Source organism: Ostrea edulis, chromosome 9 (genome assembly GCF_947568905.1).
Source record: "Ostrea edulis chromosome 9, xbOstEdul1.1, whole genome shotgun sequence".
Taxonomy (NCBI): Eukaryota; Metazoa; Mollusca; class Bivalvia; order Ostreida; family Ostreidae; genus Ostrea; species Ostrea edulis.
The window spans coordinates 26187868-26325852 of NC_079172.1; the positions used below are offsets into that span (position 1 = coordinate 26187868).

Genomic DNA, 137985 nt, shown 5'->3' on the forward strand with positions numbered 1-137985 from the left:
GTTGGGGATGAGCCCTGTTGATCGGTGGTCCCACCGTTGTTGGTTGTAAATGTTGTTTCTGATCACTGTGGTCATTATCTGCCAAACAATAAATTGTTAAACGCTTATACATGCGTTTCATCTCAAGAATTCACGAGGAAGTGTATCGTATAATTCCCAATATCAGTTTATGTTTTGGGAAAGCTGAACTTATGGTTTAATGCAGTCTTAGATAATACAATATGACGACCAGCAAAGAATCTTTTGAAATTAAAAATGATAATACTCCTCGTGTTTAAGATTACATGTATATGATATGCTTGTCCTACGGGTTGATAAAATTTTAACTATCCATAACGTTTACTAAGCATTCGTAACAAAGGTTTATTGTATCACTTCTTGTTCAGATGCACCCAAGTGCAACTGGTTCCTAGTAGCTGAGGTACATTGTACGCAAAAGCATTTGCCCAAGTTAATCAATTCTAAATTTACGACAGCTGTCATAATATTGCACATTCACCGACACACAGATCACATTTTTTTTAAGTCGAACAGTTTCTCATCCGGCTTGGAGACAATAAACGAAAAACAGGTCTTAGAAAATTTGAAATACTGAAGCAAAGTTCAAATAATACCAACAACGTGACGCAGATCACTTGTGCTCGGAAACATGCAAAAGTTTAACATTGTATGAATTTGTAGAAGTTTTATCAGTATACTAGTATGGTGATTGAACTATAATTTCCCCCATAATGAATTCTGCACGTGGACGATTTTAAGGTTTCATTATCCTTTTAAATTTCTGTTGGTCACCGTCAAACTTCAGCTGTATATGCCCCCATTCCAGAACTCATTCAAAGTTTGGCTGTGTTGTGTATCGGTGTTTGAAGAAAAAAATGACGGAAATCGAAAAACAAATATTTTTATACTCTATAATCAAAATACTCTCTCTCTATATATATATTTTAAAATCCAAAATATAAGTAAATATCCACACAAGTAATAGAATGATAAAGAAAAACTAGAACGCCGAAAATAACTCAACAGGTTTCATTTTCAAGAATTATGACATTATTGCTTAGTTACACATTATAGATTTAACTTTATATATATATATATATATATATATATATATATATATATATATATATATATATATATATATTAAAAGAAATAGAATAAACAGTACACAAAGTTAAATATTTAACTTTGTGTACTGTTTAGCGTTAAATATTTAACTTTGTGTACTGTTTATTCTATTTCTTTTAAAATTTTATACCGGACACTGTGATTTTTTAAAAACACAATTTGGATATATATATATATATATATATATATATATATATATATATGTGTGTGTGTGTGTGTGTGTGTGTGTGTTCGCGCACTATGTCGGGACTTACGACACGTATAAGGTTACACACGAGCAACCTACGACATTTTCAGAACCTACGACACAAAAGTGTGTCGTAGGTTTGCAGACCCCTTGAAATCGGAATTTTTCATCGTGTTTTACCCAGAAAATACAAAATTTTGTATAGTGTGAGTTTCCGGGTTACACACGACTTTTGTTACACACAACACCGAGCCATAATGGGGTGCTTACACACTTTGCATCCTTGCCATATTCGCGCATGCGCAAAAAAAACTTCCTACGGAAACAAGGTCGAGTGGATGACAATGCAAATGTAAGTGTTTTTGTGTATTTAATTGAATATAAGTAGTCAATTAATGATTTAAAATTGATATTTTTGTTCCCGTCCGTTTAGTTTGAATACATTGGGGTATGTGATGTATCGTTATTCTGCAGTAATGGTGAGGAAAAGTAAGTTGACCTTTGACACGACTAAGATACAATTAGATGCGTGTAACCTTAAATAGTTCAATGGTTTTCATTTTCTGTATGTTTTTGTGTTTGTTTTATATCATCATGATTATCTTCAGTATTTTGGTTTATCATTGATTTGACAAAATGTTTTACAAATACAGAATCAAGGAATAGTTAGAATTTCCTCTTCAATACAATATCGGTGTACACGTTTTTTTTTTTAGACATATGAACATCGTTAAAAGCAACAATTCTCTAAATATTCAATGAGAATTGAATTATTATACACAGTATATTTGTCATTCTTTGATGAATATGCGCGTCTTAATGTATAACATTAATATATAACAAACTGACGAACAACTGGAATTTCCTCTTTAGAATATTCTATCGTAGCTTGGCAAAATATTTTCAATATTTTCAAAGATATAAACCCTGTTTCATAGCGACAATATCAAAGAAAATTAAACAAGTACATAGCTCCAAAAAATTGGGTCTTTATTACCACTATTTTTGGATATTATTAACTGGTAACCGGTGGATAGCTCCAGCCTCTTTCCCCTTAATAAGGAAGGTGTGGTCAAGCGCGGTTAAACAAGTTCTTGGGGAAAATATTGTTTACCTTATTTTAAGAAATTGTTTAGATTTCATTTTATTCCAACATCGACCAGTTGCAAAGATTTTGGGTGAATTTATCTGATGGTTGACTTTACGCCATGGCTATAAACAACTTTATATAATATGTTGATTTATAGGCGTTGAAAGAAATTTCCAAATAAAGGGTGTTGAAATCAAATGGGACAAGGACATTTAAAGTATGTGCGGTTCAAGTGTCTCTCATCAATATGAATAGAATGAAAAATAAAGTAATTTGTCCCAAAATGAAGTCCCCCCCCCCCCTTTCTTCTCTCCAACCCCATTCCCATTTGTGCATGCAGCTAGATCCAGTGTTTTCATACCAGACCAAATTCATGTTAAATTATCAATGTTTGTCCTGGTAAGAAGATATACTTTTTAAGTAAATGGAAACTCCAATCTAGTTCACTGAATTTATGAAAAGGCAAGAGCAGATCCGGATTTCTCTCTCTCTCTCTCAGAGTGTTGCCAAATCGGTGTAACTTAAATTTAAAAAAATAAAGGGGTTTCGGTCAAGGGCTACCGCTATTTTTAGAGCGACCCTGAACACTAGCGACAGCGATCACCGCTACACCGGCACCAGAACATGTACAGACTGTTCAATCGAGTGGGGAAGATCCCCATGGCTTTTTGTAAATTTCATATAAAGTTGCAGAAATGACATTTTTTATCTTTGTTTATTTTTTTACTTATTCAATTGTAAGAAATCAGATACTATTTATATGTATTTCTAAAAATAAAATAGAAGAAGAAAAAAATAAATCCATTACGAGATTCGAACTGGGTACATGTTATCGTGAGTTTCATAGACATCTCTAACGATTACGTAACAGTGTTTTAATCTTCACACTCTTGTTATTTCACACTCTCAAATAAATGAAGTTATGTAAATCAATTTTGTGTAGCCTATGTTTCAAAATATTATCTGTATTTTGCACCATTTACAAATGTAAAATAGTATTGTTAAAAATTCAGAAGTTTTTGAATTTGTCAGCACTTGGAGATTATTTTTCTCGTGCCGTAGACCGACTGAATAAGAAAAAAAAGGGGTCAGACTATTTTCTTAGTGCTGTGTTTAAAGTTATGTATTAGTAAGTATAAAATGAGGATATCATTGTTTATAGACATCAGTCAATGCTGCATATACATGTATTACCATTGTCTGTCTGTCTGTTTACCAGTATTTACAGGTATCTGAATTTTTAATCAGCTGTTAATCAGTAAATGGATACAAATAGAAAAATGGGAGGGGGGATGCATATAGATAGATAGATAGTGTATTTATCATCTATTTATAGAGATAGAGTTTTTCCCTATTATTTATTTATATATATTTATTGATTAAAATACCTGTGCAGTATAATGAGTATTGCCCATGTCTGTTGTAGGGATAGTGGTAAAATAGTATGATATACATGTATGTATGATATTTTAATAATATTAACAATGAACCTACATTGTGATATTTTTGCCATAGTGTGTATATGAATTCTAGGTATCAGGACAACTCGCCCCCAAGACAACTCGCCCTCAAGACAACTCACCCCCTCATCGGGACAACTCGCCCCTAAGACAACCCGCCCTCAAGACAAATCGCCCCCTCTTCGGGACAACTCGCCCCCTCTCTTGAGATAATTCGCTCCTACATATCATACATGTTTACAATTATTATTTTTGGTCTAAATCCAAGAGGTGTATTACCAAAAATTAATGAATTTCTTATAGATAGTATATACATCACAGACAATAAGACGTGTTCACATTAACACCGAACTTCGTGTCTTTTTATGCAAGACGAAAGATTTTAGTGGAAATCCAGTGTTTGGGTTCAGTAAATTCATCATCACTTTCATGTACATGTAAAATATATAATTTCAGCGGAAACAAGTTAGCGTTTGGTATAGGGAGAGTATTAGCTTGGTCTACAGCTGACGTAGTATAATTATCAATAATCTGCGTCTGTTGTTAAATCTAATTGTTTCATTTCCCCCAAGCTGTTATAAATTAACTTCAAACGTTATGAGTTACTCATCATCAGAGTTCTTTACACTTTGAAATCGCCGCGTAAAAAGAATCACACCGCGTAAAAAGAATCAGTAAAGCAAAGCCGTTATAAAATTTCTAAAATGGGAATTTTATTTTTCAACGGGTATTAGTTGAGAAATGCATTAAAAGATAATTACATGTATCAGAATATTCATGCTTCACCTTTACACTTATGTATACTATATCGATAAAAGAAACACCCACACCCTCAAAATTTTCTCAGTATTAGAGACATTTAATCAATTACCTGAAGATCAGTAAATATAATTTTCCTTGCCAATTGATTTATGAAAAATATAACTTTTTCTGAAATGCAATAATTAAATATATGTATAATTCTATTAGAATTTACCATTCGTGTTAAAGTATGAAAGAAAAAGACGTATCTTTATAATTGTAATTGTAATTAAAAGATTTATATAACGCCCTATCAACATTAGTTCTCTAAAGCGCTTTACAAATGTGAAAGAAAAGATAATATAAAATCGATGTGCACATACATGTGAATAAAATATTCATAGTGTCAGAATTAAAATGCATAAATATTATTATTAATATATAGCGATATGATATGATTACCCTAATAACATATGAAACAATTTAAAACAACCCTTTAGGAATAATTAAATACATAACAAGGACATAGGCATAATAACAAACAGCAGGGTGGGTTTTTTTTGGGGGGGAGGGGGTTGTTTGTTTTTTGTTAACAGCACTGTAAGAGCTGTATGTAAGAGCACTAAGTATATAAAAATAATCACAAATTAAAAGCTAATTTAAAGAGATGCGTTTTGAGGTCCACTTTAAAATTAGACAATGAAGTACATTGTCTGAGTTTAAAAGGCAGAGAATTCCAGAGACTCGATGCAGCTTTGTCCAAACGTCGATCCCCATATGTTTTCGTACGTGTCCGAGGTACCTGGAGAAGATGCAGAGATTCGGATCTTAGTGATCGTGTGGGATTGTAAACTGTAAGGATATCCTTTATGTAAACTGGAGATAGGTTGTTGGGAGATTTGAAAGTATGAAGAAGTATCTTATATTGAATTCTGTATTCAACTGGGAACCAGTGAAGATCTATTAGAACAGGAGTAATATGGTCGGATTTTTTTTAGCGTGTTATTAATCTTGCAGCTGTGTTTTGTGCCCTCTGAAGTTTGCTGGTGTGTTTAGAATGAACACCATAAAGCAATGCATTTCCGTAATCTAATCTGGATGTAACTAGCGAGTTTACTAGAGTTTTACATGCTTCATCATTGATAAATGTTAAAAGTGTAAATAACACACACAAAATAAAAATAAAATGTGATAATATATTTATATATAATATTGGGGGCAGGGTTTGACACTAAGGCACGCCCGACCGACCGAGACTACTAAATGATAGGTCTGGTCGGGTAAAATGTTTATTTACTAGTCCGACTGGTCGTGCTAAAAATATGAACAAATTTAAGAAACTTTACTTTAAATCATAAGATATTTTATTCATAAAAAAAAATAACTGTAAAGAGTTTGCGAGCAATTTTGAACCGCATGATAACATAATCTCTATCTTTAGTTCTAATAAGTCGCGGTCGTAAGTGATGTTCTACGACATCTACACATTGTTAATGTGTGTAAAGTTATGTTTTGGTTAAATAGAATTATTGAATTCACTTTCATTAAAAAAACCACCAAAACAGTTCATTTGAATTGAATATAAGAAAGTGTTTATTAAACATATGTGCGGGAATGTCTATATAATCAAATATGAAATCTCGTCCTCAATGAAAGCAAAAGATGTCTCAAGAAAGAAAAAAAAGGAAAACGTTGGGAAGAAACAAAGCAGCTAGGGCTTATGAAATAGAAATTTTAAAAAAAATATTGAGGTCAATTTATTCTAAATGGATTAAAGAATTTCCGTGCCGGTAAAAATTTAATGAAACTGAAAATAGGGTTGAAAGTAAAAGCATCAAATTGAATGACGAGATTAAAGATTTTTTTGAGACAATTAAATGCATTTTAGATCAAACTTAACGTTTTTCATTTAAATTAAGTACATGTATTTAGATATGGAGAATCTTATTAGATTTTTTTCTGGAACGTTGGTCAGGGCTAGCAAAAATCATTTTAAGTAGCACGATTGGTCTAGTGCCCAAAAAGTTAATGTCAAACCCTGGGGGGCGAGTGTCTCAAGAGAAGGGGGCGACTTGTCCTGAGAGAGGGCGAGTTGTCCTAAGAGGGGGCGAGTTGTCTTGGGGGCGAGTTGTCCAGCATTCGAATTCTATTGGTATCAATTATATAGTAGGCCTATAGTAAGAATACTATTCTACTTCTATTCAGTAGAAATAGAGCAACACATACAAGAATATTTAAGCTTACATTTATGTATAGTAGTCTGGTACCACTAAATATATTAAGTTGAGTGTTCATAATATGTTAAAAATTCAGATCATGATGTTTATTTACATGTCAGAGGGCATAAACATGCACCATACTTTTCATGAAGCACCAACACTCTTCATGAAGTATGCTGGCGTAAAGCGCAGCAGTTCAGGGTACCTGTAAAGTGCGAAACGAAATATACCGAAACGAAACGAAATCCACCGAAACGAAACGAAATATGTCGAAAGGAAACGAAACCCACCGAAACGAAACGAAACCTACTTAAGCGAAATGAAACAAATTGTATCTAACCGAACTCTTTTAATTATAATAATTAAAAATGGCATCTTAGGCTCCTGTGAAAGTTACCACATATCATTAACATTCGCCTCCCCTTTGATGCTTAACTGATACAAAGTTTTAAAAGTTGGAAGGGTGGGGTGGGGGGTGAGTAAGCACAAAGTACATAAATAACTTGTGCAATTAGTTTCGGATCCATAAATTTCAGAACGGAGGGTTACAGTCTCACAGGTCAGAGGTTTGGGGAAACACACTAAACGAGGAGTGGGGTCACCGGCGTTGGATCCGCCTTTGGGCATAAATACATGTTTCAGTATTTTTTGCTCTAAAGATAAATCTATGTATACATGTGGATATTGTGTATTTGTATGTAGTATATCAAACGTTGGATTCTGAGTATGTCCTCCCGTTCTCTTTGTAATTTCTGCTTCCCATGTTCATAAGCCTTTTGATTTTACAAAATGCTGACCTCCTCCTGATATTATTGCATTAAAAAAATTCCGTTTTCCGTCCCGTTTTCAATTCCCCGTCTTAGCAACACCCCAAATGTATAGAGTTATCTTTAGACCCACTACATATCAATAATAATTTTTAATAATGCATGTATATATATATCTTACTGAATTGCATTCATATAATATGGTATACTATTCAATTTTTTTTCCATTATTGAAAGTACTCGCACCTCAGCAGTTAGAGATAAAATAAGAGGTTAAGAGCTCTTTCTGCTTTCAACTTTCTCAGACACTATTTTCTTCAAACAATGTATCTATGCCCAAAAGCGGATCCAACGCCGGCGACCCCACCCCTTGTTTCGTGTGTTTCCCCAGACCTCTGAGACTGTAACCCTTCGTTCTGAAATTTATGGATCCGAAACTAATTGCACATGGTATTTAATCAACTTCGGATATGTACTTTGTGCTGACTCACCCCCTTCCAACTTTTAAAACTTTGTATCAGTCAAGCCGAAGGCCTACATCAAAGGCGAGGCGAATTTTATTGATATGTGGTAACTTTCACAGGGGCCTAAGATACCATTTTTAATTATTATAATTAAAAGAGATCGCGGTTATACAATCTGTTTCGTTTCGGTAGATTTCGTTTCGTTTCGGCGGATTTCGTTTCGTTTCGTTTCGATTTCGTTTCGCACTTTACAGGTACCCAGCAGTTCATGCCCTTAAATACTTTAAAAAATTAAACTTATTTCTTAAATATGCATACATGTATTTGTACTTTAATAATCCATGTTTAGGAAATATTTTCATGTTATATATGTTAATCATATGTGTCACCATGCAATGTTAGATTGAAAAATAAAATAAATACATGTGTATATGCAAGCTAATGTTTCATTAGATTCTTTGCATTTGATTTTAATTTCAAGTTTCTTTTTCATAGTTGACGCAACAGATTATGAGATACAGATGAAACATGCAGGGAACCATGTAAATGATTCTGAAAGTGGCTACCCAGGTGCTGTTTAAGGAAGCTTGTAATAGGAGTGGAAAACCACCCAAAAACTATGTGTCTCAAAATGCCAGTAGAGACATAGAAAGAAGAGAGGAACTAGCTGGGATATCATTATGAAGAACCTAACCTCCTTGGAGTCAAGTATGTGACAAATTATTCATATAAATAATCATCCATGTCGCCATGAGATCGAAATTAACTTTTTAACCACAAGAAATTTTAGGTACTGTATTCTTTTCCTACTAGGCTCCAATTCGAAATTTAACCAGCATTTTTCAATCGATTGCTTTTTTTTCAGGAATTTAATAAACTAAGCACCCCTTTTATCAAAATAAATGAGAAGAAAGTGCAATATCAAAAACAAGATTGGAATTTCTTTCCTTAAACATTTTTAAATGAATTATCAGGCAATGTATCATTGGTGGGGGTCATAGGGAACATCTATGCAGCATGTACTCACTGTCCAGAGGTCCTCCACCTACAATTTACAGCATTATGTGGCTTGAACCTTAAGACTTAGTGTGTATTTAATTCTCTCTCTCTCTCTCTCTATCTACCTATCTATATATATATTTCTATTTACTCAATCCTGTGTGTAATCATGCTTAGCAACTATCCAGTATGTTTCTGTGTAACATATTCTCAACCATGCGGATGTTTTTCGTTAGATGTCATTTTTCTCCCAACGAGTGAGGGGAAACCATCCCCTTACGAAACAGCCTGTAGAGAAATAAATGTTATGTGATTGAACTCCATCTGATCATCAATTTATATATATATATATAATCCAAATAGAAAGAGTTGATATCACACAGTCAAAATAATTAAATAAAAAAGCAGGAAAATATGCAGTTCCAAAATATATTCAAATCGCTAGTGCTTTCTGGATTTTAACATCCATCCTCAGGTGAATACAAATATTGAATACAAAGTTGTTTATCTTATATTGTTGTATATGTATATCTAAAACATTTGGAGATTTCATCACAGTGGCTCATCACAAATTAACCCTCTCTCTTCTATATTTACACGGGGGGGGGGGGGGGGGGGGGGGGGGGGGGGGGGGGATCTGGTATCCCAATAATCACTCCTTCAAATTTCTATTATGTCTCCTTTATTTTACTGACATAAGATTTTACGACCCCTCTCAATCGATCAGAGAAAGACCATAGTTTGTAAAAATACTTAGAATATCTGTTCGCACCAACAATATATTTGAAGGAACAGTGCATTTTCTATCGTTTTTAAAACCACAGGAACTTTTCATCAATCACTCAGAATGGAAGACAGACTTGCATTGGTCAGTTCAAGTTGCTCTTCAGTTAGGATGTGTGAGAGTAGTTTAAGCAAACATCCCCCCATTTAAGAAATTATGTCATTGTGCTTCTGCACAACTAATCATAATCTTACGTTCTAAGTTTTTGTAGTATGTACCTGGAATATGTCAATATAATTCCATTTTTCTCATTCATAAGAGATTTACCAGTTATCTAAATATTACGTATGCAACTAATCAGAATGAAATGCTTGACGTGTGCATGTGTAGGTATTCATATTGTAAATCAACAGCAAAAAATCATTTTAATTTAATTACCCTCTTTTAAGAAAGTTGTGGTCATTTCAGTACCAAAAAATGAAGGAAAGCAATGCACGTTATGTGCATATGTCAATCTGTAATTCTGTTGATGTCATCCAACAGGTATTTGTATCATGTACATATGATTAGCATAATTAGTTTGAATTTCATGTTTGCATCATATATAAGAAAGCTGTGGAGATTTTGAAATTGTCTAATCAAAATTTAGCGCAATTGTGCATGCACATGCTGGCTAGTAATTTTAACCATACCAATTTGTAAGTGCCAAGACATGCTAAAATCCTCAACTTCAGAAGAATTTAATGAAAAACATAAACATTATGGTCCTTGAAATATAGAAAAAATATAGAACCTTCAAAAGACAGGATATGCATATACATTGTACTGAGTGTTGGCATTTTTGTATTACACCAATCTATAGATACACATACTATCTACTATGCTGTGATATCAACTCATTCACTTTATTCATAAGAAAGTTACAGACATTCTAGTATTAAATCCAATCAAAATGAAATTTTGCATGCATGTGCAGATTGGTCATTTTGAACATGCAGATCAGTTAATAAATATCTTAAAAATATCTTAAAAATAAAAATCTTAAAAATTACAAGTCTTGATTAATAAATGCCTACAATATGAATATTAAACAATCTCAAAGAACAACAAAAAATTTAGACTGATTCCCAAGTTAGTGTACCAAAATCCAATGCATGCACATTCAGACTAAAATACTATCTTTCTGCACATCCAAATGATATACATGTACGTACAATCATCTTAAAAAGATTGCATATAAAGGATCTCTTGTATAGGTATTGAGAACAGAGTATACCCTAAGTTCTGGGAACATAAATATAAGGAATCACTGTCTAGTTTGTCAGGGTATATGAGGTGATTAACAAATTAACATCAACTGAAAATATGAGAATTCATGCATAACAGCTTCACCGTTTATATAGTTTGCATGCATGTATCATGTTCATGCTTTTATGGGATCTTTGTGAATTATGTCAAGGATTTGGATGATTTGAATATATTATAAAAGTGGCAAGAATGAAAATAACATGTTCTGCCATATTTTTGTTTTCGACAGTTTATTTTATTTTTCAATGCGTTGTTTTACACCAGTTTTATAACGTATGCAATGCAGTGTACACCAGTTTTGGACAAATGAAATTGGCCTTTAGTTTGCTTCATCAATATACAGACTCTATTTCAATTGATTATATATTAATAGTGAGTCTCATGCCAGTATAAGGCAATATACATCTTTCTCACATAATCACTAGTGTGAGACCAACTCAACCCATGTGAGACAGCCATACAAGATTTTTTTGTCTTACACTGCTAAGACATATCTTTGCTTGTGATGTACATATGTATGTCGTATATTTTCTGATTTACATTACACGATAAAGAAAAATATTTTGTATTATTTTCTTCAAATTTCAATTTGATATATATTATGTATAGCTTTTTTATGGACAACCTTGGGTTTTGTACTTTACACTTATATTGTAAACCATTTTCAGGTATGCTGAGATCTTCATACCGTGTAATTAATTTTTGCATATATTCAAAGAAGGATTTCAATAATTTTTAATTTTCTCAAAGCTCTTGAATTAAAGTACTGAACTGATAAAATGTGAGAAAAATAACACTTTATTATTTGCTCATGTGGGATAGGGAAATTCCACCTCTGGAACAAGATTCGCTGCTTAAGAATCAGCAAAGCCTCGTCCTAGACTGCAAATCTTGTCCCCTCGGTGGAATTTCCCTATCTCCCATTCATATGAATGAAGGATTCCATTTATCACACACATGCAATGCACACGTGATATCATGCCAATATACATATGCATTTATCACACATGTAGCAAGTTTCAATGTTAGAACACATCTGATACATGCAGTGAGTTTTATGTCAATATATATTTATCACACACATGCAGTGAGTTTCAGTGCCAGTACACATTTGCACACATGTAATGAGTTTCAGTGCCAGTACGCATTTATCACATGCGTGTAGTGAGTTTAAATGCCAGTACACATCACACACATGTAGTGAGTTTCAATGTCAGTACAGATCAATACACATGTAGTGAGTTTCAATGCCAGTACAGATTTACCACACACATGTAGTGAGTTTCAATGTCAATACAGATTTATCACACACATGTGAGTTTCAATGTCAATACATATTTATCACACACATATATTGAGTTTCAATGTCAATACAGATTTATCACACACATATATTGAGTTTCAATGTCAATACAGATTTATCACACACATATATTGAGTTTCAATGTTAATACAGATTTATCACACACATGTAGTGAGTTTCAATGTCAATACAGATTTATCACACACATGTAGTGAGTTTCATTGTCAATACAGATTTTTCACACACTTAAACTGTTAAGTGAGTTTCAATGTCAATACAAAGTGATCAATTCTTTTGAGAAGCCTGTAGTAACCAACCATGTTGATATCCAAGAACTTTTTAACATTGTTATCTCTTTCTAAAATATTCAAAGTTTATATCCGGATTTCAAAAATCTTTTGTCTCTCAATCAACACATTGAAATTTGGTTTAAAGCATGTTGAATTTAATTTCACAATCTTGATATGATTTAATTGTGATGATTTCAAAAATAACATTCCTACTCACCACCCTGCACCTCAGAAATTAAAATGTAACTTAGAAATAATGAATGCATTTAAAAAAAAAAAAGATTTAAAAACATTCAATATTTAAAATGATTGGACCAGTATTTCCTAATGTGAAATAATGTTAACGTGTACTGTGTTGTGCGGCGTGAAGACAAAATGTTAGGCAATAAAATAAGGTTATATTTAACAAGGAAAAAGTTTTTGAACAGGTATTGACCATATATTACACAGATAAGTTAATCATAGGCAACTTAATAATTTTCAAATGATAGGTCACTAAAGATCATTTTGGAAAGATCAAGGTCACTCAACATGTACCTTATATAGAAAAGAACCTTTATTTCAAAAGTTATATATCATTGTACAAGTCATTTGTTACATGAAGTAGTTCAACTTCATTGGTTAGATGCAGTTTGGGGAAGTAATTACTAATATTCTTGTTATTGGATTTCACTCAAATAGAGACATCAACACTTGCCTGAGTCCCCACATACACAGGGTGGCAGTAACTTGTTTATGTGTTTGGAAAACGCGATATGTATATTACATATTTAAAGTTCATTTACATTTTGTTAATAGTAACTTACAGCAGTACAAAAATTTTAAAGCTTTATCTCTTCAATGTTGTAGACTATATTCAGAGGGAATGCAGATACTGAGACACCCTAGCTCATCTAGGAAGTCGGGAAGAAAAAAGCGAGGTATTTGTATGTCATAATTTGTATTATATTTTGTTATTCCCAAGCAAATGAAGTTTAGGAGGGTATATTAGAATCGCCATGTCTGTCTGTTGGTCTGTCTGTCTGTCGATTTGTCTGTAGGCATAATTTTGACTGTACTCATTTTAGGAGACTAGCTAATGGAATTTTCTTAAAATGTGTACACTCTCTCAAATCATAAAGACATATAAAAATCTGCACCTAGGGTTTTCATAATCATTGGACAAAGTTTACTTAATTTAGATCATTTTGTTGTTTCTTTGAAATTAGAAAAATTTTGAGCCTTGTTTGCTTTAACTTAAGGGTATGTCCTGACCTTAGCAGAGGGTCATTTGGACAAGATTACAGATATTTTTATGCCCCCTAGATCAAAGATCGGGGGGGGGGGGGGGGATATTGTTTTTGTCCTGTCTGTCATTCTGTCTGAAACTTTAACCTTGCTACCTTTGAACAGTAAGAGCTAGAGCTTTGATATTTCACATGAGTATTCCTTATGACAAGACCTTTCCGTGGGTACTAAACCTTTTGACCTTGACATTTGACCTACTTTTTGAGAAAAAATTGACATTGGTCATAACTTCTAAATGGTAAATATTAGAGCTTTCATATTGTACATGAGCATTTCTTGTGACAAGATCTTTCTACTGGTACCAAGATATTTGTCCTTTTGACCTTGGCCATCTTCAGAATTGGCCATTATCGGGGGCATTTGTGTTTCACAAACACATCTTGTTTGTCCTTGCCATAAATTGCAAGATGAGATAAACAGGAGAATGATATACTAGGTGCAGAGGTTGCTTGTGTTCAAAGAATGTGCAACAACCAGCATCAGATGATAATCATTTGGACAAGCTAGGTCAAGGTTTCTGGGTGTGCAATGCAAAATTCTATAATGTAATTTTATTATGAAATAACTTTAGAAAATTATACAAGATTAATTAAAATATGATCAAAGAAATGTCATGACCCTGAACACAAGTCATTCAGACAAGTTTAGGGGCACAGTTTAGGAGTTTCAGATTATGAAGTCTTAGAAATGTTAATATTCTAAGTTAGAGGTGCATGGAGAAGTCATACTTGACACAGAGGCTGCTTATAGCCAAGACGTATGTCATAAACCTTATGCCCAGGTTATTTGTAGAGGGTCATGGTCACATGACTCAAAAGTCAACTGTTCTTTAGGCTGCATCAATTTAATGCTGGGATTTTGGACAGTCATATTTTTCTGTTACTCTACTCAAAGTTTACTCATGACCAGACTTTTGGACCAATGTCATTTTGGGAAGGTCAGGCTCACTCGGAATATACACCTTATATATAAGGAAAAGTGCCTTATTTCATTAGTTTTTAAACAAGTATGGATCATAAATCGTGCAGATAGGTAATAGGCAAATGGCTTTCAGACAAAGTTCACTCAAGGTCATTTTGTAAAGGTCAACATCACTCAACATATACCTTATATATGATAAAGAAACCTTCATTCCAACAATATATCAACATTTATTGAGCATTGTGTGAATCATTTGTTATTTGAAATAGTTATAAGTTGGACAATCTTTCAAGAAACTGTTGTACAACTGTTACAAGTGATATGTACTGTCCATTCTTTATTACAGCCAATGTTCAGTGCCACACTTGGACCACTGCAGAAAAGGCAGCTTTGTAAAGACAATTTGAGACTTTCATCAAACTAGGAAAACTCTGGCTCAGGTTGACTGTCTAAAATCCATTTGGAAGGAGAAATCGCTGTCCAGTTTAACATGGTGTCGTGGAAAGTTTGCTGTTAAAAATATTACTTCCTGGCAGAGGTGTTACAAAGAGTTAATCCAATTTTTATGCCCCCTCCATTTGAAGGAGAGGGGACGTATATATTGTTTTACATGACTAATTCGGTCTGTAGAGCAAATCTTGTCTGCTCAATATCTAATGAATTCTTTTGCTTGACTGTTTCCAAACTTGGTACAATGATTGCCCCTAGATAGTGAATGAACCATATTAATTCACAGGTCACAGGGTCAAGGGTCAAACTGGACACAGTAAGATATTGTCTGTTCAATATCTTGAGAACGCTTTCCTGACAGACATCAAACTCGGTATACTGGTTTCTTTTAAGAAGTAGGTGGTTTCTTTTAAGAAGTAGATGGTTTCCTTTAAGAAGTATATGTCCCATATTCATTTTGAAGTCACAAGGACAAAGGTCAAACTGTACATAATAAAATATTGTCCACTGAATATTTAAAGAACCAACCCTTTACCTGACAGTTACTAAACTTGGTACAGCGGTTGCCCCTAGAGAGTAGATGACCCCTACTGATTTCCAGATCCCAAGGTTGAAGGTAAAATTGGACATAGTAAGATACCGTCTGTTCAATATTTGAGAACCATTCGCTTGACAGACATCAAACTTGGTTCACTAATTTTCCTTAAGAATTAGATACCCCATGGATTTTGAGGTCACAAGGTCAAGGGTCAAACTGGACATGACAAGATATTGTCTGCTCAATATATTGAGGACTCCTTGCTTGACAGATATCAAATCAGGTACACTGGTTCTACCTAAGGAGTAGATGACTCCATTTGATTTTGAAGTCACAAGGTCAATGGTCAAAATACTACGGACATAGGTATTGTCTACACAATATCTTGAGTTTACGTTTCTTGACAGACATCAAACTTGGTACACTGACACATCATAAGTGTAGATATCTAGTATTCATTTTAAGGTCAATGGTCAAACTACTCTGGACATCAGATTTTGTCCATTCAGGATCTTGAGAACCCTTGTTTGACAAACATCAAACTTGGTAGTCTGGTGCCGCCTAAAGAATAGATGGCTCCCATTGGTTTTAAACTCTGAAGGTCAAAGGTCAGGACTCAAATAACTGGTTATTTGAAAATATCTGCTCAGTACCTTTAGAGATCACATATAATGGTTGCCTCTGACTAATAGATACATTGTAACTTTTGCTACAAACATTCTAAATGATCATTTTCCATTTTGTAATATGGAGGGCATATATGTTTCTTAAATCTTTCTTGTAAATGGTTTTGATACTAGTTTTATATACAAGATGTATTATCAGCATTTGTCATTCATTGTACACCATACATTGGTTCATTCAAAATTGATAAATATATAATCAACAGCAGTACACATGAAATAATTCTCCATCTATATCTTGAATTGAACAAAAAGTTTAATGGTATTCCAAGGCCTTATATTCATGTGCGATTGAAAGACTGAATGAATATACTAAGATAATATAACAGTATTTAACTAAAACTAATTGCAGTTTAACACTAATGTACTTATAATGTAATTGATAGTACCACGCTCTTACTTGTAACTTGTTTTCATTTATATTCAATAGATATTTCAAGTTTGATAGCTAACTCAAATTTCAAATATGAATGAACATTAAGTGTCTGCTGTTTTAAGACTAAAGAGTAGCTTTATTTACATCATATGAGGTTTTTTGAGCTAAATTGATCAGCTTTGTATGCTTATGAAATAAATATGTACACCTATATTTTGCAGTTGATTGTACTTTGCTTTAAAGAGGTCTTAAAATTGGTGTAGTTTTCATTAGGTTTGGACTTCGCAAGTGACAAATTGGATTAGGAGTATTTTTACTCAGTGTCTTCTCAAATACTAATGAAAAATCAAGACAATTTAATAGAGTCTTATAAATTCAGTATCTCATGATAGATTGCTGAAAGAGTAGTACGAAAGAAAAATCCTGAACTCTGAACGATCAGATTCATGATGGATGCAGGGACATACAGTATTTTTAAAAGTCCTTGGTACAAGTTCTTCCTGTGACTTGAGCAGTGTCTGTATTCAGATATTTAAAAAAAAAGATCTTTAAAGCACTGTAGTACACTGTCATATAACCAGGAATATTTCCTGTATGGTCACCTTTAAATGGCCTTTGGGGTCGTATTTCGACATAAAGGACATCCAGGATACAGACGCCTTTGAATGCAGCATTGGTTATATTACAAGTGTGACTGATAAGGAGCACCAAATTAACAAAAACTCAGATAAAAAGATCAGTTCAATTATTACCCGTAATAATCAATTGACGTGCGCATCAAATCAATCATTGTTCTCATCAATTGATTAGGTGTTCACATCAATTATTGCGCCCATATATTAAATAATGCGCGCTGCCCATCAATTCAATGTATGAGAGCAATAATGGGTTTGCTGCGCGCATTTATTTAACTGATGACTGCAATACTTCAGCGCGGCATGTGATTTTGAGCTCCGTATAATTGATTTAATAATCTCTTTAATTCAATTGAAAATATCTTAATTATTTACAACGATTTTTGTACAAGAAATTAATGAGCACATCAACTCTTATATAGAGAGAAACACTTCAATTAATATAATGAATTCAAGACAGATCTAATTAGATAGTTGTTGTATCTAGAAGAAGTATTGCATGCATCAATTGAATAAATATCAATTCAATTGAAGAGAGCAATAATTAAATTATTACACACAGTAATTGAATTGAAGCGCGCAGTAATTGAATTAAAGCTTTTTTTAATTAAATTGTGGAGGGCATCAATTCAATTGTTGATATCAGTAATTCATTTGAAGAGAACAACAATTCAACTATAGCCTAATCAACTCATCAAAGTATTCAATGCTATAAAGAATTCAATCAATGCGCGCAATAATTCAGAATTGTAGATTTTAGTAATTATCTGAACATGTTTCATTGAATTGTTGCAAGCATCAAATGAATTGATGATATCTTCAAATAATTAAACTTATCTTGAATTTAGCTTCTTAGACTGAAAACCTTTTTCAAATCTTTTTAACATTAATTTCTGTTACAGAAGAGTATATTTTAGTTCAACTGACAAAACACTAGACAGCCTCTCTCTCTCTCTCTCTCTCTCTCTCTCTCTCTCTCTCTCGCTCGCTCGCTCTCTGATATTTATATAAATTCCCCAAAAAGTTGCTTTTTGAGAAGTGGTTGAAACACTTGAGTTCCCTTTTAATTCCTTCAATCAACCGCCAGACTAAATGTAGTGACTTTCATGTAATATATCAAGTTTATACACTCTGTAGTGAGTTTCCGGTGTGTGTTCACATGTGACATCGTGTCGTAGGTATCAGGTGAAAATTCAATTTTGTTGAAGACGGATTTTCTATATTTTAAGTATCAGAGCAATATAAACAATTTAATCAATGCGCGCTAGAAATTAGAATAGTAGATATTATTAATTATTTGAAGAGATCTTCAATTGAATTGTTGCGCGCATCAAATGAATTGATATTTTCAAATGCTTAAAGATGTCTTGAATTATTTGAGTTTACGTTGATTTGGTGATTCATAGACTGAACACCTTGTTTAGATCTGCTTAATATTAATTACCGGTATTATATAATGAGACTCCCCCCGGAAAATTGGCTATATATAGTAAGCCCCCCTCCCCCGGAGGAGTCTGGCAATATAGTTAGACCCTCCACACCCACACCCACCCCACACTTATCAATAGTGAGCCTCCCTCCTTCGTGATTGGTCTGGATTTCCATCGGAAGACTGGGTATGGCATTTAGTGAGTCACTCCCTTTGAGGGGTGGCTATATCCCCTAACCCTAGTAGTGAAAATTCCCTACAATACACATACGTGGTTGGTTGCAATTTCATTAATATCTTTGATATATTGATTAAAGGGGTAAATTCTTTTGGCAGTCGTTCAACTACTGAATTGAATGCTCATTGCGCTTATGAAGGATCATTTTTTAATAAGATGCATTTTGCTATATAGCCAAATTTATTTAGGGGTAATACTGATAGTTAGCCAGGTCTCCGGTGGATGTGGTAGGGTTGCTTTATAGCCAGAATTTCGGGGGGGGGGGGGTAAATAGCTTGGGGGAAAAGCTATTATTGTACTCTGTACAAGGACACAATGCATGAGCAGACGAATACATTTACTGTATATGTACATTTTCAATATCCACTCTTCGTCTTTTCATCAGACCTTATTTTTATTTGATATTATTGTGTAACACAGGACATATTATAAAATCCAACTTATACTGTGACATAGAAAATGTTAAAAACGGATATTGAACCAGTATTCGTGATTCGATGAAAGGCTCTATATTGTCGAATGATAAATGAACCTTTTTCAAAATTTATGTCGGGGAAAAAAATAGGAGTTTTTCCTTACTTTTATACCAAACACATAAAAAAAATAATAGTTTAATCTCAATTTAAAAGGACTTTCATGCAATGATAGACGATTAATAAAATGGTAAATAGAAACGTTTTAAATTTTCAACCTAGGACGTAAATATCCATCTGGATCCTCCATTATCCTAAATTCTCTGAAAGTTATTACTAAATGGCTAAGCATAAAGCAGATTTTCCGGAGGATGAACCTACTGAAGGGGGTATACGCTACAACACCAGGTGTCTCATCCCATGCCCCACCAGGGCTTAACCATGGACGCACTGAAGGCATAACGCCGGACTATTCAGACCCATTGCCTCTGAGGATTGGTACACGTCCTCCAACCCTTGCATCCACTCCTTGGTACAACATCAAATACCTTTAATTAATATAACTTATGATCAAATATATAGGTTACAATGTGACACTTCAAACCGAGGCTCTTCTTCGGATATGAAGTCATTGAAATATGAAAATATTCATTGCTAAACACAACCTCATGCACTGGCCGAGAAGCCATATCGTCTGATATAAAAAAAAAAAAAAAAACTAGTTCTTTTAAAGGTACCAACTTTCCGGATAATATTTTGTGATAAACTGAAGTAAAACAATGCATAAAAGACTGGGATTTTATTTCAATAAACACATGTAAATTATAGCGAACAGGACAATTCCGTATACCAAAGTAAAGACCCCCCCCCCCCTTTACTTTAGTATCCGGAATAGTCCTGTTTGCTGTAAAGGGGGATACTGTAAAATAAAAATTGTTGGTTTTTTTTTTTGTTTTTTTTTAAATGGTTGAAATGCTTGAGTTTCCTGTGCTCTCAATCAATCGCCAGACTAAATGTAGTGACTTTCGGGTAATATATCACGTTTAAACACTCTGTAGTGAGTTTCCCGTGTGTGTTCACATGAGTCATGTGACACCGTGTCGTAGGTATCCGGTGTAAATTCAATATTTTTAGAGACGGCTTTTCTATATTTCAAGTATCAGAACAATATACAGATGTCCCACATTACGTAAAAATGAATTTATATTCTGGTTAGCATAACTAGAACATAGTGTAGTGAGTTTCAGGTGTAAAGTCTTGTGTAGTGAGTTTCGGCATTATGCACGTATGTGTGTGTGTGTGTGTGTGTGTGTGTGTGTGTATAATTCAATAAAAAAAGCAGGAAAATATACAGTTCCAAAATATATTTAAATCACTAGCGCTTTCTGGATTTTAACATCCGTCCTCAGGTGAATACAAATTAATAATCATTATTAATTTGTATTCACCTGAGGATGGATGTTAAAATTCAGAAAGCGCTAATGATTTAAATATATTTTGGAACTGTATATTTTCCTGCTTTTTTTATTGAATTATTTTGACTGTGTGATATCAACTCTTTCTATTTGGATTATATATATATATATATATATATATATATATATATATATATATATATATATTTCTATCATCAATAGATATATATTCGTCTTTAACATCAGGCTTTAATGTTCGCTCTTTCGTTTATTCGCGGTAAAGACGAAAATACGAAGTTGTGAAGGCAAAGAAATGAAAATGCGCAGGCGTCTGGGCAAACTATCATCGCTCCTTAGTAAATTCGTACCTTTTCCCCTTCGTTCTCTTTTTTCCCTTCTTTGCAATGGGTATCGAAGAAGTCGGTAGGTGTGCTTGAAATACGAAAATAAAGGTGTATCATGATGCCAATGGGAATGTGGTAGTTTTTATAACAACTTTACATATTAGAGTGTATTCAGAGTGTATTCAGACGAGGATCTGCGAATCTCAATTTTTATATTCGTTTGTTTTTAGAATAATTAATCAGTCGTGTCTTGTATTGGACATTGTACATATGGCGAATCGGGGAATGTATTGGATAAATTAAATTTCAAATTTATCTACCAGCAAATAAGTTTGTATTTTATTAGCTCAATTGAGCTGAAAGCTCAAGTGAGCTTTTCTGATCGCTTTTTGTCCGTCGTCTGTCTGTCTGTCTATCTGTCCGTCCGTCTGTTAAACATTTACATTTTCAACTTCTTCTCCACAACCACTGGGCCAATTTTAACCAATGTTGGCACAAATCATCCTTCAGTGAAGGGGATTCAAAATTGTTCACATGAGGGCCAACCCCCTTATCCAAGGGGAGATAATAGCAAATCAGTAAAAATACACTAAAATTTTTAAAAAATCTTCTTCTCCAGAACCAGTAAGCCAATTTCATTCAAACTTAATGCAAATCATCCTTAGTTGAAGGGAATTGTTCAAATTAATGGCCAGGTTCTCTTCAAAGGGGAGATAATCACAAAAGTGTAAAAATAGGGTGGGGTCATTTAAAAATCTTCTTCTCATGAAGCACTGTACCAGTATAGTTGAAATTTACGTGGAAGTTTGCTGACATAATGGGGATTCAAGTTTGTTCATATCATGGCCCCCAAAGGTCGGATGGCGCCACAATAGGGGAAACCATATTTTATATGTATTTATATAGGAAAAATCTTTTAAAATCTTCTCAAGAACCATTGAGCCAGAAGAGTTCAAATTTACATGGAAGCTTCCTGACATAATGCAGATTCAAGTTTGTTCATATCATGGCCCCCGGGGGTCGGGTGGGGCCACACTAGGGGAAACCATATTTTATATGTGTGTATATAGGAAAAATCTTTAAAAATCTTCTTCCAAAAAACCATTGAGCCAGAAGAGTTCAAATTTACATGAAAGCTTTATGACATAGTGCAGATTCAGATTTGTTCATATCATAACCCCCAGGGGTCGGGTGGGGCCACGATAGGGGAAACCATATTTTATATGTATATATATATAGGAAAAATCTTTAAAAATCTTCTTCTCAAGAACCATTGAGCCAGATGAGTTCAAATTTACATGGAAGCTTCCTGACATAATGCAAATTCAAGTTTGTTCATATCATGGCCCCTGGGGGTCGGGTGGGGCCACACTAGGGGAAACCACATTTTATATGTATTTATATAGGAAAAATCTTCTTCTCAAGAACCATTGAGCCAGAAGAGTTCAAATTTACATCGAAGTTTCCTGACATAGTTCAGATTCAAGTTTGAAGCTTTATGACATAGTTCAAATTCAAGTTTGTTGAAATCATGGCCCCCGGGGTGTCAGGTTTTGCCACAATAAGGGAAACCGTATTTCATATGTGTAAATATATGATAAATTTTTTAAAATCTTCTTCTCAAGAACTACTGTGCCAAAAAAGTTGAAATATACATGGAACCTTTATGACATAGTGCAGTTTCAAGTTTGTTCAAAGCAAAGTTTTACATACAAATATATAGGGAAAATCTTTTAAAATCTTCTTCTTGAGAACCATTGGACCAAAGAATTTTATATTTGCATGAAAGCTTCCTGACATACATGTAGTGCAGATTCAGGTTGTTCCGGGCCACAATGGGGATCAAAGTCTTAAAATATTTACGGAAAACCTTGAAATATGGGTCATGGTAACTCAGGTGAGCGATGTTGCCCTTGGGCCTCTTGTTCAAAATTGTTATATAGAATGGTAATAATTGTGTTCAGTATTAGTGTAGCCCGGATGAAAGAACTTCACAGTCAAATGAAGCCCCTTATATGCATACGTATATCCAAACTTCCTCATGCAAAGAATAGAAGGGACGAACGTTTGAGGGCAAAGGGAGCGTGAGAGCGAAGTCATAAAAGCGGAGGAGGAGTGATGTTGCGATTAAATATTAGTTAATTTCGCTTCTTAACCCTTGCAACTTCTCCCGTTTTCTTCGTCGACTTCATTAGCGCTTTCGTTCCATCGAATCGCCCTCACTTTTTTTTCGCTCTTTCATATTTAAACGCGAAGGAGCTAAAGAGCGAATGTCCTAATCAGATCTACTTGTTCTTAATACACATTTTTGGCATGATTGTGGTAGGTCACTCGAGCTTAGCAAAACCTGTTTTCACAAGTCATTGCAATGATTACATACATTTTTAAAGCAAATTTTTGTATTTGGAATATTATTTTCAAATAATGGATGCTATTCACTCCATTCAAAGCACAAGACTGTGACGTGATGAAATAATATAAAAGAGAAATATTCTATTTTCAACGAGATAAAAGAAATGTTACGACTAATTATGCATGCAAGCAGAAATGAAATATTGACCAGGAAGATTATAGCGTAACTGATATAATAATTTAAATCATGAGAATGTTTGAATACGTCATATGCATTTTTTTAAAAAAAAATAAACTATCAATAATCTAGTAATCCATTGTGTAATATCTAGAAGAAGAAGAAATGAAATATTAGAGAAACCGAATCTATGTCTCATCTGTATTTGTTTTTTCTCCAATAAATTTAAGGTGGCATGGAGATTTATAATTCTAGACATGTTATTTCCTCTCTTCAATATTTCCAATTCTGTTGTCGGTTTTCACTTTTATCAGATATTTAGAAAGCCGACGGTTACTTCACTATAATTTATAGGAGCGGCGCACTGATATTTGAATACTTAAGAGGGTAAACTGACTATGAAATCTAAGGTATTGAGTTCCGGGTACGAACACAGAAAAATAACACATTATAAATAATTACTTTGCAAGAGTATGCATGATTGAATGTTTATATTACCCCCTTGGTAAGGTTGTAATTTTTTCCAAATGCGTGCTCATGTGTTACGCCCTTCGTTACTGTAAAACAGAAACTGAAACTAGGAAGTGTTGGATATTTGTAAATCTGTACGAATTCATTTAGAAACACAGGGCATGAATTCATTAGCGCAATACCAGTACTCCTAAGATTATCAATTATATTCCGAGGAGAATAAGAAGTACTACAAACACCCCATGCTTCTATAAAATGTAAATCCATTGATTTTAATCCTAGAGTATTTAATTTTTTTTATTTATGCTTCCTCTTTCACGGACTATGAGCAAAGCTCATAATAATGTATACGTGATTTTAGCCTTGTTGAAAATAATACAAGACTAATTATTGAATAGTTAATATGTAAACATATGATCAAATCTAATTCGATATCAGTATGTTGTAATGTTTTAAACACCACGTGTAACTGATTTGACTGAAATAAAATACCGTGAGAATTATCTTTGATCAGACCCAAGGCTCAGAATTATACAGGTACAGATTCTAACGCAAGCGTCATGACTTTTGGATGACATTAAAGAATGCCCTAACCAGCCATCACTTCATGAAAACAACAGTTTTAATAGAAAGATTGGTAATGCTAATTTGTTTTCGCAATAAACCAATTTACGTCCATACCATAATGTTTCGGGAGAGGGCTGAAATAGGCTATGCCTGCTGCCCAATCCCATTCACTTGCCAATGAATAAAATATGGTTTAAAATTTAAAAAAAATGTTTCCACCACTATTTCTGTTAAAACATATATAGAAATTTCATGTCAAAATTATAACAAAAGGTAATAGGATGTAAAAAGTATAAATCTGAGCATGTCCGTGATGATCTTTATGTAATGTAAAACGGTTATAGTTATCTTGGATGATTATAAGAATACATGAGGTAGTAGCCCCATCCCCTGCTGTCTGCGTTTGAAGTCATAGAATCATGACGAATATAGGAATCAATGCCAGAAGAATTTACAGAATGAACCTTCAACCAGGAAGAATATACTGACATGATTTTAAAGGGACTGGACTGATGCACTAATAACTGAGCATTTTAATTCTTCGATGTAAAGCGTGGTGTATTGTTAACTTTGAAATGACATGAATGGAATTAACGTAGCGGTCCTCTTTTTTTAAACAATAAACCATATAAGGGACTCAATGTATATGTATTCGAGTAAACCCAAACCTGAATACACCGGTAGAGATTCTAAATATGTCCAAAGACCAAGACAGCGACAACCCGATCTAGAAAATGAAGATATCTTAAACTCTAACAAGATTATAAGCCCTGAAAACGTACTCTGTGCTCCGTTGAAGTTTCCAGACTCTTCCGTCCGAGACGAGTATCGAAATACCGAAAGAATGTATTCAACGGGATTTATTGGAAGATCAGGATTGGGTGATCACCGCGCAACATATCAGCAAACTTCAGAAGAACCATCGCTCGGTAGATCAAGGAGGGATGTGTATCGTAATGACAGGAGAACTGGAGATTCCTATGGTAATTCGACCAGGGAGGAATACGGGGATTCTTCGGAATCAAGACCAGTGGAATCTTATGGAGGTGTTGTTAATGGGAATACACGTGGTCTCAGTGATGACCGGCCTTTCGGTGCTTCCGATGTGTTTTATGGATATGGTGGTCCATTTCGTCTTGATGCCGATTCCGATCGGAACACAGACATCAGCGATACAACTGAGAATCTCTCAGTTCAACCATGGATGGATAAAATCAGTGGTGGGACATTCAAAAGAAACTATCTTGACAGAGTGTCATTTCGGGTAAGTCTGATATAAAGTCTGATATACTGTTTCAATGAAATAAAATTCAGACACAATTTTTAAATATGTACTTGTCACTTTGTATACATGTATGTTTCTTGATTAAGGTAGTTTTATGTACATCGTACCCTTAGACAAGCTGGAAGGTTTTTGTTTAAAGATTTTATGGTGCAGTGATAATTTGCACGAATGTTTAGAATTACGTAACCAGATAACAATACGTGTATTTCAATGAATATGATTAAAATCTGCCAGCGTCACCGCCGATCTAATACAGTTTACTGGAATCAATTGTTTGTTTCTTAGAAACCTTAAAATATTTCTGCGGGTACCCCGAAAACGCCTACTGGACAGAATAACCTTGGAGAGATTGTCAGAAAATGCATTGTTCATTAAAACATGAACATCGCGGCGTAGAAATCGTTTATCCGGGTATCAGTCCTTAGAATATCGAATTTAAGGTAGATCTGTCCTCGTGTGATGTCATAGGTTTTTGCAAAAATCTTTATTAAATCAAACTTTGCGCATAATACAAATGCAATGCATATCTTTCAGAGGAATTTTATTCCCTGGATAGAAAAAAAGGCAGACTATTAATTGTGAAAAGCGTTATATTTTCCATAGATAATCAATTATGTTCAATGGGGAAAAAAAGGTGTCAAGGGCAATTACTCCCATGCTGGTATTTCCTCTACCGTTTAATTTATGCATATCTATATATATATTGGCAGTTTTTCTAAATCGTTGGCATTAAAAAAAATCATTTTAAACAGTTTTTATCTATTTTGTATTATTCTGTTTTACGAAATGTGCGATTTTCAGATGTTGACCTATACCCCTGTTTTGCAAGTCTGAAAGGTGGCAACATACACATTTTCTTTGGTTATCAATTGAATTAAACTATATTGAGGGGAAATTAATACAGTTTGTCACTTTCAACCATTAATGTTGATAAGTCACATGAAGGTGGAGCTACATTAATGTTTATCAAAGCATGAAATAGCAAAATATACACAGGGAATAGGAAAACAAAGGTGTGATGAATTTAGCACATTTTTAAATAAACCACTGCCATTCAAAGTGTTGCCAGGTTCGTTGATCTCTAAACAACAAAATGAGAACGAATGGGTGCACATAAATACCTGTTCGGTATTTCTTCTCTTTACAAGTTTAAAACCTTGTTGTATAAAACTATTAGTTTTAGTACGATGTGCACGTAAAATAAACCTGCGTTAGATGCATGGTGTCCTGGTATCACAGAATACAAAATTTCCGTCTGAAACAGAAGGATAATTCGAACCCTAAAATAACAATGTTGAATGATCAAATGATGAATTTAAATCAAAGACCATACATTACACAATGCGAAAAATAAATACAAATGCCGATTTATATGACATACACATACAAATATGTGTTCTAATGAAATTCACGTCATGTATGTATGTATGAAACAGGATTTCTTTAAATGCAGAAAATTGACGAATATTTTGATATACGATTTTAACTGATTAAAATGTCATTTAACCCTAATCAAATGATTTACTATTCTGTATTTAACTCATAGCTTCGTTTTCTTCAGTTTTTCACTACCCTGTAAGGTATGACCAATATAAATAACTAACCTCATGTTAAGCCCCCCCCCCCCCAACATCAACACTAACTAAAACAATTTCTGCAGTATGATGTACTGGTATGCGTATATTCTAATACATATTTCATAAACACACACGCACATATATGTGTAAGTAATAAGTTGTTGTCCAAATACTCTATCATAATCAGAATCTATTTTAGATGATAGATTTCATCCAATTTACTACGATAATCATAAAATGCACTAGTTAGTCATTTATTGACTTTTTCAATGGAAGTATAGAGAATCGATTTTGAAATATGGAGCAATATTTCTCTATATAATCATCAATATAATACAAAGCCAAAAATGATTGCACATGAACTTGTAAGATGACGAAACGTCTATGTATTATTACAGCAATCTGATTTAATGAAGGTTTGAACAAATACATTTTAGCTGTATGAGCATGATGAGTAGAATGCTAAGTGAAATATGACTTTGTCCTACTGTTGTTCCAAGAACAGCGTGTCACTTAAGGTGGGTCCTTAGTCCTGAATTTTTGGGGTTTAGGTAGCATTTTTTTGTTTGGAATCAATAGATTAACATTCAGAGTAATGAAAAAAGGCAAATTAGTTATGGATTTCCATATTAATTTTCGTTACAGTCACTACTGAAGTCATGTACCCCTATGTAGATTTTTATGAAATTCATTGGAAACAGTTTTCTGTTGTTATTTTAAAATGAAAAAACTAATAATAATTTAAATTGCATTTATTTATCAGGAAACATGTCAGTAACTAAAACAAATGTCATTTTCAATATGTTCATCAAGTTTTAGTATAATAAATGCAAAATTATTGAATTAGCCTTATTCTCCAAAATGTTAAAAAACAAACTAATATGGACACAACTTCCTTATAGCATGGTTTACATATCATTTTTTCTGTTTATATTAGTAGATGTACATCTGTTGTAGTTATTTATGAAAAACAATCCATACCTTTCCTTAATAATTTCAAATCTATAGCTTCCAGAGTATGTATACCCCCATAAAAAACCTAAGTCTGGTACCATACAGCTGAGCTATTCAAAACCACTGATGGATTAAAATTCTATGTAATTACATGAAAAGACACAGATAATAATTCCTTATCACCTTGGTAAAATGTTTGTGAAAAATATAGGAAATCTATTGCATAATGGACTTGATAAATAATTTAATGAAAACAGAGTTATTGTCCTTGGATTCAATATTTTGAAACACATTATTGACTATTCAAATATAACTAAGACTTTTGAAATATTTTATGGCTAACAAGATTTTTTACAATAACTATTGAAAAAGACTCCAACAAAATTTATGTTCCAGTCATTAAATTATTGACTTTGCAAAATCTTATGACGTCACAGGAGTGTGGAACTACGTTAACATGATCGAGTATGCAAATGTTTGGGCGATACTTCTCACAGATTGCAATGGAACCGGTTTTACTAGTATTATATATTGCATGATAATCTGCATGTATAAAGCTTTTGAATTATGAAGAGGTGAAAATATATACATTTGTAAACATACATGTATATAAATCTTCTTTCGTCTATCATTTATATATACTGTAGTTACATCTTCACAAGTCAAGGGTTATTGATTCGTTACATTTTTAACTAATCAATAACCCTTGACTTGTGAAGATGACTGTAGCTTTTGAAATTTACTTATGTTATCCCCTCCCAATTCAATTACAAGAGGATATAGTAACAGAACCGTTTGTGTCTTTGTGTAACATTGAGCTGGTAGACACTCTACAGGCCACAGTGTTTGTTCAGTTGATTTGATACTTCACATGTACCATTGTATATCGTATTGATTTTGGGGTCAAGAGGGCAAAGGTGAAGGGTCACTACGGGACTTCATAGAAAAAGCTTTTGAACACTCTACGGATATAATTTTTTTGCTCGATTGATATGATACTTTAGATATAGCTTTGTTATGAAGAAATAAAAAAACAAAACTCTATTGATTTTTTGGTCAAAGGTCAAGACCACTAGGGGACGTAATAGAAAAAACTTCTAGAAACTCATTGTTAGGGACATGTCCGTGCCTTCTCTGTGTATTGTTTTACATTCCGTTCGAGAATTTTTCACTCATGTAGTAAGTCACCAACGTTAGGTGAAATACTACAAACTGACTTATACAAGGGCTGTAGCAGTTAGGGTTTATTGTCCTGCCAACGCCTTCCATGACACAAGATAGGTCAAGTCCGAAAGTTCCTTGACTTTCACTTACCCATATTAAGTGCGTTTGCTTGATCAAGGTAAGGCGCCAGGTTCGAACACGGGCCTCCCGGTTGCGAACGAACGCCATAACCACTAGACTTCAGCAATCGCTCAAACGTTTACACGTACTTATGAAGGCCGGACTTTTATCTCTGTTGAATCCGACATACAACATTGTGTTTCGGAGTAAGGAATCGATAATTGCTGTAAATACTCTTAGTTTATCTTTAGATATCATGTATTTTTGTTATATTTTCAAACATTTGTATTTTAAGCCCACGCTTCAGCATGACACCAAAATGCCCCTTCAGAATGCTCGCGAGTTTCGTGACAATGGATACGACAGGGATCCATTATACCTTAGAGATAAGAAAAGGGGCAAAAGAACCATTGTGGGCATCATTTTGGGAGTTCTTTTAATCGGAGGCATTGCAGCTGTCCTTGCCTGGTTTTTGACACAAAAGGGTAATTATAGCATACGTACTAATTAATATTTACCAGAAAGGATATTGTTTTCGCCAATTTGGCTCCTCAGAAACGTAAAATTCATTATTGAGATTTGAATATGTGTTGTTTTGTTAAGCTCTTTTCCAATGTTATATTAATTACTGGCTTCACATCATTTTGTGTTATATGACGATAGAAATATAACGATTTAATACCTTTTTGTACAAAATTAAAGGTATATGTACCGTATTGATTAGTATTTTTTTTTTCGATGATGGAAAACACACACAAATTTTGTCAGTATGTTAAACTATATGAAATAATGAATAATACCTGGCAATTTCAACAAAGTATTGATGAATTTGGTATTAACGATAATCTGGTCTAGTCAATGCAAGGTCAAAACGATGACTTTCTAATGTATATTTATGAATGATTGATGGCAAGGGAAAGTATTATTAGAAACACCACGTAGGAAGAGGATTCTGTTTACTATATCTAGTCGTATTTTAAAAAAGTGATTTTATGTTAACTCCTCTTCACACCCCACTGCTCAAATATATCTTTAATAATTCTGATGTATATGTTACAAGTATGTACACATGTCGCCACTTCTCCAGAGGGCACTACGCATGCTTCGTTTTCAATTAGAACTGTTATCGTCTCAAAAGTAGTCCACCAGGAAAGTAAATAATGCGTAGGAATCAATTAAAAAATAATCCCATATCAAAATATTAGTACACTGTAGTTCTAGCCCCATGTGCAAGTATACCGGGAAACAGAGAATTTTAATAGTTTTTTCTTCTTCTTTACTCTATGATTATGAAAATAAAACTGCAAACATAACAAACCTGTCAATCAACTGTTATTGGCTCACCCAAGCTGAAAGCTAAAGTGAGTCTGTCTGTAAACCATTTTACATTTTCGATTTCTTATCTAGAGCCACTGTGCCAATTTCAACAAAACTTGGCTTTCAAGTTTAGCCAAATGAAGGGTCATGTTCCCTTCAAAGGAGAGATGATAAAAAAAAAAATGCAAAAATAGGGTGGGGTCATTAAAAATATTCTCAAGAACCACTGGACCAGAAGAGCTTAAATTTACATGAAAGCTGCTTGATATAGTGCAAATTCAGGGTTATTAAAATCATGACCCCCGGAGTAGGATGGGACCACAATAAGGGATCACAGTTTCACATACAAATGTATGGGAAAATCTTTGAAAATCTGTATCTCAAGAACTACTAGGCCAGAAAAGTATACATTTAAACGAAAGCTTCCACTGGTCCAGGAAAGTACAAATTTACACCAAAGCTTCCTGACATAGTGCAAATTCAAGTTTGTTAAAATCATGACCCCATGGGGTAGGTTAGGGCCACAATAGGGGATCACAGTTTTACATACAAATATATAAAAAGAAAGTCTTTAGAAATCTTTTTCTGAAGCACTATTAGGCCAGAGAAGTATACATTTACACGAAAGCTTCCTGTCAGATATAGTACAGATTCAAGTTTGTAAAAATTATGCCCCCCCCCCCCCCCGGGAGTAGGTTGGGGTCCCAATAAATTCTTTAGATATGGGCCAAGGTGACTCGGGGAAGCGGGGTGGCCCATGAGTCTCTTGTTACAAGATTGGTTTTCACTTTTGATGATAACAGAAGTGAAACGGAAACATGCATTAACCTATCTGGCCACCGTGAGTCCTATATCGTGATCAAGGTAAACGGGGTAATCCATAGTCAAAATCAGAGTGTAAAGAACGGTCTAACAATTGGTATGAAACACGTCAGACAGCATTTGACTCAATGACAAGCAGTATTGTCAAACTAGATCGTTATGACGACCATAGAATTTGCTAAATGCTGACTTTAATCAAGACTGTTGAAATTCATTCTTTTTAACGAAGACGCCCTGCTAATAAGTATTTGTTACATGTATACAAAACATTCAAAAACCTAAAAAAGTACTAACTTTATGACGTCATATATAAATAACATTCAGTTTTATCATTCATCATTTGACATATGGATACATTTATGATACTTTTCTTCTTAATTTTCAAAAGGAGATGAAGAGGACGCCTCTATAAAATATTGTAAGTATTTGTATGAATGCGCAGAAGAAATCAGGTTATGGATGCAAAACGTTGATGTATTTCCAATGAAGTTTGGACTCTTTTTCCGAGTTATTTTCCCTTTTGAAATGAAACTATGGTACAGGGGGACATGTCTGTCTATTGGTAGTTTATCTCAGCAAACATCTCATTCATCTTCTGCCATGCAAATACTTTTTAGGTGTGAAGGTGAAATGAATTTCTGAGGAAATGCTAATTTTGCTATGAGTTACATGTCGTTTAGAACACAATAGTTTGCTTTCAATCGGTGTTTTCAATTCAAGCCTTTAAAGCTTTATTCATTTTATTGACTAAAGTTTTCAATTTTCTAAGCATTGGACCTTTCAACTCACATTTTAAAACGACAATTTCAGAATCGCAGTTTAGATGTGTTTAGCTTTGGGGCGTCGAGCTTTGGTTGAAATTGAACTGTTAATCTAAAGCTATTTTTTGGTTATAGGGCCATCTTTAGGAATGTTTTGGGTTATATTTTTGCACCATTACATGTTACTCATTAGAAACCATTGAAAATCGTATAAGAATATCTCTGTCGAACTACATGTAGCTGAAATCGTATGTATATGTAATGTGAAAACTACTGCATAAAGTACATGTACCTACTACATGTAATGAAACTTGAAAGAATATGACACCCCTGTTCATATTCCATCTTTAATTTCAAGAGAAAATATCGCAATTTATGTACAAACTCCTAGACTGAAATTTTATAAGATGATTTTTTTTTACGTATTTTGAGTGCACCCCAACCAAAACTATTTTGTATATTATAAATTACAAAAATGCGGGTACAGCAAACACTCTTATAATGAATTCAGCGAGGTGATTTTCATTTACTGTAATTTTAAGATTTCAAGAGTTATAAACTTATTCAATATACCGAATTACGTTTACAATGAATCAAAATTGTTTGTCCACTGGAGTTCGCTATTAGCGTGTTTTACTGTACACTGAAACATTTTTATGTCTACATTGTTGGAAGATATGAGTATACATTGCTTTAATGTAAGGATTGATTTCTGTTGCTATAATTCTGTCGTGTTGACATCAATAAATGAATCAAGTTTATGCGAATAAATCAAGTACAAAATAAGTACAAAAGTCCAGTTTAATACTCTGTTCCAAAGCATGATGATCCCTTGTTTTCCTTTTTGTTTTTTATGACTTCCTTTCCATTTAGAAATTGTACATCCATTTCCAAAAGGATTGCCAATAATACAAAAATCAGGTTCAAATCTTTTAAAATTGTTTTATGTCTATAAACAGGTATGTATAAAGATATTTGTATGAAAAGAAAACGAGTCATTTAAGTTATATCATATAGCAAATTATGTTACTTTACAGATGTAGTGTTCGGTGAAATGAGTCTAGACCAAGTATTCTATGAAGAACTCGCCAATTCGTCTTCTCCAGAATTCAAGAATTTGAGTACAGAATTCTGTGGCGCAGTATGTATTAAAAACGATCAATGTTTGTCTTTATCTGACCTTTAGTATCATCTTTTCGCTGTTTGTATAAATGATTTATGGCTTGTCAAACACATTTACCATTTCTGTTGTGAAATTGTTCGTTAAAAGTAGGTATGGACATCTTGGTCTCTCGGTGGACATCCTAATTCGGAACCCCACCAAATATTTCTTGTCCAATGAAAATGCACGATTTTGAACCAAGGCAGGATAAAGTTCCCAATGTTCCTTTTTTCAATTGTGGTGTTTTCATGATTTAATCAATATTAACAATGTTAATTTCAATCTCTGGGGCCATAAAAACTCACTTTTGATCTCAGTCGCACTTTTTTCTCTGTCTCGTGACTTAGAAGAAAGGTGAATTAATCATCGGTCTTGGGCAACAGTTTTCCAGGTCTAATCCTACCTCGGGATGATAGTTTGATTGTTCCCATGAAGCCATGCGATAAGCATGTTATATTGGTTTTGCACACACGTACACTTACACACACTTTCTATCAATCTATCTATCTATCGGTATAAAATTTAAAAAATTCTTTTTCGTTTTTAGTTTTTTACCTATACAATTACCGATCTTGTGAAATTGATTGCATATTGTTTAACGTCATTCACTAGAATCTTTCACTCCTATGGAAACGTCACCATTGCTGGTGAAGGGCTACAAATGTAGGCCTATGCTCGGCGCTTACGACCTTTGAGCAGGGAGGGATCTTTATCGTGCCACACCTGTTGTGACACGGGGTCTTAGTTTTTGCTGTCTCGTCCGAACCATTTAGTCGCCTTCTACGACAAGCAATGTGAACTGAGGACCTCTTCTAACCCAGGTTCCCACAGGAATCATTGTGAAAATGTTTGTCTATCGTTAGTCTGTCGTCCGTAAACCTTTCACAGTTTGAGTTTTAATTTAAACAAAAAATCAGTACAATCATACCTAAACATCATTGAGTAAAGGCATTCAAGTTTGAAGAGACAGGTTCCTTCCGAAGGGATAGAGTCAGGAAAATGTAAACATAGGATGGAGTGCACGTGTTGGGATAGAGTCAGGAACATGTAAACATAGGGTGGGGTACAGGTGTCAGGATAGAGTCAGGAACATGTAAACATAGGGAGGAGTGTACGTGTAGGGATAGATTCAGGAACATGTAAACATAGGGTGGGGTGCACGTGTAGGGATAGAGTCAGGAACATGTAAATATAGGGTGGAGTGCACGTGTAAGGATAGAGTCAGGAACATGTAAACATAGGATGGAGTGCACGTGTGGGGATAGAGTAAGGAAAATGTAAATATAGGGTGGGGTGCACGTGTGAGGATAGAGTCAGGAACATGTAAACATAGGGTGGAGTGCACGTGTAGGGATAGAGTCAGGAACATGTAAACATAGGGTGGGGTGCACGTGTGAGGATAGAGTCAGTAACATGTAAACATAGGGTGGGGTGCACGTGTAGGGATAGAGTCAGGAACATGTAAATATAGGATGGGGTGCACGTGTAGGGATAGAGTCAGGAACATGTAAACATAGGGTGGGGTGCACGTGTGAGGATAGAGTCAGTAACATGTAAATATAGGGTGGGGTGCACGTGTGAGGATAGAGTCAGTAACATGTAAATATAGGGTGGTGTGCATGTGTAGGGATAGAGTCAGGAACATGTAAACTTAGGGTGGGGTGCACGTGTAGGGATAGAGTTAGGAACATGTAAACATAGGGTGGGATACACGTGTTTGAAAAACCCACTTAACCAGAAAGGCCGATTTTTTTTTAAACCTTCCTAATTCAAAGAAGATTCAAGTTTGTCGACTTTTTGAGTCCTAATGAGGCCATGATTGGGGTTGAAGGTTTTGCACATTAATACATAGTGAATTGGTTTGAAATATTTCTTTTCAGGTGCCATATAGCCCTGTCAAACTTAAGACATTATTATAGGTAGTGATTAATTGCTCCTTCACCAAACGCTCGGGATTTAGAAGTGAGAATCTCAAGTCTTTTGGATATGACCTTAAAAACAGAGGTCCCGTGTCTCGGCAGGCGTTGGCACGTTAAAGAACCCCCACTTCTACGGCCTTGAGCGCTAAGCATAGGTCTAAATTTGTGGTACTTCAAATACATCTGGTGACTTCGCAATATGAATAAAACATTCTCAACAGGACGTAAAACAATATGCATGTACATATATAAAACTATACATATAAAGAAACAAACAATCTCAGGTATCACAAGCATTTTCACAACATGACTACCAGGAAACAAGAACGTAATAAGATATAAGGCACCTGATCCCACCTCTGGTATGTTCAGGGGCCCTTGTTTGTCCTACTATTATTTTTGTATTCTTTATAGGAGTTATGATATTGATGACTGTTGAATTTACATGTGAATAGACAGTATCTCTTCCTCTGAAGAACTGCTAGGGTATTTATATATATTTATATAGTGACAGCGTAAGGTTGGTCGTCAACATTGTTCCTGATGTTTACACGGGACTACAAAAGGGATTAAAGGTTTTGCATGAAATCTTTTCAAGAACCACAAAAGTGTATATGTTAATTGCTAGCAATAGTATTTTGATGTAGTGGATATTTAAGTATTTCCCCTTCCATGAACATTGAGCGAAGGTTTGACATTGTATTTGCTCAGGTGAGAGATATGACCCATGAGTATCTTGTTTTTATCTTTTGAATGATTTTTTTCCATCTTATATAGTTATACTGGTTTGACAACATTCGGGTCATATGCTGCATTGGGTTCGGCTTATCTTAGAATATACACGTATATCCTCTCTGAATTTTGAATACTATGGTACTGTTTGAATCCAGTAGTAAAAACATAACTTTTTATCTATTTAAAGATTAAAGATGCGCTGCAGAAAAACTCTTCAGAATACGGAGATAAATACCAACATTGTGACGTGACTAATTTCAGGTGAGTATGTTTATAAAACGGTTTGTACATGTATTTCATGAATTGGTTTGCTATGGGATAGGCTGCGGATGACGTCATGATACAGATTTTCAATGCGTTGTGATAACGGTGTTACTTCATAACAAATTCAGGATCCGTACTTGTATGATTGAAAGAGCTCTCATTGAATTTAGTTTCCACGTTTATAAGATGGCTATATTAAAAAAAACCTGTAAAACTGAGATCAAAAGTGAGCAGGTTTCAGTTTTATGATCTCAGTTTGAATAACACAGCATCAGAATTTGTTTTGATAAGGTATAATACGGCATAAACTGCTCTCGTCTAGGTTATATGGCATGAATTGGTGGAATATTAGCTTAAGGTAACTCCGCCATTATGTAACGTCATAGGCGTTTGCAGATTAAATGTGTGCATGGAAGAAACATATTTTTGTAAATTCTTTACTCACTGGGTACATTAAAAAAGGGTAAACTATGATGCTGAAAAAGTCTACACATTCTGATTAAAGATGCCAAGGGCAAATTCCCAGACCGGGATTTTCTCTGTTGTAGGTCTTTTTACAATGATTTCTCCGATATCCACCATTAATTTATATATATTTATAAAATGCAGTTTTTTTTTAAATTGTTGAAATTAAAATTTTATCATTTTTATTAGTTTCTATGCACTTTTATGATGCTGTTTAACGTAAATATGCACTTATTGATATTGACATATACTTTTGTTTATGAATGCCTGACATCTTATAAAAATGTGGCAAATACATATATTGTCTTTGATTATTTATCAAATAAACTACTTTGAACCCATAAAAGTGAGACGCCACTATCTAGAGGATGGAGTGACTCTAATTCAAAATTGTATATATCAAATAATATAATTAGATAATATCACTGGACACCGGACTATGAGACCTAGTTACAATCATTTTCAATCATTTTCACAGGAACGGAAGCATAGTGGTTCAATACAAGGTGTACTACGAGTTCACTACTACTATAATCATCGAGGAAACGGTCCAAAAAGATATCAACAGCTCCCTAACACCAATAAATTCCAGTCATACACAGTTGTCTAATTTTAAGGTCATAACAACGAGTTTGACTATCACGGTAAATGTTGAGACTTATGTAATAGATCCCATAACAACTAGTTCAACAACAACATCAACTACAGCACCAGCAACAGAAACCACAACCGACAGTTCCACAGGAACCACATCCGACAGTACCACATCGACTACAGCACCAGCAACAGAAACCACAACCGACAGTTCCACATCGACTACAGCACCAGCAACAGAAACCACAACCGACAGTTCCACAGAAACCACACCCGACAGTACCACATTGACTACAGCACCAGTAACAGTAACCACAACCGACAGTTCCACATCGACTACTGCACCAGCAACAGAAACCACAACCGACAGTTCCACATCGACTACAGCACCAGCAACAGAAACTACAACCGACAGTTCCACAGAAACCACACCCGACAGTACCACATCGACTACAGCACCAGTAACAGTAACCACAACCGACAGTTCCACATCGACTACTGCACCAGCAACAGAAACCACACCCGACAGTTCCACATCGACTACAGCACCAGCAACAGAAACCACAACCGACAGTTCCACAGAAACCACACCCGACAGTACCACATCGACTAGAGCACCAGTAACAGTAACCACAACCGACAGTTCCACAGAAACCACATCCGACAGTTCCACATCAACTACAGCACTAGTAACAGTAACCACAACAGACAGTTCCACATCGACTACAGCACCAGCAACAGAAACCACAACCGACAGTTCCACATCGACTACAGCACCAGTAACAGTATCCACAACCGACAGTTCCACATCGACATCACCAGTAACAGTATCCACAACCGACAGTTCCACATCGACGACATCACCAGTAACAGTATCCACAACCGACAGTTCCACATCGACTACAGCACCAGCAACAGTATCCACATCCGACAATTCCACATCGACGACATCACCAGTAACAGTATCCACAACCGACAGTTCCACATCGACTACAGCACTAGTAACAGAAACCACAACCGACAGTTCCACATCGACGACATCACCAGTAACAGTATCCACAACCGACAGTTCCACGTCGACAACAGCACCAGAAACCACAGCAACAGCTGAACCAGTGAAATATACAGCAGGTAAGGTATTCAGGAGATATACGTCAGGTCATCATACTGTGGATACATTACCCATGAAGTAACAAAGAAGAGTAGAACTACATGTATATTGAGAACCTTTTTAATATCTGGCCCCATAAAATATCAGAAAATGAAAATGATTGAAACGTTTGATAAATTTAATGGAATATATGTAAATAGATGACTGTCGAAAATACATGTATTTCGGAGACGATAACATTGTTTGTGAATGCATTTTCTATATAAAGTCAGGAATTGAAAAGAAAAAAAACAAAAAAACAAAACATTTACTCGAAAATGCAACAAATGTTCAAAATTTTCGTATTTTCCCATCTGGTAAATAACTGATTAGATACCATTGTCAGATATTTCATACATATCACGAATTTACACATTATGTTAGTAAACGTTTTTTAATCACGAATTCACTCTATGATTACTTCATTTTCGTGGCATCATTACTGACTAGTGACAACAGAATACGAACGAATGTTTACTGTGATGAAACAAGGTGGCCTCCCTAAGTTTCATATAGGAATTATAATACATGTAATTCTATCTCGAGTAGTAACTTAATAAAGGGACAGAAAACAGTCAGCATCGCTCTTTGCAAATTCCAATGAATAAAACAATCATTAAAGCTTTGAAATTGAATTAAATTGAATTGAATTAAATCAATTTCAGATGTCCATGTTTCCAGTATAGTTGCTACTGTTGGAGAACTCACGACATCAAAAGCGTGCATAGTCACTCCGCACGGAGAATGGCTTCAAATCAACGTATCAGTCGATTCGGGCGGGGTGTCGCACGTCATCGGGAAATTAGATTACAACCAATCTTTTGAAACTCCATCGTCCCTGGACAGATTTAATGCTAGTATCCGCATGAATGGTGATACAGTGGATGTGATGGTGACTCTGAATCTAACGGAACCAACAACCAAAATCTGCTCCTGGGACAACAGTTATAAAGTGTATTGCTCTGTGATTATGAACGACACTTTTCCGACTAAGGTGGTTGAGTTCAATGCAATTTCCGTGACAGGTAAGTGACTCTCAAATACAGAAGGGGAACATACCCAAACTTGATATCTTCATTCCACTGCCATGATAATAGATTGTAGTGGGTAAGACGGGCTTTATAGAAGAAAATGTTATCCCCTTATTTTTTGTTAATTTTAACTGTTTTTTTTTTTTTTATCATTGTTCCTAATAGAAACGATGTACTATGTATTAAATATTAGCATCGATAAACTGCTGGTCAATGAATACTAAATAATTGGATATGGCGCAAACATATTTGACGTATGTGGCATAGGTTAATCGAAACTCGATTATCTTATTGAACATAGATGATAACGGCAAACTAATAACTCAACGGGATGATTTAAGCTTCTCCATGATTGTCAACACCACATTTCTATGTAGCAATATTCCATTATCATTGTTTATGTATCTCAACTGATTCGATACGCAAGAGCTTGTTGTGTGTATGATAAGTTTTTAAATCGAGGCAAGCTAATGACAAACAAGTTGATGCTGTAGGATTGTCAGCAGTCTAGTTTAAAGTCAGCATTTCACAAATTGTATTTGCCAATACAACCTGTCATTGGGTCAAATGCTGTGTGAGGTGTTCCAAACCAATTATTAGACCGTTCTTTACACACTGATTTGAATACGGATTACAAAATATAGGGTTCCCGGCGGGTAAGGCCGGTGGACATGGGATGCTTACTTCTCCTTGGCACCTGATTCCACCTCTGGTATATCCAGAGGCCCGTGTTTGCCCAACTCTTAATTTTGTATTCCTTGTAGGAGTTACATGTATGAGATTGATCACGGTTTGTTATATTCACTTTTTCGTTTTTCACACAAGCACACACTGGTGTGATCATCCAGTATTGGCATCTGGTATGCCTAAAACATTTTTAGAATGTTAAAGGTATAGCAAATGAATGAATGTCATACCACTAAGGTCAAGGTTATGGGTAATTTTTGCTTGTCAAAATTACAAGCATATTGTGATCAATCACATAACATTATAATGTTTATTCTGATATTGATTCCATTGCGGATGAGAGGACTCTATTTTAGCTTTACATGATACATAAAACACAACTGACAATATTCAGAATTGTTTGTACTTCCAGCTCCTATGGCAGAAGTAAGCATCGACTCTAAGGTACATTACAATGAAGGTGATCAGATGACCTTCAATTGTACAACGAAAGGGGATCCAAATTATAGTTACTTTGATGTTCAATTAATCAAAGATTCCAACATTTTTTACAACAATTCCGGTGGAGACTTTGGGACTGGAACTAACTCCGACTGTTCCATTGATTTCAACTGGGTTGGTGGTCACTTTCTTCCGCCGCTGACTTCCAATCAAACCGGCGTCATAGTCCGCTGTGTTGTAAGAAACACTGTACTGAATAAGACTAAGACAGCTGAAAAGACGCTGAATGTGTCATCGTCAGCTACAATTACAACACCAGTATCAGAAACGACAACCGACAGTACCACATCGACTACATCACTAGTAATAGTATCCACAACCGACAGTTCCACATCGACTACAGCATCAGTAATAGTATCCACAACCGACAGTTCCACATCGACTACATCACTAGTAATAGTATCCACAACCGACAGTTCTACATCGACTACATCACCAGAAACCACAACCGACAGTTCCACATCGACTACAGCACCAGCAACAGAAACGACAACCGACAGTTCCACATCGACTACAGCATCAGTAACAGAAACCACAACCGACAGTTCCACATCGACTACAGCACCAGCAACAGTATCCACAACCGACAGTTCCACATCGACTACAGCACCAGTAACCACAACCGACAGTTCTACATCGACTACAGCATCAGTAATAGTATCCACAACCGACAGTTCCACATGGACCACAGAACCAGCAACAGTATCCACAACCGACAGTTCCACATCGACAACAGCACCAGCAACCACAACAACAGCTAAACCAGTGAACTATACAGCAGGTAAGGTATTCAGGAGATATACGTCGGGTCATCATACTGTGGACACATCACCCATGAAGTAACAAAGGAGTGTATAACTACATATATATTGAGAACCTTTTTAATATCCGGCCCCATAAAATATCAGAAAATTAAAATGATTCAAACGTCTGATTAACTTAATGGAATATACGTAAATAGATGACAGTCGAAAATACATGTATTTCGGTGACGATAACATTGTTTGTGAATGCATTTTCTATTTAACGTCAGGAAATGAAAAAAATAACATTTACTTACAAATGCAAAAAATGTTCAAATTTTTTTAAAAAATTTTGCAGCAGGAAAATAAACGATTAGATACTGTTGTCAGATATTTCATACATATCATGAATTTACACATTATGTTAGTAATGTAAAACTTATACGGTACCAATTTTGATGCACCAGATGCGCATTTCGACAAATAATGTCTCTTCAGTGATGCTCAAGCCGAACTTTTGAAATTCGAAATGACAAAAAACTTGTAAGAGCTAAAAGGAAAACTAGAGTGCAACCCCCCCCCCCCCAAACTGGAGCCAAATACGTCCAAGGATCAGAGCTATGCATGAGGGAGATATCCTTAATTGTGAAATGAATTTCTAAATTTTAACACTGCAATTAAATATTATACATCCGTATTTTCAAGCTAGTAACGAAGTACTTAGCTACTGGGCTTTAGAGACCCTCGGGGACTAACAGTCCACCAGCTGAGGCCTCCACCCAAGGCTCATAATGTGAAACTTATACGGTACCAATTTTGATGCACCAGATGCGCATTTCGACAAATAATGTCTCTTCAGTGATGCTCAAGCCGAAATTTCGGAAATTCTAAATGACAAAAAACTTGTAAGAGCTAAAAGGATAACTAGAGTGCCAAAAAAAACCCCCAAAAAACTGGAGCCAAATTCGTCCAAGGATCAGAGCTATGCATGAGGGAGATATCCTTAATTTTGAAATGTAAACGTTTTCTAATCACGAATTCACTCTATGTTTACTTCATTTTCGTGGCATCATTACTGACTAGTGACAACAGAATACGAACGAATGTTTACTGTGATGAAACAAGGCGGCATCCCTAAGTTTCATATAGGAATTATAATACATGTAATTCTATCTCGAATAGTAACTTAAGAAAGGGACAGAAAACAGTCATCATCGCTCTTTGCAAATTCCAATGAATAAAACAATCATTAAAGCTTTGAAATTGAATTAAATCGAATTGAATTAAATCAATTTCAGATGTCCATGTTTCCAGTATAGTTGCTACTGTTGGAGAACTCACGACATCAAAAGCGTGCATAGTCACTCCGCACGGAGAATGGCTTCAAATCAACGTATCAGTCGATTCGGGCGGGGTGTCGCACGTCATCGGGAAATTAGATTACAACCAATCTTTTGAAACCCCATCGTCCCTGGACAGATTTAATGCTAGTATCCGCATGAATGGTGATACAGTGGATGTGATGGTGACTCTGAATCTAACGGAACCAACAACCAAAATCTGCTCCTGGAACAACGATTATAAAGTGTATTGCTCTGTGATTATGAACAACACTTTTCCGACTAAGGTGGTTGATTTCAATCCAATTTCCGTGACAGGTAAGTGACTCTCAAATACAGAAGGGAAACATACCCAAACTTGATATCTTCATTCCACTGCCATGATAATAGATTGTAGTGGGCAAGTCGGGCTTTATAGAAGAAAATGTTATCTCCTCATTTTTTGTTAATTTTAACTTTTTATTTTTAATCATTGTTCCTAATGGAAACGATGTACTATGTATTAAATATTACCCTCGATAAATTGCTGGTTAATGAATGCTAAACAACTAGTATGTGACATAGGTCAATCGAAAATCGATTGTTTTATTGAACATAGATGAGAACGACAAACTAATAACTCAACGGGATGATTTAAGCTTCTCCATCGTCAACTCCACTTATTTATGCAGCAATATTCCATTATCACCTGCATATGGTGTTTATGTCTCTCATCTGATTGGATATGAAAGAGCTTGTGTGTATGATAAGTTTTTGAATCGAGGCAAGCTAATGACAAACACGTTGATGCTGTAGGAGTATCAGCAGTCTAGTTGAATGTCAGCATTTTACAAATTGTATGGTCTTTACAAGGATCTAAGTTTCCAATACAACCTGTCATTGGGTCAAATGCAGTGTGACCTGTTCCAAACCAATTATTAGGCCGTTCTTTACACACTGATTTTGACTACGGATTACAAAATATAGGGTTCACGGCGGGTATGACCGATCGACATGAAATACTTACTTCTCCTTGTCACCCGATCCCACCTCTGGTATATCCAGAGGTCCGTGTTTGCCCAACTCTTGATTTTGTATTCCTTGTAGGAGTTACATGTATGAGATTGATCACGGTTTGTTATATTCACTTTTTCGTTTTTCACACAAGCACACACTGGTGTGATCATCCAGTATTGGCATCTGGTATGCCTAAAACATTTTTAGAATGTTAAAGGTATAGCAAATGAATGAATGTCATACCACTAAGGTCAAGGTTATGGGTAATTTTTGCTTGTCAAAATTACAAGCATATTGTGATCAATCACATAACATTATAATGTTTATTCTGATATTGATTCCATTGCGGATGAGAGGACTCTATTTTAGCTTTACATGATACATAAAACACAACTGACAATATTCAGAATTGTTTGTACTTCCAGCTCCTATGGCAGAAGTAAGCATCGACTCTAAGGTACATTACAATGAAGGTGATCAGATGACCTTCAATTGTACAACGAAAGGGGATCCAAATTATAGTTACTTTGATGTTCAATTAATCAAAGATTCCAACATTTTTTACAACAATTCCGGTGGAGACTTTGGGACTGGAACTAACTCCGACTGTTCCATTGATTTCAACTGGGTTGGTGGTCACTTTCTTCCGCCGCTGACTTCCAATCAAACCGGCGTCATAGTCCGCTGTGTTGTAAGAAACACTGTACTGAATAAGACTAAGACAGCTGAAAAGACGCTGAATGTGTCATCGTCAGCTACAATTACAACACCAGTATCAGAAACGACAACCGACAGTACCACATCGACTACATCACTAGTAATAGTATCCACAACCGACAGTTCCACATCGACTACAGCATCAGTAATAGTATCCACAACCGACAGTTCCACATCGACTACATCACTAGTAATAGTATCCACAACCGACAGTTCTACATCGACTACATCACCAGAAACCACAACCGACAGTTCCACATCGACTACAGCACCAGCAACAGAAACGACAACCGACAGTTCCACATCGACTACAGCATCAGTAACAGAAACCACAACCGACAGTTCCACATCGACTACAGCACCAGCAACAGTATCCACAACCGACAGTTCCACATCGACTACAGCACCAGTAACCACAACCGACAGTTCTACATCGACTACAGCATCAGTAATAGTATCCACAACCGACAGTTCCACATGGACTACAGAACCAGCAACAGTATCCACAACCGACAGTTCCACATCGACAACAGCACCAGCAACCACAACAACAGCTAAACCAGTGAACTATACAGCAGGTAAGGTATTCAGGAGATATACGTCGGGTCATCATACTGTGGACACATCACCCATGAAGTAACAAAGGAGTGTATAACTACATATATATTGAGAACCTTTTTAATATCCGGCCCCATAAAATATCAGAAAATTAAAATGATTCAAACGTCTGATTAACTTAATGGAATATACGTAAATAGATGACAGTCGAAAATACATGTATTTCGGTGACGATAACATTGTTTGTGAATGCATTTTCTATTTAACGTCAGGAAATGAAAAAAATAACATTTACTTACAAATGCAAAAAATGTTCATTTTTTTTTAAAAAATTTTGCAGCAGGAAAATAAACGATTATATACTGTTGTCAGATATTTCATACATATCATGAATTTACACATTATGTTAGTAATGTAAAACTTTTACGGTACCAATTTTGATGCACCAGATGCGCATTTCGACAAATAATGTCTCTTCAGTGATGCTCAAGCCGAACTTTTGAAATTCGAAATGACAAAAAACTTGTAAGAGCTAAAAGGAAAACTAGAGTGCAACCCCCCCCCCCCCAAACTGGAGCCAAATACGTCCAAGGATCAGAGCTATGCATGAGGGAGATATCCTTAATTGTGAAATGAATTTCTAAATTTTAACACTGCAATTAAATATTATACATCCGTATTTTCAAGCTAGTAACGAAGTACTTAGCTACTGGGCTTTAGAGACCCTCGGGGACTAACAGTCCACCAGCTGAGGCCTCCACCCAAGGCTCATAATGTGAAACTTATACGGTACCAATTTTGATGCACCAGATGCGCATTTCGACAAATAATGTCTCTTCAGTGATGCTCAAGCCGAAATTTCGGAAATTCTAAATGACAAAAAACTTGTAAGAGCTAAAAGGATAACTAGAGTGCCAAAAAAAACCCCAAAAAAACTGGAGCCAAATTCGTCCAAGGATCAGAGCTATGCATGAGGGAGATATCCTTAATTTTGAAATGTAAACGTTTTCTAATCACGAATTCACTCTATGTTTACTTCATTTTCGTGGCATCATTACTGACTAGTGACAACAGAATACGAACGAATGTTTACTGTGATGAAACAAGGTGGCATCCCTAAGTTTCATATAGGAATTATAATACATGTAATTCTATCTCGAATAGTAACTTAAGAAAGGGACAGAAAACAGTCATCATCGCTCTTTGCAAATTCCAATGAATAAAACAATCATTAAAGCTTTGAAATTGAATTAAATCGAATTGAATTAAATCAATTTCAGATGTCCATGTTTCCAGTATAGTTGCTACTGTTGGAGAACTCACGACATCAAAAGCGTGCATAGTCACTCCGCACGGAGAATGGCTTCAAATCAACGTATCAGTCGATTCGGGCGGGGTGTCGCACGTCATCGGGAAATTAGATTACAACCAATCTTTTGAAACCCCATCGTCCCTGGACAGATTTAATGCTAGTATCCGCATGAATGGTGATACAGTGGATGTGATGGTGACTCTGAATCTAACGGAACCAACAACCAAAATCTGCTCCTGGAACAACGATTATAAAGTGTATTGCTCTGTGATTATGAACAACACTTTTCCGACTAAGGTGGTTGATTTCAATCCAATTTCCGTGACAGGTAAGTGACTCTCAAATACAGAAGGGAAACATACCCAAACTTGATATCTTCATTCCACTGCCATGATAATAGATTGTAGTGGGCAAGTCGGGCTTTATAGAAGAAAATGTTATCTTCTCATTTTTTGTTAATTTTAACTTTTTATTTTTAATCATTGTTCCTAATGGAAACGATGTACTATGTATTAAATATTACCCTCGATAAATTGCTGGTTGATGAATGCTAAACAACTAGTATGTGACATAGGTCAATCGAAAATCGATTGTTTTATTGAACATAGATGAGAACGACAACTAATAACTCAACGGGATGATTTAAGCTTCTCCATCGTCAACTCCACTTATTTATGCAGCAATATTCCATTATCACCTGCATATGGTGTTTATGTCTCTCATCTGATTGGATATGAAAGAGCTTGTGTGTATGATAAGTTTTTGAATCGAGGCAAGCTAATGACAAACACGTTGATGCTGTAGGAGTATCAGCAGTCTAGTTGAATGTCAGCATTTTACAAATTGTATGGTCTTTACAAGGATCTAAGTTTCCAATACAACCTGTCATTGGGTCAAATGCAGTGTGACCTGTTCCAAACCAATTATTAGGCCGTTCTTTACACACTGATTTTGACTACGGATTACAAAATATAGGGTTCACGGCGGGTATGACCGATCGACATGGAATACTTACTTCTCCTTGTCACCCGATCCCACCTCTGGTATATCCAGAGGTCCGTGTTTGCCCAACTCTTGATTTTGTATTCCTTGTAGGAGTTACATGTATGAGATTGATCACGGTTTGTTATATTCACTTTTTCGTTTTTCACACAAGCACACACTGGTGTGATCATCCAGTAATGGCACCTGGTATGCCTAAAACATTTTTAGACTGTTAAAAGTATAGCAAATTGAACGAATGTCAGACCACTAAGGTCAAGGTTATGGGTAAATTTTGCTTTTTTGCTTATCAAAATTACAAGCCTATTGTGATTAATCATATAACATGATAATGTTTATTCTGAGATTGATTCCATTGCGGATGAGAGGACTCTATTTTAGCTTTATATAATACCTAAAACACAACTTTCAATATTCAGAATTGTTTGTACTTCCAGCTCCTATGTCAGAAGTAAGCATCGACTCTAAGGTACATTACAACGAAGGTGATCTGATGACCTTCAATTGTACAACGAAAGTGGATCCAGATTATAGTGACTTTTATGCTGAATTAATCAAAGATTCCAACACTCTTTTCACAATTCCCGGTCCAGATTTTGGGACTGGAACTAACTCCGACTGTTCCATTGATTTCAACTGGGTTGGTGGTCCCCCTCTTCCGCTGACTCCCAATCAAAACGGCGTCATAGTCCGCTGTGTTGTACGAAACACTGTGCTGAATAAGACTAAGATTGCTGAAAAGACGCTGAATGTATCATCTGCTGGTATGTATATTAAACAATGGAGTGAGCTAATACGATCAAATGTCCCAATTTCTAGTAACGTTAGATGAAGCATTTGTTCCCTAGTAAAATATGAGAAAATGCACTTTGCACGTATTTCGGAAGATATATGAAAAAGCGGGGTATCCTATCACAACATGGCGTATCATAATATAAAAGACCCACAGGAGTTTTCGAAATGAGAAACACAGGGGATTTTCATCTAGTAACTTTGATTTAAACTTGAACATTTGTAGGAATCAAGATGTTTGCGTACGATAGCATTCAGCACGTCTATTTGAAATCAAATATGTACATAGCACATAACAAAAACTACAGGGAACTTACTTTCCTTCTTGAGATTCAACATGAAATACATGTAGTTTTTCATTTCTGAAAGTTTGATAAACCTGAATAAGAATTACAGCTTATGATTTAGTATTGTATTCAAAGATTTTCGAAATTTCCATTTCAGTGCCTTAATGTATCGAGTACAATATCGATCACTGTTCGTTATCTTCACCTTTCATTAACACCACTAGGAACTAAAGTTTGCATATTAGGTGCCTGTCTGGCATTTTGATACTCTTTTTGAAACAATTCCCAATATCCATTTCAGTGACCCTCACCTCTCATACTTGACTTTGAGAAATAATATGAATCAAGGACGTCATATAAGTAATACTTTCTGCGAGTTTTAAGGCATTCGAAAAGAGATTTGTCTTAAATTTTGAATGCAGGGCTGAACAAACTAATCAAGAAAGGTCTTATTAATGAACGAATGAACAAACATACCATCGTAGAAACGACCCACATAACTGTTGTATTGATTGATTGAATATTGTTTTACGTCCCTCTCAAGAATATTTCACTCATATGGAGACGTCACTAATGCCAGTGAAGGGCTGCAAAATTTAGGCCTATGCTCGGCGCTTATGGCCTTTGATCAGGGAGGGATCTTTATCGTGCCACACCTACTGTGAAACGGGACCTCGGTTTTTATGGTCTCAGGCGAAGGACCACCCCATTTAGTCGCCTCTTACGACAAGCAAGGGGTACTGAGGATCTATTCTAACCCGGATCCCCACGGGAGAGCACCTGTTTCAAAAAGATGAAAATAATATATACATTTCAAAAATAAAATAACGATATGTACATGAATGTGTGTATAAAATAAAAATATACATTACTTTATTTCAGGTGTTGCATTTTTTGAATATAGCAAATCAAACCTGACAAAAAGTTTCCAAGAAATAGAATGCATAGCCCGCAGTGCATCATCAATTTTTCAGGAAATCATTTTATCTAAAGATGGTGCCGAAATTGCTGTTATGAATAGTTCAGGAACGGCCTCAATGCTCATAACTAATGCGAGATACTCTGCAACAACACAATCGTTTAGTGGCGATGAACGACTGATCTTGAGAATATCCAGTGTGGAGTGCGAAGATCAAGGAATGTTTGGTTGCAAAATGTCGACAAAGAACAATTCTATAATAACCGCTCCCAATATGACGTTTATTGTGGAAGGTAATTAATTTAACGTTTACTTATTTGCCTACATTATGTATTTGTATTCAGCAATTTGTGAATTTTTGATATTTTCAAACGCGAAATTGTCAATTCAGTTTCGCTGTATCTATGCGTAGTCAGGCACTTCAACGTACTGTAAACGTATCATATTTGGCGGAAATCGTTTTTAGCTCACCTGAACCGAAGGTTCAAGTGAGCTATTCTGATCACATTTTGTCCGGCGTCCGTTTGTCTGTAAACTTTTCACATTTTCGACTTCTTCTCCAGAACCACTGGGCCAATTTCAACCTAACTTGGCCAAAAGCATCCTTGGGTGAAGGGCTTTCAAGTTTGTTCAAATGAAGGGCCATGTCCCTTTCAAAGGGGAGATAATCACAAAAATGCAAAAATAGGGTGGGGTCATTTAAAAATCTTCTTTTCAATAACCACTGGGCCAGAATAGCTGAAATTTACCTGAAAGCTTCCTGACATATTACAGATTCAAGTTTGTTCAAATCATGGCCCCCGGTGGTAGGATGGGGCCCCAAGGGGGGATCAAAGTTTTGCACACAAATATATAGGGAAAAACTTTAAAAATCTTCTTCTCAAGAACCACTAAGCCAGAAAAGCTGAGATTTACATGAAAGCTTCCTGACATAATGCAGATTCAAGTTTGTTCAAATCATGGGCCCCTGGGGTTGGATGAGGCCACAATAGGGGATCAAAGTTTTACATACAAATATATAGGAAAAATCTTTAAAAATCTTCTTCTCAAGAACCACTAAGCCAGAATAGCTGATTTTTACATGAAAACATTCTGACATAGTGCAGATTCAAGGTTGTTCAAATCATGGCCCCCAGGGATAAGATGGGGCCCCAAGGGGGGGGATCAAAGTTTTACACACAAATATATAGGGAAAAACTTTAAAAATCTTCTTCTCAAGAACCACTGGGCCAGAATAGCTGAAATTTACCTGAAAGCTTCCTGACATATTACAGATTCAAGTTTGTTCAAATCATGGCCCCCGGTGGTAGGATGGGGCCACAAGGGGGGATCAAAATTTTGCACACAAATATATAGGGAAAAACTTTAAAAATCTTCTTCTCAAGAACCACTAAGCCAGAAAAGCTGAGATTTACATGAAAGCTTCCTGACATAATGCAGATTCAAGTTTGTTCAAATCATGGGCCCCTGGGGTTGGATGAGGCCACAATAGGGGATCAAAGTTTTACATACAAATATATAGGAAAAATCTTTAAAAATCTTCTTCTCAAGAACCACTAAGCCAGAAAAGCTGATTTTTACATGAAAACATTCTGACATAGTGCAGATTCAAGTTTGTTCAAATCATGGCCCCCAGGGATAAGATGGGGCCCCAAGGGGGGATCAAAGTTTTGCACACAAATATATAGGGAAAAACTTTAAAAATCTTCTTCTCAAGAACCACTAAGCCAGAAAAGCTGAGATTTACATGAAAGCTTCCTGACATAATGCAGATTCAAGTTTGTTCAAATCATGGGCCCCTGGGGTTGGATGGGGCCACAATAGGGGATCAAAGCTTTACATACAAATATATAGGAAAAATCTTTAAAAATCTTCTTCTCAAGAACCACTAAGCCAGAAAAGCTGATTTTTACATGAAAACTTTCTGACATAGTGTAGATTCAAATTTGCAAAGGGTAGTTTGGGCCATAATAGGGACCAAGGTTTTACATGCAAATATATATGGAAAGTCTTCAGATATGGGCCAAGGTGACTCAGGTGAGCGATGTGGCCCATGGGCCTCTTGTTTCAACAAGTTAGCGTAGATTTGATTTAGCGCATTCCTGAATTACTTTAAACATCTAGATTTACGGATGGCATTTAGCGATGTACTTGATTTAGCGGAAGCTGCGTTCCGACAAAGGCGCTAAATAGAATACACAGCCAAATGTAATACATTTACAGTATTTAGTTTGATCCATATAATTTCCCTAGTAATCTTGTTCTGTAAATAGTATTTTAAAATTGTTGTGATGTACTTAATCATACATGTTTACATGTACTTAAACACTGTGTTATCAAATTCTATCCATCAACTATTATCACTTCTGAATTACTTGGTCATATCCTTACTGAATGTTATTGTCATATTGCAAGGAGCTAAACCAGAATTGAAATTACATCCCGACATCTTCGAACCTTTCGCCAGAGCAGGCCTCAATCATATTTGTTCCACGGAGCACACCGGAATGGAAGAGAGAAATAACTACTTGGAAGTTCAAATATTCAAACCGAACGCTGTGACTGGTTTTAGATACTCAAACAGAATAGCAGAGACCGAAAAAATGCTGGATCCTACGAACAATATAACTTACATCAACATCACAGGAACGACTGCCCAGTTCCTTCTTGTGTCTGATTGGAAAACGAATGTGTCGTGTAACAACCCGGAAACGATAACATTTTTGCTGGACTTGACGATGGAGTTCAATAACGGGACTGTGAAATGTGTGCTGAAGGACGACGAGACAGTGCACTCTTCTGTGGAGTCACGCATAACAGTGATTCCTGGTAAGACATTTTCTATAATTTCATAACAATCTAGGAAGAATTTCAATCTCATTGATGACAGATTAGTTTGTACAAGGCCTATTGGTCTTTCTTTCTGTTGTTTGAATTGTAACGAAGAATTTATTTTAGGTAACTTTTGTGACGGATATGAGCACCAATCTATCAGAAAACATCCGAACAATGACTGCAATAGTTTTGTCGATTGTTCGGAAATCGGAGGGAAAATGTATGCCGTGGGAAATCAATGTCCTACTGGCCAATGCATGGACTTTACAAACAAATATTGTGTAACTTGTGACGGAAGTTTTACTTGCGAGGAAGTAACAACACCTGGTAAAAATGTTTTTTTTTTACTCCTAATTAACACTATTGGTAATGATAGCACATTTAATTTGACTTCGATTCAATTTTATAGTTTATTTCATGTGTAATTTCTTTTAAATGTTTAATATTAAGCTAGCACATGATCTACAATATGAAAAGAAATCTTACTTTGTGTTGATAACGTTCTTATCTATTTGTTGGTAATCATAAAATATAACTTTAAGGTGGAATAGCAGTCATAAAATTTAAAGGCAATCATATCATTTGAAGTGGGACGTAAATTCAAAATCAATGACAATAATATTCTAAACACATAATGATATTGATATATTCCAATTTACTGTAGATATCAAGGAAAACGCATCATTATTTCAAATAATTATGTTAAATAGTAGATGTTTAACAGTAAACTTGTATGCATAAGACCTCATTGTATCCATTTAGGGCCTACAACAATAATGACAACCCTACCCCCAGGAACACGCTGTGAGTGGGAATTTATTTTACATACATTTATATCAAATAGAAATGGCTTCAATGTTTTATTTCATATTATCCATGATGTTGTAGATCCCCATCAAATTGTAGAACTATTTCTGTGAAATGTTGCAAGAACTAAATGTTCATTAAAGGACAATATATATATATATATATATATATATATATATATAAAATCACAAGAAAGCATTATGAATTCGGCTTTCAAATATGGTCATATATCATCGCAACCAAATATTGACCAACGTCCTTTTGAGTCCTGTGTCTGCTGGGTATGAATAGGGCCTAATTTGACGTTAAATCTGATTTTCAGAATTACATTACTTTGATGAAAGATGTGTGTGAATATAACGCTTTTTTGCTATATATCCTATGTGTATCATGCATTATGTTTTCAACAATATCAGTGCAAAACGTTTGGTATACAAGACATTTATAACATTGCGGGTATTATAGATGTGTCCTGTAATGATTCCACCCACTCGGAGGGGACATCAGCCATCGTAAAATGTGTTGTCCTAGATAACACATTCGTCAGTCTAAACATCACATTCCTCCCAGAGTCAAGTCAAGGGAGTGAGGAAAAAATAGCGGGAATTCTTCCAGACGGCACGGTGCAATCTCAGTCCCGTACTGACATGGGCATATCCACCAACTTTGCTTCATCGCCTATGATTTTATCCATGACGTTCCATTCAGTAAATTGCAGTGGTAAAGGACGATATAGTATCACCGGCATGGGAACAGATTCATTGGTTGCCCTTTCTGTTGAAACATTTAGACTAAATGTTATCAGTAAGTTTATCATTTTGAGTTATCAGATTGATCAGGTCAATCAACAGTAATTAACAAGTATTTACATGTACAACGATGGGAGTAAATAATTGAATTAATTATTGAATACCAGAAGCATGTGTATTATATAACTTATACTGTGTAAGGCACAGGAATCAGTCAAGGTTGCATTACATTTCTAAATATAGATAACAATTCGTTCTCAATCACTGTAAATGTACAAAGTTTAGACGATATACTAGAACACACATGTAGTTACATGTGTGTCAGTGACAGTCATTTTCAGCATTTATCACAAGACAGCAATATTCATATAAAACCTCTCTCGTGGGGATCCGGGTTAGAATAGGTCCTCAGTACCGCTTGCATGTCGTAAGGGGCGACTTAATGGGGAGGTCCTTCAAATGAGACCGCGAATGAAGAGGCCCCGTGTCACAGTAGGTGTGGCCCGATAAAGATCCCTGCCTGCTCAAAGGCTGTAAGCGCCGAGGTTACAGAATCGTACAGACCTTCACAGGCAATATGACGTCTCCATAGGAGTGATAAAGTCTTCAGTGAGACAATAAACAATATACAACTAGCCAACTAACAAATAGAACTACAGTTATCATTCATAAAACATCTATATAAGAGATTTTGATATAGTGACTAGTCACTATATTTTTGTTTACGTCTAAGGCTTGGCGCGGTCATGACACGAACAGGGCTCCCGACCACGAAGAGAATGCTCTACCACTGACCTACCGCTGTCGGAAATTGCAACTAATTAAAGTTTCCTCGTATAATTGCGAGCTTTCATTTGAATTGAACAAAACTAGTTATAGATAAATGAACTTCTAAAGGCGAGTGATTTGTACCATGATTTTATAAAGGAATGTACCGCATTTCTTTTTAAACTAGTATTACTAGTGACCATAATATTTTATGTGATAGAATACTTTCTTAGTTACCGGTCGCGGTAGCTTAGTGCAGGTAGGGCGATCACTTTGCATCAAGAACCCTCCCTGGATTGGTCGTAATCATCATAGATAGGTAAGAAATTGTGACACTTTCGTTACGGCTGGTGACGTCTCTACATTGGTGAATTGTTTTTTGATATGACGTAAAATAATACATAAAACTTACTCAGTTACTTTACATTTGTCACAAGCTTTCTGGGATTGAACAAAAATAACCATTCTGACAACACATTTCAGCAGAAACACAATGAATACCATCATGTTGATGAAATAACAATTCTATTTCAGGAAATTAAGTTGGAAAAATCATATAATTTATTATATATGTAAGTTCAGTTCACTTCATTTTGTTAAACTATTTTTTTGATCATTTAAAAAAAAAATTTATTCTTGTCTTTGTGGAGTGCATATATCTTAAAACTTTAAAGCACATATGCTTTATTATAGTTTGTCCATTTACTAATTACTATTATTGTAAATCCTATATCACAATAAATACAGCGATATGTTAAAATCAAGTCTATTATTTAGCGTGAAATCACTTGATTTTGGGGTGACTAATTTTCGTGGATTGTCCAGATTTTACCCTTTCGTTGGGATGTAATTTCGTGGGTATGGTTTCGGTACATTGAATTATTATATTTGTGTATTTCGTTGTGGTTTGAAATTCCTGAGATAGGGGTAATCTGGAAATCCACGAAATCTAATAATTTTACAGTACTATAAAAATTAATTTTCAGGCAATCTGACAGCATTCAGTATAAACACGAGTCCAATTTACCAAGAGGGTTCACAGATTGAATTCAACTGTACAGCTACTCTAGATGAGTCTCACGCAGACATTAAAGCGTACTACAAAAGGCAATCAGAGAGCAGTTTTAACGAAATTGAGGGATCAACAGTTATCACTGGAAGAAACGACCCACACTGTCTTGTGAATGTCGTTTGGAAACCATCAAATCTTATGATAGCTGATGGAAGTTTCAATAATACCGACCTTAAATGTTCAATTATGCAATGGCCATTTGCAAATAAATTAAAGTCAATTACTGTTGGAACCGCAGGTATAGTATCGCATGGAAGTTTTTTTAAAATGATTTTTTAATTATTATTAAAACAACTGATATACAATAAACAGATTTACATCAGAAAAAAAAGTCAGCACATAGACTTGTACGTATTGCATCTCTAATTTAATACACTTACATGTTTTATGTGTCACTGAATTATAGGGACTTGCATATATTATACACAAGCACTATACATCAGACATAGACATACAGGTATTATACATATATTATACACAAGCACTATACATCAGACATAGATATACAAGTATTATACATATATTATACACAAGCACTATACATCAGACATAGATATACAAGTATTATACATATATTATACACAAGCACTATACATCAGACATAGATATACAAGTATTATACATATATTATACACAAGCACTATACATCAGACATAGATATACAAGTATTATACATATATTATACACAAACACTATACATCAGACATAGACACACAAGTATTATACATATATTATACACAAACACTATACATCAGACATAGACACACAAGTATTATACATATATTATACACAAACACTATATATCAGACATAGATATACAAGTATTATACATATATTATACACAAGCACTATACATCAGACATAGATATACAAGTATTATACACAAGCACTATACATCAGACATAGACATACAAGTATTATACATATATTATACACAAGCACTATACATCAGACATAGACACACAAGTATTATACATATATTATACACAAACACTATACATCAGACATAGACACACAAGTATTATACATATATTATACACAAGCACTATACATCAGACATAGACATACAGACATTATACATATATTATACACAAACACTATACATCAGACATAGACATACAGGTATTATACATATATTATACACAAGCACTATACATCAGACATAGACATACAGGCATTATACATATATTATACACAAACACTATACATCAGACATAGACATACAGGTATTATACATATATTATACACAAGCACTATACATCAGACATAGACACACAAGTATTATACATATATTATACACAAACACTATACATCAGACATAGACATACAGGTTTTATACATATATTATACACAAGCACTATACATCAGACATAGATATACAGGTATTATACATATATTATACACAAGCACTATACATCAGACATAGATATACAAGTATTATACATATATTATACACAATCACTATACATCAGACATAGATATACAAGTATTATACATATATTATACACAAGCACTATACATCAGACATAGATATACAAGTATTATACATATATTATACACAAACACTATACATCAGACATAGATATACAAGTATTATACATATATTATACACAAGCACTATACATCAGACACAAAAGTATTATACATATATTATACACAAACACTATACATCAGACATAGACATACAAGTATTATACATATATTATACACAATCACTATACATCAGACATACAAGTATTATACATATATTATACACAATCACTATACATCAGACATAGATATACAAGTATTATACATATATTATACACAAGCACTATACATCAGACACACAAGTATTATACATATATTATACACAAACACTATACATCAGACATAGATATACAAGTATTATACATATATTATACACAAGCACTATACATCAGACATAGATATACAAGTATTATACATATATTTACTTGTCTTCTAAGATTTACGTGTATGGTGCAACGTCGAAAATTAAGTATTAAACACACACATTCAAAGAAATACTTATAGGTTTATAATTATATGTTGCAAAAATGTACCACGTGATGATAGTAATGTTGGGATTAATTGAAAGGCCCCCATATGCAAAAGGATACACAATTTTTAATAGCTAGTCCATGAAAGTATCCTCTTGATCTTCAACTGGGGGCAGCCCCCCTCGGACGGTGGAATTATGATATTCAATCATAATACTCTCTAAGATTAATTACCATCTTTTTGAAAAAATGAAAATGCTTTGCATTTTCAGTAGCAAATAGTATTTCTGAATATTGTGAAATACATCCTTTAAAGTTGTATAAAAGTCCTTCAGATGTTTCATCAATATTTCTAAGTCTACAATACATTTTATATTTGTATATTTTTAGAGCTATAATCCAAAATATATTTTACAGTATACGTATTGTATTTATATCAAGGATCTTCTACAAATTAATCAGAAATGTGGTTGAGTGACCATATATATTTCTTTAAAGAGGTCATCCATAAAGTAGATGTATATTTGGATACCACACTGTCTTTGTCAGTATAAAAGATTCCAAATAATTCCTTCACCGGCATTGGTGCCGTCTCCATATAAGTGAAAAATTCCCGAGAGAGAGACATTAAACAATATACAACCAACCAACCAACCAACCAAATAATCAATTGATTTGTAAACATGAAAACTGCAAGCCTTCTATAAATCTGAAAAATGATGCAACTAGACTATTAGTACATTGTGCTTAAAGTAACCGTTACAAAACGAAATAGTTTGATAACTTTGTTTTGGAATCAGTCTTTCTGCGCAAAATGGTGTAAATAACGTATACTCAATCTCCCTTTTACAAGCGACTATCTCCGTCTCTGCACTCACTCTATTTCACAATTTTATAAAAACTAAAAATCTGCTTTTGATATTTCGACCTTTAATAAACATTTTATTAAAGTTAAATGTATTAAACGTTTGTATGTAATACTATGCATGATAAGGCTAACTTTCATTACCTTTTTACAGATGTCGCCTTTGATATGTACAAAATTGAAGCTAACATCAACAGCACGGTGTCTGCCAAATGCTTTGCAAGGAATGTGAATGCTGTAAAAGCGATTGTTATAAGAAGAGCTGACAATAACGCGACGGTCGCCAGTGTCTCTCTAACAAACACCCTTATCAACAGTATAGATGGAGTAGCGGTCAGTTACACAAACAACTCTTTGACGATGTCCATAGCAGCATTAAGTTGTTGGGATGAGGGATACTATACCTGCACCGTTGTAAAATCTGATGATGCAGAGACCAGTGCACCGGCGCAACTTCACATTCAACCAAAAAGTATTGGTGTCATTTCACTAGAAAGATATATAGCTATTAAAATATAATACTGAATATATCTAAGCTTATCTTAGTGGTGTTTTTATTTTGGAGTGTTTTGTGCTACTACATGTATGAGTTCTCTTATATTCTAAACGAAAATACATTAATACGAAATATATATGTATATATATGTACACCGCATTGATGTAGAACAATAAAAGGTGACTAAGGCATGGTTGTGCGGAAGTCAATAGTTTAAACAGTAGCACTAAAAGTTTGATTACTTCCTACAGCTCCACCCAAAAAGCAGTTATCGACATTGCGCCTCGATCCAGACATAAAAGAAAACAGTTACGACAGTGCCAAAGTACACACCTGTACCGGAGATGTAGGCTATCCAGTGAGCGAGGGATATTTATCAATAACAATTACTAACCCCGACACCAATGTTAGCTATGCATATGATAGAAAAGCAGTGACAGATGCCATGAAAACTCCCGAAGCACCGCCTCTTAAATTTAGAGTCAATTTTGCAACTGGACTAAGCATACTAATTGTAGAAGATGACGAAACAACTGATATCAACTGTACAAGGACGAGAATGATAAAGTTTTTATTGCAAGTTACGAGGGACTGGAATATGGCGAGGATTCGCTGCAGTGTTAAAACAGATAATGGTGAAATAAAGGAAACCGTAGTTGAAGATGAAATATACGTTATTCCAAGTAAGTAAAATGTATTATGGTAAATTACTTCATAATATACGAGTTTATCTGTAGGTTGTTTTAAATCATTCGTTTTTAATGTAACTCCATACTCGCATTATCATCTGATAAAAGTTTGAAACGTGTATTTATTTCAATTCATTAGAGTTAAAACTAATAAATTATCAAATAAAATATATAGGTCATCACACTTTTTAAGATGCGAGACATACATATAAAAAAATCATAGATCAATGTCAGAAAATAGTTATTTGCCTTCAATAGCATCATTAAAATTTTACAAAAACTGGTTAAAGCAATATGATAGTATTCATAATAATTTCATGAAACTGTTTCTTTACAAAACTATTCACAATTTCTGTAAAAATACGAAAAATCTATCGCATGATGAACTTAATAAAGGATTCAATGAAAACAAAGTCATTGCCCTTGATTTCAATATTTTGAAACATATTGATTATTCATATATAACTTAGACTTTTGAAGTATTTTATGTTTAACAAGATTTGTTTTACAATAACCATTGAAAAAGACTCCAACAAAATTTATGGTAATATCATGCACAAATCTAAATAAATCATTGATTTTGTAAAAATCTTCTGACGTCACAGGAGGGTGGAATTACTTTAACACTCGAAACTTGAAATGGAATAATTGTTTTTAACAATGTTACTCTAAATCTGTGTAGACTAATTGAATTTAACCAAGTTTACAGAACTAAAAGCCTCTGCATGTCATATTGAAATTTGTGCACATTTTGTATGCAAAAAGCCTCACTGAATTCAAACTTATTCGTATCAAATTAAGTAGTATGAAAGGTGAAGATAATGAACAGTGATCAATCTCATAACTACTATAAGGAATACAAAATGGAGAGTTGGGCAAACATGGGCCCCTGGGCCTACCAGAAATGGGAGCAGGTGTCCAAGAGGAGTAAGCATTCCTGTCGACCTGTCAAGCCCGCCGTGATCCCTATATCTTGATCAGGCAAACGGAGTAATCTGCAGTTAAAATCAGTTTGCCAAAAACAGCCTAAAAATTGGTATGAAACACGTCAGACAGCATTTGACCCAATGACAGGATGGTATAGTCTAATGATAAGATAGTAATATATCATGTAATATTTAACAGAAACAACTTTGGTTTTATATTCATCGTCAACTTCCCACATTTATGTAGCAATATTCCATTATCACCTGCATATGGTGTTTATATATCTCAACTGATTCGATATGCAAGAGCTTGTTCTGGGTATAGTCAGTTTTTAAATCGAGGTAAGCTACTGACAAACAAGTTGATGGTACAGGGATCGATTGAAGTCAGCATTTCGCAAATTCTATGCTCGTTATAACGATCTAGTTCGTCAATACAACCTTGCATTGGGTCAAATGCTGTCTGACGTGTTTCATACCGATTGTTAAGCCGTTCTTGGCACATTGATTTTGACTGCGGATAACTCCGTTTACCTGATCAGGATATGGGGCTCACGGCGGGTGTGACCGGTCAACAGGGGATGCTTACTCCTCCTAGGCACCTGATCCCACCTCTGGTGTGTCCAGGGGTCCGTGTTTGCCCAACTATCTATTTTGTATTGCTTGTAGGAGTTATGAGATTGATCACTGTTCGTTATCTTCACCTTGCATTCACAAAATTATGTATATTTGTTATAATATGGGTGAAACCTATTCAATGATTAACCTACTTCCATTGTTTTAGAGAGTATATGTGATGATACGAATGGAACAGATGCATACCGACCGCACGAAAAAATGGATGGATGCCACACTTATGTAAGATGTACTAATTACATACCAGCAGGCCAACGTTGTATTCCTGACTTGTGTTTTAACCATGAAACAAGGGTTTGTGATTGGTGCTATAATGTGAAGTGTGAATCGGAGATGACGACTACGACAGAAGGTAAATGTATTTGTCGATTTTTCGGTTCTAAAATGTCAAGTATCTGAGACATTTATCAAATTAGAATTGTATGTATCGTATCATGATATAGGACTTGCATTTAGATATTGTTAAAGAAATGTAGTTCCTTGAACACTTCTTTGTGAATCAATATTTGAGATGCAATTGTTGTATATTCCTCATGTTACGCGAGTACATGTACCTAATTTGACAACATTTTCATTTCTCTTGAATGTAATTTAGCATGATTGGTTTAATATAAAGGGCTTTTAGGCCACTTGAGTAAACTCAGGTGACTTATTGCAATTTTTTGTCGTCCGTCATCGTCCGTTAACAATTTAACATTTTAAACTTCTTGATAACTACCATTCCATATCTTTTCAAATTTGGTATGAAACATCATTGGGACAAGGGGGCATAACTTGTAAATATCAGGTCTCCTGAACCCCTAGGGCCTTCGAGGTAGGATAAAAAGTTCCAAAAATTGGAAATTTCATGATTCCCGTGTTAAAGACTCTGACTTCAATGCGTTGTCAAACTTGCTGTATATAGTGTATGAATGGTGAAAATAACGAACAGTGATCAATCTGATAACTTCAATAAAAAAAACATCGTCAAAACAAAGCATAAAGATAATTTGATTAAACACTTGAAACACAAATCTATTTTCATAATACATGTTTATCATTACATAGCGACCAGTTCAGATTTATTTCCCCCCCCCCCATAAAATATAACTCGTTAAACGCAAATCAATTCGCAAAATTAATTTATAAAGGGACAAAAAGTCCTCGCTGAGCAACTCATTGACAACAAAACTATTTTCAACCATTTCAAATTCATGGTAACATATATCTGGATAGAGATGTGTGGATCATAGACTGAGTTTTCCCCGTTATAATTATCATAATTAAACGTGACATTACAATGTACATTACAAGTGCTGGAAACAAGCTCCATATAGCAATAAATCCCGTGAGTGCAAATTCATTCTATAGAGCCACGCACTAACGGAGCAAAACAACGGTGTATGCCTGATATATATTTTTGCCTTTAAAGGAATGAAAACAACTACAAATGGTTACATTGCTTTGGTTGTACATTTCAAATTCTTTTCCAGGATCGACAGAATTAGCGACAACAACTATCCCTCCATCTAGTACTCCAGCATTGCTTTGTAAGCTATCCATAAAACAGTTTTCTATATTTACAATCAATAGTTATTATCATTGGTGGATGACAGGATTATAGCAGGCATTTTATATTTTAAAAAACCAGATTGTCGGAAGTAATTGATGTCAGTGAAGTTGGTATTGTTTTGAAAACTGACGTTTTCAAATATGTATGACCTTTCGAAATACTGAGATGCCAAAGGCTATAATTGCATTCTAAATATATAATATGTAAGCTGATACGAATATGATATACAGATTCCGTATTTACAGGTCCTTTACAATCCTGCACGTCAGATTCGGCATATGAAGGGGACACTGCTAGACTGTCATGTTCTATAAACATGTCTGCGTCATATACACAAATAACTGTCGCGAAAAAAGGTCAAGCTTTATTAGTGGTGTATCCAAACGGTACCATTGTCTTCAGTATCAGTGAATATGCCGACAAGTATAACTGGACTTTGGGCTCATCTTCCGTTTTCACAGTCAAGAACGCGTCATGTTCTGACAGATCAGAATATACATTCACGGTGGAGACTGATGACGGGAGGACCTGCTCTGAAAAACCGTCTTTTGATTTGAAAGGTAATATTCTAAAGCTTTGTGACTCTGTTTACTTTAGAGATATTTCATCTTTCGAGATTCATTATGAATATATATATATATATATATATATATATATATATATATATATATATAGATTTTTTTAAAATTACATATCCAATATGTTTACGAATACTTTGAGGAACACGCGAAAGACCTACAGTTATTACTATTAAGTACAATTTCAAAATCAAAGGTGATTTACTATTCCATATCTTGGATTAGCTGCAAATATGTAGCACTCTGGGAAAAATATGGGGATAGACCAGAGAGCTACAGATCCATCCCTTTTAAACAATACAACGTACTTTTTAAAACAATAATGTCTATGTAAAACTTATACGGTACCAATTTTGATGCACCAGATGCGCATTTCGACAAATCATGTCTCTTCAGTGATGCTCAACCGAAATGTTTGAAATCCGAAATAACAATGAAGTTTTCGAGCTATTATAGGGAAAAACAGTGTACCAAAAAAAGTGGAGCCAAATTCATCTAAGGATAAGAGCTATGCGTGAGGGAGGTAATCCTTAATTTTGAAATGAATTTTTAAATTTTATAACAGCAAATAAATATACACCCGTATTTTCAAGCTAGTAATGAAGTACTTAGCTACTGGGCTGTAGAGACCCTCGGGGACTAACAGTCCACCAGCAGAGGCCTCGACCCAGGGGTCATAATGTAAACAAATATCCCCACAGATATTTTAGTTAGATATTTTGAGTGATATTATTCCATATTATTTAAAAAGTCTTGTTTGAATAATTTTGAATATTGAATTTAATCCACGGTTTTCATTAATCTGGTCCCTTTCCCCGTCACTCTGTTTTGTGGGCGGGTACCAGATTAGGCTTTCACAGAATAGTAGGATTACTTTCCAATACTCAAGAACTTATTTTACATCGATGGAAGTGATATATTTTTCATTTTACATGTTTATAATAAATGAAGACCGAATATATACTTCTGATAGGATAATATTAATATATACGAAAAATCACAGGTGTTCGATAGCGAATAGCGAAGTATAAAAATAGAGTGGCGGGGATAGGGACCTGTCTAATGAAACCTATGTATTTAAACAACTATTTGTTTTTAAAAAATCAACTGGATTTATTTCATCTAAGATATTTAAATAAATTTTTCATGGGAATATTAGAGTACGAGTGTGAAAATGAATCGGGGTTGATTTGAGTGGCTACAGAGCTTGGCTACATGTACATCAACAAACGAAAATTAAAGCTGTGAGTTTTTGGGACGCATGGGGCTTTAATGAAAATTGGAAGGTATATTTGGGCACAGCCGTAGTGGGGAAATGTGTTAAAATATTTATAACACAATTTTGAGACGGAGATGGAAGAACACAACGGTATAAAGTATCAACTGTGCGCATTTCTTCTGCGCCGTAAATCGAAGATACTTTTTATAAGGGAAGGAGATGTTGGTCTATGGTCTGTCGCATTATTTCCCCAGAGAGCTACAGATCTGCAGCTAATCTCAATTGGGATATTGTACATTTACAATAATTAGATGCCACTAATAGTTAATTTTGTTATTATTTCTGGTTATATATCATAAGCCTTAACTTTAAGTAAATAAACTGTATGAACTTTTATTCAGTCAAACCAGCAACACCTACGTTAGCAATTGGTTACACGTGGGAAATTGGAAAAAACGAAAAGATTCACACTTGTTCAGGGGATGTTGGAAACCCTGCCGGAACATTGTCGCTTGAAATAAGAAACGGGACATCAGGAAATTATACATCATATACCCCCTCGCTTAGAGATGATAAGCCAAAGTTCCATGAAGAGAACTGTTCCAACACGCTAGATGTTGAGTTCTCAATTGATTTCACATCAACCGATCTCCAGGGACACTATATTCGTTGTGTTGCTGATAATCCACATACACTTCAGAGCTCGGACACTTCTCCTGCTTCCAATGCAGTGATGATCAACCCACTTCCTGGTAAGCTCAGTTTATGAAAATTTGCATAACAGTCTGATGTTTTGCATGAGTAAGGTTTGTTAACTTGTGTTAAAAATTACACAAAATTGTATACATGTAAGAAGAAAAAGAATTTTTTAATTCATTTTCTATATTGAGTTATTTTTCAGCAACTGGTGATTAAGCTATACATAAGACAAATACACCAAACTTTTAAATATGGTTCACGTTTCACAAACTGATTATTAAACACGCCTACGTGAATGAGACGCAAATGTGAGAAATATTGTAAATGAAAAATATCAGTCCATTAAATACATGTAAATGTTAACATTATGATTTATTTGATAAAGCAAGTTAAATAATGATTACTATTATGAAAATCTAAAATATGCGATTCATTTGTCCGGATGCTTTATTTATCCGGACAGTTTTGCTAGGGGAAAATGTCTGGATTAACGAAGCTTCACTGTATATGTACGTATATTATGACGCATCTAAATTACCCTGTATTCTGTAGTCACTGTTCTGAAATATATCTGCGAACACCAAAGTAGATGCGCCATGAAATGATAAAATGAACAATGTTTTGTGAAGCATTTAAATTTTCTTTGCAGTTAATCCATGTTTAGTTGATGGGCTTCATCCTTATCCAGGCGACTGCACTCGATATTTGAATTGTGCTACTAACATCACCAGAGTTAGTCATTGTGGTGCATTATGCTTTAGCCCAAACATTAGCACCTGTGAAACTGATTGTTCTCATTGTTAGCTGTGATTTTTGTGTCGCCCACACAGCAAGGTAGGCACTAAGGAATTACTTTCTTTGGAGTGCGAACTCTTTCTGACTGGCTGGCTGGAGTTGTTGGTACCTGTATGCGACACATGTAATCCCCAGAAACATTTTATGAATAATGTGATACAGAGAGAATGCATGCTACAATATACAAATATTTTTATGAATTTAGTGTTCGTTATTGCGTAACATGGATGAGCTTTACCAAGATTATATTATATTTTTCAATGTTAATCTGTTTAACAGATTTTTTTTGTAGAAACTATTTCATACTTTATCAGATTGTTATGCATATATAGATGTAATGGCGTTAATATTTTATGCACACAACAAGAAAATCCTCGAAATACAGATGTAACGTAATCTGTAAGGTGAAGATGAAAAATTGGTTTGCACATTGACTATATATATGAATAAATCATGCGAAACTTATTTTCTTTCTCTTTTTATTACAAATTTGCGGGAAAGATGTAGTCCCTCTTTGTCAATTGCTGAAAAGAGAGTATGTACATGTATAACAGTTCTATCAGGAAGAACTATCAGTTACGTACAACGTCAGAATATGGCCTGTAAAACATTGCAATATTATACAAATCTTGATTTATATTCGATAATCTTGATCATATGCGAAAATCTTGATATTCGATCAATCTTGATTTTTATTCGATTATCTTGTTACTCATATATATGCAAAAATCCTGATTGATATTCGGGAATCTTGATATTTATATACGAAAATTTTGATGTATATTCGATAATCTTTTAATTCTTATATGAAAATTTTGATATCTATTTTTATTCACATTCGATAAATCATGATTTATATTCGATAATCTTGATATTCATATCCGATAAGTTTTGACTTGTATTCCATAATTTCGTTATTCATATTCGATAAAACTTTATTTATATTTGACAATCTTGATATTGATGTGCAAACGTTTAATTTGCTAGTATATTCGATAATCCTGATATTTATACGCGAAAATTTTGATTTACATACGGTAAATCTTGATTTATATTCGATAATCTTATTATTTATGTTCGATAAATTGAAGAAGATTGTCGGATATAAATAAAAATTTATAAAATACAAGGAACAAAATTATAGAATATAAATAATGATTTATCACATATATAAATCAAATTTTCGTTCATAAATATAGAGATTACGGAATATGCATAAAAATATTACATATAAATATCAAAATTATCGAATATACATCAAGATTTTCTCATATCGATGTCAGAATTATCGAATATAAATCCAGCTTTTGTATAGGAATAACAAGATTGCTGAATATAAATCAAGATTTCTGCATATAGATCAAAATTTGTAAAATATTGCAACGTTTTACACGCCAAGATAGTATAATGGAGGTGTTTTACATTTTGTTGTTTACAGATTAATAAAAAAGTAAATCCCTTTTATTAGTCATGAATGTCTACAGAAAAATCCTTTGAATATAAGCAAACAATTTAATAACACTATAAAACCTTCGCTTTTTGGCTATTTAGTAGTGTAACATATCATTTGAAAACATCTAAAGTTCCTAATTGTTAACATAAAGGAAGCCGCTAGTGTATATTTCTCATAACCTTTATGACGTATAGCATGTATATCAGGTCCCGGTTGGTGCTCTTCACGTGTACGTGTATTTTCTTATGATCCACGCTGAGTATCTTCTATATAAATGTACTAGACTTGCTCAAGTCTCTATGTTGTTTCTATATTTCGTCCAAATTTTACTGTAGTTTCAGAAATCTAAATATCTGCTCTCTACATTACTTAAATATCACCAACATAAAATGGTTTTGAAAGTTAAAATGATTTTTGTAGAATATGCAGGACTAAAGAATGCAATCCAACAAAGACAAGTTCTTATACAAGACAATGCAAGAACTACAAAACCACTTTTGCCTATTCCCTTTACTATTTCAACATATTTCAAAGATAAAAAAGGTTGTAAAGATATGTATAAGCAATTGATAAGCCATAAAGCAACCAAAATGAAATCTATATCAAAATGGGAAGAAACAGAAGGTTTTTCAGAGCTAGAATGGACAAATTCATTTGAACTTCCTTTTAAAACAACTCAAGAATCTAAATTGCAATGGATACAGTTTCAAATCTTGCACACACTATTTGTATGTAACTATTATTTACATCAACTTAGAATTGTTGATTCCCCAATTTGCACATTTTGCAAGAGGGATTTTGAAACTATTGATCACATATTTGTAGAATGTCCATGTGGGAAAGAGATCTGGTATGGAATTGAAGAATGGCTTTGCGAAAAACTGGACAGGCATATTAGTTTTCATAGACAAGCAATTCTTTTTGGAAAATTTGCTAATAAGAATATACACAAGGTGGAAAATTTGATAATTCTGATGATAAAGCAGTATATTTATATCAGTAAATTCTCAAGTATATGTAAATGAAGTATAGATGCATCCAAAAAAATTATCACTGATAGAATTACAGTTGAAAAACTTTTGTTGTTGAAAAACTGAAGGTATAGGAAGTTTGAGAGATACTGGCAAACTATTTATGATAAATTGGTTGTATTAGTGTATTAAAAAGTTTTTTTTACCTTAAGATTGTGTTCCATGTCCCGCTTTGTTTTATGTGTTCTTTCTTTCTTTCTTTCTTTCTCTCTCTTTATATTTACGAAAATGTCTTTTGCACATGAATATTGGTGGTATTATTGTGTAGTTAAATTACATGTATGTATATAATGTGAATGTCAAATAAAAAATCAAACAATAAAAAAAAAATCACCAACATATGTTTGGCATTATTAAAACGTGTTAAAGAGAGCACCGATTATTAAATATAGTGACTTGAGCAAGTCTAATCTTCTATATGACCTGCATCACATTACAAAGATACACCCTTGTGTCTTTCACTAACAGATGGAATCCCTTTTTAGTCAATTATTACTTACATTGTATGTAAATGATATACCACCTTTGCATGTAAAGGATACAAAAATGATATGTTGTCTTTATATTAACAATAGTAATATAGAAGTGTTGGATTATGATCTTAACCCTAATCTCGAAATAGAGAGATGGTGCTTTCAGAACCACGTGTTATTAAGGTATTCAATGTACGACTATAGCAAAAGGATAATGAACAATTTTGAAGGATTTAAATCAACATAAATGTTTATTGTTAAATAATGATGAAAGTGAGGTAGATGAAATTCACATAACTGGTACATGATTAGAATCCGTCTCATTGCACTTGAGACTTTTTTGAAGAGTTATCTGCCCTTTGTAAAATATGAAAAATCTAATTTTCTAAAAATGTGTGTGGTGAATGATTAATTTTATTTCATATTTTCATAAAGAGAAAGTGGGCAATTAGATTTTGAAACGCAGTTCGCAGTTCACTATTCGCAATTCAATAGCGAACTACATTCTAGAACGCAGTTCACAATTCAAATTTCTATATGCATAAAACAACACCACACTGGAATTATAAGGATGGGGTGCCAGTTACCAACCCCAACCACTGTGAAGAAATGGCGATGGTAATCTCTCTAGTTACGGAGATCCGCCCCTCCAATTTTTATGCATAACGCATTACACTTAGTGAATAAACATCGGGTTCGGAATCATCGAAAACCCCTACCCAGGGGACTGAAATTTTTATGGTAGGGTGTCAGTGGTCCTTTTCCACCACTGTGAAGAAATGGTGATGTTACTCTCTTTAGTTTTGGAGATCCGCTCCTCCGACATTTTTAAATAACGCATTACACTTAGTGAATGAACATCGGGTTCGGAATTATCGAAGACCCCTACTCCAGGGACTGAAATTTTTATGGTAGAATATTAGTGGTCCTGTTCCACCACTGTGAAGAAATGGTGATGTTACTCTCTCTAGTTACGGAGATCCGCTCCTCCAATTTTTATGCATAGATGTAACGCATTACACTTAGCGAATAAACATCGGGTTCGGAATCATCGAAGACCCCTACTCAGGGGACTGAAATTTTTGTGGTAGGGTGTTAGTGGTCCTCGTCCACCACTGTGAAAAAATGGTGATGTTACTCTTTTTAGTTACGGAGATCCGCCCCTCCAAGTTTTATGCATAACGCATTACACTTAGTGAATAAACATCGGGTTCGGAATCATCGAAGACCCCTATTCCGGGGACTGAAATTTTTATGGTAGAATATTAGTGGTACTGTTCCACCACTGTGAAGAAATGGTGATGCTACTCTCTCTAGTTACGGAGATCCGCTCCTCCAAGTTTTATGCATAACGCATTACACTTAGTGAATAAACATCGGGTTCGGAATCATCGAAGACCCCTACCCCAGGGACTGAAATTTTTGTAGTAGGGTATTAGTGGTCTTCTCCCACCACTGTGAAGAAATGGTGATGTTACTCTCTCTAGTTACGGAGATCCACTCCTCCAATTTTTATGCATAACGCATTACACTTAGTGAATAAACATCGGGTTCGGAATCATCGAAGACCCCTACCCGGGGGACTGAAAATTTTTGTGGTAGGGTGTTAGTGGTCCTCTCCCACCACTGTGAAGAAATGTTGATGTTACTCATTCTAGTTATGGAGATCCGCCCTTCCGATATTTTTAAATGACGCATTACACTTAGTGAATAAACATCGGGTTCGGAATTATCGAAGACCCCTACCCCTGGAACTGAATTTTTTGTGGTAGGGTATCAGTGGTCCTCTCCCACCACTGTGAAGAAATGGTGATGTTACTCTCTCTAGTTACGGAGATCTGCCCCTCCAAGTTTTATGCACAACGCATTACACTTAGTGAATAAACATCGGGTTCGGAATCACCGAAGACCCCTACCCAGGGGACTGAAATTTTTGTGGTAGGGTATTGGTAGTCCTCTCCCACCTCTGTGAAGAAATTGTGATGTTACTCTTTCTAGTTACCGGTATCCGCTATAGACAAAAATGATTTGACGATTTGCATTTTACTTACTTCTATTTATATTTCCTGATCTTGTAGACAGATTTATTAACAATACCATGGTATTGTTGTTATTTTTATTTCTTTCTGATTATTTACCCATTCCATTTCATTTTGATATATTTTATTTCCCCATTTTTCTTTCTTTACATGTTGAATGTTTCGTCTGATCAAGGTTAGGACTGCCCCCCCCCCCCCCTTCTAAAACGATGTTACGTGTCTAGCCTACATGTACATGTAGCTATCGATCTCCCTCTCAATCAAAAATAAAACAAGAGGTACTGTGAGCACTGCTCATTAAGAATACCCCCCGCTTACCCCAATCTCCCAAAGGGTGTTGTTAATAGGTATAAATTACCTCTTTCCTGAGTGTAAAAATATGGTATGCCTTTGTAGAAGAAAAGGAAGATATAGTCTGAACACAAATCCATGGCATAAACCTATAATTTTGACCTTGATATCAAAGGTCAAGGTCATAAAGAGGTTATGAATGTACATGACACATAGTCTCATGGTGATACACCCATGTCTTATGGTATGACTATGTCAAAACCCTATAGTCACTTTTGACTTTGAGGTCAAAGTTCAAGGTCATGTAGAGGTCATGAAGGTACCCGACACATCGTCTCATGGTGATACAGTCATGTGTCAAATATGGTATGCCTATGTCAAAGAACGAAGAAGTCATGGCCCTGACACGAATCCATTGTAAAAACCTTTAATTTTGACCTTGAGGTCAAGGTCATATAGAGGTCATGAAGGTACATAACACATCGTCTCATGGTGATACACTCATGTGTCAAATATGATATGCCTATGTCAAAGAACAAAGAAGTCATGGCCCCGACACGAATCCATTGTAAAAACCTTTAATTTTGACCTTGAGGCCAAGGTCATATAGAGGTCATGAAGGTACATGACACATTGTATCATGGTGATACACTAATGTGTCAAATATGGTATGCCTATGTCAAAGAACAAAGACGTTATGGCCCGGACATGAATCCGTTGTAAAAAAAAAAAAACCCTTTAATTTTGACCTTGAGGTCAAGGTCATATAGAGGTCATGAAGGTACTCGACACATCGTCTCATGGTGATCCACCTGTGTGCCAAATATGGTATGCCTAAGTCAAAGAATAAAAAAGTTTCGGTCCGGACACGAATCTGCACAGACAGACGGACGGACGGACAGACAGACAGACAGAGTGATTCCTATATACCACCCTGAACTTCGTTCGGGGGGTATAATAAGTTCAAAAGCTATAATATAACTTCATTTGATTTACTATATAATTATTCTATTTACCTCCATAATACATGTTTATGCAAGCGGACTATGTAGGCACCCCCCCCCCCCCCCTCCCCCAATCTTCGATAGCCAAGAATATTCGTCCACAAAGGCACAGTTGACCCAACACCCATGGCTAGTAAAGATTAAGTTTATTACCGGTGTCGGGTGTTGTAACCGGCCAAAAATTAGTACGTTTGTTTCAGAAGACGGACAATATTGCTTTGAAAAATAAATTAATTTAAACATGCTTCCCATAGACTTCAATGTTAATTGCTAGTTGAAATAAATTAAGCAGTAAATAAAATTTCCAAACTTCCTACGGTGGATTATCTTTATTTGATGAACCCTTCAAAATGATACCATGATTACAAAAGTCCCACCATCCATGTACTCGATATGAAATATGGTTGTTATACATTGAATACCTTTAGTGAAGAAAAAACCCAAAATGTTTGTTATTGGGTACTCATAAAAGAAATGCTAAATTAGGGTATCAGAACCTGAACAAAACTGGTATGAATATAACAATCGAAAGTATGGAGTCCGGAAAAAACTCTTGGTATACAGTTAATTTTAATTGTATCAACTTTAACTTGTTTACATTACGCAAGATTAAAACACGGACAGATTGGCAGACAGACAAGTCAGTAAAGCACCTGTAAAATGAATAACTTCCTTATATATACATAATATATACTCAAAGATTGAATCAAATATGTTAAATGATTTTAAAGATATACATGTACTATGGACAATGACAACACCCCCTCAAAATGAAAAAATAGTACCTAACGTCTTTGAATGTTCAAAACATATCAGTCAAAATAGCAGGTGCACAACTTCTAGCACTGTTTGTTATCTTCACCTTTCATAAGATTTACATAAAGCTTTAATCAAATCAGTTCCTCAGGGACTGGTTCACGATTTTTGATAAAAATATTTTTCATTTTTTATGTTAAACATCAGAAATATAACTCGTTTAATGTTGACAGCCAAATTTTTGACCTTCTGCATACAAGGATGAAAGCAATATTTTAGCCTTAAATATGTGTTATGTAAACAAAGACTCCCAAGTTCAGATAGATGAACTCCATCGTTAACAAACAATCCGCTAGAATCCCAAGATATCTCGGGATAGCTGATATAGAAACCATTGTTCACAACGAACAATTTGCTCATAAAACTGTTAATTCTTTTGACTGCAATCTTTTGAGACTTAACATTTTTGCTGTAACGCCATGAAAATCTTGGAAGAATATGAGACCAACCAAGGAGGGTGTTTGGAAGCTCAGACCGAATCCTTTGAAATGTTTCTTTCATCCTCAATCGAAGTTCGAGTAAAGGCACATTACCAATATCATTACCCCCAGAGTGAATTATTAAAATTTCAGGCAATGATTCATACCTCCTTAGTAACTGAATGCGAGGGAACAATTTTTTCCAAGTTGGACCACCCTTGCCCTGCCAAAGGATGTGATAATTTAGACGTCTAAGTCCCAGATGTGATTTTTCAGTTGAGAGGCTAGCTCGTTGGAATGCCCGCTTGATAATGGATGAACCAACTATCCATATACTTTTTTCTTGACCTATGTGATAAAATATATTCTACTAAGTCCTAATATAAGTTTTATAAGCATTTGAAATCCATCTACCTTTTTTCATTATTTCGGATTCAGAATGCCCTTTTGAAAAACTGTCCGATGCAGCTCCAATTCGGAAAGAGTGGGAAGTGTAACGTGAATTTGAAAGACCTAAATTATTTATTGCTTTATTAAGGACTGATGTAAATTGATAACGGGTAAGTGGACTGTCGTCTACATGAACAAAAAGCTGACCATTAATTTTTGGTCTGACAGACAAATATCTTTGTAAATGAAAAAGAGGGCAAATAACTGTAATATCTGACTCGTTCAACTGAATTAACGATCCTTTTCCTGATTGGTCAGTTTTGGAATATGGAACTGTTATCTTTAATAATTTCTTATTCAGTGACTGGTCAAATAAAATTTGTATGTGGTTAATGCCAATAACATGGCGAATGTCGCGTGTATTACTGCATGTAAATTCACCGACTCTCAAAAAGGCATGATATGCTAAGGAAAAGGCCGAGCAAAATAAATATGTTTCAAAATTAGAGGAACACACTAAACTTGAACTTGACATGAGGTTTTTCAAAATATTTTCAGTAATAGGCAAACGACGGTCAATTGTTTTGCGGGAACGTTTTATACCCTCTAGTAGTTTTCTAATCATGAAACATTGTGTATAGTCGTTGGTGCCTATCAGTTTGCACTTAAAACTTATACCAGCTAAATAAGATGATATAGTGCTGTACGCTAAATTGCGAAGTGATAAGTGAGCAATGAATATGCAAGGTGAAGATAACGAACAGTGATCAATCTCATAACTCCTACAAGCAATACAAAATAGATAGTTGGGCAAACACGGACCCCTGGACACACCAGAGGTGGGATCAGGTGCCTAGGAGGAGTAAGCATCCCCTGTTGACCGGTCACACCCGCCGTGAGCCCCATATCCTGATCAGGTAAACGGAGTTATCCGCAGTCAAAATCAGTCTGCCAAGAACGGCTTAACAATCGGTATGAAACACGTCAGACAGCATTTGACCCAATGCGAGGTCGTATTGACGAACGAGATCGTTATAACGACCATAGAATTTGCGAAATGTTGACTTCAATCGAGACTGTTGAAATCCCTGTACCATCAACTTGTTTGTCAGTAGATTACCTCGATTTAAAAACTGACTATACCCAGAACAAGCTCTTGCATATCGAATTAGTTGAGATATATAAACACCATATGCAGGTGATAATGGAATATTGCTACAGAGGGGAGGTCCCCAAATTTCCTCTAAACCGTAGTCCTTCCTGAAACTAGAAAATAACTTTAAACTATTGGAATACAGTAGTTTTGTGTTTGGGGCAATAGATTCAAGTGTTAAATGCTCTATTTCAGCTCTAATATCATCTTCGTGAAATCTTCTGGGATCGGTATAGGATTTTGGTCCGCTTCTGGTGCAAGAGACCGGAATCTTTCCCACTGTTTTCGAGAAATAGAATCAGCGATTGAATTATTGCAACCACAAATATGCTTTGCTTTAAAATACATATTATTAACCATTGAATGGAGCACTAGAGGGCGCACTAATTCCATAACTCTTTTAGATTTTGATGTCTTTTTATTCAGAATCGATACTAAAGCAATGTTGTCGGTATGAAACATTATCTTATTTTGGAAATGGTTTTTGAATAACAGAACTGCCAAAACTATTGGAACTAATTCTAAGAAAGTAATATCAAATATTATATCTGAATCCTGCCATTGTGTAGGCCACTGAAAATATGCCCAATGGCCTTGTAAATAAACGTCACAGCCAAGATGAGCATTACCCGCACTATCTGTATATAAATGAAGTTCAAAATTTGAAAACCAATTAACTTCCAAAAAATTGAAACTATCGTTGAATTGTTCGAGGAAATTTAACCAAACCCGTAGGTCGCTCTTCATACCAGCATTGACCCTTATAAAATGAGACGAATGTCTAATACCACACATGGCATCGCAGAAACGGCGATTAAAGGCATGGGCTGAGGGAATGGCTTTGGCGCAAAAATTCAAGGAACCAACTAAGGACTGTAGATCTTTTAATGTTATTTTGGATTTAGCCAAAATTGTTTCAATAGATTCCTTAAGTGCAATGGGTTTTTTCCTCTGTTATACTTATAACCATTTTCCCTGTGTCTATTTCTATACCAAGATAAACCAATGAACTTTTAGGACCAACGGTTTTTTCCTCCGCCAGCGAAATTCCAAATTCACGACAAGTATTCTGAAAGTTTGACATTATTAATTTACAGCCCTCGAATTCTTTAGCAGCGAAAATAAAATCATCTAAGTAATGGTTTATTGTTTTTAGGCCTGTTTTTGTGATTGTTACACACTGTAAAAAATGGGCAAATTTTTCCCAAAGGGCACAACTTGCAGAACAGCCCATAGGTAAGCACATATCGTAATAAAACTTGTTATCAAATTTAAAACCTAATAACTCATGATCAGAGGGATGTATTGGTAATAAACGAAATGCTGATTTGACATCCATTTTTGCAAGAAGGGAGTTTTTACCTAATGCTGCAATCATTTCTAATACCTCGTCAAACGGTGTGTAATGAACCGTACAATATTCCGTATCGATAAAATCGTTTACACTATTTTCTTCTGGAAATGATAAATGATGTATTAAACGCCAACCCCCATCTTTTTTAACCACAATACCTATAGGTGATATTCTAAAATTTTGTAGGGGAAGTTGATCAAAAGGACCTGCAACTCGACCTAAAGCGACTTCCTTGTCTATTTTTTGCTTAACTTCCACTGGATGTTGCCAAGTTGATATTAAATTGGTACATGTTGATGCAAAACGAGAGCCTAAATATTTTATTTTAAAGCCATATGTAAAGCCTTCCCTTAATTCATTAGCGTCTGAAGTTTTATGATAAATAGAAAGGTAAGTCTCCATATTACATGTATGTACATTAATTGGTGTTGTTCCAGTATTTCTGAAAGTTTGCTGACTGTGGTTTTTTCCATGAGCGACGAAAAAGGCTAGGAGAGGACTTGTCCTGGTTATTAGACACAATAGATCTGTTTGAATTTTGATTTGTTACTTGACATTTTGTAGCAGGGTGCTTACCAGAACACTTCAAACAAATATGACTATATTGACAGTAAGGACGAACACAAAAACCTTTGTTATTGAAATCAAAACATCCCTTTTGTTGGGATGTCTGTTGTCTAGGTACATTTGAAGAATTTACGTACAATAGCCACAACTCTTGGTCGATTTTGTTCCAGGGAATACAAACATTTCTTGCCTTCTTAAGACGAAATTGTCTGTCATATTCCCTCCAACCAAATCCCGTTGACCGACCAGCTGCGGCTTTTACATTTGCCATATATTTAAGCATTTGCTGGGATTGATCAGAATGAGCAACTAAGTATATGCTCATGAAAATAAAAAAATGCATCTAACCATGCTTGAATGTCGAGTATTTTGTTTTGACTAACTGGTTTGACAGATAACTGACCATTACTTCAGACAATTTTGTTTTCTTGATTGTTGACTAGATGCCTATCTAGTAAACTGTACAATTCAATAAATTCACCTTTAAAGATATTCTGTTTTGTAACTTGAGGTACGTGCGCACCTAATTCATCGTCCACGCTTAAAATTGCATTTTTTATTTCTAAACATGGCTCTAAATTGTTTGATTCCACGCTTAAAGGAACTATACTAGTACCTTCATTTGGAACAGGCTGTTTTGGATTGATTAAAACATCTATCCGTTGTTCTACATCGGGATTTGCGGTCGATACGCTGCTTGAAGGTCCAGATTTTTCTGATGTTTCTGGTTCGTTCCTTGAGGATGAAAGGACGCTGTCTTGTCTCTGAGTAATAATGGTTTGGATCGCCTGCTTTAACTCGGGTAAAATTAATTCAGATACTGATGAGGCCACTTCCTTGATGCTTACACCTGCATTGGCTACAGCGGTCGGTGTAGATTGAACTTTCAGCTTTTTTACTGGCATACGTGATTTCCCTGTAAATTTCCTTTTTTCCTTCAAAGGCCGAGGTTCAGCAGAATGAGAAGATTGCCGGGGCTGCATTTTACCAATAAAGCTGGGTTTATTTTATTTAAACTTCAAAATTCAAATCGATTTTCTAATAAACAGTCTTTACGCCCAGCTGATTTGTGAAGTATGTTTACAACCGTTGTACGAAACGTGACGTAATGAAAGTCAAAGTATGACGACACAATGCTCAAACATAGAGTAATTTTCTATGAGTTTTATTGGGTTCAAGAGCGATTGAGTTTTTCATTGCTTATAATAATATGATTTATTTTGTAAGGAAAATAAATTGTATTAATACTTAGATCGATATCCATTTCTTTTGAAAATTTCGTAAACAATAGCATACCGGAATCTTTGTTTACAAAACAAATAATAAACTCTCTAAATTGAGCTTCTGTGATGATGTATAGCCTTAATTTTCATGTAAAATCTTTCAAACACATTAGACAGTAGATTTTGATCATTAAAAGTGAAAAACAAAATTTTGGGTAAAATCGTGAGTCAGTCCCTTCAAAATATACTCCGGAAAAATGATGTATACATAAGGACGACGGTCAGGTGATTTCACTATCCCCAGACTTCATTTGTGGGGTTGTAATTACCACTACACATAAGATGTTCACGGTCTTTACCCGTTTTGAAAAGTGACAGAAAAATTATCATCAGCACCTGCACTTATATTTGAAAATCAGTAGTTTTGTATTTACTGCACCAATTGTGTATCAATATTCGTTGTGTAATTTGACGTCTTGTTAATGTTGTATATACATGTTGTGTTTAAGAAGGCCCCGGGAAAGAATAGTGCTCACACTAACCGCAATGAATAAAGTATACTACTCAAAATTTGATAAGGATCATAGATATTTTTCTGTTTAAAAAATGAATAACTGCATAACTGGCAATATTGTGTCCAAGTGAAATCAAAAACGTCTTCAACAAACTTGCACGTGCATTTCATGCCATGGGAAATGCGTTTCTCATCACAGTTTATGCTTTTGCTACCATTGCACGATTTTCACTCAGGCATCGGTGTCTGATTCTTTCTAAAATTTCAAACTCACTTGAGTGTTTACACTACGTTTATCAACACAATGCCCCCTCACCGTGTAAGGCGTGACCTGACGACAGAACAACTGGACAGATGTATTGGAATGCTTGACGCTGGCTATTCACAACGTGACGTTGCAAATGCACTAAACGTCAGCCAGAGCGTTGTAAACAGGGCCTGGAACCGACAGCAAACTTTTGGTACAACAACACACCGACATGGGGATGGTCGTCAGAGGTCAACAACCCAACGCCAAGACCATTTTCTGGCTCTTCAGGCACAACGCCATCCCTTCTGGACAGCAACCAGTCTACGTAACGACCTCCTGAACGCCTCGGGGGTGAATGTGTCCACTCAGACGATACGGAATCGGCTTCACAATGCAGGTCTCAACTCGAGAAGGGCATGAGTTCGAGTCCCTCTGACTGTTTGACACCGGCGGGAGCGATTGGACTGGGCTGAAGATCATGTCACTTGGACACAGAACGATTGGGTTCAAGTTCTGTTCACCGATGAGTCCAGGTATTGTTTGGACTTTACAGACAGGAGGCACCGAGTGTAGCGACGACAACGTGAACGTTTCCATGATGCCAACATCATTGAACATGACCGTTATGGTGGTGGTTCCATCATGGTCTGGGGTGGAATCAGCAGAGATGTAAGAACAGATCTTCATGTTCTGGAGAGAGGAACAATGACGGGGTGAGGTACCGGGATGAGATCCTCGATGTTTACGTCAGACCCTACGCTGGTGCTGTTGGCCCTGAGTTCATCCTGATGGATGATAATGCCCGTCCTCATCGCGCCAGGGTGGTGGAGCAGTACCTTCAGCAGGAGACAATTGTCCGTATGGACTGGCCAGCGCGCTCGCCGGACTTGAACCCGATTGAGCATGTATGGAACATGCTGAAGGTTGCCCTTTCACGCCGTAGAGCACAACCCACGACTTTGGCAGAGCTCGGAAACGCCCTTGTGGAAGAGTGGAACAAACTTCCCATTGGAAACATCCGGGTGCTTATTGACAACATGGCTCGACGTTGTCAAGCTGTCATTGATGCAAGGGGAGGCCATACACGGTATTAACACTCCATCGACTAAGTGTAATGATGGACTATCCCCAAAAACTGTGTAATTCTTTCTCTGGTTTGCTGTTAACTTTCTGTAATGAAATGCCTTTTGGTGTTGTTATCAGAGTTCAAGCATTCCGTATTGATAAAAGTTCATGCCGTTCATGAATTTTCATTCATAACCTGAGTAAACACGTTTCTGAGTCAAATTTATGTCTTTTGTTATGTTAGTGGTAAATTACACACATATAACTTAGTGATCCTTATCAAATTTTGGGTAGTATATTATCATTATTTTCTTTACCGTTGTTGCTGTTGTTGCAATTCACAATGCAGAGTGGCATTTTGTAGATACATGCAAATTCCTGAAATATTGCTCTCATCAGGAACACAATTTTGTTTTACAAATAATTTATCAGACAGTTATCTTCATGTTTTTCATGATATATACTGTAATTATTCTAGTTATATACTAATTATTCTTGTTATATATTGTAATTATTCATATTATGTACTGTAATTATTCATGTTATATACTGTAATTATTCTTGTTATATATTAATTATTCATGCTATATACTGTAATTACTCATGTTATATACGGTAATTATTCATGTTAGATACTGTAATTATTAATGTTATATACTGTCATTATTCATGTTATATACTGTAATTATTCATGTTATATACTGTAATTATTGATGTTATATACTGTAATTATTCATGTTATATACGGTAATTATTCTTGTTATATACTAATTAATCTTGTTATCTACTGTAATTATTCATGTTATATACGGTAATTATTCATGTTATATACTGTAATTATTCATGTTATATACTGTAATTATTCATGTTATAGACTGTAATTACTCGTGTTATATACGGTAGTTATTCATGTTATATACGATAATTATCCTTGTTATATACTGTAATTATTAATGTTATATACTGTAATTAATCTTGTTATATACTGTAATTATTCATGTTATATACGGTAATTTTCCATGTTATATACTGTAATTATTCTTGTTATATGCTAATTATTCATGTTATATGCTGTAATTATTCATGTTATATATTAATTATTCATGTTATATACTGTAATTATTAATGTTATATACTGTAATTATTCATGTTATAAACGGTAATTATCCTTGTTATATACTGTAATTATTCATGTTAGATACTGTAATTATTCTTGTGATATACGGTAATTATTCATGTTATATACGGTTGTTAATCATGTTATATACGGTAATTATCCTTGTTATACGCTGTAGTTATTGATGTTATATACTGTAATTATTCTTGTGATATACGGTAATTATTCATGTTATATACTGTAATTATTCTTGTGATATACGGTAATTATTCATGTTATATACTGTAATTGTAATTATTCATGTTATATACTGTAATTATTCATGTTATATACTGTAATTATTCAAGTTATAAACTATTTATTCCTGTTATAAACTGTATTTATTCTTGTTATATACTGAATTATTCATGTTATATACTGTAATTATTCTTGTTATATACCGTAATTATTCTTGTCATAAACTGTAATTATTCATGTTATATACTGCAATTATTCTTGTATTTGCTAATTATTCATGTTATATAATGTAATTATTCACGTTATATACTGTAATTATTCATGTTATATATTGTAATTATTCATGCTATGTACTGTAATTATTCTTGTTGTATATTGTAATTATTCATATTATGTACTGTAATTATTCTTGTTATATACTGCAATTATTCTTGTTATATACTGTAATTATTCTTGCTATATACTGTAATAATTCATGTTATATACTGTAATTATTCTTGTTATATACTGTAATTATTCTTGCTGACCATCAATGCCAGTAATTATCTTTACAGGTATACGTAGTTACGTACTGTATTAAAAAACATTTTTTCGATGTTGGAGACCAGACCAAAATTTTGTCAGTAAGATAAACTACGTGAAATGGTCATATTTGACAATTTCGACAAATTGATTGCTATTAACAAAGTGCTGATCTTTTCAACACAAGGTTAAAACAGGTGATTTTCTAATGTAAATTTATGAAGGATTGACGTATATGGTGAATGCGCACAAGCGCGCATAAAAAGTATTATTAGAAACATCATTGAAGAAGAATTCGTTCACTATATGTAATCGTATTAAAAAGGATTTTATTCTAAACACGAGTCTTCACATGTTTGTGGTTTTTCATATACCGTTTCCCGTATGAGCGTGTTTCATCGCTGAATTTGTTCAGCCAACATTTATATTTATAATTGTTTACTTTCTAACAGGTTGCAACGCCACGTGATCATAAATGTTTGAAAGGGGGTATTATCCTGCCCGTATATTGAATAAATAGATAAATAAAAAATTAGCTTGATTTTTAATCCAATCGAGTAAAATTGTATAATTTACACCAAGTGTATAGTTTATATTGCATGAAAAAAAAGCATATAATTATATTATTTTGATAATATTGACATACTGAACAAATAGAAACGCATGGCACAATATCATATTCCATTTCTGCTTTGGTTGCTAGTGATGTTGGTTGGAGTGGTAGAAATGGTTGACGCTATAGCAATGGTTGGAGTTATAATATTGTTTGAATTTTAGTAGTGGTTGACGTTGTGGTACTGGTTGGAGCTATGCACTTTAGTAGTGGCTGAAACTGTTATAATAATTTTAATTGTGGTAATGTTTGGAATTGTAGAAATGTTTGAAATTGTATCATTGCTTTGAGCTGAAGTAATCATTGGAACTGTAGAAATAGTTTAAACTGTAATTGTCGTTGGAGTCGTAATAGTGGTTGACGTAGTAGCAGTGGTATTAGTTGTATTAGGGTTAGGGGTTGTGGCAGTATTTAGAATTGTAAGAGTGTTTGTGTTTGTATCCGTGGTTTGAGCTGAAGTAACGGGTGAAGATTTCGTAGCTATTGGTGTTGTTGTACCAGTGGGAGTTGTAATAGTGGTGAGCGTGGTAGGAGGTGTTAGGGTAAGTATTAAAGTTATATTTGGAGTTGTAGTAATGGTTTTAAGTGTAGTATGTACTTGATGTTTTATAGTTTGACTATTGGATGAAGTTGTGGAAGAGGATTGAAATGTAGTACTGTTTGGAATTAGTCACGGTTGGAGTTGTAATATTAGTTGGAGTTGTCATATTAGTTGGAGTTGCAGCACTGTATGTTGAGTGGTTGAAGGTATGGTTTGAGTTGTAGTAGTATATGTAGTTTGATTTGTAGAAGGGATTGACATTGCAGTAATGTTTTTAAATTGTAGTAGCTTTTGTAATTATAGGAGGCGATATATTTGTTTTATACTTTTATTTGTATCAGAGGTATGGGTTGAATGACGGATTGGAGTTTTAATAGTGGATGTTGGAGTTGTAGTAGTGGTAATCGTGTTTTGTGATGTAGTAGTGGCTGGAAATGAAGTGTGAATGGAGTTAGAGTAGTGGCTAGAGTTGTCCATGTATTAGTGAAAGGAGTTGTGGACGTATTTAAAATTTGAGTTGTAATAAAAGTTGTAATTCTATTTTGAGTTGTAGTAGTGGTGGGGGTTACAATAGCGATTGGAGTTGTATTAATGATTGCAGGTGTAGTAGATGTTGTAGTTGAAGTGGTTGAAGTTGTAGTGGTTTGAGTTGTAAAGTTTAGTGTTGTATTTTGTGGGGAATGTAGTGGTAGTTGGGGCAGAACTATGGTTTGAAATGTGTAGTACTGATTGGAGTTGTAAAAATATTTAAAGTTTTAGTGGTAGTTTGAATTGTCGTATTTATCTGAGTTGTAGAAATACTGCGCTATCTTTAAAGATGTTGAAATTGTAGCTTTGTGTGGTGTTTTACTAATAATTAAAGTTGTAGTATTACTTAGAAATTTCGTAATTTTTACAATTGTAATGGTGGGATTAGTAGTAGTGTTTAGATATATAGCAGTGGTTCTAGTATTAGAAGTATTGAGAATTGTAGTTATGGTTAGACTTGTAATTTTGTTTGGAGTTGTAGTAATGATTTCAGTTGTAGGAGTAGTTGTAATTGCAGAAATGATGCGAGTTGCAGTTATGTTTGGAGATCTAGTACTGGGTTGAGTTGTGGTAGTGGTTGTAATTGTAGTAATCGTTAGAGTTGTGTTAATGGTTGGTGCTGTAATGATAATTAATTTATTTTGTATTTTTGCCGTTGTGGTATGTGTTGAAGTGGTAACAATGTTTTTAGCTGCATTAGTGGTTGAGTTGTAGAAGTGTGTAGATTTGAAGTAGTTGTTTGAATTTTAGTAGTGGTTGGAGTAGTAGTAGTAGTTTAATTTCTGTAATTGCTTGGATTTTTTATACTATTTTTAGTTCTTGGACGTTTTAGTAGTATTTGAAATCGAAGAAGCTTTTCTTATTATAGAAAGTGTGCCAATTGTAGTGATGAGTTTAATTGGATTTAATGATAGCAATTATAGAAGTGAGTTATATAGTACTCTTAGGCGTTATGGTAATAGGTGGAGTTGAAGTAGTGGTAGGAGTTGTGGTAATGTTTAGAGTTCTAGTAATGGTTATAGGGTTGTAGTAGTGGTTAAAGTTGTAGTATTGTTTTTAACTGTAATTTTTATCGGAGTCCAAGTAGTGGTTGGATTTGTAGCAGTTATTGGAGTTGTAGTGGTGCTTGGCTTAGAAGTGGTTGGAGTTGTGGCAGTGGTTGGAGTTGTGAAAGTTGTTACTGTTGTGGTAGTGGTTGGTGTTGTAGTACTTCTTGGAGTTGCAGTAGTGCTTAGAGTTGTAGTAGGTGTTGGAATTGTAGATGTTGGTGTTGTAGTAGTGGTTGCTGTTTTACTAGTGGTTGGTGTTGTAGCAGTGGTTGTATTTGTAGTAGGTGTTGCAGCTGTACTAGTGGTTGACGTCATACTAGTTTTTGGAGTTGTTGGATTTGTAGTAGTGGTTGGAGTTGTAGTACTCATTGGAGCTGTAGTAGTGGTTGGAGTTGTAGTAGTGATTCGAGCTGTAGTAGTGGTTGGAGTTGTAGTAGTTGAATTTGTAGTAGATGTTGGAGTTGTAATAGTGCTTGAAGTTGTAGTAGTTGTTCGATTTGTAGTAGTTGTTGGAGGTGTAGTAGTGCTTGGAGTTGTAGTAGGTGTTGGAGTTTTTGTTGTTGTTGGTGTTGTAGTAGTGGTTGGTGTTATAGTAGTGGTTGGTGTTGTAGTAGAGGTTGGTGTTGTAGTAGGTGTTGGAGTTTTTTGTTGTTGTTGGTGTTGTAGTAGTGGTTGGTGTTATAGTAGTGGTTGGTGTTGTAGTAGAGGTTGGAGTTGTAGTAGGTGTTGGAGTTGTAGTAGGTGTTGGAGTTTTTGTTGTTGTTGGTGTTGTAGTAGTGGTTGGTATTGTAGTAGTAGTTGGTGTTGTAGTAGTGGTTAGTGCTCTAGTAGTTTCTGGTTTTGTAGTAGTTATTGGTTTAATAGTAGTAGTTGTTGTTGTAGTAGTTGTTGTAGTAGTTGTTAGTGTTGTAGTAGTGGATCATGCTGTAGTAGGTGTTGGAGTTGTAGGAGTTGTAGTAGTGGTTGAAGTTATAGTAGTACTTGGAGTTGTAGAGGTTATTGTTGTAGTAGTGGTTGGTGTTGCAGTAGTTGTTGGAGTTGTAGTCGTTGTTGGAGCTACAATAGTTGTTGGATTTGTCGTAGTTGTTGGAGTTGTGCTAGTGACTGATGTTGTAGTAGTTTTTGGAACTGCAGTAATAGTTGGGGTTGCAGTAGTGAATGGTGTTGTAGTAGTGGTTGGTGTTGTAGTAGTGGTAGTTTGCGTAGTAGTGGTTGGAGTTGTGGCAGTGGTTGGAGTTGTAGTAATTATTAGTGTTGTGGTAGTGGTTGGTGTTGTAGTAATTCTTGGAGTTGCAGTAGTGCTTAGAGTTGTAGTAGGTGTTGGAATTGTAGTTGTTGGAGTTGCAGTAGTGGTTGCTGTTTTACTAGTGGTTGGTGTTGTAGCAGTGGTTGTAGTTGTAGTAGGTGTTGCGGTTGTACTAGTGGTTGATGTCATACTAGTTTTTGGAGTTGTTGCAGTAGTTGTTGGATTTGTAGTAGTGGTTGGAGTTGTAGTAGTGGTTGGTGTTGTAGTAGTGGTTGGAGTTGTAGTAGTGATTCAAACTGTAGTAGTGGTTGGAGTTGTAGTTGTTGAATTTGTAGTAGATGTTGGAGTTGTAGTAGTGCTTGGAGTTGTAGTAGTTGTTCAATTTGTAGTAGTTGTTGGAGTTGTAGTAGTGCTTGGAGTTGTAGTAGGTGTTGGAGTTTTTGTTGTTGTTGGTGTTTTCGTACACAAGATAGGTCAAGTCCGAAAGTTCCTTGACTGTCACTTACCCATATTAAGTGTGTTTGCTTGATCAAGGTAAGGCGTCAGGTTCGAACACGGGCCTCCCGGTTGCGAACGAACGCCATAACCACTAGACTTCAGCAATCGCTCAAACGTTTACACGTACTTATGAAGGCCGGACTTTTATCTCTGTTGAATCCGACATACAACATTGTGTTTTGGAGTAAGGAATCGATAATTGCTGTAAGTACTTTTGTTTCGGTGTAAGGAATCGATAATTGCTGTAAGTACTCTTGTTTCGGAGTAAGGAATCGATAATTGCTGTAAGTACTCTTTGTTTCTGAGTAAGGAATCGATAATTGCTGTAAATACTCTTAGTTTATCTTTAGATATCATGTATTCTTGTTATATTTTCAAACATTTGTATTTTAAGCCCACGCTTCAGCATGACACCAAAATGCCCCTTCAGAATGCTCGCGAGTTTCGTGACAATGAATACGACAGGGAGCCATTATACCTTAGAGATAAGAAAAGGGGCAAAAGAACCATTGTGGGCATCATTTTGGGAGTTCTTTTAATCGGAGGCATTGCAGCTGTCCTTGCCTGGTTTTTGACACAAAGGGGTAATTATAGCATATGTACTAATTAATATCTACCAGAAAGGATATTGTTTTCGCCAATTTGGCTCCTCAGAAACGTAAAATTCATTATTGAGATTTGAATATGTGTTGTTTTGTTAAGCTCTTTTCCAATGTTATATTAATTACTGGCTTCATATCATTTTGTGTTATATGATGACAGAAATATAACGATTTATCACCTTTTTGTACAAAATTAAAGGTATATGTACCGTATTGATTAGTTGTTTTTTTTTTCGATGATGGAAAACACACACAAATTTTGTCAGTATGTTAAACTATATGAAATAATGAAGAATACCTGGCAATTTCGACAAAGTATTGATGAATTTGGTATTAACGATAATCTGGTTTACTCAATGCAAGGTCAAAACAATGACTTTCTAATGTATATTTATGAATGATTGATGGCAAGGGAAAGTATTATTAGAAACACCACGTAGGAAGAGGATTCCGTTTACTATATGTAGTCGTGTTATAAAAAAGTGATTTTATGTTAACTCCTCTTCACACCCCACTGCTCAAATTTCTGATGTATATGTTACAAGTATGTACACATGTCGCCACTTCTCCAGAGGGCACTACGCATGCTTCGTTTTCAATTAGAACTGTTATCGTCTCAAAAGTAGTCCACCAGGAAAGTAAATAATGCGTAGGAATCAATTAAAAAATAATCCCATATCAAAATATTAGTACACTGTAGTTCTAGCCCACTGGGGAAACAGAGGATTTCAATAGTTTTTTCTTCTTCTTTACTCTATGATTATGAAAATAAAACTGCAAACCATAACAAACCTGTCAATCAACCGTTATTAGCTCACCTAAGCTGAAAGCTAAAGTGAGTCTGTCTGTAAACCATTTTACATTATCGATTTCTTATCTAGAGCCACTGTGCCAATTTCAACAAAACTTGGCTTTCAAGTTTATCCAAATGAAAGGTCATGTTCCCTTCAAAGGAGAGATAATAAAAAAAAAAAATGCAAAAATAGGGTGGGGTCATTAAAAATATTCTCCAGAACCACTGGACCAGAAGAGCTTAAATTTACATGAAAGCTGCTTGATATAGTGCAAATTCAGGTTTATTAAAATCATGACCCCCGGGGTAGGATGGGACCACAATAAGGGATCACAGTTTCACATACAAATGTATGGGAAAATCTTTGAAAATCTGTATCTCAAGAACTACTAAGCCAGAAAAGTATACATTTAAACGAAAGCTTCCACTGGTCCAGAAAAGTACAAATTTACACCAAAGCTTCCTGACATAGTGCAAATTCAAGTTTGTTAAAATCATGACCCCATGGGGTAGGTTAGGGCCACAATAGGGGATCACAGTTTTACATACAAATATATAAAAAGAAAGTCTTTAGAAATCTTCTTCTGAAGCACTATTAGGCCAGAGAAGTATACATTTACACGAAAGCTTCCTGTCAGATATAGTACAGATTCAAGTTTGTAAACATTATGCCCCCCCTCCCCCCCGGAGTAGGTTGGGGTCCCAATAAATTCTTTAGATATGGGCCAAGGTGATTCGGGGAAGCGGGGTGGCCCATGAGTCTCTTGTTACAAGATTGGTTTTCACTTTTGATGATAACAGAAGTGAAACGGAAACATGCATAAACCTATCTGGCCACCGCGAGTCCTATATCGTGATCAAGGTAAACGGGGTAATCCATAGTCAAAATCAGAGTGTAAAGAACGGTCTAACAATTGGTATGAAACACGTCAGACAGCATTTGACTCAATGACAAGCAGTATTGTCAAACTAGATCGTTATGACGACCATAGAATTTGCTAAATGCTGACTTTAATCAAGACTGTTGAAATTCAGTCTTCTTGACGAAGACGCCCAGCTAATAAGTATTTGTTACATGTATACAAAACATTCAAAAACCTAAAAAAGTACTAACTTTATGACGTCATATATAAATAACATTCAGTTTTACCATTCATCATTTGACATATGGATACATTTATGATACTTTTCTTCTTAATTTTCAAAAGGAGATGAACAGGACGCCTCTATAAAATATTGTAAGTATTTGTATGAATGCGCAGAAAAAATCAGGTTATGGATGCAAAACGTTGATGTATTTTCAATGATATTGCTACATGTATAATCATGAAGCAAACAGCAAATTATTGTTGTATTGCATATTCAATGCCCTTCTTTAGATGTTGATATATTGATTGTTATTTTAGTGATAACGTAGTGTTTCGGTAAAAATTGTTTAAACCGGCCAGCAGTTATCACACAGAATTTCCTCGGTTTGCAGAAGTTTGGACTCTTTTTCCGAGTTATTTTCCCTTTTGAAATGAAACTATGGTACAAGGGGACATGTCTGTCTATTGGTAGTTTATCTCAGCAAACATCTCATTCATCTTCTGCCATGCAAATACTTTTTAGGTGTGAAGGTGAAATGAATTTCTGAGGAAATGCTAATTTTGCTATGAGTTACATGTCGTTTAGAACACAATAGTTTGCTTTCAGTCGGTGTTTTCAATTCAAGCCTTTAAAGCTTTAATCATTTTATTGACTAAAGTTTTCAATTCTCTAAGCATTGGACCTTTCAACTCACAATTTAAAACGACAATTTCAGAATCGCAGTTTAGATGTGTTTAGCTTTGGGGCATCGAGCTTAGGTTGAAATTGAACTGTAAATCTAAAGCTATTTTTTGGTTATAGGGCCATCTTTAGGAATGTTTTGGGTTATATTTTTGCACCATTAAATGTTACTCATTAGAAACCATTGAAAATCGTGTAAGAATATCTCTGATTCACTGATTGCTGTCGAACTACATGTAGCTGAAATCGTATGTATATGTAATGTGAAAACTACTGCATAAAGTACATGTACCTACTACATGTAATGAAACTTGAAAGAATATGACACCCCTTTTCATATTCCATCTTTAATTTCAAGAGAAAATATCGCAATTTATGTACAAACTCCTAGACTGAATTTTTATAAGATGAATTTTTACATATTTTGAGTGCACCCCAACCAAAACTATTTTGTATATTATAAATTACAAAAATGCGGGTACAGCAAACACTATTATAATGAATTCAGCGAGGTGATTTTCATTTACTGTAATTTTAAGATTTCAAGAGTTATAAACTTATTGAATATACCGAATTACGTTTACAATGAATCAAAATTGTTTGTACACTGCAGTTCGCTATTAGCGTGTTTTACTGTACAATGAAACATTTTTATGTCTACATTGTTGGAAGATATGAGTATACATTGCTTTAATGTAAGGATTGATTTCTGTTGCTATAATTCTGTCGTGTTGACATCAATAAATGAATCAAGTTTATGCGAATAAATCAAGTACAAAATAAGTACAAAAGTCCAGTTTAATACTCTGTTCCAAAGCATGATGATCAATTGTTTTCCTTTTTGTTTTTTATGACTTCCTTTCCATTTAGAAATTGTACATCCATCTCCAAAAGGATTGCCAATAACACAAAAATCAGATTCAAATCTTTTAAAATTGTTTTATGTCTATAAACAGGTATGTATAAAGATATTTGTATGAAAAGAAAACGAGTCATTTAAGTTATATCATATAGCAAATTATGTTACTTTACAGATGTAGTGTTCGGTGAAATGAGTCTAGACCAAGTATTCTATGAAGAACTCGCCAATTCGTCTTCTCCAGAATTCAAGAATTTGAGTACAGAATTCTGTGGCGCAGTATGTATTAAAAACGATGAATGTTTGTCTTTATCTTCCCTTCAGTATCATCTTTTCGCTGTTTGTATAAATGATTTATGGCTTGTCAAACACATTTACCATTTCTGTTGTGAAATTGTTCGTTAAAAGTAGGTATGGACATGTTGGTCTCTCGGTGGGCATCCGAATTCTGAACCCCACCAAATACTTCTTGTCCAATGAAAATGCACGATTTTGAACCAAAGCAGGATAAAGTTCCCAATGTTCCTTTTTTCAATTGTGGTGTTTTCATGATTTAATCAATATTAACAATGTTAATTTCAATCTCTGGGGCCATAAAAACTCACTTTTGATCTCAGTCGCACTTTTTTTCTCTGTCTCGTGACTTAGAAGAAAGGTGAACTAATCATCGGTCTTGGGCAACAGTTTTCCAGGTCTAATCCTACCTCGGGATGATAGTTTGATTGTTCCCATGAAGCCATGCGATAAGCATATTATATTGGTTTCGCACACACGTACACTTACACACACTTTCTATCAATCTATCTATCTATAAAATTTAAAAAATTCTTTTTCGTTTTTAGTTTTTTACCTATACAATTACCGATCTTGTGAAATTGATTGCATATTGTTTAACGTCACTCACTAGAATCTTTCACTCCTATGGAAACGTCACCATTGCTGGTGAAGGGCTACAAATTTAGGCCTATGCTCGGCGCTTACGACCTTTGAGCAGGGAGGGATCTTTATCGTGTCACACCTGTTGTGACACGGGGTCTCAGTTTTTGCTGTCTCGTCCGAACCATTTAGTCGCCTTCAATGACAAGCAATGGGAACTGAGGACCTATTCTAACCCAGGTTCCCACAGGAATCATTGTGAAAATGTTTGTCTATCGTTAGTCTGTCGTCCGTAAACCTTTCACAGTTTGAGTTTTAATTTAAACAAAAAATCAGTACAATCATACCTAAAACATCATTGAGTAAAGGCATTCAAGTTTGAAGAGACAGGTTCCTTCCGAAGGGATAGAGTCAGGAAAATGTAAACATAGGATGGAGTGCACGTGTTGGGATAGAGTCAGGAACATGTAAACATAGAATGGAGTGCACGTGTCGGGATAGAGTCAGGAACATGTAAACATAGGGTGGAGTGCACGTGTCAGGATAGATTCAGGAACATGTAAACATAGGGTGGGGTGCACGTGTGAGGATAGAGTCAGGAACATGTAAATATAGGGCGGGGTGCACGTGTCGGGATAGAGTCAGGAACATGTAAATATAGGGTGAGGTGCACGTGTAGGGATAGAGACAGGAACATGTAAACATAGGGGGGGGGGTGCACGTGTAGGGATAGATTCAGGAACATGCAAACATAGGGTGGGATGCACGTGTGAGGATAGAGTCAGGAACATGTAAATATAGGGTGGGGTGCACGTGTCGGGATAGATTCAGGAACATGTAAACATAGGGTGGGGTGCACGTGTAGGGATAGAGTCAGGAACATGTAAATATAGGGTGAGGTGCACGTGTTGGGATAGAGTCAGAAACATGTAAACATAGGGTGGGATGCACGTGTGAGGATAGAGTCAGGAACATGTAAATATAGGGTGGGATACACGTGTTTGAAAAACCCACCTAATCAGAAAGGCTGATTTTTAAAAAAAATTTCCTAATTCAAAGAAGATTCAAGTTGGTCGACTTTTTGAGTCCTAATGAGGCCATGATTGGGGATGAAGGTTTTGCACATGAATACATAGTGAATTGGTTTGAAATATTTCTTTTCAGGTGCCATATAGCCCCGTCAAACTTAAGGCATTATTATAGTAGTGATTAATTGCTCCTTCAACAAACGCTCGGCATTTAGAAGCGAGAATCACAAGTCTTTTGGATATGACTTTAAAAACATAGGTCCCGTGTCTCGGCAGGCGTTGACACGTTAAAGAACCCTCACTTCTACGGCCTTGAGCGCTAAGCATAGGTCTAAATTTGTGGTACTTCAAATACATCTGGTGACTTCTCAATATGAGTAAAACTTTCTCGACGGGACGTAAAACAATATACATGTACATATATAAAACTATACATATAAAGAAACAAACAATCTCAGGTATCACAAGCATTTTTACAACATGACTACCGGGAAACAAGAACGTAATAAGATATAAGGCTCTGGTATGTTCAGGGGCCCTTGTTTGTCCTACTATTATTTTTGTATTCTTTATAGGAGTTATGATATTGATGACTGTTGAATTTACATGTGAATAGACAGTATCTCTTCCTCTGAAGAACTGCTAGGGTATTTATATATATTTATATAGTGACCGCGTAAGGTTCGTCGTCAACATTGTTCCTGATGTTTACACGGGACTACAAAAGGGATTAAAGGTTTTGCATGAAATCTTTTCAAGAACCACAAAAGTGTATATGTTAATTGCTAGCAATAGTATTTTGATGTAGTGGATATTTAAGTATTTCCCCCTCCATGAACATTGAGCGAAGGTTTGACCTTGTATTTGCTCAGGTGAGAGATATGACCCATGGGTATCTTGTTTTTATCTTTTGAATGATTTTTTCCATCTTATATAGTTATACTGCTTTGACAACATTCGGGTCATATGCTGCATTGGGTTCGGCTTATCATAGAATATACACGTATATCCTCTCTGAATTTTGAATACTATGGTACTGTTTGAATCCAGTAGTAAAAACAGAACTTTTTATCTATTTTAAGATTAAAGATGCGCTGCAGAAAAACTCTTCGGAATACGGAGATAAATACCAACATTGTGACGTGACTAATTTCAGGTGAGTATGATTATAAACCAGTTTGTACATGTATTTCATGAATGGGTTTGCTATGGGGTCGGCTGCGGATGACGTCATGATACAGATTTTCAATACGTTGTGATAACGGTGTTACTTCATAACAAATTCAGAATCCGTACTTGTATGATTGAAAGAGCTTTCATTGAATTTAGTTTCCACGTTTATAAGATGGCTATATTAAAAAAAAAAAAACGTAAAACTGAGATCAAAAGTGAGCAGGTTTCAGTTTTATGATATCAGTTTGAATAAAACAGCATCAGAATTTGTTTTGATAAGGTATAATACGGCATAAACTGCTCTCGTCTAGGTTATATGGCATGAATTGGTGGAATATTAGCTTAAGGTAACTCCGCCATTATGTAACGTCATAGGCGTTTGCAGATTAAATGTGTGCATGGAAGAAACATATTTTTGTAAATTCTTTACTCACTGGGTACAATAAAAAAGGGTAAACTATGATGCTGAAAAAGTCTACACATTCTGATTAAAGATGCCAAGGGCAAATTCCCAGACCGGGATTTTCTCTGTTGTAGGTCTATTTTACAATGATTTCTCCGATATCCACCATTAATTTATATACATTTATAAAATGCAGTTTTTTTAAATTGTTAAAATTAAAATGTTATCATTTTTATTAGTTTCTATGCACTTTTATGATGCTGTTTAACGTAAATATGCACTTATTGATATTGACATATACTTTTGTTTATGAATGTCTGACATCTTATAAAAATGTGGCAAATACATATATTGTCTTTGATTATTTATCAAATAAACTACTTTGAACCCATAATAGTGAGACGCCACTATCTAGAGGATGGAGTGACTCTATTTCAAAATTGTATATATCAAATAATATAATTAGATAATATCACTGGACATCGGACTATGAGACCTAGTTACAATCATTTTCAATCATTTTCACAGGAACGGAAGCATAGTGGTTCAATACAAGGTGTACTACGAGTTCACTACTACTATAATCATCGAGGAAACGGTCCAAAAAGATATCAACAGCTCCCTAACACCAATTGATTCCAGTCATACACAGTTGTCTAATTTTAAGGTCATAACAACGAGTTTGACTATCACGGTAAATGTTGAGACTTATGTAATAGATCCCATAACAACTAGTTCAACAACAACATCAACTACAGCACCAGCAACAAAAACCACAACCGACAGTTCCACAGGAACCACATCCGACAGTACCACATCGACTACAGCACCAGCAACAGAAACCACAACCGACAGTTCCACAGAAACCACACCCGACAGTACCACATCGACTACAGTACCAGTAACAGTAACCACAACCGACAGTTCCACAGAAACCACACCCGACAGTTCCACATCGACTACAGCATCAGTAACAGTATTCACAACCGACAGTTCCACATCGACTACAGCACCAGTAACAGTATCCACAACCGACAGTTCCACATCGACTACAGCACCAGTAACAATAACCACAATCGACAGTTCCACATCGACATCACCAGTAACAGTATCCACAACCGACAGTTCCACATCGACGACATCACCAGTAACAGTATCCACAACCGACAGTTCCACATCGACTACAGCACCAGCAACAGTATCCACATCCGACAGTTCCACATCGACGGCATCACCAGTAACAGTATCCACAACCGACAGTTCCACATCGACTACATCACCAGTAACAGAAACCACAACCGACAGTTCCACATCGACGACATCACCAGTAACAGTATCCACAACCCACAGTTCCACATCGACTACAGCACCAGTAACAGAAACCACAACCGACAGTTCCACATCGACGACATCACCAGTAACAGTATCCACAACCGACAGTTCCACGTCGACAACAGCACCAGAAACCACAGCAACAGCTGAACCAGTGAAATATACAGCAGGTAAGGTATTCAGGAGATATACGTCAGGTCATCATACTGTGGATACATTACCCATGAAGTAACAAAGAAGAGTAGAACTACATGTATATTAAGAACCTTTTTAATATCTGGCCCCATAAAATATCAGAAAATGAAAATGATTGAAACGTTTGATAAATTTAATGGAATATATGTAAATAGATGACTGTCGAAAATACATGTATTTCGGAGACGATAACATTGTTTGTAAATGCATTTTCTATATAAAGTCAGGAATTAAAAAAAAAAAGAAAACAAAACAAAAAACATTTACTCGAAAATGCAACAAATGTTCAAAATTTTCGTATTTTCCCATCTGGTAAATAACTGATTAGATACCATTGTCAGATATTTCATACATATCACGAATTTACACATTATGTTAGTAAACGTTTTTTAATCACGAATTCACTCTATGATTACTTCATTTTCGTGGCATCATTACTGACTTGTGACAACAGAATACGAACGAAGATTTACAGTGATGAAACAAGGTGGCATCCTTAAGTTTCATATAGGAATTATAATACATGTAATTCTATCTCGAATAGTAACTTAATAAAGGGACAGAAAACCGTCACCATCGCTCTTTGCAAATTCCAATGAATAAAACAATCATTAAAGCTTTGAAATTGAATTAAATCGAATTGAATTAAATCAATTTCAGATATCCATGTTTCCAGTATAGTTGCTACTGTTGGAGAACTCACGACATCAAAAGCGTGCATAGTCACTCCGCACGGAGAATGGCTTCAAATCAACGTATCAGTCGATTCGGCCGGGGTGTCACACGTCATCGGGAAATTAGATTACAACCAATCTTTTGAAAACCCATCGTCCCTGGACAGATTTAATGCTAGTATCCGCATGAATGGTGATACAGTTGATGTGATGGTGACTCTGAATCTAACGGAACCAACAACCGAAATCTGCTCCTGGGACAACAGTTATAAAGTGTATTGCTCTGTGATTATGAACGACACTTTTCCGACTAAGGTGGTCGAGTTCAATGCAATTTCCGTGACAGGTAAGTGACTCTCAAATACAGAAGGGAAACATACCCAAACTTGATATCTTCATTCCACTGCCATGATAATAGATTGTAGTGGGTAAGACGGGCTTTATAGAAGAAAATGTTATCCCCTCATTTTTTGTTAATTTTAACTATTTTATTTTTAATCATTGTTCCTAATGGAAACGATGTACTGTGTATTAAATATTACCCTCGATAAATTGCTGGTTAATGAATGCTAAACAATTAGATATGGCGCATATATATTCGACGTATGTGACATAGGTCAATCGAAAATCGATTGTTTTATTGAACATAGATGATGACGACAACTAATAACTCAACGGGATGATTTAAGCTTCTCCATCGTCAACTCCACGTATTTATGCAGCAATATTCCATTATCACCTGCATATGGTGTTTATGTCTCTCATCTGATTGGATATGAAAGAGCTTGTGTGTATGATAAGTTTTTGAATCGAGGCAAGCTACTGACAAACACGTGGATGCTGTAGGAGTGTCAGCAGTCTAGTTGAAAGTCAGAATTTCACAAATCGTATGGTCTTCATAAGGATCTAAGTTTCCAATACAACCTGTCATTGGGTCAAATGCAGTGTGACCTGTTCCAAACTAATTATTAGGCCGTTCTTTACACACTGATTTTGACTACGGATTACAAAATATAGGGTTCACAGAGGGTATGACTGATCGACATGGGATGCTTACTTCTCCTTGTCACCCGATCCCAGAGGTCCGTGTTTGCCCAACTCTTGATTTTGTATTCATTGTAGGAGTTACATGTATGAGATTGATCACGGTTTGTTATATTCACTTTTTCGTTTTTCACACAAGCACACACTAGTGTGATCATCCAGTAATGGCATCTGGTATGCCTAAAACATTTTTAGACTGTTAAAAGTATAGCAAATTGAACGAATGTCAGACCCCTAAGGTCAAGGTTATGGGTAAAATTTGCTTTTTTGCTTATCAAAATTACAAGCCTATTGTGATTAATCATATAACATGATAATGTTTATTCTGAGATTGATTCCATTGAGGATGAGGGGACTCTATTTTAGCTTTATATAATACCTAAAACACAACTTTCAATATTCAGAATTGTTTGTACTTCCAGCTCCTATGTCAGAAGTAAGCATCGACTCTAAGGTACATTACAACGAAGGTGATCTGATGACCTTCAATTGTACAACGAAAGTGGATCCAGATTATAGTTACTTTCATGCTGAATTAATCAAAAATTCCAACACTCTTTTCACAATTCCCGGTCCAGATTTTGGGACTGGACCTAACACCGACTGTTCCATTGATTTCAACTGGGTTGGTGGTCCCCCTCTTCCGCTGACTTCCAATCAAAACGGCGTCATAGTCCGCTGTGTTGTACGAAACACTGTGCTGAATAAGACTAAGATTGCTGAAAAGACGCTGAATGTATCATCTGCTGGTATGTATAATAAACAATGGAGTGAACTAATACGATCAAATGTCCCAATTTCTAGTAACGCTAGATGAAGCATTTGTTCCCTAGTAAAATATGAGAAAATGCACTTTGCACGTATTTCGGAAGATATATGAAAAAGCGGGGTATCCTATCACAACATGGCGTATCATAATATAAAAGACCCACAGGAGTTTTCGAAATGAGAAACACAGGGGATTTTCATCTAGTAACTTTGATTTAAACTTGAACACTTGTAGGAATCAAGATGTTTGCGTACGATAGCATTCAGCACGTCTATTTGAAATCAAATATGTACATAGCACATAACAAAAACTACAGGGAACTTACTTTCCTTCTTGAGATCCAACATGAAATACATGTACTTTTTCTTTTCTGAAAGTTTGATAAACCTGAATAAGAATTACAGCTTATGATTTAGTATTGTATACAAAGATTTTCGAAATTTCCATTTCAGTGCCTTAATGTATCGAGTACAATATTGATCACTGTTCGTTATCTTCACCTTTCATTAACACCACTAGGAACTAAAGTTTCCATATTAGGTGCCTGTCTGGCATTTTGATACTCTTTTTGAAACAATTCCCAATATCCATTTCAGTGACCCTCACCTCTCATACTTGACTTTGAAAACCAATATGAATCAAGGACGTCATATAAGTAATACTTTCTGCGAGTTTTAAGGCATTCGAAAAGAGATTTGTCTTAAATTTTGAATGCAGGGCTGAACAAACTAATCAAGAAAGGTCTTATTAATGAACGAATGAACAAACATACCATCGTAGAAACGACCCACATAACTGTTGTATTGATTGATTGAATATTGTTTAACGTTCCTCTCAAGAATATTTCACTCATATGGAGACGTCACTAATGCCGGTGAAGGGCTGCAAAATTTAGGCCTATGCTCGGCGCTTATGGCCTTTGAGCAGGGAGGGATCTTTATCGTTCCACACCTACTGTGAAACGGGACCTCGGTTTTTATGGTCTCAGGCGAAGGACCATCCCATTTAGTCGCCTCTTACGACAAGCAAGGGGTACTGAGGATCTATTCTAATCCGGATCCCCACGGGAGAGCACCTGTTTCAAAAAGATGAAAATAATATATACATTTCAAAAATAAAATAACGATATGTACATGAGTGTGTGTATAAAATAACAATATACATTACTTTATTTCAGGTGTTGCATTTTTTGAATATATCAAATCAAACCTGAAAAAAAGTTTCCAAGAAATAGAATGCATAGCCTGCAGTGCGTCATCAATATTTCAGGAAATCATTTTATCTAAAGATGGTGCCGAAATTGCTGTTATGAATAGTTCAGGAACGGCCTCAATGCTTATAACTAATGCGAGATACTCTGTAACAACACAATCGTTTAGTGGGGATGAACGACTGATCTTGAGAATATCCAGTGTGGAGTGCGAAGATCAAGGAATGTTTGGTTGCAAAATGTCGACAAAGAACAATTCTATAATAACCGCTCCCAATATGACGTTTATTGTGGAAGGTAATTAATTTAACGTTTACTTATTTGCCTACATTATGTATTTGTATTCAGAAATTTGTGAATTTTTGATATATTTCAAACGCGAAATTGTCAATTCAGTTTCGCTGTATCTATGCGTAGTCAGGCACTTCAACGTACTGTAAACGTATTATATTTGGCGGAAATCGTTTGTTCAACAAGTTAGCTTAGATTTGATTTAGCGCATTCCTGAATTACTTTAAACATCTAGATTTACGGATGGCATTTAGCGATGTATTTGATTTAGCGGAAGCTGCGTTCCGCCAAAGGCGCTAAATAGAATACACAGCCAAATGTAATACATTTACAGTATTTAGTTTGATCCATATAATTTCCCTAGTAATCTTGTTCTGTAAATAGTATTTTAAAATAATTGTGATGTACTTAATTATACATGTTTACATGTACTTAAACACTGTGTTATCAAATTCTATCCATCAACTATTATCACTTCTGAATTACTTGGTCATATCCTTACTGAATGTTATTGTCATATTACAAGGAGCTAAACCAGAATTGAAATTACATCCCGACATATTCGAACCTTTTGCTAGAGCAGGCCTCAATCATATTTGTTCCACGGAACACACCGGAATGGAAGAGAGAAATAACTACTTGGAAGTTCAAATATTCAAACCGAACACTGTGACTGGTTTTAGATACTCAAACAGAATAGCAGAGACCGAAAAAATGCTGGATCCTACGAACAATATAACTTACATCAACATCACAGGAACGACTGCCCAGTTCCTTCTTGTGTCTGATTGGAAAACGAATGTGTCGTGTAACAACCCGGAAACGATAACATTTTTGCTGGACTTGACGATGGAGTTCAATAACGGGACTGTGAAATGTGTGCTGAAGGACGACGAGACAGTGCACTCTTCTGTGGAGTCACGCATAACAGTGATTTCTGGTAAGACATTTTCTATAATTTCATAACAATCTAGGAAGAATTTCAATCTCATTGATGACAGATTAGTTTGTACAAGGCTTATTGGTCTTTCTTTCTGTTGTTTGAATTGTAACGAAGAATTTATTTTAGGTAACTTTTGTGACGGATATGAGCACCAATCTATCAGAAAACATCCGAACAATGACTGCAATAGTTTTGTCGATTGTTCGAAAATCGAAGGGAAAATGTATGCCGTGGGAAATCAATGTCCTACTGGCCAATGCATGGACTTTACAAACAAATATTGTGTAACTTGTGACGGAAGTTTTACTTGCGAGGAAGTAACAACACCTGGTAAAAATGTTTTTTTTACTCCTAATTAACACTATTAGTAATGATAGCACATTTAATTTGACTTCGATTCAATTTTATAGTTTATTTCATGTGTAATTTCTTTTAAATGTTTAATATTAAGCTAGCACATGATCTACAATATGAAAAGAAATCTTACTTTGTGTTGATAACGTTCTTATCTATTTGTTGGTAATCATAAATATAACTTTAAGGTGGAATAGCAGTCATAAAATTTAAAAACAATCATATCATTTGAAGTGGGACGTAAATTCAAAATCATTGACAATAATATTCTAAACACATAATGATATTGATATATTCCAATTTACTGTAGATATCAAGGAAAACGCATCATTATTTCAAATAATTATGTTAAATAGTAGATGTTTAACAGTAAACTTGTATGCATAAGACCTCATTGTATCCATTTAGGGCCTACAACAATAATGACAACCCTACCCCCTGGAACACGCTGTGAGTGGGAATTTATTTTACCTACATTTATATCAAATAGAAATGGCTTCAATGTTTTATTTCATATTATCCATGATGTTGTAGATCCCCATCAAATTGTAGAACTATTTCTGTGAAATGTTGCAAGAACTAAATGTTCATTAAAGGACAATATATATATATATATATATATATATATATATATATATATATATATATATATATATCACAAGAAAGCATTATGAATTCGGCTTTCAAATATGGTCATATATCATCGCAACCAAATATTGACCAACGTCCTTTTGAGTCCTGTGTCTGCTGGGTATGAATAGGGCCTAATTTGACGTTAAATCTGATTTTCAGAATTTGTGTATTTCTACATTACTTTGATGAAAGATGTGTGTGAATATAACGCTTTTTTGCTATATATCCTATGTGTATCATGCATTATGTTTTCAACAATATCAGTGCAAAACGTTTGATATACAAGACATTTATAACATTGCGGGTATTATAGATGTGTCCTGTAATGATTCCACCCACTCGGAGGGGACATCAGCCATCGTAAAATGTGTTGTCCTAGATAACACATTCGTCAGTCTAAACATCACATTCCTCCCAGAGTCAAGTCAAGGGAGTGAGGAAAAAATAGCGGGAATTCTTCCAGACGGCACGGTGCAATCTCAGTCCCGTCCTGACATGGACATATCCACCAACTTTGCTTCATCGCCTATGATTTTATCAATGACGTTCCATTCAGTAAATTGCAGTGGTAAAGGACGATATAGTATCACCGGCATGGGAACAGATTCATCATTTGCCCTTTCTGTTGAAACATTTAGACTAAATGTTATTAGTAAGTTGTTTCTTTATCATTTTGAGTTATCAAATTGATCAGGTCAATTAGCAGTAATTAACCAGCATTTACATGTACAACGATGGCAGTAAATAATTGAATTAATTATTGAATACTGGAAGCATGTCTATTATATAACTTATACTCTGTAAGGCACAGGAATCGGTCAAGGTTGCATTACATTTCTAAATATAGATAACAATTCGTTCTCAATCACTGTAAATGTACAAAGTTTAGACGATATACTAGAACACACATGTAGTTACATGTGTGTCAGTGAGTCATTTTCAGCATTTATCACAAGACAGCAATATTCATATAAAACCATTCTCGTGGGGATCCGGGTTAGAATAGGTCCTCAGAACCCCTTGTATGTCGTAAGGGGCGACTTAATGGGAAGGTCCTTCAAATGAGACCGCGAATGAAGAGACCCCGTGTCACAGTAGGAGTGCCCCGATAAAGACCCCTCCCTGCTCAAAGGCCGTACGCGCCGAGGTTACAGAATCGTACAGTCCCTCACAGGCAATGTGACGTCTTTATAGGAGTGCAAAAGTCTTCAGTGAGACGATAAACAATATACAACCAACCAACTAACAAATAAAACTACAGTTATCATTCATGAAACATCGATATAAGAGACTTTGATATATGGTATAAAATGGTTTGCTAATAGGCATTATGTAGTTAGTATTCAATTATGAGTACTATAAGTGTACCTGTTAACAATATTTGCAACTCACATATTCCAGTTTTGGCAATACATTTAACACAAAATCAAGATATCTAAAAAAAAAAACACCTCTAAAATCACACCAATTGTAACACATTGTTAACCTTATCCAGTCACTGAACATTTATGATATCAGTTTCAGATCAAACAGTAAGTACCAAATTCATAGTAAATCAGAACAGTTGACCATTTGGTCCACGTTTAGAAAATCAAAACTATTGACCGTTTCGTCCAGATGCGAGAATAAATCATTTAATGTTCTATGTGTTTTATGTTTCGGGGGAATGTTTGTTTCGGGGGGTATGCTTGTTTCTGTTTCTGTATTATGTCACCAGTTGTAGGCGAAATACAACAAATTTAGACCTATGCTTAGTGCTCAGGGCCGTATCAATTAGTGATCTTTAGCGTGCCAACGCCTTCCGCGACACGGGACCTTCATTTTTACGGCCATATCCCAAAGATCCGTGTCACTCACCTCCACTTCCGAGTGTTTGGCAAAGAACTAGTCACTATATTTTTGTTTACGTCTAAGGCTTGGCGCGGTCATGACACGAACAGGGCTCCCGACCACGAAGAGAATGCTCTACCACTGACCTACCGCTGTCAGAAATTGCAACTAATTAAAGTTTTCTTCCCAGATATTAAGTATAATTGCGAGCTTTCATTTGAATTGAACAAAACTAGTTATAGATAAATGAACTTCTAAAGGCGAGTGATTTGTACCATAATTTTATAAAGGAATGTACCGTATTTCTTTTAAAACTAGTATTACTAGTGACCATAATGTTTTATGTGATAGAATACTTCCTTAGTTACCGGCCGCGGTCGCTTAGTGCAGGTAGGTCGCTCACTTTGCATCAAGAAACCTCCCTGGGTTGGTCGTAATCATCATAGACAGGTAAGAAATTGTGACACTTTCGTTACGGCTGGTGAAGTCTCTACATTGGTGAATTGTTTTTTTGATATGACGTAAAATAATACATAAAACTTACTCAGTTACTTTACATTTGTCACAAGCTTTCAGGGATTGAACAAAAATAACCATTCTGACTACACATTTCAGCAGAAACACAATTACTTTATTATATATTTTAAAAGTTCAGTTCAGTTCATTTTGTTAAACTATTTGTTTGATCATTTTTTTTAAATTGACTCTAGTCTTTGTGGAGTGGATATATCGTAAAACTTTAAAGCACATATGCTTTATTATAGTTTGTCCATTTACTAATTACTATTATTGTAAATCCTATATCACAATAAGTACAGCGATATGTTAAAATCAAGTCCATTATTTAGCGTGAAATCATTTGATTTTGCGGGGACTAATTTACGTGGATTCCCAGATTTTACCCTTTCGTTGGGATGTAATTTCGTGGGTATGGTTTCGGTACATTGAATTATCATATTTGTGTATTTCGTTGTGGTTTGGAATTCCTGAGATAGGAGTAATCTGGAAATCCATGAACTCTAATAATTTTACAGTACTATAAAAATTAATTTTCAGGCAATCTGACAGCATTCAGTATAAACACGAGTCCAATTTACCAAGAGGGTTCACAGATTGAATTCAACTGTACAGCTACTCTAGATGAGTCTCACGCAGACATTAAAGCGTACTACAAAAGACAATCAGAGAGCAGTTTTACCAAAATTGAAGGATCAACAGTTATCACTGGAAGAAACGACCCACACTGTCTTGTGAATGTCGTTTGGAAACCATCAAATCTTATGATAGGTGATGGAAGTTTCAATAATACCGATCTTAAATGTTCAATTATGCAATGGCCATTTGCAAATAAATTTAAGTCAATTACTGTTCGAAGCGCAGGTATAGTTTCGCATGGAAGTTTTAAAAAAAAAATAATTATCTTTTAATTATTATTAAAACAACTGATATACAATAAACAGATTTACATAAGAAAAAAATTCAACACATAGATTTGTACGTATTGCATCTCTAATTTGATACACTTGCGTGTTTTATGTGTCACTGAATTATAGGGATTTGCATATATTATACACAAACATAATACACCAGACATAGACATACAAGTATTATACATATATTATACACAAGCACTATACATCAGACATAGATATACAAGTATTATACATATATTATACACAAACACTATACATCAGACACACAAGTATTATACATATATTATACACAAGCACTATACATCAGACATAGATATACAAGTAGTATACATATATTATACACAATCACTATACATCAGACATAGATATACAAGTATTATACATATATTATACACAAACACTATACATCAGACCCACAAGTATTATACATATATTATACAGAAGCACTATACATCAGACATAGATATACAAGTATTATACATAATATATTATACACAAACACTATACATCAGACATAGATATACAAGTATTATAGATATATTATACACAAGCACTATACATCAGACACAGATATACAAGTATTATACATATATTATATACAGACACTATACATCAGACATAGACGTACAAGTTTTATACATATATTATACACAAGCACTATACATCAGACATAGATATACAAGTATTATACATATATTATACACAAACACTATACATCAGACACACAAGTAGTATACATATATTATACAGAAGCACTATACATCAGACATAGATATACAAGTATTATACATAATATATTATACACAAACACTATACATCAGACATATATATACAAGTATTATACATATATTATACACAAGCACTATACATCAGACATAGACATACAAGTATTATACATATATTATACACAAACACTATGCATCAGACATAGATATACAAGTATTATACATATATTATATACAAGCACTATACATCAGACATAGATATACAAGTATTATACATATATTATACACAAACACTATACATCAGACACACAAGTATTATACATATATTATACACAAGCACTATACATCAGACATAGATATACAAGTAGTATACATATATTATACACAAGCACTATACATCAGACAAACAAGTATTATACATATATTATACACAAACACTATACACCAGACATAGATATACAAGTATTATACATATATTATACACAAGCTCTATACATCAGACATAGATATACAAGTATTATACATATATTATACACAAGCTGTATACATCAGACACACAAGTATTATACATATATTATACACAAGCACTATACATCAGACATAAAAATATAAGTATTATACATATATCATACACAAACACTATACATCAGACATAGATATACAAGTATTATACATATATTATACACAAGCACTATACATCAGACATAGATATACAAGTATTATACATATATTATACACAAACACTATACATCAGACATAGATATACAAGTATTATACATATATTATACAGAAGCACTATACATCAGACATAGATATACAAGTATTATACATATATTATGCACAAGCACTATACATCAGACATAAATATACAAGTATTATACATATATTATACACAAGCACTATACATCAGACATAGATATACAAGTATTATACATATATTATACAAAAACACTATACATCAGACATAGATATACAAGTATTATACATATATTATACACAAGCACTATACATCAGACATACAAGTATTATACATATATTATACACAAGCACTATACATCAGACATAGACGTACAAGTTTTATACATATATTATACACAAGCACTATACATCAGACATAGACATACAAGTATTATACATATATTATACACAAGCACAATATATCAGACACACAAGTATTATATATATATTATACAGAACACTATACATGAGACATAGATATACAAGTATTATACATATATTATACACAAGCACTATACATCAAACATAGATATACAAGTATTATACATATATTATACACTAGCACTATACATGAGACATAGATATACAAGTATTATACATATATTATACACAAACACTATACATCAGACATAGATATACAAGTATTATACATATATTATACACTAGCACTATACATCAGACATAGATATACAAGTATTATACATATATTATACACAAACACTATACATCAGACACACAAGTATTATACATATATTATACAGAAGCACTGTACATCAGACATAGATATACAAGTATTATACATAATATATTATACACAAACACTATACATCAGACATAGATATACAAGTATTATACATATATTATATACCAGCACTATACATCAGACATAGACATACAAGTATTATACATATATTATACACAAGCACTATACATCAGACATAGATATACAAGTATTATACATATATTATATACAAGCACTATACATCAGACATAGATATACAAGTATTATACATATATTATACACAAACACTATACATCAGACATAGATATACAAGTATTATACATATATTATACACAAACACTATACATCAGACATAGATATACAAGTATTATACATATATTATACAGAAGCACTATACATCAGACATAGATATACAAGTATTATACATATATTATGCACAAGCACTATACATCAGACATAAATATACAAGTATTATACATATATTATACACAAGCACTATACATCAGACATAGATATACAAGTATTATACATATATTATACAAAAACACTATACATCAGACATAGATATACAAGTATTATACATATATTATACACAAGCACTATACATCAGACATACAAGTATTATACATATATTATACACAAGCACTATACATCAGACATAGACGTACAAGTTTTATACATATATTATACACAAGCACTATACATCAGACATAGACATACAAGTATTATACATATATTATACACAAGCACAATACATCAGACACACAAGTATTATATATATATTATACAGAACACTATACATGAGACATAGATATACAAGTATTATACATATATTATACACAAGCACTATACATCAAACATAGATATACAAGTATTATACATATATTATACACTAGCACTATACATGAGACATAGATATACAAGTATTATACATATATTATACACAAACACTATACATCAGACATAGATATACAAGTATTATACATATATTATACACTAGCACTATACATCAGACATAGATATACAAGTATTATACATATATTATACACAAACACTATACATCAGACACACAAGTATTATACATATATTATACAGAAGCACTGTACATCAGACATAGATATACAAGTATTATACATAATATATTATACACAAACACTATACATCAGACATAGATATACAAGTATTATACATATATTATATACCAGCACTATACATCAGACATAGACATACAAGTATTATACATATATTATACACAAGCACTATACATCAGACATAGATATACAAGTATTATACATATATTATATACAAGCACTATACATCAGACATAGATATACAAGTATTATACATATATTATACACAAACACTATACATCAGACACACAAGTATTATACATATATTATACACAAGCACTATACATCAGACATAGATATACAAGTATTATACATATATTATACACAAGCACTATACATCAGACAAACAAGTATTATACATATATTATACACAAACACTATACACCAGACATAGATATACAAGTATTATACATATATTATACACAAGGTCTATACATCAGACATAGATATACAAGTATTATACATATATTATACACAAGCTCTATACATCAAACACACAAGTATTATACATATATTATACAGAAGCACTATACATCAGACATAGACACACAAGTATTATACATATATTATACACAAGCACTATACATCAGACAGACATACAAGTATTATACATATATTATACACAAGCACTATACATCAGACATAGATATACAAGTATTATACATATATTATACACAAGCACTATACATCAGACATAGATATACAAGTATTATACATATATTATACACAAGCACTATACATCAGACATAGACATACAAGTATTATACATATATTATACACAAACACTATACATCAGACATAGATATACAAGTATTATACATATATTATACAAAAGCACTATACATCAGATATAAAAATATAAGTATTATACATATATTATACACAAACACTATACATCAGACATAGATATACAAGTATTATACATATATTATACACAAGCACTATACATCAGACAAAGAAGTATTATACATATATTATACACAAACACTATACACCAGACATAGATATACAAGTATTATACATATATTATGCACAACCACTATACATCAGACATAGATATACAAGTATTATACATATATTATACACAAGCACTATACATCAGACACACAAGTATTATACATATATCATACACAAACACTATACATCAGACATAGATATACAAGTATTATACATATATTATGCACAAGCACTATACATCAGACATAGAGATACAAGTATTATACATATATTATACACAAGCACAATACATCAGACACACAAGTATTATATATATATTATACAGAAGCACTATACATGAGACATAGATATACAAGTATTATACATATATTATACACAAGCACTATACATCAAACATAGATATACAAGTATTATACATATATTATACACTAGCACTATACACCAGACATAGACATACAACTATTATACATATATTATACACAAACACTATACATCAGACAAACAAGTATTATACATATATTATACACAAACACTATACACCAGACATAGATATACAAGTATTATACATATATTATACAGAAGCTCTATACATCAGACATAGATATACAAGTATTATACATATATTATACACAAACACTATACATCAGACAAACAAGTATTATACATATATTATACACAAGCACTATACATCAAACATAGATATACAAGTATTATACATATATTATACACTAGCACTATACACCAGACATAGACATACAAGTATTATACATATATTATACACAAACACTATACATCAGACAAACAAGTATTATACATATATTATACACAAACACTATACACCAGACATAGATATACAAGTATTATACATATATTATACAGAAGCTCTATACATCAGACATAGATATACAAGTATTATACATATATTATACACAAGCTCTATACATCAGACACACAAGTATTATACATATATTATACACAAGCACTATACATCAGACATAGATATACAAGTATTATACATATATTATACACAAGCACTATACATCAGACATAGACATACAAGTATTATACATATATTATACACAAGCACTATACATCAGACATAGATATACAAGTATTATACATATATTATACACAAGCACTATACATCAGACATATACTAACAGAATCCTTCATTAGTACGAGTGTGGGATAGGGAAATCCCACCGAGGGGACAAGATTCGCAGTCTAGGACGAGGCTGTGCCGAGTCCTAGACGGCAAATCTTGTTCCAGAGGTGGGATTTCCCTATCCCACACAAGTAAATAATGAAGGATTATTTTTCTCACATTTTACCTACAGTTTAGTGCATAGATTTATGAGCTATGAGAAAATTTTAAATTATGAAAATCCTCATTTGAACTTCAATGCAAAAACTAATTAGATAGGCAGAAAGATCATACCCAAAAATGGTTTACACTGTAAGTGTAAACTAAAAAACCCAAGGTTGTCCATCAGAAAGTATACTACATTAAAATTTAAAGAAAACAATGCAAAATATTTTAGTTCACCGTGTAACGTAAATCTTCACCGTGTAACGTAAATCATAGAAAATATATGACGTCACAATCAAATGACGTCGCAGCAGTGTGAGACAGAAAAATCTCACATGGGTGTCTCGCATGGGTAAATTCGATCTCACACTGGTGATAATGTGAGAAATATAAGTATTATACATATATCATACACAAACACTATACATCAGACATAGATATACAAGTATTATACATATATTATACACAAGCACTATACATCAGACACACAAGTATTATACATATATCATACACAAACACTATACATCAGACATAGATATACAAGTATTATACATATATTATACACAAGCACTATACATTAGACATAGATATACAAGTATTATACATATATTATACACAAACACTATACATCAGACATAGACATAAGTATTATACATATATTATACACAAACACTATACATCAGACATAGATATACAAGTATTATACATATATTATACACAAGCACTATACATCAGACACACAAGTATTATACATATATTATACACAAACACTATACATCAGACACAGAAGTATTATACATATATTATACACAAGCACTATACATCAGACATAGATATACAAGTATTATACATATGTTATACACAAACACTATACATCGGACATAGATATACAAGTATTATACATATATTATACACAAACACTATACATCAAACATAGATATACAAGTATTATACATATGTTATACACAAGCACTATACATCAGACATCAGACACACAAGTATTATACATATATTATACACAAGGACTATTTATTTACCTTTTACAGAACAGCGTGGAGAAATTCAAAACGAGCGTCCTCTACACTCCCTAAACATCTAAAGTACATGGATAATACAGCCGATAATGTTATAGACATGTGCAACCTCTGGAGAAAATATTATTCTGATCTTGCCGCGGAGAAACACACTCCAAACAAATTTGATGATTCATTCAAAGAACATATTGATGAATATGTAAATCATCTAGATAGTGAGTCCAGAAGCTTCTCCCAATCTACTCTTGTACAGGATCCATTATCGACTGAGGAAATACGGCAACATATTACAGCAATATCAAAGGGAAAAGAAGCGGGTCCAGACTTTCTTACAAATGAACACATCATATACGGCGGAAACAAACTCGTAGATCATTTATGTATTCTTTTCAACCACATATTGCAATGTACATATGTTCCTGAAATGTTTAAGGTTGGTAAAGTAATCTTTATCTACAAAGGCAAAAATAAAGATAAATGTAACCCTACAAACTACAGAGGTATTACATTGACTTCTGCAATAAGCAAACTATTTGAAAAGGTTATTCTATCTCGCATTGAAAATGAATTAACTGAAAAGCGCATCTTATTTCCACATCCGTTACAATTTGGTTTCAGAAATGAGAATGGTGCTATACCAGCCTGTTATGTCTTGAAAGAAGCCATTGGCTATTATGTATGAAGGGGTTCGCCAGTCTTCTGTGCTTTTTAGATAACGAAAAGGCTTTTGATAGAATATGGCATAATGGCCTTTTATTTAAACTGCATACTCTTGGAATTGAGCGTAGAATATGGAAAATCCTGAAATACTGGTACAATGGCAATAAATGTTTTGTATCCTTTGCTGGGATGAATTCGTCATTATACAATGTTTCACAAGGTGTTGGTCAAGGAAGAGTTCTTAGTGCTTTTATGTTCCTTGTATATGTAGACGATCTCTTAAATGAAATTTGTAAACTCAACTATGGGTTATTGTTGGGTGATATACATATACCAAGTATACTGTTAGCAGATGATACTGTTTTGCTGAGTAATTCGCCTCGCTCTCTTCAAAGTCTGTTGGTTATTGTTGAGCGTTATGTATACAAATGGAGACTTCATTACAACCCATGTAAAAGTGTTTTTATAGTTTTTAATAAGTTTCCTCTTTCATTTGTAAATCATGAAATGAAATTATTTAATGATCATATACCATATTGTGATAGTGTCATATATGCAGGTTGTTTGCTTCAAGCAAACATGAAATGTGACAAATTGACAGATCGAGCGTGCAAGGCTGCAAGAACTAAAATACATTCCTTGTATACAATTGGTGTGAACAGTTTTCAGATTCATCCTATAGTTTCAGCTAAAATTTGGAAAAGGATTGTGTTACCGTCGACATTCTATTCTTGTGAGCTATGGACAGCATTATCTAAAGAAGATCTGAACAAAATTGAATATATCCAAAGACATTTTTCTAGAATAATACAAGGTTTTTCAAAATATTCTCCATCTCTTTCGTGTATTGCAAATCTAGGTTTATGGACTATGGAAGGATATATTGATAAATGTCGTTTATTATTATTCGGTAGACTGCATAGAGCAGATCAAAACTCTACTCACAATAAAGTATATAGATTTATATCCAATGTTTGTGTTGCTGAAAAGTTTCTCGTGACAAAAATTATTACTGATACTCTGACAAAATACGAAATGTCTAATGTATTTTCTGACCATGCTGATATTGTTTTTGATAAACAATCGTTTTCAAAATTAGTTTTTAAAAATGTATTTCTAGTAGAAGATAGAAAATGGCATAATGCAATATCACAATGTCAACATATGTCGTTGTTTATGAAAATTCATTGTAAATTAAGACCAAGTCATATCTGGTGTATCCTTAATGAAAATCCTGGTCAACGACGGTCTATTAATTGTCTCTTGCAACTTGCCTCTATGAAAATAGTTTCAAAAAAAATGTACTTTGTGTGGTAAATTATAACATGCATGTAATGCTTAGTTGCTTCAATGTTTTATCAGAAAGAGAACATTTACTAGAGAATATATTGGATCTGTTAGACCTTGAAGAATATGTTAATTTTGAGAGCCAAAGTATTGAAACACAATATCTTTCTCTTCTGGGATGTATTATTGGTACTAGCTTTGGAAATTTGTCTCGTGATAAATGGAAAAAAGTAATTCAAATTGTTTCAAATTACGTTTTCAAATTGAAAAATCTCTTTATCTTTGATTGTCGTAAAATGTAACTTTGTACATATATAATTATGTTTGTTTGTTCCTGTTCATATCTAATTATATAATGTTCTAGTTGTCAATTACTTATAACTCTCCATTACCTTGGAGGAAATAAAGAATATCTTATCTTATCTCATCTTATCTTATAGGTCATCTATCCAATATAATCTGTATACACATGTCTATAAATGTATAGGTCACCTGTCCAATATAATCTGTATACACATGTCTATAAATGTATAGGTCACCTGTCCAATATAATCTGTATACACATGTCTATAAATGTATAGGTCACCTGTCCAATATAATCTGTATACACATGTCTATAAATGTATAGGTTACCTGTCCAATATAATCTGTATACACATGTCTATATATAAATGTATAGGTCACCTGTCCAATATAATCTGTATACACATGTCTCTAAATGTATAGGTCACCTGTCCAATATAATCTGTATACACATGTCTATATATAAATGTATAGGTCACCTGTCCAATATAATCTGTATACACATGTCTATAAATGTATAGGTCATCTATCGAATATAATCTGTTTACACATGTCTATAAATGTATAGGTAATCTATCCAATATAATCTGTATACACATGTCTATAAATGTATAGGCCACCTGTCCAATATAATCTGTATACACATGTCTATAAATGTATAGGTCACCTGTCCAATATAATCTGTATACACATGTCTATAAATGTATAGGTCATCTATCCAATATAATCTGTATACACATGTCTATAAATGTATAGGTCACCTGTCCAATATAATCTGTATACACATGTGTATAAATGTATAGGTCACCTGTCCAATATAATCTGTATACACATGTCTATAAATGTATAGGTCATCTGTCCAATATAATCTGTATACACGTCTATAAATGTATAGGTCACCTATCCAATATAATCTGTATACACATGTGTATAAATGTATAGGTCACCTGTCCAATATAATCTGTATACACGTCTATAAATGTATAGGTCACCTGTCCAATATAATCTGTATACACATGTCTATATATAAATGTTTAGGTCATCTGTCCAATATAATCTGTATACACATGTCTATAAATGTATTGGTCACCTATCCAATATAATCTGTATACACATGTCTATAAATGTATAGGTCACCTGTCCAATATAATCTTTATACACATGTGTATAAATGTATAGGTCACCTATCCAATATAATCTGTATACACATGTGTATAAATGTATAGGTCACCTATCCAATATAATCTGTATACACATGTCTATAAATGTATAGGGCATCTATCCAATATAATCTGTATACACATGTCTATAAATGTATAGGTGATCTATCCAATATAATCTGTATACACATGTCTATAAATATATAGGTCACCTGTCCAATATAATCTGTATACACATGTCTATAAATGTATAGGTCACCTGTCCAATATAATCTGTATACACATGTGTATAAATGTATAGGTCACCTGTCCAATATAATCTGTATACACATGTCTATAAATATATAGGTCACCTGTCCAATATAATCTGTATACACATGTCTATATATAAATGTATAGGTCACCTGTCCAATATAATCTGTATACACATGTCTATAAATGTATAGGTCACCTGTCCAATGTAATCTGTATACACAAGTCTATAAATGTATAGGTCACCTGTCCAATATAATCTGTATACACATGTCTATAAATGTATAGGACACCTATCCAATATAATCTGTATACACATGTTTATAAATGTATAGGTCACCTGTCCAATATAATCTGTATACACATGTCTATAAATGTATAGGTCACCTGTCCAATATAATCTGTATACACATGTGTATAAATATATAGGTCACCTGTCCAATATAATCTGTATACACATGTCTATAAATGTATAGGTCATCTATCCAATATAATCTGTATACACATGTCTATAAATGTATAGGTCACCTGTCCAATATAATCTGTATACACATGTCTATAAATGTATAGGTCACCTGTCCAATATAATCTCTATACACATGTCTATAAATGTATAGGTCACCTGTCCAATATAATCTGTATACACATGTCTATAAATGTATAGGTCACCTGTCCAATATAATCTGTATACACATGTCTATAAATGTATAGGTCATCTATCCAATATAATCTGTATACACATGTCTATAAATGTATAGGTCACCTGTCCAATATAATCTGTATACACATGTCTATAAATGTATAGGTCACCTGTCCAATATAATCTGTATACACATGTGTATAAATGTATAGGTCACCTGTCCAATATAATCTGTATACACATGTCTATAAATGTATAGGTCACCTGTCCAATATAATCTGTATACACATGTCTATATATAAATGTATAGGTCACCTGTTCAATATAATCTGTATATACATGTCTATAAATGTATAGGTCACCTGTCCAATATAATCTGTATACACATGTCTATAAATGTATAGGTCACCTGTCCAATATATCTGTATAGTCATGTCTATAAATGTATAGGTCACCTGTCCAATATAATCTCTACACACGTCTATAAATGTATAGGTCATCTATCCAATATAATCTGTATACACATGTCTATAAGTATTGTGCGTATATATTATAACATGTACTTTAATAAGCAATGAACTGAACTGAACTAAACTTATTACGGATATATAGTTAATATACGGATCATTAAAATTTTATTTATATCTTTTGTTTAATATAATACATTCGAAGACCTTGGTCTCAAAATCAATTATTTATTCAATGCATGCCTCCCCGGCTTGTTTAAAGTCTCTGTATTGATTATTTCAATGCCTCCTCACTTGAAAAACCAGCCATTTAAATTTTTCATGCTACTTCCTCTTTGAGAGTTAATAGTTAAATGAAATGTGCAAATGGCTTTAAATAGCATTGTGATAAGTAATGGTAGGAATAGTTAAAGTATAATCAAAATAAATAAATTTAAAAAGTCCAATATTTTGATATAAGGCTTATTGTAAGATTATGTGTTTGAAATGATGAATAATTCCACATATTTCAGCTTGTCTGTAAATATGTGTCGTTATATAAGCCCCCCTTTACTTCTATGGGTAATATTTTATTGAAGTAGATGAGAGTTATTGTGTCATTTGATGATTATGTTGTTTAATCTAAGGCAGATCATGTTGTTAATTTAGGCATCAATGCCAGTTATGTTTAATTCGGAATTGTGTTCTGGACAGACATCATTCTAAATTTACTGCACCATCCCTTCCCCAACCTCCGGTCAGCTCAGTATATTCCATTACGCTACAACTCCAATATAATTATTGTCCCGGAGAGTTGACACTGTAAGAAGTTTGTCCCTTCTCTTTTCCTATTCTGCAGCATTCGAGAAGGTCGGTATTTTTTATATATTGTTTTTTAGAAATACCACCCAACACACCCTTCTTTTTGATTAAGTTGGTTTTTCTGCTGTTTAGATTTTTCGTTTCAGATATCGCTTGCTGTCAGCATACTTAGTGGTTCGGGACGAAATCGTCACCTTCAAATTGGATGTTATATTGTGATGTTCACAGTTGATATGTGGATTTTGATTGATGAATTTTTATTTGATATTGACAATTTCAATAAGGTTACAAGTTAAATACAGTATTGAAGACAATGTATGTTGATTGTGTCGGTAGCTTGATTGTGACTATTACCCAGCAGGCTACTTGCCCATTCGGACGACACACACATGTTGCTGTTGGGGATGAGCCCTGTTGATCGGTGGTCCCACCGTTGTTGGTTGTAAATGTTGTTTCTGATCACTGTGGTCATTATCTGCCAAACAATAAATTGTTAAACGCTTATACATGCGTTTCATCTCAAGAATTCACGAGGAAGTGTATCGTATAATTCCCAATATCAGTTTATGTTTTGGGAAAGCTGAACTTATGGTTTAATGCAGTCTTAGATAATACAATATGACGACCAGCAAAGAATCTTTTGAAATTAAAAATGATAATAATCCTCGTGTTTAAGATTACATGTATATGATATGCTTGTCCTACGGGTTGATAAAATTTTAACTATCCATAACGTTTACTAAGCATTCGTAACAAAGGTTTATTGTATCACTTCTTGTTCAGATGCACCCAAGTGCAACTGGTTCCTAGTAGCTGAGGTACATTGTACGCAAAAGCATTTGCCCAAGTTAATCAATTCTAAATTTACGACAGCTGTCATAATATTGCACATTCACCGACACACAGATCACATTTTTTTTAAGTCGAACAGTTTCTCATCCGGCTTGGAGACAATAAACGAAAAACAGGTCTTAGAAAATTTGAAATACTGAAGCAAACTTCAAATAATACCAACAACGTGACGCAGATCACTTGTGCTCGGAAACATGCAAAAGTTTAACATTGTATGAATTTGTAGAAGTTTTATCAGTATACTAGTATGGTGATTGAACTATAATTTCCCCCATAATGAATTCTGCACGTGGACGATTTTAAGGTTTCATTATCCTTTTAAATTTCTGTTGGTCACCGTCAAACTTCAGCTGTATATGCCCCCATTCCAGAACTCATTCAAAGTTTGGCTGTGTTGTGTATCGGTGTTTGAAGAAAAAAATGACGGAAATCGAAAAACAAATATTTTTATACTCTATAATCAAAATACTCTCTCTCTATATATATATTTTAAAATCCAAAATATAAGTAAATATCCACACAAGTAATAGAATGATAAAGAAAAACTAGAACGCCGAAAATAACTCAACAGGTTTCATTTTCAAGAATTATGACATTATTGCTTAGTTACACATTATAGATTTAACTTTATATATATATATATATATATATATATATATATATATATATATATATATATATATATATATATTAAAAGAAATAGAATAAACAGTACACAAAGTTAAATATTTAACTTTGTGTACTGTTTAGCGTTAAATATTTAACTTTGTGTACTGTTTATTCTATTTCTTTTAAAATTTTATACCGGACACTGTGATTTTTTAAAAACACAATTTGGATATATATATATATATATATATATATATATATATATATATATATATATATATGTGTGTGTGTGTGTGTGTGTGTGTGTGTGTGTGTGTGTGTGTGTGTGTGTGTGTGTATATAATTCAATAAAAAAAGCAGGAAAATATACAGTTCCAAAATATATTTAAATCACTAGCGCTTTCTTGATTTTAACATCCATCCTCAGGTGAATACAAATTAATAATCATTATTAATTTGTATTCACCTGAGGATGGATGTTAAAATTCAGAAAGCGCTAATGATTTAAATATATTTTGGAACTGTATATTTTCCTGCTTTTTTTAATTGAATTATTTTGACTGTGTGATATCAACTCTTTCTATTTGGATTATATATATATATATATATATATATATATATATATATATATATATATATATATATATATATATTTCTATCATCAATAGATATATATTCGTCTTTAACATCAGGCTTTAATGTTCGCTCTTTCGTTTATTCGCGGTAAAGACGAAAATACGAAGTTGTGAAGGCAAAGAAATGAAAATGCGCAGGCGTCTGGGCAAACTATCATCGCTCCTTAGTAAATTCGTACCTTTTCCCCTTCGTTCTCTTTTTTCCCTTCTTTGCAATGGGTATCGAAGAAGTCGGTAGGTGTGCTTAAAATACGAAAATAAAGGTGTATCATGATGCCAATGTGAATGTGGTAGTTTTTATAACAACTTTACATATTAGAGTGTATTCAGAGTGTATTCAGACGAGGATCTGCGAATCTCAATTTTTATATTCGTTTGTTTTTAGAATAATTAATCAGTCGTGTCTTGTATTGGACATTCACATGTACATATGGCGAATCGGGGAATGTATTGGATAAATTAAATTTCAAATTTATCTACCAGCAAATAAATTTGTATTTTATTAGCTCAATTGAGCTGAAAGCTCAAGTGAGCTTTTCTGATCGCTTTTTGTCCGTCGTCTGTCTGTCTGTCTATCTGTCCGTCCGTCTGTTAAACATTTACATTTTCAACTTCTTCTCCACAACCACTGGGCCAATTTTAACCAATGTTGGCACAAATCATCCTTCAGTGAAGGGGATTCAAAATTGTTCACATGAGGGCCAACCCCCTTATCCAAGGGGAGATAATAGCAAATCAGTAAAAATACACTAACATTTTTAAAAAATCTTCTTCTCCAGAACCAGTAAGCCAATTTCATTCAAACTTAATGCAAATCATCCTTAGTTGAAGGGAATTGTTCAAATTAATGGCCAGGTTCTCTTCAAAGGGGAGATAATCACAAAAGTGTAAAAATAGGGTGGGGTCATTTAAAAATATTCTCATGAAGCACTGTACCAGTATAGTTGAAATTTACGTGGAAGTTTGCTGACATAATGGGGATTCAAGTTTGTTCATATCATGGCCCCCAAAGGTCGGATGGCGCCACAATAGGGGAAACCATATTTTATATGTATTTATATAGGAAAAATCTTTTAAAATCTTCTCAAGAACCATTGAGCCAGAAGAGTTCAAATTTACATGGAAGCTTCCTGACATAATGCAGATTCAAGTTTGTTCATATCATGGCCCCCGGGGGTCGGGTGGGGCCACACTAAGTGAAATCATATTTTATATGTGTTTATATAGGAAAAATCTTTAAAAAATCTTCTTCTCAAGAACCATTGAGCCAGAAGAGTTCAAATTTACATGGAAGCTTTCTGACATAATGCAGATTCAAGTTTGTTCATATCATAACCCCCAGGGGTCGGGTGGGGCCACAATAGGGGAAACCATATTTTATATGTATATATATATAGGAAAAATCTTTAAAAATCTTCTTCTCAAGAACCATTGAGCCAGATGAGTTCAAATTTACATGGAAGCTTCCTGACATAATGCAAATTCAAGTTTGTTCATATCATGGCCCCTGGGGGTCGGGTGGGGCCACACTAGGGGAAACCACATTTTATATGTATTTATATAGGAAAAATCTTCTTCTCAAGAACCATTGAGCCAGAAGAGTTCAAATTTACATCGAAGTTTCCTGACATAGTTCAGATTCAAGTTTGAAGCTTTATGACATAGTTCAAATTCAAGTTTGTTGAAATCATGGCCCCCGGTGTGTCAGGTTTTGCCACAATAAGGGAAACCGTATTTCATATGTGTAAATATATGATAAATTTTTTAAAATCTTCTTCTCAAGAACTACTGTGCCAAAAAAGTTGAAATATACATGGAACCTTTATGACATAGTGCAGTTTCAAGTTTGTTCAAATCAAAGTTTTACATACAAATATATAGGGAAAATCTTTTAAAATCTTCTTCTTGAGAACCATTGGACCAAAGAATTTTATATTTGCATGAAAGCTTCCTGACATACATGTAGTGCAGATTCAGGTTGTTCCGGGCCACAATGGGGATCAAAGTCTTAAAATATTTACGGAAAACCTTGAAATATGGGTCATGGTAACTCAGGTGAGCGAAGTGGCCCTTGGGCCTCTTGTTCAAAATTGTTATATAGAATGGTAATAATTGTGTTCAGTATTAGTGTAGCCCGGATGAAAGAACTTCACAGTCAAATGAAGCCCCTTATATGCATACGTATATCCAAACTTCCTCATGCAAAGAATAGAAGGGACGAACGTTTGAGGGCAAAGGGAGCGTGAGAGCGAAGTCATAAAAGCGGAGGAGGAGTGATGTTGCGATTAAATATTAGTTAATTTCGCTTCTTAACCCTTGCAACTTCTCCCGTTTTCTTCGTCGACTTCATTAGCGCTTTCGTTCCATCGAATCGCCCTCACTTTTTTTCGCTCTTTCATATTTAAACGCGAAGGAGATAAAGAGCGAATGTCCTAATCAGATCTACTTGTTCTTAATACACATTTTTGGCATGATTGTGGTAGGTCACTCGAGCTTAGCAAAACCTGTTTTCACAAGTCATTGCAATGATTACATACATTTTTAAAGCAAATTTTTGTATTTGGAATATTATTTTCAAATAATGGATGCTATTCACTCCATTCAAAGCACAAGACTGTGACGTGATGAAATAATATAAAAGAGAAATATTCTATTTTCAACGAGATAAAAGAAATGTTACGACTAATTATGCATGCAAGCAGAAATGAAATATTGACCAGGAAGATTATAGCGTAACTGATATAATAATTTAAATCATGAGAATGTTTGAATACGTCATATGCATTTTTTTTAAAAATAAACTATCAATAATCTAGTAATCCATTGTGTAATATCTAGAAGAAGAAGAAATGAAATACTAGAGAAACCGAATCTATGTCTCATCTGTATTTGTTTTTTCTCCAATAAATTTAAGGTGGCATGGAGATTTATAATTCTAGACATGTTATTTCCTCTCTTCAATATTTCCAATTCTGTTGTCGGTTTTCACTTTTATCAGATATTTAGAAAGCCGACGGTTACTTCACTATAATTTATAGGAGCGGCGCACTGATATTTGAATACTTAAGAGGGTAAACTGACTATGAAATCTAAGGTATTGAGTTCCGGGTACGAACACAGAAAAATAACACATTATAAATAATTACTTTGCAAGAGTATGCATGATTGAATGTTTATATTACCCCCTTGGTAAGGTTGTAATTTTTTCCAAATGCGTGCTCATGTGTTACGCCCTTCGTTACTGTAAAACAGAAACTGAAACTAGGAAATGTTGGATATTTGTAAATCTGTACGAATTCATTTAGAAACACAGGGCATGAATTCATTAGCGCAATGCCAGTACTCCTAAGATTATCAATTATATTCCAAGGAGAATAAGAAGTACTACAAACACCCCATGCTTCTATAAAATGTAAATCCATTGATTTTAATCCTAGAGTATTTAATTTTTTTTATTTATGCTTCCTCTTTCAAGGACTATGAGCAAAGCTCATAATAATGTATACGTGATTTTAGCCTTGTTGAAAATAATACAAGACTAATTATTGAATAGTTAATATGTAAACATATGATCAAATCTAATTCGATATCAATATGTTGTAATGTTTTAAACACCACGTGTAACTGATTTGACTGAAATAAAATACCGTGAGAATTATCTTTGATCAGACCCAAGGCTCAGAATTATACAGGTACAGATTCTAACGCAAGCGTCATGACTTTTGGATGACATTAAAGAATGCCCTAACCAGCCATCACTTCATGAAAACAACAGTTTTAATAGAAAGATTGGTAATGCTAATTTGTTTTCGCAATAAACCAATTTACGTCCATACCATAATGTTTCGGGAGAGGGCTGAAATAGGCTATGCCTGCTGCCCAATCCCATTCACTTGCCAATGAATAAAATATGGTTTAAAATTAAAAAAAAATGTTTCCACCACTATTTCTGTTAAAACATATATAGAAATTTCATGTCAAAATTATAACAAAAGGTAATAGGATGTAAAAAGTATAAATCTGAGCATGTCCGTGATGATCTTTATGTAATGTAAAACGGTTATAGTTATCTTGGATGATTATAAGAATACATGAGGTAGTAGCCACATCCCCTGCTGTCTGCGTTTGAAGTCATAGAAGCATGACGAATATAGGAATCAATGCCAGAAGAATTTACAGAATGAACCTTCAACCAGGAAGAATATACTGACATTATTTTAAAGGGACTGGACTGATGCACTAATAACTGAGCATTTTAATTCTTCGATGTAAAGCGTGGTGTATTGTTAACTTTGAAATGACATGAATGGAATTAACGTAGCGGTCCTCTTGTTTAAACAATAAACCATATAAGGGACTTAATGTATATGTATTCGAGTAAACCCAAACCTGAATACACCAGTAGAGATTCTAAATATGTCCAAAGACCAAGACAGCGACAACCCGATCTAGAAAATGAAGATATCTTAAACTCTAACAAGATTATAAGCCCTGAAAACGTACTCTGTGATCCGTTGAAGTTTCCAGACTCTTCCGTCCGAGACGAGTATCGAAAATCCGAAAGAATGTATTCGACGGGATTTATTGGAAAATCAGGATTGGGTGATCACCGGGTATGTTTCTTGATTAAGGTAGTTTTATGTACATCGTACCCTTAGACAAGCTGAAAGGTTTTTGTTTAAAGATTTTATGGTGCAGTGATAATTTGCACGAATATTTAGAGTTACGTAACAAGATAACAATACGTGTATTTCAATGGATATGATTAAATCTGCCAGCGTCACCGCCGACCTAATACAGTTTACTGGAGTCAATTGTTTGTTTCTTAGAAACCTTAAAATATTTCCTCGGGTACCCCGAAAACGCCTACTGGACAGAATTACCTTGGAAAAATTGTCAGAAAATGCATTGTTCATTTAAACATGAACATCGCGGCGTAGAAATCGTTTATCCGGGTATCAGTCCTTAGAATATCGAATTTAAGGTAGATCTATCCTCGTGTGATGTCATAGGTTTTTGCAAAAATCTTTATTAAATCAAACTTTGCGCATAATACAAATGCAATGCATATCTTTCAGAGGAATTTTATTCCCTGGATAGAAAAAAGGCAGACTATTAATTGTGAAAAGGGTTATATTTTCCATAGATAATCAATTATGTTCAATGGAAAAAAAAAGGTGTCAAGGGCAATAACTCCCATGCTGGTATTTCCTCTACCTTTTAATTTATGCATATCTATATATATTGGCAGTTTTTCTAAATCGTTGGCATTAAAAAAAATCATTTTAAACAGTTTTTATCTATTTTTTATTATTCTGTTTTACGAAATGTGCGATTTTCTGATGTTGACCTATACCCCAGTTTTGCAAGTCTCAAAGGTGGCAACATACACATTTTCTTTGGTTATCAATTGAATTAAACTATATTCAGGGGAAATTAATACAGTTTGTCACTTTCAACCATTAATGTTGATAAATCACATGAAGGTGGAGCTACATTAATGTTTATCAAAGCATGAAATAGCAAAATATACACAGGGAATAGGAAAACAAAGATGTGATGAATTTAGCACATTTTTAGATAAACCACGGCCATTCAAAGTGTTGCCAGGTTCGTTGATCTCTAAACAACAAAATGAGAACGAATGGGTGCACATAAATACCTGATCGGTATTTCTTCTCTTTACAAGTTTAAAACCTTTTTGTATAAAACTATTAGTTTTAGTACGATGTGCACGTAAAATAAACCTGCGTTATATGCATGGTGTCCTGGTATCACAGAATACAAAATTTCCGTCTGAAACAGAAAGATAATTCGTACCCTAAAATAACAATGTTGAATGATCAAATGATGAATTTAAATCAAAGACCATACATTACACAATGCGAAAAATAAATACAAGTGCCGATTTATATGACATACACATACAAATATGTGTTCTAATGAAATTCACGTCATGTATGTATGAAACAGGATTTCTTTAAATGCAGAAAATTGACGAATATTTTAATATACGATTTTAACTGATTAAAATGTCATTTAACCCTAATCAAATGATTTACTATTCTGTATTTAACTCATAGCTTCGTTTTCTTTAGTTTTTCACTACCCTGTAAGGTATGACCAATATAAATAACTAACCTCATGTTAAGCCCCCCCCCCCCCCTCCCCCCAGCATCAACACTAATTAAAACAATTTCTGCAGTATGATGTACTGGTATGCGTATATTCTAATACATATTTCATAAACACACACGCACATATATGTGTAAGTAATAAGTTGTAATAAGTTGTTGTCCAAATGCTCTATCATAATCAGAATCTATTTTAGATGATATATTTCATCCAATTTACTACGATAATCATAAAATGCACTAGTTAGTTATTTATTGACTTTTTCAATGGAAGTATAGAGAATCGATTTTGAAATATGGAGCAATATTTCTCTATATATTCATCAATATAATACAAAGCCAAAAATGATTGAACATGAACTTGTAAGATGACGAAACGTCTATGTATTATTACAGCAATCTGATTTAATGAAGGTTTGAACAAATACATTTTAGCTATATGAGCATGATGAGTAGAATGTTAAGTGAAATATGACTTTGTCCTACTGTTGTTCCAAGAACAGCGTGTCACTTAACATGATCGAGTATGCAAATGTTTGGGCGATACTTCTCACAGATTGCAATGGAACCGGTTTTACTAGTATTATATATTCCATGATAATCTGCATGTATAAAGCTTTTGAATTATGAAGAGGAGAAAATATATATTTGTTCGCCATCTTTTTGCTCTGGGTTTGTTTTGATGAATTTTTATTTGTCATCTTATAGCGTAGCATTATTTAAGTTATTTTGTCTTCTTTGGGAGAAATCAGACTTTGAGTAATTTAGCTTTGCAGGTACTTTCATGTAGAATGTATTATCTGATTTCCCCCAAAATCTTATGTTGAAGATTTCTTTCGTCATTTGGTATTGTAATAAATGACAAATTTTCAATCTCAATCATTCTTTGTTCAGATTTTTTATGACAGCAAAAACGAGCTACGGTGAGCAGAGTTTGGGTAATAGAAGCTGATAAACATAAATATACATTTGTAAACATACATGTATATAAATCTTCTTTCGTCTATCATTTATATATACTGTAGTTACATCTTCACAAGTCAAGGGTTATTGATTCGTTACATTTTTAACGAATCAATAACCCTTGACTTGTGAAGATGACTGTAGCTTTTGAAATTTACTTGTGTTATCCCCTCGTAATTCAATTACAAGAGGATATAGTAACAGAACCGTTTGTGTCTTTGTGTAACATTGAGCTTGTAGACACTCTATAGGCCACAGTGTTTGTTCAGTTGATTTGATACTTCACATGTACCATTGTATATCGTATTGATTTTGGGGTCAAGAGGGCAAAGGTGAAGGGTCACCACGGGATTTCATAGAAAAAGCTTTTGAACACTCTACGGATATAATTTTTTTTGCTCGATTGATATGATACTTTAGATATAGCTTTGTTAGGAAGAAATTAAAAAAACAAAACTCTATTGATTTTTTGGTCAAAGGTCAAGGCCACTAGGGGACGTAGTAGAAAAAAAAACTTCTAGAAACTCATTGTTAGGGACATGTCCGTGCCTTCTCTGTGTATTGTTTTACATTCCGTTCGAGAATTTTTCACTCATGTAGTAAGTCACCAACGTTAGGTGAAATACTACAAACTGACTTATACAAGGGCTGTAGCAGTGAGGGTTTATTGTCCTGCCAACGCCTTCCATGACACAAGATAGGTCAAGTCCGAAAGTTCCTTGACTTTCACTTACCCATATTAAGTGCGTTTGCTTGATCAAGGTAAGGCGCCAGGTTCGAACACGGGCCTCCCGGTTGCGAACGAACGCCATAACCACTAGACTTCAGCAATCGCTCAAACGTTTACACGTACTTATGAAGGCCGGACTTTTATCCCTGTTGAATCCGACATACAGCATTGTGTTTCGGAGTAAGGAATCGATAATTGCTGTAAGTACTCTCGTTTCGGAGTAAGGAATCGATAATTGCTGTAAGTACTCTTGTTTTGGAGTAAGGAATCGATAATTGCTGTAAATACTCTTAGTTTATCTTTAGATATCATGTATTTTTGTTATATTTTCAAACATTTGTATTTTAAGCCCACGCTTCAGCATGACACCAAAATGCCCCCTCAGAATGCTCGCGAGTTTCGTGACAATGGATACGACAGGGAGCCAGTATACCTTAGAGATAAGAAAAGGGGCAAAAGAACCATTGTGGGCATCATTTTGGGAGTTCTTTTAATCGGAGGCATTGCAGCTGTCCTTGCCTGGTTTTTGACACAAAAGGGTAATTATAGCATACGTACTAATTAATATTTACCAGAAAGGATATTGTTTTCGCCAATTTGGCTCCTCAGAAACGTAAAATTCATTATTGAGATTTGAATTTGTGTTGTTTTGTTAAGCTCTTTTCCAATGTTATATTAATTACTGGCTTCACATCATTTTGTGTGATATGACGATAGAAATATAACGATTTATCACCTTTTAGTACAAAATTAAAGGTATATGTACCGTATTGATTAGGGTTTTTTTCGATGATGGAAAACACATACAAATTTTGTCAGTATGTTAAACTATATGAAATAATGAATAATACATGGCTATTTCGACAAAGTATTGATGAATTTGGTATTAACGATAATCTGGTCTATTCAATGCAAGGTCAAAACGATGACTTTCTAATGTATATTTATGAATGATTGATGGCAAGGGAAAGTATTATTAGAAACACCACGTAGAAAGAGGATTCCGTGTACTATATCTAGTCGTATTTTAAAAAAGTGATTTTATGTTAACTCCTCTTCACACCTCCACTGCTCAAATATATCTTTAATAATTCTGATGTATATGTTACAAGTATGTACACATGTCGCCACTTCTCCAGAGGGCACTACGCATGCTTCGTTTTCAATTAGAACTGTTATCGTCTCAAAAGTAGTCCACCAGGAAAGTAAATAATGCGTAGGAATCAATTAGAAAATAATCCCATATCAAAATATTAGTACGCTGTAGTTCTAGCCCCATGTGCAAGTATACTGGGAAACAGAGAATTTTAATAGTTTTTTTTTCTTCTTTACTCTATGATTATGAAAATAAAACTGCAAACATAACAAACCTGTCAATCAACTGTTATTAGCTCACCTAAGCTGAAAGCTAAAGTGAGTCTGTCTGTAAACCATTTTACATTTTCGATTTCTTATCTAGAGCCACTGTGCCAATTTCAACAAAACTTGGCTTTCAAGTTTATCCAAATGAAGGGCCATGTTCCCTTCAAAGGAGAGATGATAAAAAAAAAATGCAAAAATAGGGTGGGGTCATTAAAAATATTCTCAAGAACCACTGGACCAGAAGAGCTTAAATTTCCATGAAAGCTGCTTGATATAGTGCAAATTCAGGTTTATTAAAATCATGACCCTCGGAGTAGGATGGGGCCACAATAAGGGATCACAGTTTCACATACAAATGTATGGGAAAATCTTTGAAAATCTGTATCTCAAGAACTATTAGGCCAGAAAAGTATACATTTAAACGAAAGCTTCCACTGGTCCAGAAAAGTACAAATTTACACCAAAGCTTCCTAACATAGTGCAAATTCAAGTTTGTTAAAATCATGACCCCATGGGGTAGGTTAGGACCACAATAGGGGATCACAGTTTTACATACAAATATATAAAAAGAAAGTCTTTAGAAATCTTCTTCTGAAACACTATTAGGCCAGAGAAGTATACATTTACACGAAAGCTTCCTGTCAGATATAGTACAGATTCAAGTTTGTAAAAATTATGCCCCCCCCCCCCCTCCGGGAGTAGGTTGGGGTCCCAATAAATTCTTTAGATATGGGTCAAGGTGACTCGGGGAAGCGGGGTGGCCCATGAGTCTCTTGTTACAAGATTGGTTTTCACTTTTGATGATAAAAGAAGTGAAACGGAAACATGCATTAACCTATCTGGCCACCGCGAGTCCTATATCGTGATCAAGGTAAACGGGGTAATCCATAGTCAAAATCAGAGTGTAAAGAACGGTCTAACAATTGGTATGAAACACGTCAGACAGCATTTGACTCAATGACAAGCAGTATTGTCAAACTAGATCGTTATGACGACCATAGAATTTGCTAAATGCTGACTTTAATCAAGACTGTTGAAATTCAGTCTTCTTGACGAAGACGCCCAGCTAATAAGTATTTGTTACATGTATACAAAACATTCAAAAACCTAAAAAAAAAAGTACTAACTTTATGACGTCATATATAAATAACATTCAGTTTTACCATTCATCATTTGACATATGGATACATTTATGATACTTTTCTTCTTAATTTTCAAAAGGAGATGAAGAGGACGCCTCTATAAAATATTGTAAGTATTTGTATGAATGCGCAGAAAAAATCAGGTTATGGATACAAAACGTTGATCTATTTTCAATGATATTGCTACATGTATAATCATGAAGCAAACAGCAAATTATTGTTGTATTGCATATTCAATGCCCTTCTTTAGATGTTGATATATTGTTATTTTAGTGATAACGTAGTGTTTCGGTAAAAATTGTTTAAACCGGCCAGCAGTTATCACACAGAATTTCCTCGGTTTGCAGAAGTTTGGACTCTTTTTCCGAGTTATTTTCCCTTTTGAAATGAAACTATGGTACAGGGGGACATGTCTGTCTATTGGTAGTTTATCTCAGCAAACATCTCATTCATCTTCTGCCATGCAAATACTTTTTAGGTGTGAAGGTGAAATGAATTTCTGAGGAAATGCTAATTTTGCTATGAGTTACATGTCGTTTAGAACACAATAGTTTGCTTTCAGTCGGTGTTTTCAATTCAAGCCTTTAAAGCTTTAATCATTTTATTGACTAAAGTTTTCAATTCTCTAAGCATTGGACCTTTCAACTCACAATTTAAAACGACAATTTCAGAATCGCAGTTTAGATGTGTTTAGCTTTGGGGCATCGAGCTTAGGTTGAAATTGAACTGTAAATCTAAAGCTATTTTTTGGTTATAGGGCCATCTTTAGGAATGTTTTGGGTTATATTTTTGCACCATTAAATGTTACTCATTAGAAACCATTGAAAATCGTGTAAGAATATCTCTGATTCACTGATTGCTGTCGAACTACATGTAGCTGAAATCGTATGTATATGTAATGTGAAAACTACTGCATAAAGTACATGTACCTACTACTTGTAATGAAACTTGAAAGAATATGACACCCCTTTTCATATTCCATCTTTAATTTCAAGAGAAATTATCGCAATTTATGTACAAACTCCTAGACTGAATTTTTATGAGATGAATTTTTACATATTTTGAGTGCACCCCAACCAAAACTATTTTGTATATTATAAATTACAAAAATGCGGGTACAGCAAACACTATTATAATGAATTCAACGAGGTGATTTTCATTTACTGTAATTTTAAGATTTCAAGAGTTATAAACTTATTGAATATACCGAATTACGTTTACAATGAATCAAAATTGTTTGTACACTGCAGTTCGCTATTAGCGTGTTTTACTGTACACTGAAACATTTTTATGTCTACATTGTTGGAAGATATGAGTATACATTGCTTTAATGTAAGGATTGATTTCTGTTGCTATAATTCTGTCGTGTTGACATCAATAAATGAATCAAGTTTATGCGAATAAATCAAGTACAAAATAAGTACAAAAGTCCAGTTTAATACTCTGTTCCAAAGCATGATGATCAATTGTTTTCCTTTTTGTTTTTTATGACTTCCTTTCCATTTAGAAATTGTACATCCATTTCCAAAAGGATTGCCAATAACACAAAAATCAGATTCAAATCTTTTAAAATTGTTTTATGTCTATAAACAGGTATGTATAAAGATATTTGTATGAAAAGAAAACGAGTCATTTAAGTTATATCATATAGCAAATTATGTTACTTTACAGGTGTAGTATTCGGTGAAATGAGTCTAGACCAAGTATTCTATGAAGAACTCGCCAATTCGTCTTCTCCAAAATTCAAGAATTTGAGTACAGAATTAGGTGGCGCAGTATGTATTAAAAACGATGAATGTTTGTCTTTATCTTTCCTTCAGTATCATCTTTTCGCTGTTTGTATAAATGATTCATGGCTTGTCAAACACATTTACCATTTCTGTTGTGAAATTGTTCGTTAAAAGTAGGTATGGACATGTTGGTCTCTCGGTGGGCATCCTAATTCTAAACCCCACCAAATACTTCTTGTCCAATGAAAATGCACGATTTTGAACCAAAGCAGGATAAAGTTCCCAATGTTCCTTTTTTCAATTGTGGTGTTTTCATGATTTAATCAATATTAACAATGTTAATTTCAATCTCTGGGGCCATAAAAACTCACTTTTGATCTCAGTCGCACTTTTTTTCTCTGTCTCGTGACTTAGAAGAAAGGTGAACTAATCATCGGTCTTGGGCAACAGTTTTCCAGGTCTAATCCTACCTCGGGATGATAGTTTGATTGTTCCCATGAAGCCATGCGATAAGCATATTATATTGGTTTCGCACACACGTACACTTACACACACTTTCTATCAATCTATCTATCTATAAAATTTAAAAAATTCTTTTTCGTTTTTAGTTTTTTACCTATACAATTACCGATCTTGTGAAATTGATTGCATATTGTTTAACGTCACTCACTAGAATCTTTCACTCCTATGGAAACGTCACCATTGCTGGTGAAGGGCTACAAATTTAGGCCTATGCTCGGTGCTTACGACCTTTGAGCAGGGAGGGATCTTTATCGTGTCACACCTGTTGTGACACGGGGTCTCAGTTTTTGCTGTCTCGTCCGAACCATTTAGTCGCCTTCTATGACAAGCAATGGGAACTGAGGACCTATTCTAACCCAGGTTCCCACAGGAATCATTGTGAAAATGTTTGTCTATCGTTAGTCTATCGTCCGTAAACCTTTCACAGTTTGAGTTTTAATTTAAACAAAAAATCAGTACAATCATACCTAAAACATCATTGAGTAAAGGCATTCAAGTTTGAAGAGACAGGTTCCTTCCGAAGGGATAGAGTCAGGAAAATGTAAACATAGGATGGAGTGCACGTGTTGGGATAGAGTCAGGAACATGTAAACATAGAATGGAGTGCACGTGTCGGGATAGAGTCAGGAACATGTAAACATAGGGTGGAGTGCACGTGTCAGGATAGATTCAGGAACATGTAAACATAGGGTGGGGTGCACGTGTAGGGATAGAGTCAGGAACATGTAAACATAGGGTGGGATGCACGTGTGAGGATAGAGTCAGGAACATGTAAATATAGGGTGGGGTGCACGTGTCGGGATAGAGTCAGGGACATGTAAATATAGGGTGAGGTGCACGTGTAGGGATAGAGCCAGGAACATGTAAACATAGGGGGGGGGTGCACGTGTAGGGATAGATTCAGGAACATGTAAACATAGGGTGGGATGCACGTGTGAGGATAGAGTCAGGAACATGTAAATATAGGGTGGGGTGAACGTGTCGGGATAGATTCAGGAACATGTAAACATAGGGTGGGGTGCACGTGTAGGGATAGAGTCAAGAACATGTAAATATAGGGTGAGGTGCACGTGTTGGGATAGAGTCAGAAACATGTAAACATAGGGTGGGATGCACGTGTGAGGATAGAGTCAGGAACATGTAAATATAGGGTGGGATACACGTGTTTGAAAAACCCACCTAATCAGAAAGGCCGATTTTTTAAAAAAAAATTCCTAATTCAAAGAAGATTTAAGTTTGTCGACTTTTTGAGTCCTAATGAGGCCATGATTGGTGATGAAGGTTTTGCACATGAATACATAGTGAATTGGTTTGAAATATTTCTTTTCAGGTGCCATATAGCCCCGTCAAACTTAAGGCATTATTATAGGTAGTGATTAATTGCTCCTTCAACAAACGCTCGGCATTTAGAAGTGAGAATCACAAGACTTTTGGATATGACCTTAAAAACATAGGTCCCGTGTCTCGGCAGGCGTTGACACGTTAAAGAACCCTCACTTCTACGGCCTTGAGCGCTAAGCATAGGTCTAAATTTGTGGTGCTTCAAATACATCTGGTGACTTCTCAATATGAGTAAAACTTTCTCGACGGGACGTAAAACAATATACATGTACATATATAAAACTATACATATAAAGAAACAAACAATCTCAGGTAGCACAAGCATTTTCACAACATGACTACCGGGAAACAAGAACGTAATAAGATATAAGGCTCTGGTATGTTCAGGGGCCCTTGTTTGTCCTACTATTATTTTTGTATTCTTTATAGGAGTTATGATATTGATGACTGTTGAATTTACATGTGAATAGACAGTATCTCTTCCTCTGAAGAACTGCTAGGGTATTTATATAGTGACCGCGTAAGGTTGGTCGTCAACATTGTTCCTGATGTTTACACGGGACTACAAAAGGGATTAAAGGTTTTGCATGAAATCTTTTCAAGAACCACAAAAGTGTACATGTATATGTTAATTGCTAGCAATAGTATTTTGATGTAGTGGATATTTAAGTATTTCCCCCTCCATGAACATTGAGAGAAGGTTTGACCTTGTATTTGCTCAGGTGAGAGATATGAACCCATGGGTATCTTGTTTTTATCTTTTGAATGATTTTTTCCATCTTATATAGTTATACTGCTTTGACAACATTCGGGTCATATGCTGCATTGGGTTCGGCTTATCATAGAATATACACGTATATCCTCTCTGAATTTTGAATACTATGGTACTGTTTGAATCCAGTAGTAAAAACAGAACTTTTTATCTATTTTAAGATTAAAGATGCGCTGCAGAAAAACTCTTCGGAATACGGAGATAAATACCAACATTGTGACGTGACTAATTTCAGGTGAGTATGATTATAAACCAGTTTGTACATGTATTTCATGAATTGGTTTGCTATGGGATAGGCTGCGGATGACGTCATGATACAGATTTTCAATACGTTGTGATAACGGTGTTACTTCATAACAAATTCAGAATCCGTACTTGTATGATTGAAAGAGCTTTCATTGAATTTAGTTTCCACGTTTATAAGATGGCTATATTAAAAAAAAAACAACGTAAAACTGAGATCAAAAGTGAGCAGGTTTCAGTTTTATGATATCAGTTTGAGTAAAACAGCATCAGAATTTGTTTTGATAAGGTATAATACGGCATAAACTGCTCTCGTCTAGGTTATATGGCATGAATTGGTGGAATATTAGCTTAAGGTAACTCCGCCATTATGTAACGTCATAGGCGTTTGCAGATTAAATGTGTGCATGGAAGAAACATATTTTTGTAAATTCTTTACTCACTGGGTACAATAAAAAAGGGTAAACTATGATGCTGAAAAAGTCTACACATTCTGATTAAAGATGCCAAGGGCAAATTCCCAGACCGGGATTTTCTCTGTTGTAGGTCTATTTTACAATGATTTCTCCGATATCCACCATTAATTTATATACATTTATAAAATGCAGTTTTTTTAAATTGTTAAAATTAAAATTTTATCATTTTTATTAGTTTTTATGCACTTTTATGATGCTGTTTTACGTAAATATGCACTTATTGATATTGACATATACTTTTGTTTATGAATGTCTGACATCTTATAAAAATGTGGCAAATACATATATTGTCTTTGATTATTTATCAAATAAACTACTTTGAACCCATAATAGTGAGACACCACTATCTAGAGGATGGAGTGACTCTAATTCAAAATTGTATATATCAAATAATATAATTAGATAATATCACTGGACACCGGACTATGAGACCTAGTTACAATCATTTTCAATCATTTTCACAGGAACGGAAGCATAGTGGTTCAATACAAGGTGTACTACGAGTTCACTACTACTATAATCATCGAGGAAACGGTCCAAAAAGATATCAACAGCTCCCTAACACCAATAAATTCCAGTCATACACAGTTGTCTAATTTTAAGGTCATAACAACGAGTTTGACTATCACGGTAAATGTTGAGACTTATGTAATAGATCCCATAACAACTAGTTCAACAACAACATCAACTACAGCACCAGCAACAAAAACCACAACCGACAGTTCCACAGGAACCACATCCGACAGTACCACATCGACTACAGCACCAGCAACAGAAACCACAACCGACAGTTCCACAGAAACCACACCCGACAGTACCACATCGACTACAGCACCAGTAACAGAAACCACAACCGACAGTTCCACATCGACTACAGCACCAGCAACAGAAACCACAACCGACAGTTCCACAGAAACCACACCCGACAGTACCACATCGACTACAGCACCAGTAACAGTAACCACAACCGACAGTTCCACAGAAACTACACCCGACAGTTCCACATCGACTACAGCACCAGTAACAGTATTCACAACCGACAGTTCCACATCGACTACAGCACCAGTAACAGTATCCACAACCGACAGTTCCACATCGACTACAGCACCAGCAACAGAAACCACAACCGACAGTTCCACATCGACTACAGCACCAGTAACAATAACCACAATCGACAGTTCCACATCGACATCACCAGTGACAGTATCCACAACCGACAGTTCCACATCGACAACATCACCAGTAACAGTATCCACAACCGACAGTTCCACATCGACTACAGCACCAGCAACAGTATCCACATCCGACAGTTCCACATCGACGACATCACCAGTAACAGTATCCACAACCGACAGTTCCACGTCGACAACAGCACCAGAAACCACAGCAACAGCTGAACCAGTGAAATATACAGCAGGTAAGGTATTCAGGAGATATACGTCAGGTCATCATACTGTGGATACATTACCCATGAAGTAACAAAGAAGAGTAGAACTACATGTATATTGAGAACCTTTTTAATATCTGGCCCCATAAAATATCAGAAAATGAAAATGATTGAAACGTTTGATAAATTTAATGGAATATATGTAAATAGATGACTGTCGAAAATACATGTATTTCGGAGACGATAACATTGTTTGTGAATGCATTTTCTATATAAAGTAAGGAATTAAAAAAAGAAAACAAAACAAAAAACATTTACTCGAAAATGCAACAAATGTTCAAAATTTTCGTATTTTCCCATCTGGTAAATAACTGATTAGATACCATTGTCAGATATTTCATATATATCACGAATTTACACATTATGTTAGTAAACGTTTTTTAATCACGAATTCACTCTATGATTACTTCATTTTCGTGGCATCATTACTGACTTGTGACAACAGAATACGAACGAAGATTTACTGTGATGAAACAAGGTGGCATCCTTAAGTTTCATATAGGAATTATAATACATGTAATTCTATCTCGAATAGTAACTTAATAAAGGGACAGAAAACCGTCACCATCGCTCTTTGCAAATTCCAATGAATAAAACAATCATTAAAGCCCTGAAATTGAATTAAATCGAATTGAATTAAATCAATTTCAGATATCCATGTTTCCAGTATAGTTGCTACTGTTGGAGAACTCACGACATCAAAAGCGTGCATAGTCACTCCGCACGGAGAATGGCTTCAAATCAACGTATCAGTCGATTCGGGCGGGGTGTCACATGTCATTGGGAAATTAGATTACAACCAATCTTTTGAAAACCCATCGTCCCTGGACAGATTTAATGCTAGTATCCGCATGAATGGTGATACAGTTGATGTGATGGTGACTCTGAATCTAACGGAACCAACAACCGAAATCTGCTCCTGGGACAACAGTTATAAAGTGTATTGCTCTGTGATTATGAACGACACTTTTCCGACTAAGGTGGTCGAGTTCAATGCAATTTCCGTGACAGGTAAGTGACTCTCAAATACAGAAGGTAAACATACCCAAACTTGATATCTTCATTCCACTGCCATGATAATAGATTGTAGTGGGTAAGACGGGATTTATAGAAGAAAATGTTATCCCCTCATTTTTTGTTAATTTTAACTATTTTATTTTTAATCATTGTTCCTAATGGAAACGATGTACTATGTATTAAATATTACCCTCGATAAATTGCTGGTTAATGAATGCTAAACAATTAGATATGGCGCATATATATTCGACTTATGTGACATAGGTCAATCGAAAATCGATTGTTTTATTGAACATAGATGATAACGACAAACTAATAACTCAACGCGATGATTTAAGCTTCTCCATCGTCAACTCCACGTAT

The 137985-nt window shown here is 34.5% G+C and overlaps 6 protein-coding genes and 1 long non-coding RNA gene across 8 annotated transcripts; 5 read left to right on the forward strand and 2 right to left on the reverse strand.

Moving 5' to 3' along the window:
• The first annotated feature begins 1560 nt into the window (after positions 1 to 1560).
• Positions 1561 to 17148, forward strand: LOC130050301 (uncharacterized). 2 transcript variants are annotated; one of them, XR_008798742.1, is made up of 4 exons: positions 1561 to 1667; positions 8552 to 8764; positions 13530 to 13606; positions 15235 to 17148. It is a non-coding gene; the product is annotated as an uncharacterized LOC130050301 (long non-coding RNA). The 2 variants fall into 2 exon arrangements; XR_008798741.1 differs by having other exon boundaries at positions 13530 to 13600.
• An 8120-nt stretch (positions 17149 to 25268) lies between these two features.
• On the forward strand, positions 25269 to 67302 carry LOC130050302 (serine-rich adhesin for platelets-like). The gene is made up of 25 exons (XM_056149982.1): positions 25269 to 26241; positions 30373 to 30562; positions 32605 to 32634; positions 34015 to 34118; positions 36981 to 37054; positions 38001 to 39247; positions 39932 to 40291; positions 41397 to 42266; positions 43527 to 43886; positions 44990 to 45859; positions 47120 to 47479; positions 48591 to 48917; positions 50115 to 50444; positions 52567 to 52980; positions 53110 to 53313; positions 53749 to 53790; positions 54259 to 54597; positions 56297 to 56620; positions 59402 to 59719; positions 59995 to 60426; positions 62143 to 62346; positions 63467 to 63523; positions 63792 to 64106; positions 65745 to 66095; positions 66692 to 67302. Exons 1-25 carry the CDS (start codon positions 25618 to 25620, stop codon positions 66844 to 66846), a joined length of 8901 nt encoding a protein of 2966 aa, XP_056005957.1. The 5' UTR covers positions 25269 to 25617; the 3' UTR covers positions 66847 to 67302.
• A 94-nt stretch (positions 67303 to 67396) lies between these two features.
• LOC130050491 (uncharacterized) lies at positions 67397 to 78810 on the reverse strand. Its single transcript, XM_056150684.1, has 3 exons — positions 78444 to 78810; positions 74193 to 74711; positions 67397 to 67437 (listed from the first exon to the last, which is right to left on the reverse strand). The coding sequence occupies exons 1-3, from the start codon at positions 78808 to 78810 to the stop codon at positions 67397 to 67399; spliced, it is 927 nt and encodes a 308-aa protein (XP_056006659.1).
• Positions 78811 to 85453: 6643 nt separating this feature from the next.
• LOC130050492 (integumentary mucin C.1-like) lies at positions 85454 to 86971 on the reverse strand. Its single transcript, XM_056150685.1, has 2 exons — positions 86468 to 86971; positions 85454 to 85896 (listed from the first exon to the last, which is right to left on the reverse strand). The coding sequence occupies exons 1-2, from the start codon at positions 86919 to 86921 to the stop codon at positions 85454 to 85456; spliced, it is 897 nt and encodes a 298-aa protein (XP_056006660.1). The 5' UTR covers positions 86922 to 86971.
• A 2868-nt stretch (positions 86972 to 89839) lies between these two features.
• LOC130050493 (mucin-2-like) lies at positions 89840 to 100949 on the forward strand. Its single transcript, XM_056150686.1, has 9 exons — positions 89840 to 89863; positions 91430 to 91533; positions 94241 to 94314; positions 95263 to 96236; positions 96922 to 97281; positions 98402 to 98728; positions 99926 to 100255; positions 100776 to 100832; positions 100933 to 100949. The coding sequence occupies exons 2-9, from the start codon at positions 91447 to 91449 to the stop codon at positions 100947 to 100949; spliced, it is 2226 nt and encodes a 741-aa protein (XP_056006661.1). The 5' UTR covers positions 89840 to 89863; positions 91430 to 91446.
• LOC130050304 (uncharacterized) lies at positions 100870 to 112266 on the forward strand. The gene is made up of 6 exons (XM_056149985.1): positions 100870 to 101189; positions 101319 to 101522; positions 101955 to 101996; positions 102493 to 102831; positions 105066 to 105389; positions 112090 to 112266. The coding sequence occupies exons 1-6, from the start codon at positions 100964 to 100966 to the stop codon at positions 112140 to 112142; spliced, it is 1188 nt and encodes a 395-aa protein (XP_056005960.1). The 5' UTR covers positions 100870 to 100963; the 3' UTR covers positions 112143 to 112266.
• Positions 112267 to 124118: 11852 nt separating this feature from the next.
• On the forward strand, positions 124119 to 133695 carry LOC130050495 (uncharacterized). The gene is made up of 5 exons (XM_056150687.1): positions 124119 to 124356; positions 127920 to 128109; positions 130154 to 130183; positions 131746 to 131849; positions 133657 to 133695. The coding sequence occupies exons 1-5, from the start codon at positions 124309 to 124311 to the stop codon at positions 133693 to 133695; spliced, it is 411 nt and encodes a 136-aa protein (XP_056006662.1). The 5' UTR covers positions 124119 to 124308.
• Positions 133696 to 137985: the final 4290 nt, after the last annotated feature.

What these genes read in the sequence shown, in the direction of transcription:
- LOC130050491 (XM_056150684.1), bottom strand. Translation starts at nt 78,810, where the DNA reads ATGCAGCCCCGGCAATCTTCTCATTCTGCTGAACCTCGGCCTTTGAAG. An exon ending in ACAGCCTGTTCCAAATGAAG is followed by an intron (nt 74,712 to 78,443) that starts GTACTAGTATAG and finishes TTTATCACATAG; the next exon opens with GTCAAGAAAAAAGTATATGG. An exon ending in TCATCTATCTGAACTTGGGA is followed by an intron (nt 67,438 to 74,192) that starts GTCTTTGTTTAC and finishes AATGTTTTACAG; the next exon opens with GCCATATTCTGACGTTGTAC.
- LOC130050495 (XM_056150687.1), top strand. Translation starts at nt 124,309, where the DNA reads ATGTATTCGACGGGATTTATTGGAAAATCAGGATTGGGTGATCACCGG. An exon ending in CTGGTTTTTGACACAAAAGG is followed by an intron (nt 128,110 to 130,153) that starts GTAATTATAGCA and finishes AATTTTCAAAAG; the next exon opens with GAGATGAAGAGGACGCCTCT. An exon ending in GGACGCCTCTATAAAATATT is followed by an intron (nt 130,184 to 131,745) that starts GTAAGTATTTGT and finishes GTTACTTTACAG; the next exon opens with GTGTAGTATTCGGTGAAATG.
- LOC130050302 (XM_056149982.1), top strand. Translation starts at nt 25,618, where the DNA reads ATGTATATGTATTCGAGTAAACCCAAACCTGAATACACCGGTAGAGAT. An exon ending in ACCAGTGAAATATACAGCAG is followed by an intron (nt 39,248 to 39,931) that starts GTAAGGTATTCA and finishes AATCAATTTCAG; the next exon opens with ATGTCCATGTTTCCAGTATA. An exon ending in ATTTAGACTAAATGTTATCA is followed by an intron (nt 54,598 to 56,296) that starts GTAAGTTTATCA and finishes ATTAATTTTCAG; the next exon opens with GCAATCTGACAGCATTCAGT.
- LOC130050304 (XM_056149985.1), top strand. Translation starts at nt 100,964, where the DNA reads ATGCTGGATCCTACGAACAATATAACTTACATCAACATCACAGGAACG. An exon ending in CGAGGAAGTAACAACACCTG is followed by an intron (nt 101,523 to 101,954) that starts GTAAAAATGTTT and finishes GTATCCATTTAG; the next exon opens with GGCCTACAACAATAATGACA. An exon ending in AATTACTGTTCGAAGCGCAG is followed by an intron (nt 105,390 to 112,089) that starts GTATAGTTTCGC and finishes TACCTTTTACAG; the next exon opens with AACAGCGTGGAGAAATTCAA.
- LOC130050493 (XM_056150686.1), top strand. Translation starts at nt 91,447, where the DNA reads ATGAGTCTAGACCAAGTATTCTATGAAGAACTCGCCAATTCGTCTTCT. An exon ending in GCTGAATGTATCATCTGCTG is followed by an intron (nt 98,729 to 99,925) that starts GTATGTATAATA and finishes ACTTTATTTCAG; the next exon opens with GTGTTGCATTTTTTGAATAT. An exon ending in TATGACGTTTATTGTGGAAG is followed by an intron (nt 100,256 to 100,775) that starts GTAATTAATTTA and finishes TCATATTACAAG; the next exon opens with GAGCTAAACCAGAATTGAAA.
- LOC130050492 (XM_056150685.1), bottom strand. Translation starts at nt 86,921, where the DNA reads ATGACATCAACCACTAGTACAACCGCAACACCTACTACAACTACAACC. An exon ending in AATAACCTCTACAACTCCAA is followed by an intron (nt 85,897 to 86,467) that starts GTACTACTATAA and finishes CCACTACTACAG; the next exon opens with CTCGAATCACTACTACAACT.